This window comes from Tenrec ecaudatus, chromosome 3 (assembly GCF_050624435.1).
Source record: "Tenrec ecaudatus isolate mTenEca1 chromosome 3, mTenEca1.hap1, whole genome shotgun sequence".
NCBI classification, from domain to species: domain Eukaryota; kingdom Metazoa; phylum Chordata; class Mammalia; order Afrosoricida; family Tenrecidae; genus Tenrec; species Tenrec ecaudatus.
In genome coordinates, this window is record NC_134532.1 from 139,998,691 (window position 1) to 140,142,869 (window position 144,179).

Genomic DNA, 144,179 nt, shown 5'->3' on the forward strand with positions numbered 1-144,179 from the left:
AAGGTGGAATGTGAGATAGATAACTAAATGTCAACCATTACGGGGATCTGGGGACTACGGGAGACTCCTCCATTCTTCATCGCTCTGGCACTCTTTTAATTCCTACTGTCTCATAGATTCCTCGGAAATATAGGACAATATTTTGCAGTTGAGGCTTTTAACAACAAATCCACATCTGTTTTATCACCTTAGCTTCCCCAATTTCTAAATAGCTTAGGAATGTCACAATTCTCTTTAGGTAAGGCCTTTAAGTCTAGGACCTTTATTGTTTTTCTTTATGGGGGACCTTTCCCACTTTCGAAATTCACCTTTCCAATTCTTATCATCCAAACTATGCTCTAAAAGGATCTGAGAAAAGATCAATAGTAAATTAAAGGGAAAATCTCACAAAATTATCCACATTTCTGGCTCTATTTCATAGGGCAAGGTATACGTGTCTTTGGTTAATAGAGACTAGACAGACACATTGAGAAGAACAGGGAATATGGGGTGTCTTTGTGATTAACAATATAAAGAACTGAATGGGGAGGTGGGGCATAGAGCACCCGGACTCTTTGGGAAGGAATTGAGTAGCCCCCAAATTTAGTTGCCTTAATGACAAAAATCAAGAAGATTAGCAGTCTGTGCTAGGATTCTTACATTCCAGATAAAACAAAATGGGATCTGAAAACTGACCATCTTAAGCTTTGGAAAGAAGTTAAATGCCCCTTTACCAGTGTGGGGTACTAGGAGCCCTGAGCAAAGGAAGACGGCAAATGTACAGTTACTGGACGTGAAGGTACATTCAGCTATAAGGCTGACGACACTGAACCAGATGACGCAATGGTCTAGGAGCAGAGTGAGCCCAGAATGTGGGACTGAGCTGAGTTTGCAAATACAGCCTCAGTGACCTCACTTCTAGAATGGGTGAAATGTTAGAAATACGAGAAAAGTTAAGGTAGGGGAGAACACTGAGTATAATTTTGTTCCCAGGATTTCAAGCTTCATTGTAAAATTGCAATATGGTTTAGAACAAGAGAATTTGATTCCAAGTCAGAAAAGCCAGGCTTGGAATTCCTGCCTCACAACTTAGATACTGCTATAGTCTCTACCTCTTTGTTCCTCAGCTTTCTTCTGTTAAAATAGAAGAAAGTCTGGACACATTAACATTTAACTGTTAACAATATTTATACATGAGAGGTGGTTTGAAGTGACTGTCGTTGGAATATAAGGGATTTCACCATTTTAACAGACAACAATAATGGTAACTATTATTTAGTGATTTCTGAGTTCTAGGCACTGTGCTCAAAAAGAACAGTTTTTGTGTCATTTTATCCTCACAACAACCCGACTTGGTGTATTCGTTGACTCCATTTATTTTTTAGTTAAAAGATCATTGTATTGAGGCCTCTTAAAGGTCTTATAACAATACATACATCAATAGTATCAGGCATATTTGTACATATGTTGCCATCATTATTTTCTAAACATTTACTTTCTATTGAGCCCTTAGTATCAGCTCCTGTTTTCCCTTCCCTCCCCCCACCCTATGACCCCTTGATAAATTATAAATTATTATTTCCATATCTTACACCGACCACTATCTCCCTTCCTCCACAGTATCTGTTGTTTGTCCCAGTGGGGGGTGGGGTATGTGTTGATCATTGTGATAGGTTCCTCATTCCTCCCCTTCTCTCCCCACCTTCCCTCTGCCCTCCTTGTATCATTACTCCCATTCCTGTTACTGGATTCCATGTGTTGTGAACTCTTATCTCTTATCTGCACCTGTGCACATGCTCCAGTCTATCCAGCAGTGAAAGGTAACACTGGGGTCATGATAATGGGGGTGAGGAAGCCTCAAGGAACCAGAGAAATATTGTGTGTTTCATTAGTGCTATATTGCGCCCTGGTTGACTCATCCCTTCCTTGTAACCTTTCTTTGAGGGGATGTCCCATTGTGTACAGATGGATTTTGCATCTCTGCTCTGACGCCCCTCATTCTAAACAATATGATATTTTTGTTTGTTTTGAGTCTTCTGATGCCTGTTACCCAATCCCATTGATACTTCATGATCACACAAGCTGGTGTGCTTCTTCCATGTGGGCTTGTTGCTTCTCAGCTAGATGGCTGCTGGTTTCACTTCAAGCCTATATCTTTTGATAGTTGGGCACCATCCCCTTTCCTCACCACATTTCCTTATGCACCCATTTTGTCTTCAGCGATTTTGCTAGAAGGGTGAATATCACAGAATGTCAAGTTGTCAGAACAAAGTGTTCTTGCATTGAGGGAGTGCTTGAGCAGAAGTCCGAAGCCCATCCACTACCTCCGTGTATTGCCAAATAAATAGATGTACCTAGACCGATACCTTTATTTTAATGAATTAATGTATTTACAGATGTACACATGTATAGGTATGCTGATACCTCTATTCATAGCTTTGGTTCCTAGATAGGTCCTCTGTTTGCTTTTACCTTCCTCCTGCTACACCATCATGCTAGCCCTTCTTCCGCCTCTTAGTAATTCCTCTCAACTAGATTGCTGGTGCTCCAGCATCCCAGGCTCTCTATGTCCTCCTCCTCATTGTTGATTTTAATTCCCTAGTTGTTCCCTGTCTATGGTGTTGTTTGCTCACTGCTCCCTTCTCCTACCTTCTCCATCTCCAAGTCTCTCCGAAACCATCAATCCTGTTGCTTTCTCCTCCAGCTTGCTTATATCTTATATAACTAGGCAAACCAACAATAACAGAGACCAAACAAAAAGAAAACAGAAGATTGAATTAAAAGAGGAGAAAAAAGCATGCATAATTCCAGGTCTGTCTGCTGACCTTTATGACTATCTCCCCACTGGTTCTGGGGGATTGCCTCCATTTTTAGGAGCAATACAAGCCCCAATGATGTCTTGCTTCTGTCTTAATTGATATCTTTATGTTAATTCTGTATATATCGATAGTTAAAAGATGCATCTGACCCTGAAAGTGTATTTAATAGTTTTCTAACCTGAAAACGGCTTACCCCAAGCGAGGTATTAAGGAACAGCAGAAGTTTATATTACCATGAGATCACAGAGCAGAGTCAGGCCCCTCTAATTCTAAGAAAAGAAGATACAGTTCCTTACTCCTGTTACTGCTTCTCCAAAGTGGGAAAATATCAACACTTCTAGAGTCAAGCAATAGGGCCTTTTAGCAAGACTCACATATCCTAAATAGAAACATACAAGCACACTAAAGTAAATTTCTTAAAAGTTATAACACACTCACTTGTGACACTCAGGATCTAGCCTCCAGACTGGTCCATTTCGATGTGAACCTGGAGCACCGACACTCATTATTGCAATGGTCAGACGCCTGCAACTGGCCTCTCCACAACTTTTGTCCTAAGTCTGAAATAGAAGGCTGCTGCGTGCACATGCCTGAGATGTGTGCCACTGTTGAGATGGCAGCAAACACTGTTTCAGGGTGGAAAGTGGCAGAAGAGTTTAAATAAGAGAAAAAGCAAATTAATTCACTTGTCAAAGGCTTTTCTTGCAGATAGTAAGAATGCAGTTGATGCTTGTGTTACAAAGTATTGTTTCCCAAGAACCTCAATATTCATTTTCTTGCTTCTCTAGTGCTTTAATTTGTAGCCAAGGAGCTATGAATTAACTCTGTAGAAGAATTGCATGTATTATTAAATAATTCATATTACCCTTATTTCATATATATGAATATGTAGCTCTGGACATAACATGAATGGAGCATCATATTGATTATTGGCAACTAGATAGATGTTAATCTCTGAAATAAGAATTAGTTTCATTTTTATAAAATTTTATCAGAAAATTAAATAAATTTATGATTTATTTAGATAGTTTGATTCAAAATTTAAATAAAGCTAATATTTGGGTTTATATTTACTCAAAATTTTTACTTATTACAAAATACATTTAATTTTATTATACTTTATTTATTTATTGCATTTGGCATAGGGTTGCATTTTATGCCTTAATCCCTTAGATAGTCAATAAAATAATTATGTTAAATATTTTAATACCAAGTGATTTTGCAGAAATTAAGACAATATTAATTTAATTAATCAATTTTTAAAGATAATTTTATTGGGGGCTTTTACAACTCTTATTACAACCTATACATCAATTGTATCAGGCATATTTGTACATATGTTACTTCATTCTTTCTAGACAATTACTTTCTATTGAGCCCTTGGTATCAACTCCTCTTTTTCTCCCCCTCTCTCCACACCCCACCCTCATGACCCCTTGATAGATGATAAATTATTATTATTTTCATATCTCACACCAACCGCTGTCTCCCTTCCCCCAGGGTTTCTGTTGTTCTTCCCCCTGGAGGGGTGTGTGTGGTTGTGTGTCGATCATTATGATCAGTTGCCCCTCTACCCACCTTCTCCCTCCCCTTCTCATATCGCTAGGCCCATTCCTGCTCCTGGATTGCATGTGTCGTGTACCTATGTACCTGCTCTGACCTAGTCCGAAGTGAGAGGCAGCACTGGGGTCATGATATTGGGGGGTGAGGAAGCCTCAAAGAACCAAAGGAATATTGGATGTTTCATTGCTGCCTTACTGCACCCTAGTTGACTCATCCCTTCCCTGTGACCTCTCTGTGGGGGATGTTCCATTGTCTACAGATGGACTTGGGGTCTCTGCTCCGAGCCCCCTCATTCACAACCATATGTTTTTGTTGGTTTGTTTGTTTGTTAAGGGTCTTCTGATGTCTGTTACCCAGTCTCAATGACACCTCGTGATCACACAGGCTGGTGTCCTTCTTCCATGTGGGCTTGTTGTTTCTCTGCTGGATGGTCACTTGTTTGAATTCAAGCCTTTAATACCACAGACACTACATCTTTTAATAGCCCAGCACCATCCACCTTATTCACCACATTTGCTTATGCACCCATTTTGTCTTCAGTGATGGTACTGGGAGGGTGGGCATCACAGAATGACAGATTGTTAGAACAAAGCGTTCTTGTGTTGAGGGAAGATTTGAGCAGGGGCTCCGGTCCATTCACTACCTCATATAAATAATGTACATAGGCCAATATCTCTATTTTTATGGATTAATGTATTTACAGATGGATACATCAATGCTTATACCTCTAATCATAACTTTGCTTCCTAGCTCATTCGTTTTCTTTTACTTTCCTTCTCCCCCACCATCATGCTTGCCCTACTTCTGCCTCATAGTATTTCTTCTCACCTAGATTGCTATTGCTCCAACACCCCCAGGATCTCTATATCCTCCTTGTTGTTGATTTTAATTCCTTAGTTGTTCTCCTACCTATGGCATCCTTGTTCACTGCACCCTTCCCCTGCCCCTTTTCCCCCTCAAGTCCCTCGGGGACTGTTGGTTCCATTGCTTTCTTCTTGAGCTTGCTTCCCATGCCTATCTTATGTAAGTAGGCTATCACAGTGGCATAGACCGAACAAAAAGAAAACAAATGGTTGAAAAAAAGAGAGAAGAAATATACATATTTTCAGGTCTGTCTGCTGGCCTTTATGACTCTCTCCCCACTGGTCCTGGGGGAATTCCAGGAGCTGCCCCTCCTAGCCTGAAGTCTATTTGGGGGGCTCTTCAGGGGTTTTGTGGCTTTGCTTTGTTCCCATTGCTGATCTGTTATGTTCCCTTCTTGGTTTGCCCTGCTTTGGGGGGGTCAGACTGTTCTACCTCCTTGCCATACTTCCCCAGTATTATCCTCTCCCAGTGTGCTCCAGGAAGGGGACAACAGGTCATGAGCTGTTGTTGGGCCTACAACCTCTCTGTGCCTTAGCAGCTCCATGCAGGGGCATCGTCCTCTGTTCTTGGTGTGTCAATATGAGGTCTAGACCGACTGTCTCTTTTTTTTCTTTTTCTTTCTAGGTTTGCTTCTGGGTGGCCGTGGTATACTGGCCCCTCACCCCAACCTGCAGGTTTAGTGTTGTTCTCTGTTGCACATACTTCTAGGAAGGGGGTCAGTTTGGCTCTGGTTGGGGCCGGCCCTGTAGCCCATCTCTTCATGCATTCCTCCTCGTGGTTATGTTGCTCTCATGGTTTGGTGCTCTGTGGTGAGGTCTGTATTCACACTCCCAATTCTGTGGAAACATAACCAATGCTCTCCCCTGGATGGGTTAGTGCCCTGCTCCCCTCATGCCATCATTTCACTCTCAAACCCTTTCCCCACTCTTCCTTCCCCTCTTTCCTCTTGTTTGTGTTGGATTAACATGTACCTCCTTGGGTTTGGTTTGATCTTCACCCAACTGCCTGTACCTCAATCTGCGTATTGTGAGATAAGTGGCTTTTCTTCTCTATCTACTCTGCTGGTTATACTTACCTCAGGGGACTCATGTTGTACGTGGCCTTTTGTGATTGGCTGACTTGGTTTAGCATAATTTCCTCCAACTCTTCTCATTAAACTATGTGTTTCATGTGGTCATTAGTGCTTTTTAGTGATGTTAGTACTCCATTGTGTGTATGTGCCAGAGTTTACTAATCCACTCATCTATTAATGGAAATTTAGGCTGTTTCCAACTCTTTGCAATTGTGAATTTTGCACCACAATTAACATTGGAGTGCAGATGACTGGTTGTGGTCTATTTCTTACCTCTTCTGGGCATATGCCCAGCCGAGGGATAGCTGGGTCATAAGGTAGTTCAATTTCCATTTGTTTTAAATATCACCAGATTGCTTTCCACAGAGACTGTACATATCTACACAACCAACATCAGTGGAGGAGAGTTCCTGTCTTACCACATCCCCTCCAACATCTGTTGCTCTCTGATTTTCTGATTTGGGCTATCCTCAAGAGTGTTAGATGGTATCTCATAGTTGTTTTAACTTGCATCTCTCGGCTAATAATCGGGAGCATTTTCTCATATGTTTATTGGCCATATGGGTTTCCTCCCTAGTGAAGCTTCTTTTCAGTTCTTTTGCCCACTTCCTTAGGGGGTTAACTGCCAGGAAGGTATTGTAGATTTTTGTGATAAGCCCTTTGTCTATTGTTTCATTGATAAAATTCCTTTCTCAGTCTGTGGGTTGCCTTGTTACCCTCTTGGTGAAATCTTTTGATGCACACGGGTGTTTTATCCTTAGTAAATCCAACTTGTCGATTTCTGGTTCACCTGTGTGTATAACCTTCCCTATTGCAGTTAGCCTATGAATTCCCTAAGCCAAGGTTCTTAGGTTTGTCCTGATTCCTTCGTTGATGGTCCTGATAGTTTGGGGTTTTACTTCTAGGTCTGTGATCCACCTTGAGTTTGTTCTTGTGCATGGGGTGTGGTAAGCATCTCTTTTCATTTTTCTACATGTTTCCAGCACCATTTGTTAAATAGGGCATCTGCCTCCCACTTGATGTTTTTGGGGTTCTTGTCAAAGATCAGTTCTCTATATGCTGACGGTTTTATTTCTGGGTTTCTGTTCTTTTCCATTAGTCTGAGTATCTGTCATTATGCTAGTATCATGCTGGTTTGACCACTGTGGCTGTGTAGTAGGTGTTAAAGTCATGTAAGGTGAGCCTTCTGACTTTGTCCTTCTTGAAGAGTTCTCTGCTAATTCTGGGTTTCTTCCCTCTCCATATGAAATTGGTGATCATTTTTTCCAATTCTTTGAAGAAGGTTGTTGGTATTCGAATCTGGATAGCATTAAACTTATAAAGTTCCTTGAGTGTGATTGACATCTTTACGATGTTTAGTCTTCCAATCCATGAGCATTGGATGTTCTCCCAATTATGGAGGTCGCTTTTAGTTTCCTGTAGTAGGGTCTTGTAGTTTTCCTTGTATGAATCTTTTGTTTTTTTGGTTAAATATATTCCTAGGTGTTTCCATTGTTCTTGGCTATTGTGAAGGGTACTGCCTTCTTGATTTCCTCTTCCGTGGTATTGTCCAATGTGTATTGCAAACCAATAGACTTCTGTTTGTTGAACTTGTATCCTGTCCCTCTTCTGTATTCCTCTATTGCTGCCAGTACTCCTGTTGTGGAACTTTTGGGGTTTTCAATGTACAGAATCATATTGTCTGCAAATAGTGATAGTTTCACCTCCTCTTCACCCAGTTGGATACCTTTGGTGTCCTTATGCTGTCTTATGTTCTTAGCTAAGGCCTCCAATACGATATGAATGGAAGTGGGGACAAGGGGCAACCTTATCTGGTCCCCTTTTTCAGTGGGATTGTTTTCGTCCCTTTTGCATTGACTATGATGTTGGCTGTTGACTTTTTGTAGATAGCTTGTATTAACTTGAGGAATTTTTCTTCCTTCTTATCTTCTTGAGTGTTTTAATTAGGAATGGTTGTTGGATGTTGTCAAATGCTTTTTCTGTGTCTATCGATATTATCATGTGATTCTTATACTTTTTCTTATCAACATGGTGTATAATATTGATGGATTTCTGGATGTTAAACCATACCTGCATCCCTGGAATGAATCCTACCTGATCATGGTAGATGATATGTTTTATATACTTTTGTATTCTATTGGCCAATATCTTGTTAAGGATTTTTGCATCTAAATTCATTAGAGATATCGGTTTGTAATTCTCTATTCCTGTGGTGTTCCTGCCCTGTTTGGGTATCAAAGTTATACTGGTTTCATAGAATAAGTTTGGGAGTTTGCCATCCTTTTCTATGCTCTGGAATAATTGTTGGAGGATCAGTGTCAGCTCTTCCTTGAATGCTTGGTAGTATTATCCTGTGAAGCCATCTGGTCTGGGAACCTTTTTCGTTGGTAGCTTCTTGATAGACATATCTATTTTTTTCTTTTGCTATGAGTCTGTTGAGGTTCTTGACCTCTAGCTGGGATAATTTAGGGAGGGTTTGTTTTTCCAAGTATTTTCATGTTGTTGAATTCATTACACAGACTCCCATAGTACTTTGTGATTCTCCTTTGAATCTCATTGGGGTCTGTGTGATTTCCCCCATTTCACCCCCAACCCCACCCTTGCTGTTGATGCTTGCTCCTTCCTTTCCTTGGTCAGGGTTGCTAGCAGTCTGTTGATTCTATTGAGCCTTTCCCAGAACCAGCTTTTTACTGCACTAACCTTTTGAATCATTCTTTTGTCTTCCCATTGGTTTAACTCTTCCCTGATTTGTATTATTTCTTTCCTTTTGCTATTGGACGGGTTCAGTTGACTCTGTTCTAGTTGCTGGAGGTTTCATGATAGTATAGCAATCATAAATCTCTCTTCCTTTTTCTTATATGCATCTATTGCTACCAAGCTACCTCTGAAACTGGTTTTGCCATATCCTATAAGTTTTGATACATTGTGTTATCATTCTCATTAGTTTCTAGAATCTTTCTAAATTCCTCTCTAATCTCTGTACCTATTCGTATCGCAGAAGATTGTTATTCATTCTCCAGTTGTTTGCCCTTGTTTTTCTGGTCACACATGTTATTCATCTCCAGGGTTTTTAAAACTCATTTTATTGGGGACATTTTATTGGGGACACCTCTTATCATAATCCATACATGCATCCATTGTGTCAAGCAAGCATATTGTACATTTGTTGCCATGATCCTTCTCAAAACATTTGCTTTCTACTTAAGCCCTTGGTATCAGTTCCTCATTTTCCCCTCCCTCCCTGCTCCCCCTCCCTCATGAACCCTTGCTAATTTATAAATGATTATTATTTTGTCATGTTTTACACTGTCCAATGTCTCCCTTCACCTACTTTTCTGCTGTCCATCCCTCAGGGAGGAGGTTATATGTAGATCCTTGTAATTGGTTACCGCTTTCTTTCCCCACCTTCCCTCTGCCCTACCAGTATTGCCACCCTTACCACTGGTCCTGGATTCCCTGTGTTCCTATCTGTACCAGTGTACATCCTCTTGTCTAGCTGGATTTGTAAGGTAGAATTGGGCTCTTGATAGTGGGGGGAGGAAGCATTAAAGAACTAGAGGAAAGTTCTATGTTTCATTGTTCCTACACTTCACCCTGACTGGCTCATCTCCTCCCCATCACCCTTCTGTGTGGGGATGTCCTGTTGCTTACAAATGGGCTTTGGATCCCCACTCTGCATTCCCCCACATTCACAATGAAATGATTTTTTGTTCTTTGATTCCTGTTACCTGATCCTATCAACACCTCATGATCACACAGGCTGGTGTGTTTCTTCCATATGGGCTTTGTTGCTTCTCAGCTAGATGGTCGCTTGTTTATCTTCAAGCCTTTAAGACCCCAGACACTATATCTTTTGATAGCTGGCCATCATCAGCTTTCTCACCACATTTGTTTATGTACCTGCTTTGTCTTTAGCGATCGTGTCCAGAAGGTGAGCACCATGGAATGCCAGTTTAATAGAACAAAGTGTTCTTGCATTGAGGGAGTACTTGAGTAGAGGCCCAATGTCCGTCTGCTACCTTAATATATATGCACATAGATCTATTTCCCCATAAATATATTTACATATATAAATATATTACATATTACAGGCATATATGTACATGCCTGTATTTAGACCTCTATAAATGTCCTTTGCCTCCTAGTTCTTTCCACTATTTCCTTTTACTTTCCTCTTGTCCCACTATCATGCTCAGCCTTCATTTGTGTTTCAGTAATTCCTCTCGGTTGCATTGTCCTTGCTCAATCTCTACCAGACCTCTTGCACCCTCCTCAACACTGATTTTGGATCACTTGTTGTTTCCTTGTCCCTGGGTTTGTTAACACCACTTCCTTTCCCCCACCTTCCCCTCTCCCATGTCCCCCCCCCCCCAACCATCAGTCCCATTGTTTTCTCCTCCAGGTTGTTTATCCAGCCTATCTTATCTAGATAGACCTGCAGAGATAATAGGCACAAAAACAAGACAGAGCAAAACAAAGCAACAACAAAAAAAACCCAACAAACCAATGACCAAAAAAAAAAGAAAAGCCGGTAAATAATTCAAGGTCTGTTTGTTGACTGTTAGGAGTGTTATCCAGTCGAGTCTGATGGGGTGCCATGTCCTGACCCAAAGTTTATTTTTGGTACTCCCTTGGAACTTCTTTGCTCTGGTCCCCTTGCTGTTCTGTCGCATGCCCTTAGTGTTTTGCCTCAGCGTGGTGAGGTCAGATTGGGCACAATTCTCACATTGTGTCTCCAGTGTTGTCCCCTGTAGGGCTACGGGTCAGTGAGGGATGTTGTGTCTCATAGTGGGGCCGGCCATATGGTCCTCTGTATAACGGCTCCTCTGAGCAGGGATATCATCCTCAGGGCTTGGTGGGCCAGGATATGTTTCACTTTCTCTTCCTCCACCTTCATTTACTCCCATGTGCTCTGATCAGACATGTCCCTCTTCCTAAGTTGTAGCTTCAGTGCTGTCCTCTAATGTAAATTCCTGGCCCCTCAGACCTCTCTACTGGTTCCCTGCTCCATGCCGTTATGTTGCATTCTCATCTTGGAGCACAGGGTTGAAGTCTGGTCCTTTTTCCCTGTGGAGATATAAACAATACCCTCCAGTTTTATGGCTTGGTGATCTCAGAAGAACATCTGAGTAATCTCTATGTGTTTGAATGTACCCAGCCTCAACTTGTGTCCCAGCATATAGTCTATTTTCGAAAATGAGGAAAGCTCTATATATGTCTGTTAGGTTCAGTTACCTAATTGTGTTATTTCTCTGTAGCCTCCTTGCTGTGCTTCTTTCCCAGTGATCTATCTTTCTCTGAGAGTAGTATATTAAAGTCTCCTACTATGATTGTTGACTCTGTGATTTCTTTTTCCACTTTTTGAATAGTTTGATGAATTTCGTGGGTCTCTTGTTAGGAGGAAAATATTAATTTTAATGAATGAATATATCATTACACAAGGGTGTTTAATGAATGAATACGTAATTACACAAGGGTGTTTCAAGAAAAACTTCATGGTAAACTTTCTTTAGCTTTGCTTCTATTTTCCCATGAACATTTTAGAGTCCCCTTGCATATAGTTTTTTTCGTTGTGTTACTAAGCCACACAGGACTGCTGTCACAATAAAACTCAGAAATACACACTCCAATCCAGTGAAATAGTCCTTGATCTTTTATGGACACTCAATTGTTTAAAAACCACTGCCCTAATTTTGTATGAGGGGATTTCAAAAAAGTTCATGCCACAATTTAATTTAAAAGTAATGGAATTTTGCCATCAAGTTTTTTAAAGCCCCTCTTAAATGCACATGGTTAAAAATATTTGTCAAACTCTATTTGTCCCACTCTACTCCCTTTATTATTTGTACCAAATGATGCAACATAATATGATTAGGTCCATCAGTAAACTTCAAGTTAACTATTATCAAACTAGGACCCCTGGTGGTGAAGTGCTAACTGCAAAGTCAGCTTGCTAACTGCAAAGTCAGCAGTTCGAAACTTCAGCTGTCTATTCACAGAGTTAGTCTTGGAAACTTATGGCGACAGCTCTGCCCTCACCTGCCAGGTCTCTATGGGTCGTCATCGATTCAATAGAGAGGATGTGGTTGGACCATTAACCTGGGGGGTTGAGTTGGCCTGATAATCACAAGGTCAGCAGCTCAAACAGTTCCTGAGGAGAAAGATGAGATTTCTGTCCCCACAAAGATTCATAGCCGTGCAAACCCTATAGAATGTCATCATGATTGGAAAGACGTGCGCTGGTAGCGTAGGGGATGAGCTGGTGGGCAGCTCATTGCTAAGTCAGCCGTTGGAACCCAGCAACCCTTCAGCAGGAGAAAAATGAGGCTTTCTGCTCCAATAAAGATTTCTTCCCTGGAAACCCAAAGGGCCAGTTCTACTCGGCCCAATAGGGTCGCTATTCTGACTTGTTGGCAGTGAGCTTTGTTTTTGTTCTTAATGAGTTGGAATCAACTCCAGGCAGCAGATGCTTTAAAACAAAAACAAAAAAAATCTGTCAGCACTATGTTGAAATTTTATTTATTCTTTAATTAGCTTAAGTCCTTAATTACCTAAAAGCAAATAAAAATGAAAATAAGAACTGCACACAGCGCACACGGAGAGCCAGAGAGGGAAGGGGCATCTCTGGAGAGAGCTAGAAGAGACAATTCCTGAAATGGTCGTTGTTCTGGAAGTTTAGATGAGCAAAAGGCAGAATCATGAAGCTTTCATTCTCTAAACGAATCACTCAGCACGGTTTTTATTCTTTTAATAATTTCGTCTAAAAAAATGACTCCACAGATAGCGATGCTCCAACAGCAGCGGCTGGCCACCGAACCGCTCTCGGGGGCGTTCGGCAGAGCTGCCCGGCTCCGAGCGGTCTGCAGCGAGCGGGACTCCGCGGCCGACGGCGGCTCCAGGACGTGACCAATCGCGCCCGCGCGCAGCTGCCGCTTCCGCCTTCACAGGGGCCCCGCCCGCCCGCCAGCGCGCCGCCGCCTGTGCGCAGGCGCAGGCCCCGCCCCTCGCCCCGCCCCGCCCCGCCTCGCCCCCGCACAACTGCCGGCGCGGCGTGAGGAGCCGGCCCCCAGCGCCCCGCCTCCTCTGTCCCCGGGTCCGGAGCATGGAGGGCGAGAGTACGTCGGCCGTGCTCTCCGGCTTTGTGTTCGGCGCGCTGGCCTTCCAGCACCTCAACACCAACTCGGACACGGTGAGCCGAGAGGGCGAGAGGGGCCCCGGCGTCGCCTCAGAAGAGGCCTGGCGCCCGGCCTCCTTCCCGCCGCCGTCTGCGGCCCCCGCCCGCGCGCATCTCCCCCAGCGCCGGCGCTCTGCTGCCCTCGCCTTCCGCCTGGTCTGGGGCGCCTGCTCCTGACGTCTCTCCCGAGACTGACGTCTCCCCTCCTGGAGGCGTGTGGACTTCTCTCCCCCCGACCCGCGCCCGCACGCCCGTCCCGCGCGTCACTCTTCCCCTTTGGCGTCCGGCTGGAGCGTGGAAGTGCACTGGCGCCGTCCCGCCACCGCTCGCAAAGTTGCCGCCCAACTCGCGCCTCCCGCTGCCCGCGGTGCCCTCCCCGGGCTGCGGTGCCGGGTTCGCGCAGCAGTGCCTGCGCCGCTCGGGTTTTGAGTTGCAGCGTAGGGTGACGGCGGGGTGGTGGGTGGTCGCTTCGCCGACTGGGGCGGCGCGGGGCTGGAGCCGAGTGAGCCAGTGGATGAAAACCTCCGGGGTATTCGCTCTCAGACTGAAGTGTGTGCAGTGGTATAAAGTACATTAAAATATAAAGGCTCAGCTAGCTCCTTTTCCAATGGTTTGTTAGAAAGCATCGTTTATCCTCAAAGATGAAGTATTCAAATGCGTATATATTTTCCCAGGTTCAAAAACCCAACGAAACAGTTAATTCCAGTGCCCATTTCAGAAGCTTTTGTTCCTATGAATTTTTTGTAAAACTCGAAGCTTAAGAAGCAGTGTTTTTAGTAAGTGTTCCTTAACTTGCTGAAAAGAAAAAATAAACACCCTTAATACACCGTCATGTTGAATAAATTTTAGAGATTTATACTCCATTTTTGAACCCGTTTTAGATGACAAGGTCTACCTTGGCAAATACTGAGCTTTTCTAATAAAGACAGCACTGATATATTTTGTAATTTTAAGTAACTTAGCAAGCTAACATCTATCAAAAGATCATCTTCAAGGGTCACAAATTACAGCCCTTTTAAATGTTCTTTTGAAAAGGTTGAAGGCAAAATCAGGTCTATCGAGTGAATGTAATCTTAACCAGGTTTCATGACGAATTCTCATAGGACAGCCCCTGCTGCCTTGAAAAATGAGCAGGTGCAGGAAAAATTGTCTTGATGCCACTTTTCTGGCATTTTTCTCACCAATGTTTTCAGTTTTTTAAAAAAAATATTCATCAGAATAAGCTCTTATGGTAGTCCTGTGCCCTATTAACCTATTAAGATTACCCTTTTAGAGTCCCCGAAAACCGCCCATATACCTTCTGAGCTGACCTTTCTGCCTGGCATTTAGCCAACATCAGATCCCTTTGGAAGTCCCTGTTTTGAATGGACTTTTAAAAGCACCTTGATGAGACTAAGACAAGTGAGTTTAAAATAAACCTGTGCATGAATGAAATAGAACACTAGAAGCAATTTTTTCCCTGTTTTATTGGCTGATAACTCACATATACCATTGACTGGTTCCATCATTCAGTCACATCAAGGGGAGTGGTAGAGTCACCACCACATCTGTCGTAGAGCCTCCCCCTACTCCCTGGGGCTCTCCATGATTTTATCACCTTTAAACTGGGTTGTACAATCATGATCAGTTCTAGTCATGGATATTCTTGCTGACCATTCATTAAGCAAACGGTCTCATCCTTCAAACTCCAGGCTGCCATCATTTCCTTCCGGAAGACATTTCCAAGGTCTGGGCGTTGCTGCCCCTCTATGTGTTCCAAGATTATACAACTTCCAGTGTAAGGCCCCTTAGTCTGTGGTTTATTTCCTGCTTCTTGGTTAGTATGTCCTCTGAGGTTAGGAACCATGTTTGTTTTGTTTACTATGTTATCCCCAGCAAGAAGCAATCCTTTTTGACTTAACTAACCTGTGTATCTATACCAAGGGCATTCCAAAATGATTTCCACAGCTACATCTATTAACCAGCTTCATTATGGGCCATAGTGACCCACTAGGGCAGGGTAGAACTGTCCTGTAGGGTTGCCGGGCCTGTAATCCATACAGAAACCGATGGCCATATCTTTCTCCCACTAAAGGCACACCTTTTGGTTAGCCGCAGGCTGTACATTAAAAATTATGCTTGGTCTTTTGATAGATGTTAGCTTCTAGGTGAGTTAATGGCAAGGGTATGGGGGCATGTTTGACCTCCAGCTTCAGCCAGGAGAATCCAGCTCCACACAACCCAAAGCCAATTGCCACAAGGCAGAGGTCAGGTATAGCTCCCCATTATGCTGCTTTGATTGGTTTCTGACTCCAACTTCCATGACACTCTCTGGTGGGTTTGATAAAGCTTTGCAGTGCCCACACAGAACTCATATAATACTTGTGATTGTGGGGTTTATTAGGAAAGTTAACAGATCAGAAAACATTAAGGATACAGTGTTTTGTCCACAACACCTCTTTTTTGCCATGCTGGCAGATAATTTCTTTCTGGTCGTCAGCCTCTCAGCTGTGTGGCTTTTGCCTCATTCTGTGGGCCAGGAAGCCTGTTGCTCTGCCTCAGGATCTTCGCATGGCTTCTCTTTCTTGTGGTCTCTGGTGCCTCTGGTACTTCCACCACTGAAGGTAGGCATCTCACTCAAGCTCTGCCTGTGGCTCGTGTTAGTCATGGAATTCTCTTGTTTTTGAGATGCCTCACCTAGACGAGTGACAAAACTGACCAACCCCTTTACTAGGGTTCACACACCTTACTGGTATGGTCCCACCCACCATTTGGTCAGTTACTAAGACATGGACAGAAGAGCCTTGAAGGAATTTCACCAAACTACGTTATTTAAAATTGCATAATAAAATAATTACAGCAGTTCTGTCCTTTATTAGAAGAGTGCCAAAAACCAATTTTTGACAAGACAGCTTTTATTATAAAATTAGATCTTTAAATATGTCAAGAGATAATTGAATTAATTAAATTCAAATAAATTACCACTGGCATATTGACTATTGTTTTTTAATTGGAATTTATAGTTCTTTCAGAAAGCAGACTATTGTTTGTTCTACCATTAAAAAAATCCCCAAATCAAATGATTGTCATTTTATAGCTGAGGCTTCCAGTGGCTCTCAGATCTGTCAGTTCACCTTGGCTCCTTTATTGGTTATGTTCTAATGTTACCATCCCACTGAACCTTCATTTTTTTAACAACTAGGAACCTTTAGTTCCAAGATAAACTGCCATTACTCATCCTTGATCAAGCATTGTGTGCTCATTTTTGATAAGCCTCTTCATGCTTCTCAGTGTTAGCTAAGTGCTTTCTGTTGTACCTTCACATTGTAACACAGCCCTTTAAAATCAGTACCATTGCTGCTGGGGAGAGCGTTCTCAAAATATTTCAGGGCATGGTATTCTCTTCTACACATTTTTATTTAACTCTTCATATTGTCCAAGTAAACTGGAATTGTCTCTGGTCATTTGTGTGCCACCCCTCCCCTCCCCACCACCCCCTACACACTAGTACATACTTGAATACACTGTAAAATATTCAGGAAGTACTAGTTAAGTGAATACTAATTCATTCAAGTAGTCAATATTATTTATTATTTTTTATCTTGTAGGAAGGTTTTCTCCTTGGGGAAGTAAAAGGTGAAGCCAAGAATAGCATTACTGACTCCCAAATGGATGATGTTGAAGTTGTTTATACAATTGGTGAGTCCATTATTCTTGTCTCCAATTGTTGATAGTTTATGCTGAAATTGCGGTTTTAAAATTGTTAAAAACAAACAGAACCTGCTTAAAAGCAGGGTTAAAGACTACATTATACTCCTTACTTTCTCAATTAAAATTAAGGACTGGCTTAAAGCTGGAAACATGGTATAGAAGCAGAGAAAAGTACTGTTGGAAAAACAAGGATGGAACCATTCCCACATAGCTTTAGTGGTAAAAGAAGGCCCAGTAAAAAAGAAGAAACCAATAAGCAAGACCAAGAAAAAAGTAAACTGTTTCCAGAAAAATTTGGGATCAACTGTTAAATGCAGAAAAATCCAAAGATGAAAAGGGGAAAAGACTTGGTAGTTAGAAAATTGAAAACCTTGAATAATGTCTAGATGTAATGGGAAAAGGACCAGACTATAAACTGAGTGAGGGGTAGTTTTTTTGGGGGGGGAGGGGGTGTTGGTTGATAAAATGGCTACTTTTGTGGCAACTACTCTTTGAAAGGGAGGGGCGGGAGAAAGAAGCAAAAAAACTTTATATAAGGAGTTTTCTGATTATCTAATATGTATCAGTTTTTCATAAGCATATACATATATTTTACACAAAATTGGTATACTTTATAAAAAGTACAGCATCATGACATTGTAACAGTGTGAAGATGCTGATATGACTACTATTAAGTAAAGTATGCTTTTGAGTAATGCACTGTATAACCTTGTTAAGTAGTCCTATAAGGAGCGCTGGTGGTATAGTGGTTACTCACTGGGCTGTGATCTACATGGTCAGCAGTTTGAAACCACCAGCTGCTCCTCAGAAAGGCTGGGCTTTCTACTCCATTAAAGAGGTAGTCTCAGAAACTCACACGGGCAGTTCTACCCTGTCCAACAGGGTCACTAGGAGTCTAGTAGGTTTTTTAAAATAACTTTATTCTAATGAGATTTTATAGTTTTTCATTATAAATCATAGTACAGCACATCTCCTTGTACATTTTTTTTCTTATACATTTTTTTGAAATGGTATTACAGTGTTGAAGAGTATGAATAGTTTTTAAAAGTTCTTGATACATATATTCGAAAACTGCTTTCCAGAATGATTATAGCAACATATACTTACTATCATTTTTAGTTTCCACTTTAAGAAGTCACAAATAGAAATGTACAGAAGAAAATTTTAAATATACACTAATTTTCACTAGTCTTAACAGCAACCACCGTTTTATGGATGATTTTTTACAAATAATAGACTTAAGACATGTATGTGCTTATTTGCACAGGTGGCATCATACTATATGTGCAAAAGTATCTCTCATATATCAGTACACAATTGCATCAGTGCATGTAATTCTTTGTCATTTGAATGGCTCCTTTACATAGAAATAGCATACCTTACTTCCCACCTGGTTGTGTGTGTGTCATTACAAAAGTGTTGTGTCTTTGATTATATATGAAAATCAAGTTTCTAGAGGTAGACTAGCTGCTTACCTTCTAGAAAAGTTACAGCATTTTAAAATTCTTCTGTACAATAAGAAAGTACCTGAGTCCCCATAAACTTGCCAACATCAAACACCCATTTTTAAAAAATCTTTTCTGATAATTGAGAAAAACAACTGTTTTCATTTGCATTTCTTAATTATGAGTGAGGTTAAGTGCCTTCCTAGTGTGTTTTACTTTTTTTCTTCATAAAGGACAGACATATTCCCATTCTTTGACAATTTCTTACAGCATTTTTTATAATAGAAATTAGCATTTAATTTAGCAGACACATTATATTAGGCTAAGTCTTAAGGGACTAGCCAAGTGTGCTATGGGAACACTTCAGTATTTACTCAAATTATTTTAAAATGTTGGAGTACTGTAAAACAGCTTGCCAATTTATAATCTAAGATGAATACCATATTAATTTGGTTAACTAAAATGGTATTTGTTATTTTTGTACATTCCTTTGTGTGTTAGTCCAGGTAGCCTACAGAAACAAATCCAGGGAGACCCATATGTATAGGAAAGAGCTTTATATCAAAGAAAATCTATATTAAGAAAACATCCCAACTCAGGCCAGATCAAGTCCATAAATTTGTTATTAGCCCATAAGTCTCATATTAGCCCATGAATTCTTATTCAGACTCACAGAGCACGTGCAATGATGCTGAATGCTGGAAGATCACAGGCCAGTGGGTGGAAAGTCCTGTGGGTCCAGTGGTGGCGGAAGGTGGCTCCATGTGACATCAACGGGAATGTGAAGCAAAGAGAGAGAGAATGGCCTGCCTCTTTTGATGACAGAATCAAGAGATAGGAAGTTACCAGAATCCTCATGAGAAGGCCATGCCCACACGGAGGGATTTACCAGGTTGTCACCTGATTCAAAGGATAGATTCTACCCCTTGGTTCTTATTTATCAAGTTGACATGAAATTGTGTAACTACCACACTTTGTGTATATACCAGAATATATTTTACCAGTTACACATTGCAAAAGACTAGTTTTTTTTCCCAGACAGATTTATCTGAGGATAATATGTGCATTTGCCAGAAGAAAAGTGTCTAAAGATGATGATCAGTTTTCCTTATAGATAAACTATGCTACTATTGACAGGAAAATAAATTTGTTAGAGTTGTTGGGTTTTCTTGTTTCTTTAGTTTGTACTAACACTGAGAAATCCTTTATGGAACAAGTTCTTTGAAAAGTAAAAGTAAATTCCTCCAACAGTTATTTTATCTAAAATACCCTGACTGCCACAGATTTTATTTTGTCTCATAGTGACACTACATGGGGTTTCCAAAGCTGGAAGCCTTTAAGGGAGCACATGATCCCATCTTTCTCCCTCAGAGCAACTGGTGGGTTTGAACCTCCCAAGTCGAGTAGGGAGTCCAACGCTTACTGTTCAACACTCCTTTTTAACCAGAACTCCTTTTAAAAAATAAGAACTCAAGTTAAAAATGTAGCAACTTTGAAATGATCTTTTGCATTGAAGTTATTGAGCATTATTTAGAGTGACTATAGCACTGTGGGTGTGAGTAAGCCTCTTGAGTTTAAATTTTGATTCCACAACTAGCTTATGACTTTGGCTAACCACTTAATTTCTCATTGCCTGTTGCCTTATCTCTGAATGGGAAGAATGATAGCATCTATCTCATAAATCTTATTTATAGATTAAATAAGATAATAGTAAAGTACTTTCTGGAATGAATTAAGAACTCAATATGTTACTTAAATGAATATTAATACTTTTATCAATATAATCATAATTATAAATCCCTTTTTTTCCTCAGACATTCAGAAATATATTCCATGTTATCAGCTTTTTAGGTAAGTAATATTATTAGTAAACTCATCAAAAACTTACTACCAGAGAGACAATTCTCACTTACAGCCACCCCATAGGACAGAATAGAACTGCCCCTGTGGGTTTCTGAGACTAACTCTTTACAAAAGTAGAAGCTTCATCTTTCAACTATGGCGCAACTGGTGGTTTGAACTGCTGACCTTGTGGTTAGCAGCCCAATGTACAGTCCAGTTTGCCAGCAGGGCTCCTCAGTATTATTGGTAAGAGCAAGTAAGTGGTTTGTCATAAAAATGATTCTCTGTAAGTGAACAAATTTTTTAAATTAACAAAATATCTTAGTTATCCATCATATATGATAATGATTAAAATAAAAAGTTGTTTTTAATCTCTGAAAATTCATCTGTGCATGTGAATCCTGCCTAGTGGTTGTTGCGCTTATATTTCCTACTTTGCTTGTCCTGCACTGCCTCTCCCAAATACCAGCTTTTACCATGATAAATGCTTTTCCTTCTCTTAGCTAAGATCAGTGTTCATGCACATAGTCCCATAGTCCCTTTTCCCAAAGCCTTTTATTCCTATTTATTTCACCAACTCTTTCCTCATGGATCTTTTTTTAATGTTATCTTTTGCTTATTATCCAGTTACGTTCTTCATTTAACTGCTTTCCTTTTGCCATTCTAGGATGAAAGTCTGAGACTACTTATTATCTTTTACCCTAGAAAGGCAGTAAGAAGTTTGTCTGTTAACCCTAGTACGTTATATTTTTAAAAGACTTTTATTGATGTATTGTATACACAGATAGGAGAAACAAATGAGCTTTTTTGAACAATAACAAAAAATGTAATCAATATACATGTAGTTTTAGTGAAAGTTTTATGATTTATATAAGCCATATATGAAAAATCAGCAGTTACAGTAACTATTCATCAGTAAGGCTATTAAGTTATAGTGGAGTATATATGGTTAAGGTAAGAAAGATGGGTGGGTGATAATGCCACGGGAGGGGGAAAAAGATTGTGGTTTTAAACTGCTGTACCAGGAAAAAGTGCGGTTCCTTTAGTGCCTTATGAAAATGGACATACGAAAATATTTGTTGAATGACTGAGGAATTCTTGGTTAAAAACGGATTCACTTGGTCCCCTGGGTCAGCAAAGGCAGAGTGAGGAAAAAGTGACTGATTTTAATACCTGTTGGCAACTACCTTAATAATAAGACCAATTTAATAGTTTTACAGGTGAAGAGAACATTACTTTCTCATCATCCAGACATGAGAAACACATGCCTGAGCCTTTTACTTTTTAATATATAATATAAATATATAGCAAATAATATCCTCCTGAGGGGGACAAACAAGAGAAATGTGGGTGAAGGGAGACCGCAGATGGTGTAACATATGAAAATACTATATAATTTATGAGGAGGTCCCAAGGGTGGGAGGGTGGGGATGCAGGTAAAAAGGAGGAGCTGATACCAAGGGCTGAAGTAGAAAGAAAATGTCTCGAAAATGATCATGGCAACAAATGTACCAATGTGCTTGATACAATTGATGCATGGATTGTTGTAAGCGCTGTTAAGAGCCCTCAATAAAATTATTAAATAGCATTATTAAGCTTAATGCTAAAAGGATGGAAATACTATTGGTGTGGAAAAGAAAGAAAGCTAAAAGTAAATGCTTTAGGATCTATTGAAATGTTCTTCCCATTTTTCTTACATCTTTGGCATTCTAACTACAGAACAAAAACTATTAAACCCAAGCCTGCTCCCTCAAATACTACTCCCCCTGTAAACCACCGTTTATCTGATTAAAGCATAGCTTGTTGAAAATTTTGGCTTGTATCTTTCATTTAAAATAGATTAGCAGTTAATAAGGTGTCCTTCTTGTGCTATGAAGCTGATATTCTTTGTATGTATAAATATTAAAAACCCCAAATCCTCTTATTTAGTGGATAGTTTTAAATTTTGTTTTAGGATAAAAAAATGTGGTCACTTATTCTTTGATAAATTTCTCTACCCTTTTCCCATTTCATTTTTTATGGACTTCACTGTGTCTGTCGCTTTAAGTCTATTGATTTGAGAACTTACCATACTGTTCCAGTCTTTTAGAATTTCATCTGACATGGATTTTAATTAAGTAGTTTAATTAAGAGTAACTAAAATGTACTAATAAAATTGTTCAAATGTATAGCTTATTTGAAATGTGTTTAATTTTGGTTTGGGCTTTCACAGGTTTTATAATTCTGTAGGTGAAGTTAATGAGCAAGCACTGAAGAAAATATTATCAAATGTCCAAAAGGTATTGTAATATTTTACCTCTAGAAATCTTAAATTTCCCTCATTTACCTGTTTGTGTTATTTTTGTTTGGCTCCTAAAAATTGAGTATTTCGACAGAACCTTTAAGCAGTATTTGTCTCCATTATATTCTATAAGGCATATGAAAGGTTTGCTAAACAAAATTAGTTGGTAAACAATTTGTTCTCATCTTTCCTTGATTATAGCCATTTAACATTGATCTCTCTTAACCTCTATTCTAACATTTTTTTCTATCATTGTAGTACTTAGTTTATTACTATTATTTTAAAGATATAAGCACCTATATTTATTCTCCTTAGCTTACGGTTACTATTTTTTATATTACAGGGATCCCTGGTGGTGCTGTTGGGTAAGCAATCAGATTGCTGACCACAAGGTCTGCAGTTCAAACCCACCAGCTACTCCTTGGGAGAAAGATGAGGCTTTCTGCTCCCATAAAGGTTTAAAGCCTCAAAAAAACTATATAAGGTTGCTATGGTTTGGAACTGACTCGATGGCAATGGGTTTGCCATTTAATTTGCATCCCTAATTGCATATTGGGTTTCCTATTAAAATGTTAAATTATGAAAAAACTTATTGCCAAATAAAAACATTTTTAGATATTACGTTTTTTTAAATCATTTTATTGGGGGCTCATACAACTCATCACAATCCATACATCCATCCATTGTGTCAAGCACATTTGTACATTTATGCCATCATCATTCTCAAAAAACTTGCTTTCTACTTGAGGGTATTGTTTTTCTTCTTAAAATTTTTATATCTGATTTAAGAATAACAGTAATTTCAATAATGTGTTTTTTTAATCCTGTGTTAAAAACATTTAGGTCTTGTTTCCTTTTTTATTTGGGTATTTGAAAATATACCTATAAAATGTTTTAGAAGCTAAATTTCTTTAGCCAAAATGTACAAATATAAAACTTTAGTTGCTGAAAACATCAGATTGCTAAACTAAATCCACTGCCGTCATGTCTCTTCTAATTCTTAGCAGTGAATTAGGGCATATAGAACTTCCCCTGTGCTTTCTGAGGCTGTAAATTTTACAGGAACAGAAAGCTGCATCCTTCTCCCTTGGAGTGTCTAGTGTTTTCGAACTGCTGACCTTGTTTTTAGCAGCCCAACTCTTAACCCACTGTGCCCTTAAGGGTCAATCAAAATGTTTTTCTCTATCAATTACTAGAAATTTTATTTTTCCTTTTAAAAATATTTAGGAGCCCTCATGGCATAGTGGTTATGCTTTGAACTGCTGTTTGAAGCCACCAGCCCCCTTCAGGGGAGAAAGATGAGCCTTTCTATTCCCATACACAATGACAGTCTCAGAAACCCACAGGGCAGTTCCAACTTTGCCCTATTGGGTTGCCATGAGTCAGAATTGACTTGATAACAGTGAGCTTTTGCTTTTTAAAAAAAAGTTGGGAGGAAGGGAGGGCAAAAAAAGGAGCTAATCCCAATGGCTCAAGCAGAAAGAAAATGTTTTGAAAATGATGGCAATATATGTATAAATGTGTTTAATACAATTGATGTGTGGATTGTTATAAGAGCTGTAAGAGTCCCCAATAAAATGATTTATTAATAATAAAAGTTTATTATTGCTGAACATATTTGTGTAGAATGTTACCATTTACAATCCTGAAATGTGATTTTATTCTGCCTCAAAATCAATCCTATATTATCTTCATCTAAATTTCAGATAAAAGCTATATAGGTTAAGTTTACTAATTTAACAGACCAGGAATCCTTATAGGAAGTTAATTTGTTTTTAGAGACCAGTTGCTTATTATATGAAACCATGTTGGCATTTTTTCATTTGCATTTTTACTAAGGATTAAGATTTAAAGATCATTAATGTTATAAAAGAAACTAGAGGATGTTTAGAATTTCTTTTCTCTATCTTAAGCAAAATTCTAATGTACCCTTATAACTAACTGAGTGGGAAGAAATTTAACTATTAAGTCAACTTGCATACTTGATAAAAGTAAAATGTAAGCTATCTTCCTAAAAATTCAGAATAAGTCATCTTTTAATAATGTCAGTTTTACTGCTTAATTATAACAGTAAGACACCTGATATTTTTTTCTGTAATTTTTCAGAATGTGGTGGGTTGGTACAAGTTCCGACGTCATTCAGATCAGATTATGACATTCAGAGAGAGACTGATTCACCAAAACTTACAAAAGCATCTTTCAAACCAGGAACTAGTTTTTCTGCTACTAACACCAAGTATAACAACAGAAAGCTGCTCTACTCATCGGTTGGAACATTCCTTACATAAACCTCAAGAAGGGTAAATGATGGCTAGTCATTGACTAACTAAAACTAATAGCAACTTGTGTGTAATATTTCTTTTATAGTACTTTAAAACCCAGTACTTTATAGTACTTTTTAGTACTTTAAGCCCAGTAACTCTGATGTAGGTCTAATTATGTGTTCTTTAAAGTTGGAGAAATGAAGGTCAAATAAGGAAACTAAAAGTGTAATGATTTGCTGTTATTCAGTATCTAAGGTGGAAAACATATTTGTGTTTTAGATAATTGGTTGATGAAGGTTATAATACTAAAGTTAAACCTGGGTATATGAACAGCTTTCCTATGATCTCTACAAAGAAGCAAAGGCAGTTCTTGATCATCCACCCAAATGAGCGTAATAGGGCTTACTCAGAAGCTGAATCAATTAAATTCTCATGAAGTATAAGAATTGAAAGAGTATTTGCTAAAATTAGTTTTATTATCTGCAAATGATATATTGCTATAAAAACTGCCTTATTACCCGTCCCATTCAGTTAAGAATAACAATGGTGGGGTTTTTTGTCCCCACACAATTACCTTCTACACATTTCAGAACTTTTAAAAGCTTGTTAGTTGCATTAGGAATTCCTTCTTGGGTATGTAATATGGAACAGGAGTGGTTTGTCTTAAAATTTTGTATGTAAAAATCAGCCTATTAAGTATTTTTTAATAAATGGACTAACGTTAGTCTCTGGGTTCTCTCCAGGCTTTTTCGCAGGGTACCGTTAGTGGTTGCCAATCTGGGCATGTCTGAACAAGTGGGTTATAGAACTACGTCAGGGTCCTGCACATCCTCCGGGTTTAGCCGAGCAGTACAAACACATAGGTGAGTCTTCGTGTGTGTTTCCCCACAGAACTCTTGTTTTCAGAAATTAATTTTATTTAGTACAAATAACAAATCAGAAGGAAAACTGAGTAATGATCACATTATTCTAGTAAACTAAACTTGTATTTCCCCCTTAATTCCTACTAGTACTTGTCTATAAAGAAAATTTGAAAAGTGGAGGTTTGTTACTCGTCCTGTACATTTTAGCATGTCTATTCTAGGGTAGAATACATAACCTCAAAGCAATATTAGTTTTCTGTTAATATTCATTAAAGCCATGTGCTACACATTAGATTTTAACAATTAAAAATTCTGGCTTTAGCCAACACTTTCACTCATACTGTAGCATGCTTAGGTAGAATCTTTCTGTGGTCATTAAGTAAAGGAATAATTTTTATCCAAAATAGCAACACAATTACAAAGGATACCTACTACAGTATATGACACATGAAGATAAAGGACTGGGTTTTATTTATTTGTGTGTCCTTATAAGACTTAGCAGTATACTATATAGGACTTGAAAACCATGTTTCATTGGTTCTAAGATGCTGTTTAAAAAAAACACTTAAAATTGGGTTGTGCCTTATAAACTATGCCTCCTTTAACGTTTTTTGTTGTGGTCTACAAAATTTTTTTAAAAAGTCAAAACCACTGCTATCAAGTCAATTCTGACTCATAACAACCTGTAAGACAGAGTAGAAGTCCTAAAGGTTTCTAGACTGTAAATCTTTATGGGAGTAGATAACTTGATCTTTCATTTACAGAGTGGCTGGTGGGTTTGAACTGCTGACATTGCTGGTAACAGCCATAACACCTTAACCCACATCACCCTCCAGGGCTTCGTGGTTTGTAAAATAGCAGTGGCATTTTCAATCAATGGTGACTTAAATTTCTTAATTTAAAAAAACAAAAAAACTGATTCCTGTCGCAATTTCCAGAAAGGGGGGGGGCTTTTATTTCCCTCTATCTCTCAATCTTTATTTTTTAATTAATCTCCATTTTTAGGCCTGGTAAGAGTACTTAAGAAGCTAAAAAGTATGCTCATATAAGACAAATTAAGTATGTTTAGAGTGAGTTTTTTTGGTATGTAAGTAGGTTGACAAACAAATGGTACCAATAAAGTCTGGGAAAAGAATCTATTATTAACACTCCAACTATAAGTTTTCCACTGTATCATTAAACTGAATTTTGTACATTTACAAGAGGATGTGGTATATTTTTTATAGCTCTGAATTTTTTAAAGAAGATGGATCTTTAAAGGAAGTACATAAGATAAATGAAATGTATGCTTCGTTTCAAGAGGAATTAAAGGTAGGTTAAGATAACAGATATTTAAAGACCCTTTTATAGAGTTGACGTCACATTGATCATTGTGTAATATTTTAGGGGTAACCTGACAGTTTGGTTAGACTTACTGTATTACATCTCAGAACCAAACTCAATGCCGTCAAGTCAGTTCTGATTCATAGCGACCCCATAGAACAGGTAGAACTGCCCTTGTGGGCTTCCTGTAATTCTGTAGGAATAGAAAAGCTTCCTCTTTTTCTCTTGGAGTAACTGGTGGTTTTGAACAGCCATCCATGAAGTTAGCAGCCCAACAAGTAACCATTACAACACCAGGGCTCCTGTGTTATATCTACTCCTCACTTTTTGCGTTGATTAGAATCCAAAGACTAGGTTGTTATTTAAAAACAACAAAAATGGATTTTAATGCAAAAATGGATGACTATCTTACTTACATTACCTAACAGCCAGTTTACATTACATAACTGCCTATCCACTGAGAATCATGGACCATTCAAGTAGACACATAACCTTAATCAACCCAGTATTGGTACTGTGTCTCACACATCAGAATTCATTGTTGTCAGGTGTATGTCAGTAATGTACAGAATTTTTACTGTTGTCTTAAATGCTAAATGTCTAATAACAAGATTGTCAGTAATTGTGAAGTAGGTGTAGTCAGTTCTGCTGCAGTAATAAAACCCTCAAAACCTCTGGTTGTGGTACAAAGCTTTGTTCTTAAGTTACCCGGCAGATCTGCTCCTGTTCCACATGTCATCTTTAAGGGATCCAGCCTAAACCAACGGTCCTTTGCCTAACTAGGGCGTGTCATTTCATAGCAAAAGGAGAAGAGCAAGAAAGCTGTGCAAATGCACACTTCGTTAGGGAAAGCAAGTCCCACAGCAATATGTAATCCTTTGACAGCATCACACCAGGAGCTCTGGTGGTGTGGTGGTTACAAGTTGAGCTGGAATCTGCAAGGTCAGCAGTTCAAAACCACTAGCCTCTCCAAGAAAGATGGCTTTCTACTCCCAGAAAGAAGGGCAGTTCTAGCCCTTCCTATGGGTTTGATATGAGTCAAAATCAACTTGATAGCAATGACTTTATAGTATTACAGTATTAACTTCTATTTCATGGTGCCATTTTGGATTCTTTGAGAAGTAAACATCAAGATAAATTTAGATATGTAAGAGAGTGGCCTGAGAAGGATAAAGTAGGCAGAGAGAGTGCAAGTCTGACATCTGATAAAAGTGGGTGGGAAAGATTGAGTAGGAAGTCTTGATCTGCCATACTAAGAAAATTTCAGGAGTCCTTGAAAGAAACTTACTCTCTAAAGAAATTCCATGTCCTGCAAAATGGACTTCCATTAATGTCTACATGGTGCTAAGGCATTGACTAGGAGCAGCCTGGAAGAAACATGGGCTACACACAAACAGTGGTGGACCCAGAGGGTGCTGGGGCCATGAGTTGGGCCCTAATTCATATGAACACTTTAACATAATCTTTTAACAGAAATACACTTTGCCATACTCCTTAGCAGTTTTTTCCCTCTAACGTACAAACATTTCGACTCATGAAAACCCTATGAGTAGAAATGTTCTTTGGGGTTCAGAGACTTAAGTCTTTTTTTTTTTTTCTGCTGAGACTTAAGTCTTTATGAGAACAGATAGCCTCTCTCTTGTGGAACTACAGACCAGCTTCTGGGTTTGAACTGACAACCCTTGAGGTTAGCAACCCAATGATTAACACACTGCACCACCAGGGCTTATTTTTCCTTTAGCTAATGAACCAGTATTAATCAGTTCCGACTGCAATTTTAACCCAAGGAGTATCTAATTATTTTTAGTGTTCATTATCATAGGGTCATATTCATTTGTATCATGAGTTTTTTTGATATATTGAAGCATTGGTTGTTAGGTGCTGTTGATTTGGTTACTATGCATATACTCCTATGTTCAACCAAACAAAACACTTCCTGGTCCTGCACCATCCTCACAAGGACTATGTTATCACCCACCTATTATTGCAGTCACCATCAATTCATTTTGTTTGGGGACTTTTTTGCTGTCTTTTACATTATTTGGCATCGTGTTGTTCTTCACGGACTGGCCCCTCAAATTAAGAATCAAAAGTCCATGAGACAAAGCCTTGTCATGCTCACTTTTAAGGAATATTCTGGCTGTACTTCTAAGACTTATTTATTCCTTTGGCGGCCCATGGTACATTTAATAGTCTTCAGATATACAATTCAAGAATATCAATTCTTTGGCCATTTCTATTCATCGTCCAGTTTTTGTATACATGAAGTGATGGAAAATATGCTTAGAACTGCTGCATCTTAGTCCTCAAAATGGCATCTTTGCTCTTTAACACACTTTTAAAGCTGCATAATTAGTCTGGCCAATCCTGTCAGCTGTTTGCAGAAAGATGTAGTTTGCTTCCCGTAAAGAATTTTTTTAATTATTGAAAGATCATTTTATTGGGATTCTTACAACTCTAATAAGTCATTTGTATCAGGCATATTTGTACATATATTGCCATCATTCTTTTCTAGACATTTGGTTTCTATTGAGCCTTTGGTAAAAATAATACTCTTACTGCATACCTCAATAATCATTTTTAAAGATGACTTTACCAGGGTGGACGATACCTTCAGGACCAGGGGTGTGAGGGGCGAGGCTGGGAGAGTAGAGGGTGAGTGGGTTGGAAAGGGGGAACTGATTAAAAGGATCCACAAGTGACCTCCTCCCTGGGAGATGGACGGCAGAGAAGAGGGGGGAGACTCCGGATAGGACAAGATATGACAAAATAATAATTTATAAATTATCAAGGGCTCATGAGGGAGGGGGGAGCGGGGAGGGAAGGGAAAAAAAGAGGACCTGATGCAGAGGGCTTAAGTGGAGAGCAAATGCTTTGAGAGTGATTAGAGCAAAGAATGTGTGGATGTGCTTTATACAATTAATGTATATATATGTGTGGATTGTGAAAAAAGAAAATGATTAGGGCAAAGAATGTACAGATGTGCTTTAAACAATTGATGTATGTATATGCATGGATTGTGATTTTAAGAGTTGTATGAGCCCCTAATAAAATGTTTAAAAAAGGAAAGAAGAAAAAAAAGATGACTTTAGGGGTGCCTTCAGGTTGTTCAGTGAAAGGGAGTCAATTCTGGCTCAAAGTAACCCCACATGGAAGAGTAGAACTACCCCATAGGATTTTCTTGGCTGTAGTTTTTATTTATTTTTGGCTGCAATTTTTATGGCAGAAGTATGTCACCAGTTTTTTGTTCCACCCAGTAAAGATTTTAAGGCCTCAGAACCCCGTAGGTTAGTTGTACTCCTATGATTGTAATCAATTCCATGGTAGTCACTTTAGTTTCTTTACTTTCTTCTTCTTCTTAGGGATATATCCCAGGAACTCTGGCCTTTAGGAAGGAATTAGAATCAGCAGTTAGAAAGCCATCAGAGCTTTCTATACCTGCACATTGGTTTCCTCCACTTATCTCCAATGGTGGACCACCAAATGGTTAGTGTACCGCTCACTTCAGTTGAAGAGATTGGGATTTACCAATTGGCTTGGTAATCGCTCCAATTCCAAGGAAATCATCTGGCTGGTTCTACTTAGGTCAGTTTTGGTGAAGGTACCATATATACTCGTGTATAAGCAGAGTTTTTCAGCACATTTTATTTTTCCTTGCTTGAGTCTCCTTTTTTCCCCCTAGCACATTTTTAATGCAGTTTTTGTGGTAAAGTTAGGTGCCTCGGCTGATAATCGGGTGGGCTTATACTCGAGTCTATACAGTAGGCTGAAAGTGAGAGACAGGAAAGTGAAGGCTTACTTGGCAACCGTGATGGATAGGACAAGCAAAGTAGTCTGGGCAGAGATCTAAATTACCCATGAAAACTGGCTAAAACAATTTATGACCCTATAATAAGATAGTGTGACTTGTTTTAATGTTATACTAAATTTTATAAGTTTTTCTTCTTCAATTAAAATATATTTTCTAAATAGTATCACTCAAAGGATAAAACTGGTGACACAAAGGGTAAGGCTGCTTTTCAAAAACTTTTTTTTCCAAAATTACTTTGCTGTAGGAATTAACATCTTTAATAGTTTGCTTTCATAACAGTAAAATCGTCTACTTTCATGTATTAATCAGTTTCTTTTTATGTAAGCATGGGTATTCATGTCTCATAATAGTAAAGAATCTTTTTGTTTTGAATTGAGTTAATATTATTTTAGGTATCACATTTAGTACCTGTTGTTAATGAAGCCCTCCAAGAAATGATAAAGTTTATATGAAGGGAATGCTATTTGGTACTAGCTGTTACCAAAAATATATTATTTCTGACTCTATATTCTCAAACTTACTTGGTCTACCCTGGCAATGAAGAACTTTGGTGCCATAGCCCACAATCCAGGACAGAATGTAGGTAGCTGCGTTTGCAGGCTCCTGTATCGTTCTAGGACGCCTCAGAGAGGAATCACTAATCTAGACATGTCTGAACACGGGACATTTTATCTGTGGCCTTATTTTACAGGCGGTATGCAAAGAAGTGGAACACAGTGAGAGAGCAGTAGAGAAACTACTAGAAGATGTGAACATATTAAAACAAGAAATTAAAAAAAGAAAACAAATGCAGATCCATACAGCAGGTACAAAGTGTAAAGCACATCAGTATTGCCTGTACTTTGAAAAAAATTCTCACTGATTTGAACTTACGTATCAGCCAACTTCACAGAGTGCCTTGGAACGGTCCACTTTGAGCTTAAAAGCAGTAATTTTATTAGTGTCTTTAAACTGCACTGCACAGAGAACATGGTATTACAGAAGCTGTGCTACATGGAGTGACACTGGCTGCACCAGGCACAATTGCAGGGACACCAGAGGACTGTGCAGTGTTTCATTCTGTTGTGCATGTGGTCACTCTGGGTTGGAACTGACTCAGTGGTACCTAACAACAATGCTATTATCTTTTAAATTAAAGAATTTGGCTTACATTTAATTTTTTTAGAATATTGTGTGACTTCACAAAATTATAAACCAAAAATATGAATACAGTACAAAAGCCTGGTAATAAAAATTTCTAAATTAGAATTTGTGATTATGCATATTTTCTCATTGTAATAGTTTGATACAAGTGTTTAGGTGAAGTACTTTTAAAATTACTAATTATAAAATTTCTGTATGTTGAACTATGATTTTACTTTGTTTAGGAGAAAAGAATGCCCCCAAAGAGCCTCAAGAGAAGAATATCTTTCTGTGTCAAGCTTTACAGACTTTATTTCCTGATTCTAAACTCCTTCAATCATGTGTTATCTCTTTGAAAAATCGGCACCTTCCTAAAAATTGCTGTGGTACTACCCATCATGATGTGGTAGACAAACTGACTTTAATGGTAGAATACACCAATGTTCCTGAAGCTAGTCAAGCTTGCAGACAGCAAATAAGTAAGCGCAAAGCCTTAGACATGGACGATGGGCTGCAGATAAAGAAATCACGGCTACTAGAGACACAGAACAATCCATTAAAAACAGATACTGATAGCAATAACCAGGACAGAGCCTCCACAGGGACCAGTCCAGGGACAGATGAAGACATGGACAAGATGAAGGCCTCTGATGAATATCCCCAGTCTCCTACCTTTTGACGCTATTAGACAACGAGATTTTGGATTGGCTGAAGGGCAAAACCAAACATTCCTATTGTTTTTATTGTGTTGCACTATTTGTAGTAATGCATAGATAAATTCTAAAGCATGTTTACTTTATAAAGTACTTTTTAAAATATAAGACACTTTTATTTTAAAATCAAATCTGTTTTGCCTCTAAAAGGAATGACTTAAAGAGATGCATTTTCATTCTTTAGAATTGGAAAAGAGATTAATGTTTTCACAGTGTGGAAGAAAATGTGAACATTTGTATTTCTCTGTCATGAAAGTTCCCATTTCTTAAGGAATATAAATAGTACGTTAGGGCTATGGTTGGCAGATACAATTTCTTTTTTTTTCACTGTTTATTTACTTTTTTTTTAATTTTAACAATTTATTAGGGGCTCATACAACTCTTATCACAGTCCATACATATACATACATCAATTGTATAAAGCACATCTGTACATTCTTTGCCCTAATCATTTTCTTTTTTTTACATTTTATTAGGGACTCACACAACTCCTACCACAATCCATACATATACATACATCAATTGCACAAAGCACATCCATACATTCCCTGCCCCAATTACCCCCAAGGCACTTGCTCTCCACCTAAGCCCCTCGCATCAGGTCCTCTCCTTTTTCCCCCCTCCCTCCCCACCCTCCCCTCCCCCATATGCCCCTGGCAATTTACACACCGCCGTTCCGTCATATCTTGCCCCATCCGGAGTCTCCCCTCCCCCCCGATACAATTTCTTAAGGAATATAAATAGTACATTAGAGCTATGGTTGGCAGATAAAACACTGAATACCATGCCATATTTGGGTCATGCGCTAAAAAATTGTTTTAGCTTTTTATTTTCATATACTACTAAGGAAGTAACTATATAAATGATTTAAAAACCAACTTTATAGTTTTGTCTGAAGTTCATGTTTGAGTCTCCAGTATTTTTACTTGCAATTCTCGTCATGGCTCAAATCTAAATGCCTCAAAATGTAAATTCCTCTCTCTATAACATTTGAGTTAACTAAAATTCTTTTTTGAGTGACTAAATTTTGAGTATGGTATCAGCCTGTGTGTTTCAGGATCAATAGATAGTTAAAGCAGGGCATCAAAGACTTTATAACATACACACATTTGTGTGTACAGTTACAACGTGGAAATGATTCTGGTGGTTATAGAGCACTGAAATAAAGCAGTGTTTTGATTGGATTATATTCTCTGGATTATACTGGTAAATCCAAGATTTGTCCTCAGTTACTGTTCATTCCTTGAAACTCTTCATTCACTTCAATCTTGCTTAAAAGGCTGATGAAAAGATTAGTTCTTTGAGCTAGCTGGTATTTGTGCAAAACCTTGAGTATCTTTTTGATTGAAGGAGTGTATCTTGAGTATAGCTATCCAATAATGACAAGAACATGCTTAAGCATCTTTTGTTTGCAATAAAGCAATGCAAGTGTTATTTGGAACCACTGCAGCAGTACTTTTTGACTTCTGTTCTGTTTCTCAAAAAAAATGTTAAAGCCCATACGTGCACGTGTATTATTAATGTATATCAGAAATATTTTAACCAAGTAGAAAAGTGCATTTAGTCATACCTCCCTTGTCCAAGGCTCCAAGCTCAAACTTTCCAGTACCTGAACAGCAAAGTTCAAAAAAATCTGCTTGGTATTTATTACTTTGCTCAATAGACAAGCTGAAAATCCAACTTGAGAAAACCTGTATGGGCTAAGAGTGGGTCACACTTTGACTCACATCGGATAAAAAAGGGTGATGCTGCTTCAGTCTCTGCACCACTCATACAATACAGTGCTTATGTTAGTGTTAAAAATGTGCTTTTTTAATATTGTATAAAATGTGGTGGCTAGCCCTCCTACAAAGGCGTGTCTGTGGTTCCCTGTCCTTGGACACGTAAGAATTGGAGGCAAAGAAATGTGGATTTGGACAAGTTTGGGGCCAGCTTGCTCCTCGCAGGCTCCAGCGCCCCCATCCCACACTGACTACAGAAAGAAAAAAAAAATGTGGTAGCTGTAGCTCCAAAGAAAGTTAGTGATACTAGCAGTAAAACTCACAGGAAAACTGAGAACTATAACAGAGTTAAAGAAATTGAGTTGCCACTTGTCAAATGGGAGTAAACACAACATGACTATGTCCACATCAGCATTTGGGGGGAAATGTGATTAAAGTGGCGAATGCAGCAAAAGGGGTGAAATCGTTAACCACGAAATAAAGCACGCATGCCAGCAAAGAGGTTGAAAAGTTAACTTGTAATTTGGATACATCCGAGACAGTGATATGGGAGAAGTCTAAACACCCCAGTAGTATATTTATAAGTGTAATTTGGGGGCCTTAGAACCAATTATTTGGTTTCCCATCATTTCTTAATGTGAAAAGTTCAGTTCTCAAACTTCAATGTTTGTTTGAACATACATTCGGGATGAATTGAGTTTTAAAACTGAGGTATCAGTGTATTTGCCAGCCTTTTCATACAGGGCCAGGAGCTCTTCTAAGTATAAATCCATGTTTTAGCGTGCTTATTGCTTCAGTAAGGCTATGAAGCCCCAATTTAATCCAGCAAGTTAAGAGCTTTTATAAACCTTACACAGCTGTGCATCAAATGCAGCTGTAATTATCTTCAATTAGTATTTTTCTAAGTATACACATTGCAAAAATGTTTTCACTAGTTTTGCTGTCGGGTAAAACACTGAGTACACACTTGGACCTTTGTTCTGCCTGTTCGTAAATGATGGAACAATTTCATCTATTAAAAACTGAACCTGCTTTATCATATTAACCTCCTTTATCGTGTTATGAAGCACATGTAATAGCAGATGATTTGACTGCTGAGGTGAGACTTTACTGGTTACAGGCAGTGGCCAGGTTTCACTCATCAGTTGCCTTAACTTCCTTTGAGTACAGCTTTCAAATGATTGAAAAAACATCAAGCCTTTTTTGCACTAAACCAAAATCAAACTCACTGCCATCAAGTCGATTCTCACTCTTCCGGTGACCCTGGAGGACAGGGTGAGATTCTGCGACTGACTGTAGAAGTAGAGCGCACTGGCTGTCTCCTGAGGAGTGACTACTGGTTTAGCACTGGACTTAGAGGCTATCAACCCAATGCGGAAACCACTGTGCCCTTAGGGCGGCTTTCTTGGTAAAGTGAGCTGTATGCACCTGCTCCAATTGACCTACAAACTCTTAAAGATACGGATCTTGTTTGGAATGGATCTTGTTTGGAACCCTGGACTACCTGTATATAGGAAATGCTCTGTTCTTCAGAAGGGGAAAAGGTTTCAGAATAAACCTTGTATTTTAAAATAGCCATAAACAGAGAGTCTATAGAGCTTATCACACAGAATGTAAATAATGACAGATTCATTAATAGGTAGTGAAACTTCCACAATTTGAAGAGCAACATTCAGAGGATCTATCCATGAACTAAAAAGCAGAAGAGAACACATAAACATTTTGTTTTGGCTGATGACTACATCTATTGGGAGTTAGTCTGTGTCACTGGTATGAAGCAGGTAAAATGTAGGCTGCAAATAATACATCACCAGTGTAGATGATCTCAGTATATACTAGTCTAAGAGGAAATGTTATGTCCTGTTACAGCTACAAATATCCACCCCCAAGCCATAACTCTACTCAGAACAGCAGTTCTCAACCTGTCGGTCACCCAATCCATAACAGTATAGCACAATTACAGTTATGAAGTAGGGACAAAAATAATTTTATGGTTGGGGGGGGAGGGGAGTCACCACAATAAGAGGAACTGTGTTAAAGGTCCGTGGCATTAGGAAGGTTGAGAACCACTGACTTAGAACATCTTTCACAGCAGTTTCCACTCTACAGCCAGTCACATGGGACACATATATTGTATAAGCACGCAACCCTCCTGTACCTGGCAATGTTCCATTTATAAAGCAAAAGCTAGGTCTAAAAGTTCCAACAAAGGTAGTCCTTCTCAAGTTCACTAGTGCTATCAGTGGTAGACTATACAAGCTATCTGAAGACCAAATATGTGACTCCATAGAATACCAATTTAACTGATTCAAGATAGGTTGTCTTAATATTAACATTTGAGGAATGAACATTAGCCTGAAGGGGATGCTTCACCCTAATCTCATTCCTTCCCCCCAGGATCTCAAAGTTCTTCACCAGAAATCCTTAATGTCATGCAGTAAGATTTAGCTTACCCTCTATCCAAAAGTTGTTAAAAAGTTTCATTTGAACCAGGATTAGCACCACATAACCATTTACTATAAAGTAAGTTTATTGGTAATAATATTATATAATTTACTCCCGATATTTGATGTTACAAATTTTGGGGTCTTTAAGATATGCAGGATCCTTGTAAGTGACTGGCATAAAACCTGTAAAGAAATAAGTATTAAAATTCTTCACAATAGACAACAAAATTGTAATTAGCCCAGCTCAGTGAAGATGTTCTTACCCATTATTTGTGCCCTCTTAATTGCTTTTGTGATTTCTTTCTGTTTCTTCCCACAAAGGCCTATTTAAAAGGGATAAAGAGAGCAAATTGTTATTCATAATTCATATAAAATCATTAACGTTAGTTTAAGTCAGCATACTTTTTCTGTACATGACTAAAACCACCAAAAAACTAAACCCACTGCCAGCAAGTCAATTCTAATTCATACCTACACTATGGGACACAGAACTGTACCCCCCCCCCCACCCCTTGAGTTTTTAAGACTGGAATTCTTTAAGGGAGTAGACAGCTAGTGCAGAGCAGACTAGTGCAGGTGAACTACTAACCTTGTAGTTATCAGTCCACTGTGTAACTCTGCACCATCAAGGCTGCTTTTGTAAAGACCAGAAAGCAGTTGACATGTTTGGGGCCATAACCTCTGTCAGAAGGATTCCACTCCACTGTTGTGGCTCAGAAGCAGGCGCTATATAAACAAATTAAATGGCAGCTGGGGTATGGCCTGGGTCATAGTTGGCAGGTAGCCGGTTTAACGAACAATAGTTTAAGAATGACTCACGCAACTAAAAAAACAACTGCCATTGAGACGATTCCAATTCACAGTGATCCTACAGGACAATGTAGAACTGCCTCTGTGGGTTTCCAAAGATGGGAAACTTGACAGAAGTACACAGCCTCATCCTTCTGTGGAACAGCTTGTGAGTTTGAACTTTGACCTTGTGCTTAGCAGTCTAACGTGTAACCCACGACACCACCAGGGCTCCTGATTATTGTATACTCCAAAGCATTAAGAACACAATTTCTCTTAAAGCCCAAGTTTTCTGCATGTTGTCAGTTATCTATAAGCAAAAGTCATGCAAATCAACAATATTCCTATTAACCTAAAAAGTTTCCCAAAGCACAAAATCCAGTATCTGAATATCCAGTTTAATGATTTCTAATACTATATGACAATTTGCTAGTTAAATCGTAGATGATAAAGTGAGTTTATGTAATTTTTTTTCACTCCTGATTTATGTAACTTTTATCTAAATTTAAATTACAATAAAAGACAAAAAAAATACCTGTTATGTGCCTTCCATAAATGCATCCAGTAAACGGAGAAATAAACTGGGATAAAAGCTGTGTTGTTTTTATTTGGAAAGGGAAAAAATTATTAGTATGTTTATAAATGTGTAACAGTCATATTGTTTTCTATAAAGTTTTTTTTGGAACTTCATCCACATGTCATATAATTCAATGATTCAGTCTTATCAAGAAAAGTTGTACAATTATCACCACAATCAATTCTACAACATTTTCTTACACTCACTGTTGTTCATGTAATTATTTTTTTAATTGTGGAAAAAAAAATATACAAAACACTCTCCAATTCAGCAACTTCTATATGTAAAATTCAGTGCAATTGATGATACTCTGTGTTGTACAACCCTTATTGATAAGATTTTCCAAATTATTCCACCACAATTAACAGAAAATTCAATGCCCCCAAAGCAACAACTCTCCTTCACCCATGGTAACCACTGGTCAATTGGTCAAGTTTGGTTTCTTTTTTTTTTTCATTGTTTTTTAGTAGATTGCTTGATACAGTATTCACATATACACTTACACAGTTAAATCACTTTTAAAGAGTTATATATGCATCATCACCATCAGCTCTAATGCTCCCTCCCCCGAGTCAAACTTTATATGCCATCTTCAAGTTGTGCAAAGGCGTATCTAAATTTCAAGCAACCCAAACTCATTCCTATCTAGTTGATTTTGAATCAGTGAACCTATAGGGCACAGAACCGCCCCATAGAATTTCCGTGGCTATAATCTTTACAAAAGCACAATGCAACATCCTTCTCCCTAGAAGAGCTAATAGGTTCACACTGCTGACGTTCTGGTTAGCAGCAAGTACTTAAAACAATAAGAAAAGTAACTAACTAATCCTATTAAGTCATCTTTTAAAAATAAAAATCAAGTTAGCATTTTTATCCAGCTGTCACAAAGTAACTATATAACAAATATTAATAGATTCTTTTTCAGTGTGAAGGTGATAGAATTCATTTATTATATTAACTACATAGCTTTGTGGGAGAAAAAAATCCATTTTGGGGGGTACCCCTCATATATATGTAATTTTTAATTTTACTGAGGCCTCTTAGAGCTATTAGCACAATCCATATAACCATTGTGTCAAATTCTTGTGCATATGTTGCCATCATCATTTTCAAAATATTTCTACTTGAGCCCTTGGTATCTGCTCATTTTTCCCCTCCCTTAGGAACCTTGATAAATTATAAATTATTTTCCTATCTTACATCATCTGCTGTCTCCCTTCACCCATTTTTCTGTTGTTTGTCCCCCCCACCCCCAGAGGGGGTTTATATATTGATCATTGTGGTCGTTCCCCCTCCCCCCCCCAACTTTCCCCCTACCCTCCTGGTATCGCTACTCCCATTATTGGTCCTGAGGGGGTTATCTGTCCTGGATTCCCTGTGTTGCGAGCTCTTACATGTCCAGTGTACATGCTCTGGTCTAGCCGGATTTGTAAGGTAGAATTGGGGCGTGTTAGTGGGGAGAGGAAGCATTAAAGAACTAGAGGAAATTTGTATGTTTCTTCAGTGCTTCTTGTGACCCCTCTGTAAGGGGCATACAGCTGTCTATAGATGGGCTTTGGGTCTCCACTCCACCCTACCCCTCATTCACAAAGATAGGATTTTTCGTTCTGGGTCTTTGATGCCAAAAACCTGATCCCATTGACACCTCATGATCACACAGGCTGGTGTGCTTCTTCCATGTGGGCTTTGTTGCTTCTCATCTAGATGGCCGCTTGTTTATCTTTAAGCCTTTAAGATCCCAGATGCTCTGATATCTGGGCACCATCAGCTTTTAGACCTCTATAAATGTCCTTTTCCTCCTAGTTCTTTCCTCCATTTCCCTTTACTTTCCTCTTGTCCCACTATCATGTTCAGCCTTCATTCGGGTGTCAGAGCTACAGTGCCCTTGTTCAAGGCCCACCAGGCATCCTATACCCTCGTCATCGATTTTAGATTACTTGCTCCCTTGTCCCTGGGTTGGTTGACACCTCCCAACTTTCCCCCCCGCCTCCCCCTCTCCCATGTCCCCCTGGGAACCGTCATTCCCATTTTCTCCTCTGGATTACTTATCCCACTTGTCTAGACATGCAGAGACAATAATAAGCACAAAAACAAAACGACGAAAGAAACCAAGAAACAAAACAAATAAACCAATGACAAAAAAATAAAAGTCTATAAATAGTTCCAGGTCTGGTTTTTTTTACCGTAAAGAGTGTTTTCCGGTCAAGGCTGATGGGGGTCCACACCCTGGCCCAAAGTCTATTTTTGGTATTCCCTTGGGACTTCATTGCTTTGCTCCCCTTGCTGCTCTGTTGCATGCCCTGTTTTGCCCCAGTGTGGTGGGGTCAGATCAGGCACAATGCCTGCACTGTCTCCAGTGTTGTCCCCCATAGCACTATGGGTCAGTGAAGGATATAGTGTCTTGTGCTGGTGCCAGCCCTATGGTCCTCTCTGTGCATTGGCTGCTCTGAGGAAGAATATCATCCTCAGGGCTTGGTGGGCCAGGACGTGTTCCACTCTCTCTCTCCTTCCCTCTTCATTTGCTCCTGTGTGCTCCGATCAGACATGCCCCTCTCCCTGAATCAGTATATTTTTCCGTGTTAAAGTAATTTCCTGGACCCCTCAGGTACTTTTCTAAAATACTGCTACTGCTTATACAAGGTACTAAAGATAATTGCTTGGATCACAATAGGCTATTATATAACCATGAAAATGAATTATCATAGTGAGGTCTTCAGTGAGTACTGAATTATATAGAGCCATTTTGTTATAACTTTTTTTTTGCACTGTTCTTGGTAATTCACATAATCATCCTAATAGGTTACATTTTTTGTATTTTCTTGGGATTTTCTGTGTCGCCAAGTCCAGCAATTCTCTCCCCTCAATTCTCTCCCCTCCAATTTTCCACTACTTATGGCCAGTGGGATGCAAGAGACCAACTTCACCCCAGGAGCTTTTTACAAATGCCTCCTCCACACTGACTTAGAATCACAGCCATAGTGCGCAAATATAAGACACCCCCAAACCGGACTCTACGTCCCCCCTTCAAAGCTATGTATTAATTTTTTTTAACAAAACAACCTTCAAAGTCATCTCCATTGCACTTAATCTATGTCAAATCTGTGATTCCATTCTTGGATGACTGACAACACCTCCCTCATTTTTTTCTTCACCTCTTCATCAACTTGCTGTCTGTCCTTTCATGTCCCTCTTCATTTGTGGAAACAAAAAGAAGCCACACACAGTGAGGTCAGGTGTGTGGGGAAAGAGACATGCTGTTTTTTGCCAGAGACTGGCACACTGAGATGGCTGCATGAACAGATGCATTGTTGTGGCAAACCAATCCCCTGCCTGCCACAATTAGGCCTTTCTAGTTGCACACTGTTAAACTATCTTTTCACAACCTCTAAATACAAAGTTCGATTAACAGGCAGACCTGGAATGAACTCCAAATGCACTCATTACAAGTCGACTATTTTCTTCCTATGAAAAGTTCACGGATGTCCAGAATGAGGTTTGTCAACAATCAACATTTCACCTTTCTTGAAACAAGAAAACCATTTGTACACTTGAGTTTTCCCGTAGCTCTGTCCTTATTGGCTATGTTCAACATCACAACAGTTTCCGCAGCATTTTTTCTCCTCAGCAGCAAACAAAATTTCACAGCTGCACACTATTCTCTTAAATTGGCCATCACAAAAACATGAGGTTCAAGCAAAACTGCTTGGCTGAAAAAATTCACTGTGACCAGAGAAAACCTGCCCAAGCGACACCACTGAGTGCACTAACATAGAGCAAGTTGCTCAATTCTCGCCTGGCAGGTACAATGCACACTACAAAAGCTCCACTCTGACCAATGCAATTAGGCTTTTCGGTGGGTGGCCCCTCATATGCAGGAACCATGTGTCATGTTGGGCCAAAAGAAAAACACTGACGCTGAAGTAATAGTACATGAATAGCCAAGAGGCTTTTCTTGAAATAAAGTAACTACAGAATATATACAGATTAATAACAACCGAACTTATAAAACTGTGAAACCTCCTATAAAACTGACAATTACCTTAAACAAACAGGATATCATAAAGGAAAGAACCATAGAATCAGGCATGACAGTGAAGTAAAAGTAAGATCTCACCTGGACATTCTTGTAATCTACACGTTTTCCACACAAGAGGCATTTTTTAAGAGGTTCCTTGTAAGGATTTTCCATTGTAACGGGCTAGGAGAAAGAGAAATGTCTGATAATATACAATGATGTATCGATTTTGAATATATCATGTATTTCCAAAGTACTTAGCATTTAAAAGATGTCAGTGAACTTATATTTCAATTTTGGCTAAGGAGGAATTACTCATAGGAGTCTAGGATAAAATATCATCTTCAGAGGGAAAAGGAGCTGTGGAAGTATCTCAGATTTGTATTCAGCTTTTCCGTCTTCACCACTGCCCCCGATGCCTCTCTCTGTGTCGGCACGCCTGCTTCTCATGCAGAGGCTCTACATCTAGACAGCGTTTTGAAATCGATGACGCCTGTGATTGTACACAAATCCCTATGAATGGGACTTTGCTTTTTTTCTGCGGAGTGGTCACAACGTGCAACAGTCTCGATGAATGTACGACCTCAAGAGTAACTTTCTAGGAAGCGCATAGCCGCTGTGCTGAGTCCATTCCATATAAGTTGGAATGGACTCTGTAGGACAGAGTAGATCTGTTCCGTAGGATTTCCAAAACTAAATCTTCACGGAAACAGACAGTCTCATCTCCCTCCCACAGTGGCGGTGGTTCTAACTACTGACCCTGCAGTCAGCAGCCTCAGATGTAGCCCAAGCCATCACCATGGCCCCTTGCCCTCCTTTGAACAGTGGTATAAACTAGATCCAGAGGACGCTTAGGAGAGGGACTAGAAATGTTCTCTGGCTCTTTTCCACTCCTGACACTTCCTTAGGAGATCTTGGATGTGCAAACAGTTAAATGCACATCTACTCTCCAAAAGGCAGATGGTTCGACGAAACCTTCCAAAGGTTTCCAGAGGCACTTTGGAGGAAAGGCCTGACCCTCTGCTCCCCAAAGGTCACAGCCTTGAAAACTCTATGGAGTTCTATTTGGTACATGAGTCAAAGCTGACTTAGCAACAACCAACAAAACATGTTCTTGATTCAATTTACATTCAGCTCACACGACTTTGCTTCTTACAGGCTGACTGTTGTTGTTGGGTGCTTTGCAGTAGATCTTTGGCTCCTCACAGTGGCTCCATGTGAAAGAGAACCACCCGGTAGGAATTTTCTAGGCTGTAATCTTTATGGGAGATGATTGCCAGGTCAGCCTCCCTTAGAGCCACTAGGGTGATTAAAAGCACCAATCTTCCAGTTAGTTGATGATTATGTAACCATCAAGATTCTTGGCAGCCAACTTGTTATTAGTTGCACTGCATTGGTTCTGATACATAGCAACCCTATGTACAACAGAATGAAAAACTACAGTCCTGTGCTACCCCTCTACTTGTTATGTTTGAGCCACTGTTGCAACCACTGTGTCAAACCACTTCCTTGAGGGTCTTTTTTGATGATCTCTACTCGAACAAGAACAATGTACTTTTCCAGGGAGTCAATCCGGTTAACATACACAAAGTCTGACAGCCTAAGTCTCACCATAGTTACTTTTAAGTAACTGCGTGTCAAACTACATTTCCAAGTAGTAAGAAAAGTTATACTGCCATAGACCAATGATAATACTTGTCACATGTGCATATTGATAAAAACTGCATTTCACATCCTGATTCCTTCTTTATTATGAGAGCTCTCCTAAAGGTGATGAACAAGATGAGGATAGGAAAAATATTAAGAATTCAAAACTAAAGCTTGAAGGTAAACAAGTGGCCATCTAGCAGAAGCAACAAAGTCCACATGGAAGAAGCACACCAGCCTGTGTGATCATGAGGTGCTGAAGGGAACAGTTATCGGGTGCTGAAGGAAACAGTTATCGGGCATTAAAGGAAGAAAAATCTTATCACTGTGCACTCACCTCCATGATACGATCGCAGAAGACAAATGGGTACATAAGCAAATGTGGCGAAGAAAGCTGATAGTGACCGGCTATCAAAAGATATAGTGTCTGGGGTCTTAAAAGCTTGAAGGTAAACAACCGGCCATCTAGCTGAGAAGCAACAAAGTCCACATGGAAGAAACACATCAGCCTGTGCGATCACGAGGTGTCAAAGGGATCAGGTATCAGGCATCATCAGAACAAAAAGTTTTACCACAGTGAATGAGAGGGGGGAGTGCGGAGTAGAGACCCAAAGCCCATTTGTAGTCCACTGGAGATAGGAAATAACCTAAATCTAAGCTTGTACCCACCAATTATTTATAATTATTCCATCCACCCAAATGACATTTCTTAAAATTCATTCTAAAAGGAAAATGTAGTATGATACAAGCCATCCACCTCCTTGTTAGGAATCTAGCAATTCTCTTATTGCAAAACCCAATTCAATAACTAATCTTCAATAAATTATAATTTTCAAACTTTATTATTGTAGTCATCTTCTACAGTTTTAACTTTTACTTTAAAATGAAAAGATATATTATCTCCGTAGGTCTGTCTAAATAAGATAGGCTGTATGAACAATCTGGAGGAGAAAACAACGGGACTGACAGTTCCAGGGGGACATGGGAGAGGGGGAGGTGGGGGGAAAGGACGTGTTGTTAAACCTAGAGACAAGGGAACAACAAGTGATCCAAATTGGTGGTGAAGAGGGTATGGGAGGCCTGGTAGGGCACGATCAAGGGTAATATAACAAAGAGGAATTGCTGAAACCCTGGTGGGGACTGAGCTTGATAGTGGGACAGGAGCAAAGTCAAGGGAAATAGAGGGAAGAGCTGGGAAGCAAAGGGCATTTAGAGAGGTCTAGATAAAGACATGTACATATGCAAATATATTTATATAAGAGGATAGGGAAATAGATCTATATGTATATATTTATAGGTTTAGTATTAAGGCAGCAGAAGGACATTGGTCCACCACTCAAGTACTCCCTCAATGGAAGAATACTTTGTTCTATTAAATTGACATTCCAAGATGCTCACCTTCCTAACACAACCGCTGAAGACAAAACAGGTGAATAAGCAAATGTAGTGAAGAAAGCTGATAGTGCCCAGCTATCAAAAGGTATAGCGTCTGGGGTCTTAAAAGCTTGAAGGTAAACAAGCAGCCATCTAGCAGAGAAGCAACAAAGTCCACATGGAAGAAGCACACCAGCCTTTCTGACGACAAGGTGCAGAAGGGACCAGTTATCAGACATCAAAGAACTAAAAATCCTATCATTGTGTGCACACCTCCATGATATAATTGCTGAAGACAAATGGGGACATAAGGAAATGTGGTGAAGAAAGCTGATGGTGCCTGGCTATCAAAAGATATAGCATCTGGGGTCTTAAAAGCTTGAAGGTAAACAAACAGCCATCTAGTTCAGAAGCAACAACGCCCACATGGAAGAAGCACACCAGCCTGTGTGATCACCAGGTGTCAAAGGGATCAGGTATCAGGCATCATCAGAACAAAAAAATCTTACCATAGTGAATGAGGTGGGGAGTAAGGAGTGGTGACCCAAATCCCATTTGTAGGCCACTGGAGATCCCCGTGCAGAGGGGTCTCGGGGAGGAGACGGGCCAGTCAGGGTGCGATGTAGCAAAGATGAAAAATACAACTTTCCTCTCGTTCCTAAATGCTTCCACCCTACCCCACTATCATGATCCTAATTCTCCCCCGCAAGTCTGGCTATACCAGAGGATGTACACTGGTACAAATAGGAACTGAAACAGGGAATCCAAGGCAGATGATCCCTTTAGGACCAGTGGTGTGAGTGGCGATGCTGGGAGTGTAAGGGAGGGTGGGTTGGAAAGGGGCAACCGATTGCAAGGATCTACATGTGACCTCCTCCCTCAGGGACGGACACTGGAAAAGTGGGTAGAAGGAGATGTGGGACAGGGTAAGACATGACAAAACAATAATTTATAAATTATTAAGGGTTCATGAGGGAAGGGGGAGCGGGGAGAAAGGGTAAAAAATGAGGACCTGATGCCAAGGGCTTAAGTGGAGAGCAAATATTTTGAGAATGATGAGAGCAATGAATGTACAAATGTGCTTTACACAATTGATGTATGTATGGATTGTGATAAGAGTTGTATGATCCCCTAATAAAATGATTTTTAAAAATAAATTCTTCTTTTGATTGAGTTGAAAAAATAATCAACGATATTTGGTTCTATTTGCAAATGCCTTAAGAATGGAAAGAGTAAACTTTCTTACCAGGTCCTCGTTGCTGGTCACCTGTTTATATTGTGAACAAGCTCTTCTGTAGATCACTACAATTAAACAGAAAGCGACAAATCAATTATTTTTGTTAGTTAAGTAGCCAAAGGAAGATGTCTGGTTTTGTGGAGGCCAGATGAATCAAAGGGCACAACACAGAATTAAAGCATTTTGCTTATTACAGTCACAATGACTAGATTAAGAGCCTTTGGTTTTGACTGGGGACAAAGCGAGTCTTTAAATGGGTGTGTTTTCCAGTCTTTGGGAGAAAAGGTACATCTCCTGCTGTTCTCCTTGGCTAGGAGACTTTAAAGCAAACATCCACAGTAAAAGTAACAAGGCGGCATTGTCATACCAAAGGGGGAATTTACTAACAGGCTCCACAAAAAGGAGCCGTGATGGCCCTGTGGGTTAGGCTTGGGTTGATAACTGAAGGCCTGCGGTTCAAACCCAGCAGGTGTTCTGCTGGTGAAAACAAGGCTACCTACTCCTGTAAGAATGTAGTCTTAGAGACGCCTAAGGCGCAGTTCTACCCCGTGTTAGAGGGACGCTATGAGTCAGGATTGACTGGCTGACAGTGAGCTGGGTTTGGAGTTTGGGAAACAATGGAGCATCAAGCAAGGAGAGCACTTTACCCGCGTGACTCCTGGAATCTGGGAAGCTGGCTGCAGCCGTGGTGAAGCGCGTCAACTTTTTTCTCCCAAGAGCACGGCAAACAGCAACCATGGCGGCCATGATGCCAGCGAGCTCCTCTTCCTTCCCCCTTTCCAAACCATCTCAGGCGGTCCTTTCCGGTGCTTCCCCCGTCGGCTCGAGCACGGCACTAAAGGTTCCGCAGGGGAACGCAGGCGCAGAGGACAAAGAGTGGGCGGGGCTGCAGTGCATCTGTCCACCTGCCGGTAGTCCCGTGACCCTGATTGCACGGCCTCCCGCGAGTGCGCGCGCATCCTGGGCCTCTTCTGGCGGCCCGAGCGCCCGGCTAATGGGGGTTTCCGAGGGTTCTTTCTGAAAGTAGAAGGGGCGGGAGCCCAGTGTTCTCGCGTCCCCCCACCTAGCGGCGTTGCCGCCCCGGGTGACAACGTTTGGGCCCGGCCGTAGGCCGCGGTCATGGATGAAGGTGGTTCCCGCATCCGCCGGCGGGTCTCCGTCCGCAAACGGAACCGCCGCAGCCTGGGGCCCATTTGGGCCGCCGCGGCCGAGCTGGTGCCGGAGAATGTGGATGAGGAGCAGATGGTGGCGGGGAGCCGGCGGCGGAAAACCGTGGGCGAGCCACCGGTCGAGGTACAGCGCCATCTCGCCTCACCCTCGGTGACCCCTGGCCCGCTTCCCTCCGGGGGGCGGTGAGAAGCCCAGGCCTTCTCCGCTAGGGTGCCACGCGCGACGCCGGCGGAAACTCCAGAATGTTGGCACGTTCCCACGCAGTTCCAAACAGTCGGCCAGTTTTTGTTTATCTCGCCTTTGTTTCCCTTCTCTGTATACTTAGGACATGGAGATCCCGAGGCATAAAAGTTGTACATACAGCAAATAAGCAGCCTAAGTGGAACTCAAACCTAGACTCTGAACTTGCTGCTCCTGCTGTACGAATAAAACCTGTCACTTTTTGAAAACATGCTATGTGCTGGGTACCCGACGGTATTTACCATATCCAACGTTTACAAGCGCTTGCAGCAGGACCCGAGGAGTTAGAGCTATTATGTTGCGCCCTCAGAGTTTACATCTATCCCTTCCGTCTAGCGGACCACACACGTCTGCTGACTCCTTCCTAGGAGGTCCCCGGGGAGGGCCCAGTGGCTCTTTGAAGGCTGGATTTTGTAAATAGGAGTCCGGCAGGGTGGGGTCAGAAACTGTCAGTGAGCTGACACCGGGTAGATGTCCACCAGCTTTGCTATTGTTTTAAGGATGTAGCACGGACGTTAGTCAGACAAGAGTTAGAATTGCCGCGCTACCCCGTCCTAGGAATGCAGTGTAGGCAATTCACTCAACTTGTTACTTCATCTGCAAAGTGGACGTGACGTTTCCGTTTCGTGGAGTCCTTAGCGTTAAGAGAAATGTTGCAGAGCGTGTGAATTAGCCTGTGAATACATTGTACTTTTACATAGTTAGACAGCTTTAAAGTTTTCTTTGATTATGCTGCCATTTTTTAACTTCTCATAACAGTTTAAAGTGTTTTGTTTTTCTTAATCATTTCATGTGAAATTGTCCATTTTTTGTTTCTAACTAACCCTTCTGACTCCTACTACTTGCAGGTTTTTTTGTTTTCCTTTCCTCGTGATTTAAGGCGTGCTGTTCAAATACTGTGGTAGCTCCAATACCCTCTTAAAGATTTATAGTTCTACAAACTCTACTTTGTCCTATAGGGTCACTGTGATTTGGAATTGACTTATTAGCAACGGTTGTTTTATATATATGGTATTTAATAATATGCTTGCTGCCTTTTTCCGGATCTTTATAGAAGTTTCATGTGACTTGTATTTGTGAATTTAATCTTAGTGTTCGTGGACCTTGATGAATGTGTTATTTATGCCTCTTGGTGACAAAGACAGGATTGATGTTGAACCTAGTCAAACTATATTTGACAAATGACTATTTTAAAACAAGTTTCAGAGTAAGACTAAACTATTTAGACGTATACTTGAAGTTCGCTCATGTTTGACAAAAAAAACTCACTGCCATTGAGTCAATTCCAACTCATGGCAACCCTACAAGGCTGGCAGAACTGCCCCTGAGGGTTTCCAAGACTGTAACTCTTTATGGGACTAGGAAGCCTCATCTTTCTCATAGTGAACTTGTATGACCTTTTTACAAGAGTGTGAAATGCTTGCATTAGAAAAGTAACTTTTCAACATCATGAGAGTTTTATTCTTCATGGGGTAGTGGGTGGAGTGGGGATAGGTACCTTTTTAAAGAGACTTTATTGAAAATCTGTGGAGTCCATTCGGATTCATAGTGACACTGTAGGAGCCCAGGTGGCATATCAGTTACGCGTGGGGCTGCGGTCCATAAGGTGGGCCGTTCTAAACCACCAGGAGCTCCATGGGAGAAGGACTGAGCTGTGTATTCCCATAAGCCAGTGGTTTTGAACCTTCCTCATGCCGCGACCCTTGAATACAGTTCCTCATGTTGTGGTCACTCCCAACCATAAAATTATTTTCGTTGCTGCTTCATCACTGTAATTTTGCTACTGTTATGAATAGTAATATACATAGCTGATATGCAGGTTATATTTTCATTGTTAAAAATTGGGCATCAAAAAAAATTGGGCATCATTAAACATAATTAAAGCTTAGTGATTAATCACAAAACAATATGTAATTATATATTGTGAAATATTTATGTGTTTTCTGATGGTCTTAGGTGACCCCTGTGAAAAGGTCGTTTGACTCCCAAAGGGATGGAGACCCACAGGTTGAGAACCGCTGCCATGAACAGTTACAGTCTCAGAAACTCACAGAGACAGTTCTACTTTGTCTTACGGGGCTATGAGTCAGTTTTGACTCAATGGCATGGAGTAAGTATAGGGTATAGCCAAAGTATAAGATAGCCAAACGCACCATCGCTTATGGTTAGGACTGTCCCTGTGAGTTTCCGAGATTACAGGAGTAGAAAGCCTCATCTTTTCCCTGTGGAGAGGCGGATGGTTTCGAACTGTTGTCCTTGAGCTTCACTGTTCAGGGCATAACCATTATGCCACCAAAGCGCCCCCTGTAGGGTATACAAGGCTGTCATCTTTACAGAATCAGACTGCTACATTTTCCTTCCACCAAAGGCTTTGTTGGTTCAAACTGCTGGTCTTATGGTTAGCAGCAGACCGCTTAACACACATCACCACCAGTGCTCCTCAATGAGACCTTACTTGTCAGAAAAAGAAACCTCTTTTCCCTTTTATTTTTTATTGAGATGTATTTCCGTATGCACAACAGATAGGTCTTAGGTATCATTCCAAGGCAAATATTTGAATTCTTGTTGTCTAATACGGTGGCAAATGGAAAGGTTTTTACAGTTCTTAGCATTAATTCTTGTTCAAATATGCTTTTAAATGTTTCATGATACATTTTTCTTAAAATTCAGGTGTTTTCCTTCATATATTGTTCCTGAGAACCATCATTTTGATCATTACCCTTTAATATACAGTACATTTTTAAATTTTTCCAAATAGCTTGGTTGTAAGCATTTTTATAATAGGGTCATTTGAAAACTTGAGTTGAAAATATCTGCAAATGTTTTCCAATGATTTCAGAAACTACACATTGTAATTTTAAACCTGGTACAACCTAGGTTGAAGCTTTTCTCCTCAATAAAAGATCTCTTTGTATTTCTGCTTTCTTTTCAGCATAATGACAGCGAGGAGGACATGTTTGGTGGCTATGATAGCTTTGCTGAAAACTCCTTTTTAGATCAAGTTGATGACCTTGAACAAAAGCATATGCAGTTTCCAGAGCATGAGAAATGTGCTACAGACTCTGCCACTGAAGATCTTTATTCAGAAAGCATCCACAAACGTAAAGCCAACATTACTGCCGGAGACAGTGTCACCACATTGAACACTGGTGCCCACCACAATAGGCATGAGGATGCTGTTATTGAACCGGAGACTGATCTTTTATATGATGTACCTTCTTCACAGGTTCTATACTTTGAAAATTTGCAGAACCCCTCAAATGAACTGGACAATCAGTTTAGCAAAAAAAGGGATTGGAATCTACCCTCTCACCAGACAGTGAAAGACCCATTGCCCCCAAACTGCATAGAGCCACCCCAACGGAATGATGCCTCATCTTCTGAAGTCCAAACAGGTGCCGATGTGAGCAGGAGGAAAAGTCTTAAAGATCATCTAAAAAGCGCCATGACTGAAAATGCCAAGATGCAGGCACCAGTATTTTCTAAGACCAAACAGCTCAAAGAGACTCTTCTATCTGAAGAAATGAATGTTGCCAAGAAAACCCTTGAGTCATCCTCAGATGACCGCGGCCCTTTTTATTCACTCCCCAGCAAAGTGAGAGACCTGTACGGTCAGCTGAAGGGAATCGAAAACTTATATGGTAATGCTTTTTTTATTGTTGTAGCTAAAAACAAAAAAAGAAAGTTTTACATCATTATCAACCATGTTAATGTAAATCAGTGGAAGCAGATGTTTCCCTGGTCACATTTCTCATGATAAAAACCACCTCTGAGAGTAAACTGAAGCAATTTGCATTTTAACAAGCTCTCCAGGGGATTCAGATGCCCCTCAAAGTGTGGGGCACCACTGAGCTAGAAAACTGCAATTCTGCTCTGTGCCTTTTGCTTACAGTCATTGAATGCTGCACAGTGTGCTTGATGTCAATCTGAGAACTGAGGTAATACAACATTGTTTTTTCATGTTTCAAGATAAAGGTACTCCTACTTTGTCACTTTATAATTTCAAAATCTAGATAAAATGTGGATCTGGTAAAGTTATATTTTATTAAGTTATAACTAATATTAATCAGTGATACTAGTCTGAAGTAAATTGGACTTTGGAGAAATAATATGGTTTTACATAAAAAGTACATAGTCATTGGTAAATATTTGAGAGCCCTCCAACATTACACAAATTAAAATCATTTGTAACTGTCATTTACAAATAGCTGTTAATACTTGTGCAATATATTTAATGATGTGTACCTAGCAGCCATATTTAAATTTGAAAACAAAACAAGGGTAGTATATTCTAGCCTAACTTTTTTTGTGCTAATTCTTTTCTAATATTTACATAATTGGGTTCATACAATTCAACACATTTCTCATTTTTTAACTGTATATTGACAGCCTTGTACTTAGTGAGCATAGGAGTGGGTAGCCCCCTAAAACCGGAAACGGCTCCGCTGGGTGGAACTTACATAGTAGGCATTGTTCCCTCTAGGTGAGCATCAAGCATCTCGTCACCTGGGAAGGTTCTCTCTGGTCACAGTGAATTTTTTCATAAAAGCAGTTTCACTCAAACCTCAATTTTTGTCATGGCCAGTTTTAAGAGAACAGCATGCGGTGGTGAAATTTGATATCATAACTGGGAAAAATGCCACAGAAACTGTTGTGATTTTGAACACAGCTTACAAGGACAGCGCGATGGGAAAAACTCAAGTGTACAAGTGATTTTCTCATTTCCAAAAAGGTGACATGTTGATTGATGACAAACCTTCTGGATGCTCGTCAACTTCCCAAATGGACGAAAATGTCGACTCAGTGCATTTGGAGTTCGTTCTTCCAGGGCAGACTGTTGTTCATCCAGCTTTCTCTTTACGGGTTCCGAACAGATACCATAAGTAGCAGTGTACAACAAAGAAGGTCTGACTGGTGGCAGACAGGCACTGGGTTTGCCGCCATGACAATGCATCTGCTCATGCAGCCGTCTCTGTGCCAGCTGTTGGCAGAAAACAGCATGCCTCTCTTGCCCCGTGCACTTTACTCACCTGAACTCTCCATGAAACATTTTTGTTTCCACGAATGAAGAGGGACATGAAATGACAGCAATTTGAAGAGGTGAAGGAAAAAACCGAGGGAGGTGCTGTCAGCCATCCAAACAGATGAGTTTGAACAATGTCTCCAAGAATGGAATCGCAGATTTGACAAGTACTTTGTAGATGATAAGGTTGTGTTGTAAAAAGTTTTAAATACAAAGCTTTGGAAAAAATTCCAGTTTTGGAGGATACTGCCTCGTATATAGATAGAGCTCCTCATTTTTAACAGCAAATAATTATGATTTATAATCCATATAACCTTGTCTGGTTGTGCAGTATATTCATCCTTTTCCCCTTTGGTGACACTTTGTTATGTTAAATATGCTAAACATCTTACACATAATCTTTCCACTCACTGCCAGTGAGTCAATGCCAAAACATAGTGACCTGTAAGACAGGGCATAACTGCTCCTGTGGGTTTCTGAGGCATTACCTCTACAAGGAGTGGAAAGTCCTGTCTTTCTCCCATGGAGCGGCTGATGGTTTTGAACTGCTGACCATGAGGTTAGCAGCCCAATGCATAACCACTATGCCACTAGGGTTCCTGGCATCATCTTTAAATGTTCCTCCTTTTACTTATATAGGTACAAAGTCTTAAAAGTAATGTGAGATTAAAGGCAGTGTGCAGTTTTATTTCTGATACCAGCAGCTTACTTTCCAAAAAGATCCCAGTAGATTTTACTATCACCCACTATATGTATGAATGCCTATGTTTTTCTTTTTTTAACGTTATTTTAAAACATTTAAAAAAATCATTTTATTGGGGCTCATACAACTCTTATCACAATCCACACATACATCAATTGTGTAAAGCACACATACATTTGTTGCCCTCATCATTCTCGAAACTCGCTTTCCACATGGGTTTCTGGAATCAGCTCCTCATTTTCCTTTTTCCCCTCCTCCTCCTTCCCCGCTCCCCCTCCTTCGTGAACCCTTGATAATTTATAAATTATTATCTTACACTGCCCGGCGTCTCCCTTCACCCACTTTTCTGTTGCCCATCCCCCAGGGAGGAGGTTATATGTAGATCCTTGTCATCTGTTACCCTTTTCTACCCCTACACTCCTCCCAGTATCGCCACTCTCACTGCTGGTCCTGAGGGGTTCATCTGTCCTGTATTCCCTGTGTTTCCTGTTCTCATCTGTACCGCTGTGCATCCTCTGGTCTAACCAGGTTTGCAAGGTAGAATTGAGACCAGGATAGTTGGGGGGAGGAAGCGTAAAACATTTTTTAAATCATTTTATTGGGAGTACTTACAGATATAACAATCCATAGTTCAATCACATCAAGCAGTATTGTGCAATTGCAAATACAATTATTTTCAAACATTTTCTTTCTTCTTGAACTCCCTGATATCAGCTCCCCTTTTTATGAATGCCTATTGATCACACACTACTCAGTTCTAGATTTTACATGTCTGGAGTTTTTGGAGTAAGCTATTTGTTTTTACATTTTAGTTATCTTACCAACCCAATAAGTAACACTTGAGTATCTTTTACCGGCCATTTGCCTTTCTTCTGCTGTGAAATAGTCTGTCTTCTTTTTAGTCCATTCTCCTGCTAATGCTGGCGCTCAATTACCCTGCAGAGTGGGTGTGCTAGTTTTCACACCACGCCTCACAGCTGATCTGATGCTTTTCTTGCATCCGACTGGTTAGCTTTTGAGAACCCCAGGTTTAGTTAGCAGTTCTAGCCTTTTATGGTTTAAACAGTTTAAAATGGCATTCAAACCGATCACAGTTCCACTGCCCCATCAGAACTAGTTGAATAGATTGCCTTGGTTTGTGCAAACTCTGATGTTTACCCTCTAAGATGATGTTTGGGTCAGTGAGGGGGAGAAAGTTACATGACATCTCCAATTCCACAGGTCCCTGTGCTACCGTTTAGCTCCTGGCATCACCCACAGGTTCCCCTTGGTCACCAGGCCACTCGCTGCCTGCCTTTCAGGATCTTAGTCCAAATCTGCCCCTGGCTTAGAGGAGGGTTTCTAGCCTGTCCCACTGATGGGACCTGCACGAAACTCAGCTGCTTCTACATCTGGGATTTCTGTCGTTTACTGATGCATAATTACATTTATTCTTAGGCAGAACTACCCCAGGTGGGATTGAATTAGTCACTTTTAAAAAATTTCTTGAGATTGAGAATATAGAAGGGGAAAATAATGCTTGCTTTCTTCTTTTAACCCCATAGAATGGCAGCATACTTGCTTAACTCTGAGTTCAGTGCAAGAAAGAAAAAATTTGATCTATTCCTTGCCAACGAGTGGTGGGAAAACCCTTGTGGCTGAGATTTTAATGCTACAAGAACTGCTCTGCCATCGGAAAGATGTTGTAATGATCCTGCCATATGTGGCCATTGTCCAAGAAAAGGTGTGTGTTCTTTTTTAAGAAAGTGTTACTTTCTGTTATTTTAATATTGATTTATTATCTGATTGAGAAAAAAATACTATCTGAGAAGAGGTGCAAAGAGAAGTGATGACTAATCGCCGAGGACCTCTCCTAATACGACTTAGTACTGACATAAAAGCGTCAGAGTTGTTTCTAAACAGATGGATTCAGCTCCCTCTTAAGTATTCGATTGATACTTAGCATATTTTTAAAGCATATACTAATTGCTTTGTGAAGATAAAGAGTTCTGATGATTTTTGATGTCAAAAGATAGTGGAAATTTATTTTCACATTTATAAAATTTGAAGACCATTCATTTTGCAAAGATAAGCATTTATGTTGTGAAATTTCCCAGATTTGTAATATATGTGACCTTAAACCTTGTTACCTAAAAGCGCTTGTGGAGCCAATTCTGACTCATGGTGACCTTATAGGCAGACTAAAGCGGTCCTAGACGGTCTCCAAGGCTGTACATCCTTACAGAAGCAGACTGCTGCATCTGGCTCCCCAAACCTGGTATCTTAAAATTCCTGTAATTAGAGTTCTTATATATCTGTTTTGTTGTTTTTGTTTGTTTGAACTGATACAGATTTCAGGCTTGTCAGTTTTTGGCACGGAGCTGGGTTTCTTTGTTGAAGAATATGCTGGAAGCAAAGGGAAATTTCCTCCTATCAAAAGAAGGGAAAAGCAATCACTGTATGTCGCCACTATTGAAAAAGGGCATAGCCTGGTGAACTCCTTGATCGAAATGGAAAGAATCAGCACTCTGGGTCTGGTGGTTGTCGATGAGGTTTGTGACTACTTTTCTAAATGACCGATTTGTTTTATACTAACGTATTTACTGATTATCACAGGAATCTGTTTAATAACTTTCTGGAGAATCATAAATAGTTTATTTTGGTATAGACAGTACAAGTGAAGACAGTTCATGCTTTGTAACCTTAAATTAGTTTTGTGTCAGTTGTTACTTGTATGACACAAATGGTTATATATGTGTAGTTTCATAAAAGAATATGTATAGTTTCATTAAAAATTCATAATTTATGAATTACAGTGTGTTAGAATGTTGCCCCTAAACTTCATTAACTTAAAATAGCAGTGAAATGCCAGATGTACAGGAAGGTTGCTATGTCCAAAATGTTTAACAAGATGTAAAGCAAGGATTACATATTCATTTCATACAAAGCCTTATGCAGATTTATTCCTCTTTAATCTCAAAGTTGCACATGATTGGTGAAGGAAGCCGAGGGGCTGTACTGGAAATGACTCTAGCAAAAATCCTCTATACCAGCAGTAAGTACTTTTGGAAATGTGGTAACTAATTGATTTATAACCAAGAGATGTAAAGGGATGTAAAAAGAGATGTAATTCTGCTAACTAGGTTATATAATCTTGCATAGGTTGCCAAACTTATTTGGTGTACTTCCTCCTTTTCAGAAAAAAAATTACCCATTGCCCCACCCTCCACCCCTGACAATAAGAAATGTTTGTACTGTAGCCTGTGATCCAGAGTAAAATGTGAAGTGTCTGCTTTTACAGCCCTCCCCATCCCATTGGATCGGTGTGGGGGAAAGAGGGGAGGCAATGTGTGCTCATATCACACAGTTTTGGAAACACTGGTCTTCTTGTTTTTGCAGTACCTCTTTCTAAGCATGTTCATTCCGTACATTTGTGTTAGTGTACATTCCTTTTAGTCCGTATCTTTGTTTCTTCTTCATGTAGTGTCTGCTTAATTCACTGCTATACATATAATTTCAAATACGTCTTGAGGGCTGTGGCTCCCAGTGTACAGTCCCAGCATACACTCTTTTCTGCCAACTGTGTACTCTTACTTGACTGCCCTGTCAACAGCTCAGACTCATTCCCAACCCTAATAATTTCCTTTTAGCTCCTCCATATGAATTCTCTGCCATCATTCTTCATCCAGTCACCTAACCCACCATTTTACGTCTTCAGTCATGTATATTCTAGTCTCACACACGTATGAGATCCTGTCTGTCTGGCCTCATGTGTATATTAAGCCTTTCCTTCCCTTTCTTCTCTGCCACTAAATCTTTTAGTCCATGTCTTCATCCTGCCAGACCTAGATGACTGCAGATGTCACCACCCTCTTCTCTCTGCCCAGTCTTGAGGGTGTAGCTTCCCTTCTCTGGTACATTTAGAATGGGCTTTCCCAAATGTAAGTTCAAATACTTTACAGTTTAAAACTTTTTAATAACTTCTTTCTTTTCTGAATAAATTCCAATATTTGTAACATAACTTTCCATGATTTGGCACGAAACTCACCTCTCCACTTTATAGTCCATCCTTAAAGGGGAAAGGAAAAGACATGCTCCTCACTCAGTGACCTTGAAAGATAATTTCAAGGAAAAAGATGGTGCCATGGTGAAGAAGCATCTGCTAAAGCAGTTTCTTTGGTTTTTGATCCATCAGCCAAGTCCATGATAGCAGCTGTTTTTGTAGGGTGCGGCCTGGGCAGTCAGGAAGCTGTACCAGCTTGCTTCCACTCCACTTTAAAAAGTTAGCAAACACCACAGTTTCTACTTCTGAGCAGAGTTACAGCCCTGGAAACCCACGAGGGTTCTAGTCTGTCCTGTAGGGTAGCTGTGAGTCAGCATGGACTCCCATGGCAGGGAGTTTGGTTTCTTCCTACCGATGATCCAGTCTACAACAACCATAGTACTATGCATTACGCTTTGCTTAGAAGTCTGAATACTCTCTTGCCTAGTTTCAAAATATGAAATTCTAAATGCTAACAAACATTTAACCTCTCAAACCTCCAAACTCACTGCCATCAACGATGATGACGGGTGGTGCCCTGCTGTGGGTTGCCGAGACTGTAACTGGTTCTGGAAATGAAAAGCCTAGTCTCTCTCCCGCAGAGCTGCTGGCGGTTTTGAACTGCCAGCCACGTGGAGCCTTAGCCCAACGCAGAACCACCGCCAGGACCCCTGAGGTTTACCCTACTCAGGCAGCATGTTTGTCTTCCAGTTACCTAGAAAGAATTCACAAAAACACAAAAACGTTGTCAGTATCCGTATTCTGTGATGACATGCTAAGCGTACAGAACACAAACTAGCCTCAGCACTTTGTTCTTCTTTTCTTTTCCAGAAACAACTCAAATCATCGGCATGAGTGCAACATTGAGCAATGTCGAAGACTTACAAGAGTTCCTGGAAGCTGAGTATTATACCAGTCACTTTAGACCAGTATGTACCTATGTTTGTACTTTTAGCGATTGGTTAAACATTTGTCTTAGAATGTATATGGCTACCAGGTAAAAACTTTATGTAGTAGTGAGCGAGTGCAATTCTTTACCCCATCCATGAATAAGAAGACTTAGTGTAGAGAGGCTAGAAACTCCAGGGGCCACGGATTTGCCTCGGGCCACTGATAAATCTACAGCACTGGAACAGTGCTTCCCATTGTATTCATTGACTATTTATGGAATGAATTTTTTCAAACCCATTATATTTTTCTACTTTTTATTCTCTCCGGTGAAGTTTTTTTTTTTCATTGAGCCAAACTTGAGCAAGACAAGTTTTGCGTTACTAGCACATAAACAAAGTTATCTTCAAATATTTATGTTTGACAGCCATTTGCACTAAGTTCAGACTTCACCAGGTATTCATTTAAACTCCTCGATAAACTGTATTTCCAAAATCCTGGAAGGAAATAGACAAATTCAATATGTAGTTTTTTGAAAACCCTTTATGATGTACATATGCTGTCTGTAGTGCTAGTGGGTATGTTCTTTGCCTGAATGGTTTGTCAGAAACTGACTTTTGAGAATCACCAAATTTAATGTGAAATTTAATTTATTTTTTATATTTGTACCAAAGATGAACATTTTCAAGAGGTCGCTTCTGATTTTAATTTTTAAACCAATATTCTTTTTTTGATACAGTGACCTGTGCTTAAAAACTTTTTAAAAATTCTAATACATGAAAAATGTCATCATGTTTAGAATTCAAACCAATAATCTTGAGGGATATTACAAATAACACCTTAATCAAAGACAAAAAGTTTGAACATTATGATGTATATGCTACTGCTTGTGACAAATATGTGTCATAAGTATGTTTAAGGATATTCCTTGTTTTTACTTACAGAGAATGCCTAAGAGAGGGGAAATGGAGAAGGAGATTAAGCTAATGCATGCTTTACATAGCTTGGAAAAATAGAAACCTTTTTATAGCTATCTTTCATTTTTGCAAAATATTTTAGAAAATGAAAAACTATCTAATTCATATTTGATATTAATTGCAAATATCTTTTAAATTTAAGGTTGAATTAAAAGAATACCTGAAAATAAATGATGAGCTATATGAGGTTGACAGCAAAGCTGAGAATGGCATTACTTTTTCACGTCTCCTTACTTACAAGGTAATGTTGATAACCCGTACAGTCCAAGTGTCTTGGCGCCCAGTATTTGTCACAGTTGAACAATCAACATTAGATCATACTACATCCCCTTCTGTGATTTTATCTCTTTGTAGAATTGTGTGTGTTTTTGCAATAATAAGGAAATACCTTGCAAAATTCAGTGTGCAACAGGAAATGAGGTTGTAATGTCCAGGTTCATTCCCTGGTTGTGCAGTGTCAGAAGGTACATACATCCTATTAGGGGACACTTGTGGTTATTTAAGAATAAAATAAAAATACTAATTTTCTGTCCATAACAGAAGCCCTGGTGGTATAGTGGGCTAAGCATTGGAGTGATAATAGCATGATTGGCGGTTCAAGCCCACTAACTGCTCCACAAGGGAAACACGAGGCTATTTGCTCCCATTAAGGTTTATAGTCTTAGCAACCTGTTTGGCGGTTCCACTCTGCCCTATCAGGCATGGAGTCAGCATGGACTAGATGGCAATGGACTTGTTTACTCAAAGACTATTGGGGTGTATTATTAAGTTATCTATATTTAACTACCTAATAAGCAGGACAGCTAGGAATTTATTTTGCCTTGGTTTCCCATGATCGAGAAATTATGGGAAAGGGAGTCACAGAAGAACAAATGTTGTATGAGACTATTGTTATAAAAAGTTAAAGTTCATAGAAGAAAAATACAGTCTTTGATGGTGAACTGGGGGTGGGAGCAGATGGGGAAGGAAAGCACTAGCGTGGTAGTAGGCACGTGCTCACTTTGGTGAAGGGAAGACACACACGTGAGGGATGCCAGCATAACATAATTGAGGCCCAGGAAGATGCCGGAAGGTGTGTGGGAATAAAAGGGAACAATGGTGGACACTGTTATGTACATTACCCTGCAGTGATGGTAACAGCAGACAGTAGCGTACAAGTGGATGTATCGGTGGCTGTGTAGCCAAGCCAGGGTAGTAAGTTGCACGGGAGTCACACACATGCTTCAAAACGTTGGTGGAAAACTTTTAATTCCATTGTTCCATGAATTTTTTGAAGCTCTAACATATGCATACATGTACAACGTCATCACTGTACTAAAAAGAATCGGTTAATGTTCAACCATTTCAGAAGGTAGCATACGATCCAGAAATGATGCTATTGAGGGAAGAAGTCCAGTCTGTACCGCTTCAGCTGGCAAAAAGCAAAGACTAAGAACTGACAGAATAGTGATGTTTCAGTAAACAGATGCAGTGCTGGAAGTTTTTGCTAATTTAGGCCAAGGAATTTGTAAGACAGCTATCTGACAAACTGACTAGAACAGATTGAGATTTGTGCCTATTTCAAAGATGTATGATCACATACTTTGAACATGTTATTAATAGGGCGCATTCCCTGGAGGACACTCTGTTTGGAAAGTAAGTTTCAGGGAAAAAGAGGAAGATCTTCAGTGAGGTCGATTGTCGCAGTGGCTCCAGCAGTAGGCTCAAGCAATGCAGTGATTGTGAGGACGGTATGGAACCAGGCATTGTTTTGTTCCATTGTACACTGAGTTGGGTTGAGTCAGAAACAGCAGCATATAACATAACAGCATATCATAGAGTGCACAGTAGGGGGTGGGGAAGGCACAGTCACAAAAACCTCTTAGCCATAAACTAAACATCTCTCAAGACTGAGATACTGGGCTGAAGAGCTGGGACTGTACTCTCAGGGGCAGCTAGGTCAATTGGCATAGCATAGTCCAAAAAGACATTGTTCTGCACCCTACTTTGCTGAGGGGCGCCTAGGACCTTAAAAGCTTCTAAGTGGCGCTAAACTGTTGGTTTCTTTCTGTTCAGCACAAAGAAGAATGAAGAAAGCAAAAGACTCAAGAAGCCATTAGCCCAAAGGTCTAATAAAGCACATGCACAGAGCCTCCACTAACCAGAGACCAGCAGAGCTAGATGGTACCCAACTAGCACCACTGACCACTCGTGATAAAAGGTGCTAGGTAGAGTGGGAGAAAAATGTAGAACAAAATTCAGATTCGTCAGGAAGACCAGCCTTACTGACATGAAAAAGACTGGTGGCTCCCCTGAGATAATAGCCCGTAGGTACCCTTCTAACTTAGGCCAGAGATCCCCTTCAGCCCACAAAAGACAGGTCTGCAAAGTCAGCAATCACACCCAGAAAGAGCATGTCCTGAGAACGCCCAGTTGCACAAACCCCAAGGGCAGCTTGTGCCCCAGAGCAAAGTTAGGTGGGAAGGCAGGGTCAGGAAAACTGGGGGAACAGAAACAGGGAGCCCAAGGTGGAGACAGGGAGGCCACGGGATCATTGCAGAGGTCACTGTCAGTGCCAGCAATCAGTCTGTCTGCATTGCTGAATGGGAAACCAATTTGTCTCCTACATTTTTAATCTACAACGCAGTGCTTTTTTTAATTTAGGAAGCTCTTTCTTAAATACTTCTTATTCATTCAACAATTCTAAAAATTGATCAGTGAAACAAAGGCAATGCAAAAATTTGTGACTGTAGATCATGTATTGGTATACAAATTCCACTTTTAGGTTATTAGGGTTTTACTAGCTATATTTGTTTTTAAAAAAATAACAAACTAAGATTAAAGTAACAAATAAGAGAAACAAGGAAGTGAAAATAGTGTACATTAATAACAATCTCATCGTATGCCAATCTACAAAGTCCTCAATTTTACCAAACACACAAAATGATGCCAACTGCAGGAAGAAAGCCGAATCAGTGAATGTGTACGCATTTCAGTGCTGACGGGGCTCCACACGGCTGCTCCAGCACCCAGGGCTGCATGGGAGTAGATCCATGTTTCTTTTCCTTAGAGGTCTCTTGCAGGAAGTGAGCCGTGCCAGCTGAAGCAGGGAACTGACTAAGGCAGCTGCACCATGGTCTGACCGTGACAAAGCAATAGACCCAAGAACTCCGAAGGTGAGAAGACTCACTGAGCCATTCATCTCTCCGCTCTTCAATTAACCCATGTGTTTATCAGCCAGGTTGGCATAATAAACTTTAATGCTTCTCAGGAAGCATTAAAAAACTACAAGACTGCAACATGCCGGTGTGGAGTAGGGAACCAGTGGAGAGGTCTAAGGGGCCGGCCCCAATCCCAACTACGTAGACACCTGCCCCTCCTCCAAGAAGAATTTATTTCAGAGGATGGCACTAAATCTGCAGCTCCAGGAGAGGAACATGTCTGATTAGAGCACACGGGAGCAGAGGAAGGGGGAGAAGGAGACAGTGGAGCACATCCTGGCCCACCAGGCCTTGAGGACAATGTTCCCACTCAGAGTACCCAGTCCACAGAGAGGACCATGTGGCCCGCCCGACTATGAGACACGATGTCCCTCACTGACCCATAGCCCTACAGGGGACAACACTGGAGACACAGAGTGGAAATTGTGCCTGATCTGATCCTGCCACACCAAGGAAAAACACTAAGGGGGTGCAACAGAACAGTAAGGGAAGGGAGCGGGAAGTCCCCAGGGAATGCCGAAGGTGGACTTTGGGGCCAGGGCTTGGCGCCCCAACAGACTGGACTGGAAAACACTCCTAAAGGCCAACAAACAATCCTTGAACTAACTACGAGCTTTTCTTTCTTGTGTCTTATTTTGCTTTTTTTGTCAGTGGTTTGTTGTTGTTTTGTTGTATATTGTTGCTTGGTTTTGCTCTGTCTTGTTTTTGTGCATGTTATTATCATATCAGGTCTGTCTAAATAAGATAGGCTGGATGAACTATCTGGAGGAGAAAACAGGACCAACAGTTCCGGGGGGACATGGGAGAAGGGGAGGTGGGGGGAAAAGTAGTGGTGGTAACAAACCCAGAGCCAAGGGAACAAGTGGTCCAAATAGGTGGTGAGGAGGGTGTAGGAGGCCTGGTAGGACATGATCAGGTGTAATGTAACCAAGAAGAATTACTGAAACCCAAATGAAGACAGCATGATAGTGGGACAAAAGGAAAGTCAAAGGAAATAGAGGAAAGAGCTAGGAGGCAAAGGGCATGTATAGAGGTCTAAATAAAGGCATGTACATATGTAAATTTATATGAGGATGGGGAAATAGATCTATGTGCATATATTTATAGGTTTAGTATTAAAGGTAGCAGATGAATATTGGGCCTCCACTCTAGTACTCCCTCAATGCAAGAATACTTTGTTTTATTAAACTGGCTATGAAGCTCACCTTCCCAACATAATCACTTAAGACAAAGCGGGTGAATAAGCAAATGTGAAGAAAGCTGATGGTGCCCAGTTATCAAAAGATAAGAGCATCTGGGTCTTAAAGGCTTGAAGGAAAACCAGCAGCCATCTAGCTCAGAAGCAACAAAGCCCCCATGGAGGAAGCATACCAGCCTGCATGATCACGAGGTGCCGAAGGAATCAATTATCAGGCATCAAAGAACAAAACATCATATCATTGCTTGCTCATCTCCCAGATATGATCGTTAAAGACATGGGTGCATAAGCAAATGTGACAAAGAAAGCTGATGGTGCCCGGCTATCAAAAGATAGTGTCTGGGGTATTAAAGGCTTGAAGGTTAACAAGCGGTCATCTAGCTCAGAAACAACGAAGCCCACATGGAAGAAGCAAACCAACCTGTGCGATTACGAGGTGTGGAAGGGATCAGGTATCAGGCATCATCAGAATAAAAAATCATATCATTGTGAATGAGGGGGGGTGAGTATGGAGCAGAGACCCAAAGCCCATTTGTAGTCCACTAGAGATCCCCGTATGGAAAGGTCTCGTGGAGAAGACCGCCAGCCAGGGTGCGATACAGCGAAGATGAAACATACAACTTTCCTGTAGTTCCTAAATGCTTCCCTCCTCCCCACTATCATGATCCCAATTCTGCCTTACAAAGCTGGCTAGACCAAAGGATGCACACTGGTACAGATAGGAACTGGAAACAGGGAATCTGGGGTGATGATCCCTTCAGGACCAGTGGTGAGAGTGGCAAAACTGGGAGGGTAAAAGGAGGGTGTGTTGGAAATAGGGAGCCGAATTACAAGGATCTACATATAACCTCCTCCCTGGGGAGTAGACAACAGAAAAGTGAGTGAAGGGAGACATCAGACAGTGCAAGTATTGACAAAATAATAATTTATAAATTATCCTGGGTTCATGAGGGAAGCGGGGAAGGAGGGAAAAAATGAGCCGATGCCAGGAGCTTATGTGGAGAGCAAATGTTTTGAGAATGATGAGGGCAATGAATGTCCAAATGTGCTTTACACGATTGATGTATGTATGGATTGTGATGAGTTGTATGAGCCCTAATATAACCATTAAAAAAAACTGTTTCATCAGTTGCTATACTGCACCCTGGCTGACTCATCCTTTCCCTGTGACCCCTCTGTGAGGGGATGACCAATTATCTACAGATGGACTTTGGGGCTCCACTCCAGCTCCCCTTCTTCGCATTGGTGTGATTGTTTTGGGTCTTCTGATACCCAATCCTGTCGACACCTCATAATCACACAGGCTGATTGCTTAAGAGACTTTTTTTTTACATTTTATTAGGGGCTCATACAACTCTTATCACAATCCATACATATACATACATCAATTGTATAAAGCACATCCATACATTCTTTGCCCTAATCATTTTCAAAGTATTTGCTATCCACTTAAGCCCTTTGCATCAGGTCCTCCTTTTTACCCCCTCCCTCCCCGCTCCCCCCTCCTTCATGAGCCCTTGATAATTTATAGATTGTTATTTTGTCATATCTTGCCCTATCCGGAGTCTCCCTTCCCCCCCTTCTCTGCCGTCCGTCTCCCAGGGAGGAGGTCACATGTGGATCCTTGTAATCAGTTCCACCTTTCCAACCCACTCACCCTCTACTCTCCCAGTATTGCCCCTCACACCCCTGGTTCTGAAGGTATCATCCACCCTGGGTTCCCTGTGCCTCCAGCCCCCATATGCACCAGTGTACAGAGACTTGTTTATAACAATTTAATCATTCTAATAAAGTGTGTTATTCTAAAATTGTACCTTCATTACTTTCAATAAAGTCTAAGGGATTGAATTTTTAATAACTACAGTTTTTTCTTTGTTTTTGAATTCCTGCTGTATGCTGTGTCACAGAAATTGTTGTGATTCAGTGATATATTTTATATGTATGAAAATGCCCTTTAGTATGATCATTTCTGTGGCTTTGAACACTGTTAGCAAGAGTCACGGGTTTATCTCATGTATGCAGTCCTTTATTACTAGGATGAATTTGTGTCTCTGGGGACTCTCGTTCTGCCTTGGTGGAGATGGCATACGATGAGATTGTTATTAATGTACACTATTTTCAGTTCCTTGTTTCTCTTATTTGTTACTTTAATCTTAGTTTGTTATTTTTAAAAAACAAATATAGCTAGTAAAACCCTAATAACCTAAAAGTGAAATTTAATGATTTGCTGTTTAATAGAGATCTTGTCTTTTGTTTTAAATGATCATATTTATTTAATTAATTCAAAATCATGATTTACTTATCTTTTGGATCGCATTGGTAATTTTAAAAGTTGACAAGACTAATAATTATTTCCATGCCCCTATGTCTTGTTATTTGACAGTATTCTGATACCTTGAAGAAAATGGATCCTGATTGCTTGATAGCCTTGGTGACAGAAGTTATTCCCAATTATTCCTGCTTAGTTTTTTGCCCTACTAAGAAGAACTGTGAAAATGTAGCAGAAATGATATGCAAGTTTTTAAGCAAGTACGTTAATATTTTAAAAATACCATTCACAAGGGTCTAAACTTGATATGCATGGATTCACAGGGAGTATGTGAATAAACTTCCGGAAGTCCATGAAGCCCTCTGAAAGTATATTAAGGGTGTACTTAAATTACTTTGTGGTTTTTTTTTCTTAATTTTCATCAGATCTTCATAAGACTTGAAGAGCCACAAAAAAAGTTGACAGAGATCCCCTGATAGTTAATTAGCGAAGTCACAATGAAAGTGCTAAGAATATTTTATGTACTTGGGGCAAGATACGTGCATTCAATAGAACAGTGATCTTGAGGTTCTTGCAGGACCAACCAGGCAGGGTTTTGTTCTGTTGTGTATATGAGTCAGAACCGACTAGCTGGCATGTAACAGCATCAGTAAAAGTGATGATAAAATTTTTTAGCGTATGTATACACGGCATCTAAAATGAAAATGATAGGCCATAGGGTGGAACTGTCTGATCAAGGGTTCATGTTTCTAACAGATCTTTTTCCTAGGGACTATCTGAAACACAGGGAAAAAGAAAAATCCGAGATGATTAGCAACTTGAAGAGCATCAGTGGTGGCAACATATGCCCTGTTCTGAAGCGGACTATCCCATTTGGAATTGCTTATCACCACAGTGGCTTAACCAGTGATGAAAGGAAGCTCTTGGAGGAGGCCTACTCCACAGGCGTCCTCTGTCTTTTCACCTGCACGTCCACCCTCGCGGCAGGTGTCAACCTCCCAGCTCGGAGGTAAGATGGGGGTAATTGTAAACGTCAGTGCCTAACTTACAAAAATTTCTGTTGTGGTTTTGCTGTTACTCAGTGGTGGGTGATAATTTATCAAATATTTTTGTCAGCATTTGCTAGGATGACTTTTTAAAAAATATTTTAGCAAAAAATAATTTCCTTCCTTTCAGTAGTTGGTTTTGATGTTAGTCATGATGCTAATTGTATAGAAACAGCAAGTGTTTCACCATTTTTTTAGTGTTATTGGCATATTATTTACCTATCATGCAATTCAGTAGTTCAATCATATTTATAAAGAGTTGTGTAATCGTCACCACCAATCAATTTTTGAACATTTTCTTCTTTCTTTTACTTGTTCTTATTGGCTCCCCATTCCTGTCCCCACCCCCATTTCTACTATCTGAGTTTATTTAACTTAGAGTTGCCCTGACAGTTTGGAGAACTGATCCATGAAGCCACTTGAGTCTAATATCAATATCTGAAGCAGACCCTTGTCTGTGTTTGTGGTGGTGCTCACCCTTGGCCACCTAGGACTGCTAGAGTGTCACATAGTGCAAAATATCACTGTGTGGGTTTTCAAACAGACATTGGTTTTCTCTCAATGCTGGAGGGTGGAAGTCCCAATCAGGCCTTGGTTGGATTAATTCCTCATTGCTGCTAGGGCCCAGCAGTCCTCCATGTTCTTTGCTTAAGGGCAGATCCCCATAAGCCGTGTTCCGTCTGTGTCACCCTGTTTCCACTTCCGCTCTTCTAAGACACCACTTAGAAGGTATCGGGTTACTGTCTTCCAGTATGGTCTCATTTAACTTACTGATTACAGAAGCAAACCTCTTTCCAAACAAGGTCTCATTCACAGGTACAGAGCTTAGGAATTCAAGATGCCTTTTTAGAAGACACAGTTCAATCCATAGCTACCTGTGTAATTTATTTCTGCTGTTTGTAATTTGTCACTATAGATTGTTGTGGGTGTCCCCCCCCCCGCCATGTATAATCAATTTTTAAAATCTTCTATGAACATTAAATGATTTTGCTTTAATCAATTCTAGGATCGCATTATCGCCTGTCCCTCCCACCCATATATCTGTTACCATTTTTTTCCTCTTCTGTCACTGATTAAGTTTTCCCTTTTTTGGACATTTGGAGAAAAAAATCAGAAATTTTATTAGGGGGCTTCAAAAAAGTTTATGAAAAATGGAATTAAAAGATAATAGAATTAAAAATGTTTTGAACTCTCATATTTTGCTTCTATTTTTTCAGTAGTTCGTCTTGAAACTCTAATTACTACAATCAAACATGCTTTTCTGCCACTTTAGAATTAATCAGTAATTACATCTTCTGCAAGTTCTTACTTTGCCCTATTTGTGTTGAAATTACATGGAATTTCCACTTCAGATTTTTATTTCCTTTCCTCTCACAGTTACGGCTTTATTTTAAAGTCCATGTGAACCTGACAGTGCAAGCCCTAGGCAGTGCAAGCGGCTTGCATGCAGTTGGAACCCATGCAGCAGTACCGTGGAGGACTAGGCCCAGCAGTCTGCTTTCATTGTGATTATTGTTGTTAGTTGCTGCCACGTCCATTCCAACTCAGGGCATGCCAGACGTGTCAGAGGAGAACTATGCTGCATAAGGGTGCCTGCCCTGCCATCTCTGGTAGATGGGTTTGAACTACCAACCTTTTGGCTAGTAGCCTTTGACTTAACCATTTACACCAACAAAGCACTCCTTCCTTAAAAAGATGTAAGATGATTATTGGTGTTGTTAGCTGCGGTTGAGTTGCTTCCAACTGTGAGCAACCCTGTGTGTAACAACAGAACAAAACACTGCCCAGGCCTGCACCATCCTCGCAATTGTGTTCTTTGAGCCTGTTGTTGCAGCCACTGTGTCGATCCATCTCATTGAGAGTCTTCTTCTTGACCTCTGCCCTCTAGTTCACCAGGCGTCATGTCCTTTCCTCCAAGGGTGGTCTACCTTGCTGACATGTCCAAAGCACATGAGACAAGGTCTAGCCATCCTCTCGTCTAAGGAGCCTTCTGGCTGTACTTCTTCCACAGCAGATGTGTTCGTGCTTTTGGCAGTCCGTGGTACTTTCCGTATCCTTCACCAGAATCTTAATTCAAATGCATCAATTCTTCTTCCTTACGCTTTGGCACTTCCCTAGGAAAAGAATTCTGACTTCACTTTTTTTCTTCAGAAGATTTTGTAGCTATTACTCTTTGTCTTCTAGGAGTCCAGATGGCCGGTGGTGGTTTCTGTCTGACTTTGCTGTCTTTTCCCTCTCCAGAAGCTTGTTTATTTTTTCCCTTGAATTTTTATGATGTATAGCAAGAATAGCAGCTACTAAACTTCCTGCCACACCTTTTGATTATTTGCCACATGCCAGGCTATGCAGTCAGTACTTTATGTGCATTGATTTATTGGGTTCTTAAAGCAACTCTGTGAGGAAGGTCAGATTTTATTATCTACACTGTATAGATAGGAAGGAGCTCTGGTGAGGTAGTGGTTATGCACTGGGTTGCTAGGTCAGGTGTTCAAAACCACTCACCGCTCCATAGGAGAAAGATGAGGCTTTTTACAGACAGAGAAACCACAGGGGCATTTTTCCCTGTCCTCTAGGGTAACTATGAGGCAAAACAGACTCGTTTGCAGTGAGCTGTTCTGTTTTGGGTATGGAAGGGAAAGCTGAGACACTGAACAAAAAGTAACTTGCTCGGTGCCAGGATTTGAGCCCAGACTGTCTAATTTTCCAATTCTAACTCCTGCTTCCTTTCTAAAGCTGTACCCCAAGGGTGGACGCTTTCCATCGAATGCTCGCTGGCTTTCTTCAGGGCATTTCCCCTGCCGTCTGTTGATTTCCTTTCTCCTGTAGCCTCTGTTCTCTGCTTTTGTCCGTTCAGGGAGACAGGATCGAGGCCATTTAGATTGGGCTTATCTTTTAACTTTCCTTACACATTTCCCCCTTCTATTTAAGGTATGTGATTTCTTCAATTTTACTTTCCATATAGCAAAATCAGTTCTTAACTGTGTCTATAAATGTGCTCATTTATTATTCCATTTACTATTAATTTTTTTAAAGAACTCTTTCTTCTTTTACTGCTCTTTCATATAACAGCCCATTCTCAGACTGTGAATGCAGTCGATTTTGGAGTTTCATGGTGGACAGAATTTTCTGAGTCTTCTTCTGTTGTCTCTATTGTCTGCTTTAGTCAGTTGCTTGTTCTATATGTTCACATTGTTTTCTGTCACTCGTTTTCCTTAAGTGTTTAGAAATTCCTGGCTATCTATGGATTCATAAATACAGGACTAGGTTGATCAGTATAAGTAAATGGCATAATAGGTTTTCTCTCTGAACATGAAAACTAACTACAGAGTTCCTCTGTGTAAGTGGGCAGGATTAAAATGATGATATTTGCAGGTTAAAAGCAATTGAAGTTTGTAGTTTCTATAATATAAGCTTATAGGTGTGCATGCATTGCTGCCAGATGGTTACAGTTGTCATTTATGGGTCCAAAACTGCAAATGCTTTGAGATTGGTGGCATATTATGTTGATTATCTGTTTAATAATTAGATAGACTTGCGCTCAAAGCATAATTCTGGAACTTATAACTTGTTGGTTATAGCAAGTCACTTAATTAAACTGATTCATTAAACCTTTTGTCTTAAAAAATAGCTCTAACAAGAATTTTGTGAAAATTACAAGATAATGTATTATAAAACCTAGAATATCATGGATTGTTAGTAAATAGTAGTTACCTATCACTGTGGGTTAATGAGTCATGAAGTTTAACATCGAAAATATATAATGAAGAGTTCTAAAAATAAATGCTAAAGAAGGAATGTCACTTCTCGTTCATTTTATGAATTTCCTAGAGTTATTTTAAGAGCCCCCTATGTTGCGAAGGAGTTTTTAAAGAGGAGTCAATATAAGCAGATGATTGGCAGAGCTGGCCGTGCTGGGATAGACACTGTTGGGGAGAGTATCTTGATACTGCAAGCAAACGATAAGCAACAGGTAAAAGTAGTCCACTGTGGCTTCTTTCCTTGGTTTTTGCCCTCACCCTTTTCTGAGGTCAGTTTTTCAAAGTCATTAATGTTCTCTTAGGTGATTAATCATTAGAAAGAGTCTTCTGGATACTTTTGTATTTCAATCACAGTAGAAAACATTTTTAATCGTTTTTCATTTTCAAGGTTTTTGCCCTGACATCGCCCTTGCCTTGCCCCCATTTTCACTAGATTTACACCAAGTGTGACATTTTTAAAAAATACTGTATTGGGGGCTCTTACATCTCTTATCACAATCCAGTGTATCAAGCACATTTGCAATATGCTGCCATCATCATTTTACTTATTTTTCCCATTTTATTGGGGGCTCTTACAACTCTTGTTACAAACCATACATCAATTGTATCTGACATATTAGTACATATATTCCATCATTTTTTTCTATACATTTACTTTCCATTGAGCCCTTGAGATCGGCTTCTCCTTTTTTCCCTCCCTCCTCCCCCTCCGCCAACCCCACCGCTCGTGACCCCTGATAGATTGTAGATTGTTAATTATTTTCAAATCTCACTGACCACCATCTCCCTTCCCCTCTGGTTTCTGTTGTTCTTCCCCCTGACTGGGGGTGCGTGTTTATGTGCTATTCATTGTGATCAATGCCCCTCTCTTCGCCCCCCCCTTCCCCTTCCCCTTTTGGTATCCCTATTCCCATTCCTGTTCCTGGGTTCCATGTATTGTGAGTTTTATCTCTTGCCTAGACCTATGTGCATGCTCCTGTCTAGTCTGGATTGGGAAGCGGCACTGAGGTTGTGATAACAGGGGGCAAAGGGTCCTTCAGGGCACAGAGGTATGTTGTGTGACCCATTAGTGCTCTACTGCACCCTGGTTGACTCACCCCTTCCTGTGACCCCTCTGTGGGGGGATGCTCCATTGGCCATAGATGTGCTTTGCGTCTCCCCTCCAAGCCCCCTCCATTCTCACCAATGCATTTTTGTTTGTTTGTTTACTGTTTGTTGTGAATCTTCTGATGCTTGTTGCCCAGTCTCGACACCTCATGATTGCACCAGCTGGTGTGCTTCTTCCATGTGGGCTTGTTGCTTCACTGTTGGATGGCCGCTTGTTTAACTTCAAGCCTTTAAGACCCCAGACACTATGTCTTTTAATAGCTGGGCACCATTCTGTCTCTTCACTATGACTGCTTTTGCACCTGTTCTGTCTTCAGCGATTGTGTGTGGGGGGAGGGGGGGCAGTGAGCATCACAGAATGCCAATTTGTTAGAACAATGTGTCCTTGTATTGAGGGGAGGTAGCCATCATCATTTTCAAAGCATTCTCTTCCCACTTGACCCCTGATATCAGCTCCCCATATCTTGTCCCTCCCTCCCCCGCCCACCCTCTCTCATGAACATTGATAATTGTAGATTATTTGTTCCATATCTTACATCATCCTCTGTCAACCTTTATCCACTTTTCCGTTATTCATCCCCCTGGGAGAGGGTTCTAAGTTGATCCTTGTGATCTCTCCCCCTTTTCTCCCCCCACTCTCTCCAAGTGTGACATTTTCATATGGGGCATTATTTCTAATTTTTAGCCAGTCCATTTGTTGGAATATTGTATTATTGCTAAAGCTGTTTTAAGGTGAATGGAACAAAAGAATGTAAAACTAGGGATGGCTGGATATGCCTTGCTATAAAAATGACCGTGTTCTATTACTGTTTTCTGTTTTACTCCTAAGAGAAACAGTGCCCAGCTTGCTTATTGTGTACTGGCGATTGTGGTCTCAAAGGGGGGATTGATGGTACTATGGGTTAAACATTGGGCGACTGACAAAAAGATCAATAGTTTTAATCTACCAGCCTGTCCATGAGAGAAAGATGAGACCGTCTGCTTGCATAAAGAATTGCACCCCTGAAAGCCTGTGGAGCGTTTCTTCTCGGTTCTGGGTCAGAATTGACTGACTGACCCCAAAGCAGCCCACAAGGGGGCAGCACTGTCCCAGTGAAAAGGCACCTGCTGGTTACTTACCAGTTGCCACTTCCTGCTTGGGTTATGGTCTTTGAAATGTTTTTAATTATGGTAAATATGCCCATAGCCATCAATTTAATTCCAGTTAAACATGACCCTAAGGTTTCCAAGTTGTACGTCTTTATGGGAACAGATAACCTCATCTTTCTTCCAAATTGCACCTGCTGTGTTTGAACTTCTGTCCCATTGGTTAGCAGCCCACACCACAGCCTATCCCGCAGCACCACCAAAGTCTAAAGAGGTAACAAAATATAGAGCGAATAAGATATTTGTCATTTCTATGTTCTTCACACATCCATCCTGTTCAGCCATCATCGCTAAGAGCCCCTGAGCTTTTCTAGCACCACCCTTAACTCGTCCCCTGAGCTTCGTGTCTTCCTTTCCCTCCCTCCACCCTTTTCCCGTAACTGCTGACTAACTCTGATTTCTATTCATTTGCCGATTCTCAAACTCAAAACTCAAACTCACTGCCATTGAGTTGATGCCGACTCAGCAGTCCTGTAGGACGGGCTGGGACTGGCCCTGTGGGTTTCTCAGACTGTGACTCTTTATGGGCGTAGAAAGCCCTGTCTTTCTCCCTCAGAACAACTGGTGGTTTCAAATTGCTGACCTTGCATATTACCGCTGCACCTGCCCCCCCCCCCCCACATGTAGCCATTATGCCACCAGGCCTCCTTTGGCTTGTCCTTGATATTTAATGTAAGTAGGCTTATAACAATATCTGACTTTTTTGTCACTGACTTCCTACTCACAACATAATGTTTTCAAAGGAGCATCATCTATATTTGATAATGCAAAGTACAACTTTACTTGTTTATAGGTGCTGCAGTTAATAAACAGCCCAGTGGAGAACTGTTATAGCCACCTTGTTCATGAATTCGGCAAGGGGATCCAGACTTTATTTCTCTCTTTGATTGGTTTGAAGGTATTTGAAAAATATTTTTTAAACTCATTACCAGCACTCAAAATAATGGATGTTAAAAAATTTTATGTAATCTGAAACATAAAAAAAGGTAACTTCTAATTTAATGTGAAAAGGGTCAGTTTTGACACAATCAGTTTGAATGGGTTTTATCTGCATTGTAAATCCTTTGCTTTATAAATAATATGAAAAATCAACAAATATGTTGTAGATTTGGTGGGTTCTACAGGGAACTTAAACAATATGAGCCTTGGCAGGAGATAATCTAGCACGTCTCCCCTCATTATGGGTAAGACTTGGTAGTCCTGTGACCTACTTTATGATAAACATTTGTGAGCTCCTTATGGCCTTTGCCATGCAGAAAAACTTGAGGGGACAACATTCATTTTCCTAAGATTAGAAATTAACTCCCTTTTTAGGCTTCTTCTGGATGATGTGGCAGGTAAAGGGTGTAATTGCTGTGTTCCCTGGCAATTTAGAAAGAAAGAGAGAGAGAGAGAGAGAAAGAAAAAGAAAGAAAGAAAGAAAAGGGATCTGAGCTGGGTATTAAAGAATGTAGAGGTTTCAGATATTTCAATACTCAAAATAGGGTCTTAGGCAGCACATTTACCTAATTCGTCTTTTGATCTCCTGCTGCTTCCATAAGCTTTGATTGTGAATCCAAGTAAGGCAAAATCCTTGACAACTTCTATCATGAACATTGGCCATTGAATAAGGAATCGATGTGTTTGAATATGGTCCTGGAGAAAATATCCCAAGTCCTATGGACTGCCAAAAGTACAAATAAGTCTGTCTTGGAAGCAGTACTGCCAGAGTCCTCTGTAGGGGCAAGGATGGTAAGATAGCATCTTACATGCATTCGACATGTTATCGGGAGAGACCAGTCCCTAGAGAAGGCCATCATGCTTGTAAAAGTCAAGGAGCAGTGAAAAAGAGGAAGGCCCTCAAGGAGCTGGCTGACACAGAGGCTGCAGCCATGGGCGCAGACATAGGAACCACTGTGCGGCTGGCATGGCGCAGGACTGGGTCATGTTTCATTCTGTTGTACGTAGGCTTTCTATGAGTTGGACGTGACTTAACAACAACACAACAGGTTTAGATGAGCACAGAGAAGGGAGGTGTCACTTGCAGGTAGTTACGATGAGAGAGATAAAAACGCTTAGTAAAGTTAGAGGGCTTATCCAACTTGATTTTAAGAGTTTCTGTAGAATGGTGTAAAGCTATTGTGATCAAGAATGTTGGTACAAAGATATGCTTGTGAGGGGTTTCACAAAGTTCTTGGAAAAACTCCGTTATCTTTGAATATCTTTTATACATGAACTTTTAAACCCTCTCCTATAGATCAATGACAGGTGACTCCAGGAATAGATCTACATATTTATAGTCAATTTTCAACCAAAGTGCTAAGGTATTTGAAGGAGAAAGGTTAGCCTTTTTAACAAATGGTGCTAAAGCAACTGGATATTCATATGGGATTTTAAAAATTAACCTCTACTCTGAGCACGGACATAACCATAAAAGCTAAAACTAAAACTTAAAGTTTAAAATATAGGAGAAAAGCTATTGTTACCTCGGGTTAGGCAAAAATATATTTCTTGGGGACAAGGCATGAAGCATGAAATAAAACAATTACATGGACTAATTAACATTTTAAAAATTCTTATAAATTGCTAAAAAATGATAAGGCTATTCACAAATGTGTATTCATAATATGTATATCTGACAAATGTACGTCATGGGTTTGTTGTTGGTAGGTGCCATTGGACTTGGTTCTGACTCATAGCGACTCTGTGCAACAGAAGGAAACACTGGTGGGTCCGGTGCCCTCCTCACGATGCTTCTTATGTGTTCAGCCACTGTGTCAATCCATCTTGTCAAGGGCCTTGCTCTTTTTCCTGCCCCTCTACCAAGCTTGATGTTCTTCCCCAGGAACTGGTCCAAAGTACGGGAGACGAAGGCTTGCCGTCCTTGCCTCTGAGCAGCATTCTGACTGTACTTCTTCCAAGACACAGTTAGCAAAAGGCAGTCTTCCAAAAGGAATTAGGAGGGAGCTAGAACTTTGAGACTGGAGTATTTGGAGGAACAGAGAGACGAGGGAAACTCGTTGGCCTGAAGGGTGGAGTTTTACACGCGTGGTGATAGGAAATCCACAGGGTACACAGATTGCCCAATTTTGTCCTTAACCATTGCAGTGCAGCAGTCAGTAGGTGGCCAGTGGTCATCGAGCCTATTTATAGGTGGCATATCTTGAGCTCCTGTGTTGAGGGGTTCACTAGAGGACCCTCCTTGAGAAAGGCCTGAGATTCTAGACAGAATGATCCACCAGGAAAACCATGAGGGGCGGTTCTGAAGAAGAAGTCAAGTCCTTTGCACAGGTCCAAGCAGGTGGAATAGAGGTCAGAGGAACGAGGGGCCAGATGTCTGACTTGGGCAACATGAAGTCAAGAGACAGGAATGTAGAGATGAGCTTCCCTGGAAACACAAGGGCCTGGCCATGTTGGGAGAGAAAACTTAGAATCGATGTGAGGGTATAAGTTACAGTCCTAGGGCATAAGACTAAAGGAGTCTTAAGTTATGTTTCAAATACTCCGATAGACACTTTACGTGTCTCACCTCTCAATCTGTGCATACCTTTGAATTAAGTAATATAATTACCCTTTTACAAGTAAAGAATCCAAGGCTAACAGAGACTAGTTATGTAGACTGGTTTACACTCTGTGTTGTTGCTAGATGCCATTGAGTCGGCTCTGATCCACAGTGACACTCTGCACAACAGAACGGAACTCTGCTTGGCCCTTCGCCATCTTCACAATTGTCCTGTGCCTGAGTTTATTGTTCCCCCGTGTCATTCCATCTCATTGAGGGACTTCTTCTCTTTTACTGCCTCTCTACCAAGCATGATGCCCTTGTCCAGGGACATGTCCCAACTTTGCTTCTAGGGAGCACTCTGGCCATACTTACTCGAAGATAAATTGGTTTGTTCCTTTAGCAGGCCATGGTACTTTCAATATTCTTTTTTTTTCTAATAAATAATTTTATTGGGGTATCTTACAGTGCTTATAACAATATTTTTATTAATCTTCACCAGCACCACCATTCAAACACATCAATTCTTTTTTTTAAACATTTTATTAGGGGCTCATACAACTCTTATCACAATCCATACATATGCATACATCAATTGTATAAAGCACATCCATACATTCCCTGCCCCAATTATTCTCAAAGCATTTGCTCTCCACTTAAACCCTTTGCATCAGGTCCTCTTTTTTTTTTCCCCTCCCTCCCCTCTTCCCCCTCCCTCATGTGCCCTTGGTAATTTATACATCGTTATTTTGTCATATCTTGCCCTATCCAGAGTCTCCCCTCCCCCCCTTCTCTGCTGTCCCTCTCCCAGGGAAGAGGTCACACAAATACATCAATTCTTCTACAATATTCCTTATTCAGTGTCCAACTTTCCTATGTATCTGAGGCAATGGAAAATAACCAGGCTTGGGTCAGGCATACCTGAGACTTCAAAGAAATGTCCTGGCTTTTCACTGCTCTAAGAGGTCTTGTGCAGCAGATTTCCCCAACGCGATGTGCTTTGATCTCTTGACTGCTGGATCCAAACAAGACAGAAGCCTTGACAACCTCAATCTTTTCTCCATTTGTCATGATGTTACCTATTGGTCCAGTTGTAAGGATTTGGGTCTTCTTGACATTGAGTTGTAGTCCATACTGAAAGCTGCAGTCCTTGACCTTCCTCAGCAAGTGTTTCAAGTCCTCCTCTTTCAACAAGCAAGGCTGTGTCATCTACATATCACAAATTGTTAATATGCTTTCTTCCAATCCTGATGCCTTAATTTTCATATAATTCAGCTTCTCTGATGATTTGCTGAGCATACAGGTGAGAGGATACAACTTTGACCCATACCTTTCCTCCTTTTAAACCATGCAGTATTTCCTTGTTCTGTTCACCCAGCCACCGCATGGTCCACATGCAAGTTCCACATGGGCACAATGAAGTGTTCTAGAATTCCCATTCTTGTAAAGACTGTCCTTAGTTTGTCATGATCCACATAGTCAAATGCCTTTGCATTCTCAGGACAACACAAGTGAATATCTTTCTGGTACTCTCTGCTTTGAGCCAAGAGCCATCTGACATCAGAATGGTAACCCTTGTTCCCTGTCCTCTTCTGAATCCGGGCTGAACCTCTCGCAGCTCCCTGTCATGTTCCATGTCATAGCTGCCCCCACGCACTGGAGCCCGTGCTCCTGCAGTTTCTTACGTGGATCCCGCAGTGGTTTAACTGGTCCTTCTTGCACCTACTCTGGGCCGCTTTCCCACAGTGCCTCCAAACAATTCTTCGTGCAGTGGTCTTTTGAAAATGCACACACGATTCAATAATCTCCTTCTGCTTGAAATCTGTCAGTGGTTTCAGTTGCTTTTAGGGTTAAAGTCCAGCTCCTTGTTGGTTATCTACCTTGGTAGACGGTGGCATCTGCCTCTCTCTGCAGCTTCCCATTCACTTCCACACACTCTGTGCACTCCAGCTTTCTGTTGTCCTGTCTCAAATAGCATATTCTCCCTCCTGCCCCAGTGCTGCTAAGCCGTTTTCCTGCTCATCTCTCGTATCGTTGGCATCGCTTGTCTAGTTAACGCCCGCTCAGCCTTTAGAGCTGGTCTTACCCATCCCTTTTGCACAGGAGGCATCTGAATCCAGTCAGTCTACTGCAGTATACATGCGTCAGTCTGGGTGGACTAGAGAAACAAATCCAGAGACTGGAGACTCATGTGTATATAGAAAGAGCTTTATATACAAGAGCCATTGAATACTGAGTAAACATCCCAGCCCAGTCCACATCAAGTCCCTAAGTCCAATATTAGCCCATATGTCCAATACCAATCTATAAAGACCTCTTCAGACTCACGTCATGCATGCAATGGTGCTGAATGCAGGAGGATCACAGGCCGGTGGGTGGAAAGTCTTGTGGATCCAATGGCAGTAGAAGTATCTCATCACTGGCAGGGGTCACCACGAGGCTCCTTCAGCTCCTGGGCTCTAGCCTAGCTCCATGTGTCTTCTCAACTGGATGTCTTCCAGGGAGTGAGCATGTGTCCCGCCTCCAACAAGCTATTTATCTCCTTACACCTCCAAATGAGGTCATCAAACTGCGACCCTTTACTCTTAAGTATCAAATTGACAATAGATTATGTAACTAACACAATCCTTTTTTTTCTTACTTTTATTGGGAGCTCTTACATCTCTTATCATAACCCATACATTCATTCAATACGTCAAGCACACCTGCTTATATGCCATCATCATCATTTTCAAAGCATTCTTTTCCCACATGAGTCTCTGATATCAGCTCCCCATTTCTTGCCCCTTCTTCCCCACCCGCCCCCCCTGACAAACCCTTGATACGTTCTAGATTATTATTTTCATCTCTTACATCATCCTCCATCGCTCTTCACCCACTTTTCCATTATTCGTCCCCTAGGAGGGGGTTATATGTTGATCCTTGTGATCGATTCCCTGTTTCTCCCTCACCCTCCCCTAATCCTGGTATCTCTACTCTCCTTGTTGGCCCTGAGAGGTTTCTCTATCCTGGATTCCCTATGCGGCCTCTTTCTTATCTGTGGCAGCTTGCATGCTCTGGTCTAATCAGATTTAAGGTAGAATTGAGGTCATTATAGTGGGGGGAAGGAAGCACCAAAGAGCTAGAGGAAAGTAACACAATACATTTTATAGAATGCCATCCTTTCCTTTATTTACCTCTCCATTTGTCATTATGTTAATGTTGACACAATTATTTGGTATGTAACATTATTGGAATGTAAACTTAGAAAGCTGAGTTTGCATTTCATTTGTCTCCAATTTCTGCTGCCTAGCAGAGGGTTCAGTGTGTTGTTGACGCCTGGCAAAAATATTTGGATTAATGAATGAGTTGATTTTGAATATGGGCTTGGGTGAACTGAACTTGCAGGTTAAGGTATTAGGGGTCAGACAGCTTTGAAAAGCCAAGGCCAGCCCAGATGGTTGCAATTACTATTTCAAAATTTGTTTAAGGAGTGGGAAGGGGGCCATAGAAAAAACAACATAGAGGAAGATGAAGAAGCCCATGTAAGGGTTTTACTCCATCATCACTGCCAGTGTTGTCTGTATATGCTCAGGTAGAAAAAAGTACAAGACCCCAAGTAACCCTTCAAGAATGCAAGGGTCAACGCCTGAGTAGTTTAAAAGTAGGATTGTATTCTAATTAACTACATTGAGAATAGTTTTAATTAAAAGAGCAAGAAGCAATAGAAAATGGGGTTTTGGGAATCCTGTATATCAGTTTATTTTGAAGTGACTACTTAAATTTCCAGTTGAAATATCGAGATTGTAAGGGAGAGACATGTATTTGTTGATGGACTGTGTTTTAGGAGAGGATGCTGGTTTCTTTGAAATTAGCTCATCTAAAATCGTTCTAACTCTGCAGTTAAATGCCTAAGTTACTGTATATACTCGAGTAGAAGCTGACCTGAGTATCTGCTGAGGCACCTAATTTCACCACAGAAACTGCATTAGAAATGTGCTGAAAAACTTGCCTTCTACTCAAGTATATGCGGTACTATGATTGCCATTTGGAGTTGTAAATAGTCGATAGCAGAGGGAGAGAGTAAGGCAGAAAGAAGAGGAAAGAGAAATGGGAATGGGAGTGAGAAAGTGTGACAGAAAACTATTTCAGCTCCACTGTGAAATACTGCCTAGACTTGTTTTCGTGGATTTCTGCAGGAATGTTTTCCTTGTGTTATGTGTTTTTGCTCTTTTCTTCTTCTTTTAATACTTTTTTAAGAGCTAACAGGTGCTTTCACAGATGAAAGGAAAGGGGTCAAGGGGTGGTTTTCTGGAGGAGATTGAGCAGGAGTTAATGGTAATTGGTTGGGAAATAAATTGAGAGAGTACAGCTTTGGAGAAAATCTGAAACATTATTCAAAAGGCTAATATGTTTGGAATGAAAATGTGTGAATGTTTTCATAAAAAGTATGACTATGATAACAATCTACCCTCTTAAATTGTATATTTGTTAATTATAAAATACCATAAAATCATGTACAATTATGCAAATTACACACTAGTTTTTTTATTAAATAGCTTTGAGGAATGGGAGTGAGCCATTATCTTGATTAATGTGCATTTGGAATGCCTTGAATTAAGGATGATCTTACACTGATGTGACTTTTTCCAGATTGCAACAAATCTGAATGACATATGTCACTTTATGAGTGGCACACTTTTGGGAGTTCAGCAGAAGATTTTGTTGAAAGGAAAAAGTCTCTCAGAAATAACTGTCGAATCACTTAATTGCCTGACAGAAAAAGGACTCTTACAAAAAGACATGATTTATGAGTCTGAAGCAGAGTTCCAATGTAATTTCCGTATCACAAAGTTGGGCCGAGCTTCTTTCAAGGGTAAGAGTTTAGCTGCATTATATTATTTATCTGAAGGATGGTGTTGAGGTAAAAAATGTTTGATATATAACATCTTAACATCTCCACATATATTGTTTTGTGCCAAGTAGCCAAAAGGTAGGTGGTTCAAACGACCCAGAGGTGCGCAGCACTTCAGCCTGGCAGTCTGTTGCTCCAAGATCACAGCTCTGTGAACCCTGCCTTCATGCCTGGGGCCACCCTGGGTTGGAGTTGACCCAAAGTCAACCAGCTGTTCGACATCCACGCACAAGTAGGGCTCTTAGACCGTGTATACATGTGTAAGGCATAAAGCTTATTTTCTGAAACTAGTCTCATGGAAGTATGTGTTTAGCAACATGCTTTTCTCACTTATACAACATCATGAGCACTTTACCAATTTCTTTAAACCTGCCACCTCATCGTCTCTTAATAAATGTAGCCATCTATACTATCGATAGACCATAATTTTTTTAACCATTCTTCTGTTCATGGACATCTCAATTCCTGTATCTGCGTTCCATGGGTTGGTTGTGCAGGAATTGAGTCGTTGGGTCAAAAGGTATGGAGATGATAAATGTTGGTGGGTATTGTTTAAGTGGCCTTCAAAGTAGGTTTGGTGTGTTTGTTTGTTTTTTGCTTTATTTGGTAACTTTATCTTACAAGTAAGACTGTACTTAAAATGGACTCCCCCCCCCCTAGGACTTAGCAAAGATGTCATATATTCTTTATGTGTCTTTTAGGAATGATAGACCTGGCTTACTGTGACATTCTCTACAGAGACCTGAAGAAAGGCCTTGAAGGACTTGTGCTTGAGAGCCTTCTCCATCTAGTCTACCTGGCAACTCCCTATGGCATGGTTTCCCAGAGCGACCCAGACTGGATGATTTACTTCAGGCAGGTGAGACTGTATTACATACAAGGAGGTTCTTTGATTTAGGCCGCTGCACTCATTAATGATGACATTGTTGTTGAGTGGCCACTTTTTGGGTTTGTGGTTTATGATTTTCTCTGTTAAAGTGTACTTGCATGTGAGTCATTTGTCTTAACAGTTTATCATACCTGGAATGTCTACTAGAGAGATTAAAATGAGTAATTTCTCAAGAATTACAGGCCTACAATATAAAACAACAAATTTTATGCAAAACAATGTACTGCTTTGGGTACAAATTACTGACGTAATTAGACCGCCAGGGAGGTTAATTGAGTCTTCTGTCACCTCATCGGACAGATTCCCTAGAAAAGCCGTGGAGGGTGGCGATTCGGGAAGACGGGCTCTGGTCCGTGTTGGGTTCCCGAGCTGCCGTGGAGCAGTGGACCGGATAGAACGGTCAATTGGAGTGCCCCATACACGTCATCGTCATTACTGTGCCAAGTGACGGGCCATCTCCTTCCAGGTCATCTGTTCATCAGCCCCACTGACTGGTTTGGAGACATGGGTGCTCCCTCCACCACTCCCCCATCCTCAGCCAGGAAGTCCGTTAGGGAGCTTGTCTTCCTCTTCTTCTTCTTTGCTGCACCGCCGTGTTGGGCGAGGGAGAGAGAACACAAAGGCTCCTCTGAAGATGTTCTAGCCACCGGGCGTGTAGTGCTAGAATGTGGCGAACCCAGTGAGCGCAGCCTCTGACACTTGCGTTCCCACAGTAGCCGGGTGTGATGATGCTCCCGGGCCCGAGGAGTCAGTCAGTACAAAGGGCACCTGGTCCTACTTGTCGAAACTCAGCAGTAGAATGTGCCCCGTTATGATTTCATGCATAGCACACGAAATAAATGATGCATATTGTTCAGGGGCAGTTTATAGCTTTTTAATTCCAGAAAATTCATTTTCTTTGTAATGCCATCTTTGTGAATAATTAAGTTACCATATCGTTTTGGAGAGGGTCTATCCCACGAGACCACACTCACTTCCACTGTGTCAGTTCAGACTCATGGAGACCCCATAGAACAGAGTGGAATTGCCTGAAACTGTAAGTCTTTATGCGAGTAGGAAGCCGCGTGTTTCTCTGAGAAGTACCATATGATAGTTATTGCTGAAATCTTTCCCTCGCCTCCCTTGTCCCAGCTACCTCTGCAGTAAAGATTGCCATAAACTCCATGAGACCCAGTACTTGTGGCCAGTTCTGTATTTAATTCTTGCGTTTTTATATGAGTGGACTTCAAAAAGTTTGTGGAAAAATTCCATTGTCATTTAATTCCATGTTACAAAAACTTTTTGAATCCCTTTTTATTGTAGTTTTTTAAAGTTTCTAATGTTTAATTTTTTCTTCATATCCCTAAAAATCATAAAAATATATCAAACAAACTATGATTTGGTTCAAATAACAATTTTTAATTAAAAGATCATTTAATGGGGGCTCTTATAGCTCTTACAATAATCCATACATCAATTGTATCAAGCGTATTTGTACATATGTTGCCATCATTATTTTCTCAACATTTGCTTTCTGTTTGACCCCGTGGTATCAGCTCCTCTTTTTTCTCTCCCCTCTCCCCCTGGCCCTGGTGACCCCTCAATAATATATGAATTATTATTATTTTCATATCCTACACCAATCACAAATGACAAATTTTTTAAAGTACCAATTTATGTTTTCAATGCCCGTATTCTTTTTCTTTGTAGTTCAGCCAACTCAGTCCAGCAGAACAAAAAGTAGCTGCTCTTGTGGGAGTCTCTGAAAGTTTTATTGGGAAGAAAGCTTCCGGTCAAGCAATCAGGAAGGTACCGTTGTTCAACAAAAGTTTGTGACACTTTATTATCTCCTTTGTTGAGCTGATCACTTTGTTTCACGTGTTTTATTTAAATTAATATGATTCCCATTTTGCTATTTAAAACATGGCTGAGCAACAGAAACTCTAACACTTTTTAAAAGAAATAATCATTTCTAATGGGTATAATGAGGTTTTGTTTTGGTGTGTGTGTGTGTGTGTGTGTGTGTGTGTGTGTGTGATTTCGGTGAAGTTTATGGAGCAAATAGGTTTTCCAATCAACAGTTCATATGCATTCTGTCTGATGACACTGATTATAATAATCCTGAATAACTTCAACCCAAGGGAAATATAATATTATCCAGAAAATTTGTATTTGGCATTGTATTTGGTACTTGGGACTCTAAATTAGAAAAGGATTTGCTTGTTTGTTTTGTTTTTTCCCTCGGAGTATTCCCTAATACTTAAAATATACAAAAGCAGTCTATAAAAGTTGAACTAGATAAATATAACTTTTTGATATGATATCTTTTCCCCTTTTTAAATCATTTTATTGGGAGCTCAGACAACTCTTATCACAATCCATACATCCATCCATTGTATGTCAAACACATTTGTACATTTGTTGCCTTCATCATTCTCAAAACATTTGCTTTCTACTTGAGCCCTTGGTATCAGCTCCTCATTTTCCCCCTCCCTCCTAGCTCCCCTCTACATCATGAACCCTTCCTTGATAATTTATAGATTATTATTTTGCCATATCTTACACTGTCCGATGTCTCCCTTTACCCACTCTTCTGTTGTCCGTCCCCCAGGGAGGAAGCTATAAGTAGATCCTTATAATCGGCTCCCCCTCTCTACTCCACCTTCCCTCCACCCTCCCGTTATCACCACTTTCACTACTTTCACCACTGGTCCTAAAGGAGTCATCTGTCCTGGATTCCCTGTTTTTCCAGTTCCTATCTGTACCAGTGTACATCCTCTGGTCTAGGCAGATTTGTAAGGTAGAATTGGGATCATGATAGTGGGGTGGGGGGAGGAAGCATCCAAGAACTAAAAGAATATTGCATGTTTCATCGTTGCTACACTGCACCCTGACTGGCTCATCTCCTCCCTGTGACCCTTCTGTAAGGAGATGTCCAGTTGCCTACAGATGGGCTTTGGGTCCCCACCCCACACTCCCCCTCATTCACAATGATATAATATTTTGTTCTTTGATGCCTGATACCTGATCCCTTCGACACCTCGTGATCACACAGGCTGGTGTGCTTCTTCCATGTGGGCTTTGTTACTTCTCAGCTAGATGGCCGCTTGTTTGCCTTCATAGCCGGGCATCATCAGCTTTCTTTACCACATTTGCTTATGCACACATTTGCCTTCAGCAATTGTATCAGGAAAGTGGGCACACAGTTATATGACTTTTTGTTCTTTGATGCCCGATTCCTTCGACACCTCATGGTCACACAGGCTGGTGTGCTTCTTCCATGTGTGCTTTGTTGCTTCTGAGCTAGATGGCCCCTTGTTTACCTTCAAGCCTTTAAGACCCCAGACGCTATCTCTTTTGGTAGCTGTGCTCAGTCAGCTTTCTTCACCACATTTGTCTTCCGCAATCGTGTCAGGAAGGTGAGCATTGTGGAGTGCTTATGAAAATACATAATGCATAGATTAAATATAAGAAAAGTGGAAAAATCTATACAGCTATACCATCAAATTTCTTAACATTTTCTCCAGGATATTACACTTTTTGTTTTATTTTATTTGGTAATTCAATCTTCATCAAAACCTAACACTTCACCGACCATTTCCATTTAAGTCTTTTAAATTTGCATAGATAATGCTGATTTTAATTTTGAGAAGTAGAAGATGGTTTGTAGTACTTAAGAAGGGGGTACCCAAGAGAAAACGGAATTTTTAAAAGCTATGTATTTAAATATTTTTTTTAATTATTTTTTATTTTTTAACAAATTATTGGGGCTGATACAATTCTTTTCACAGTTCATACATATACATACATCAATTGTATAAAGCACATCTGTACAGTCTTTGCCCTAATCATTTTTTTCTCCTCTTTTCTTCATTTACATTTTATTAGGGACTCCAACAACTCTTACCACAATCCATACATATACATACATCAATTGTATAAAGCACACCCATACATTCCCTGTCCCAATCATTCTCAAGGCATTTGCTCTTCACTTAAGCCCCTTGCATCAGGTCCTCTTTTTTTTCCCCCCCCCTCCCTTTTCCCCCCTCCCTCATATGCCCTTGGTAATTTATACCTCGTTATTTTGTCATATCTTGCCCTATTCGGGGTCTCCCTTCCCCCCTTCTCTGCTGTCCCTCTCCCAGGGAAGAGGTCACATGTGGCTCCTTGTAATCAGTTCCCCTTTTCCAACCCACTCACCCTCCACTCTCCCAGCATCGTCCCTCACGCCCTTGGTCCTGGAGGTATCATCCACCCTGGATTCCCTGTATCTCCAACCCTCATATGTACCAGTGCACAGCCTCTGTCCTATCCAGCCCTGCAAGGTAGAATTCGGATCATGGTAGTTGGGGGTAGGAAGCATCCAGGATCTGGGGGAAAGCTGTGTTCTTCATCGATACTACCTCACACCCTAATTAACCCATCTCCTTTCCTAAGCCCCTCTATGAGGGGATCTCCATTGGCCGACACTTGGGCCTTGGGTCTCCACTCTGCACTTCCCCCTTCATTTAATATAATATATATATACGTATACATATATACATATACACATATATACACATACATACACACACTTATATCTTTTTTTTTTTTTTTTGCATGATGCCTTATATCTGGTCCCTTGGGCACCTCGTGATCGCACTGGCCGGTGTGCTTCTTCCATGTGGGCTTATTTGTTTCTGAGCGAGATGGCCGCTTGTTCACCTTCAAGCCTTTAAGACCCCAAACACTATCTCTTTTGATAGCCGGGCACCATCAGCTTTCTTCACCACATTTGCTTGTGCACCCATTTGTCTTCAGCGATCCTATCATGGAGGTGTGCAGTCAATGATATGATTTTTTGTTCTTTGATGCCTGGTAACTGATCCCTTTGGGACCACTCGATCACACAGGCTGGTGTGTTCTTCCATGTGGACTTTGTTGCTTCTGAGCTAGATGGCCGCTTGTTTATCTTCAAGCCTTTAAGACCCCAGTCACTATCTCTTTTGATAGCCGGGCACCATCAGCTTTCTTCACCACATTTACTTGTTCACCCATTTTGGCTCCAGCTGTTGTGTCGGGAGAGTGAGCATCATAGAGTTCCAATTTAATAAAAGAAGGTATTCATGCATAGAGGGAGTGTTTGAGTAGAGGCCCAAGGTCCTTCCGCCACCTTAATACTTGACCTATAAATATAGACACAAAGATCTATTTCCCCAACCTCCTATATATATTTGCATGTACATGTCTTTGTCTAGACCTCCATGAATGCCCTTTGACTCCTAGCTCTTTCCTCCATCTCCCTTGACCTTCCTCCTGCCCTACTACCATGCTTCATTGCCACCTGGGCTAGAGTATACCTCTTCTCTAAGCAACCTTACCCTTGATCATTTCCCACCAGGCCTGCCACTCCCCCTTCTCTACCCTTTGGGGTCCCATGTTTTTCCCTTGTCCCTGGGTTTGTTAACACCACTTCCTTACCCCCCCCTACCCCCCACCCCAAGTCCCCCCGGAACTGTCGGTCCCGTTGTTTTTCATCCAGATAGTTCATCCAGCCTGTCCTATTCAGACAGACCTGTGGAGTCACTAACATGCACGAAAACTAGACAGAGGAACACAAAGCAACAGTATACAACCAGACAACAAAAATATTTTTAATAAAACAACCTTGTCACTTTTGAAGTACTCTCCATTACACTTAATACATAGGTCAAATCTGCGATTCCCTAATTGGAAACATTTTTCAAATTCATCTGTTTGGGTGGTTGACAGCACCTCCCTCTTTTTTTCTTTGCCTTTTCTACATTGTCAAATCACTCTCTTTCATGTCCCTCTTCATTCGCAGAAACAAAAAGAAGTCTCAGGGAGCAAGGTAGGGTGAGTCAGGTGTGTGGGGCAAGAGAGGCATGGTGTTTTTTTTGCCAAAAACTGGCACACTGAGATGGCTGCAGGAGCAGGTGCATTGTCATGGTGGCAAAACCAGTCCCCGTCTGCCACAAATCAGGCCTTTTTTGTTGTTGTTGTATAGTTATGCAGTTTTTTCAGAACCTGTAAATGGAAAGTTGATTAACAGTGTGAGTGAACTCCAAATGCACTACAAGTTAACATTTTCATCTGTTGGGGAAGTTGACAAACATCTAGAATGAGGTTTGTCATCAATCAACATTTCACCTTTTTTGAAATGTTACAACCAGTTGTACACTTGAGTTTTTCTCTTAGCACTGTCCTTGTAAGCTATGTTCAACATCACAATAGTTTCTGCTGCATTTTTCCCAAGCAGGAAACAAAATCTGTTCTCTTAAATTGGCAACAAGGTTCAAGCGAAAGGGCATTCACAAAAAAAATTCACCGTTTCCAGAGAGAACCTTCCCAGGCGACACCACTGGGTGCACTAACCCAGAGCAAGTTGTTCAGTGCTTGCCTAGAGTGAAAAATACATACTATGAAAGCTCTGCTTAGCGGAACTTTTTCTGTTTTTCCTGAGTACCCCCTCGTATATTTAATTACATGATACAATTGTCTCATATTGTTGAATCACAAAATTGTCAAGATTTATATTTTATGGTTTTGAGATTGAGTGCTTTACTATGTTTTTTCCACCTCAAGAACGATTATATAATTAAGATCTTTTGATACATGAACGCCAAGATAGATAACCCTTCAGAAATAGTAACAGGAGTAATGGTTCCCTGAGGGCATGAGAAGAGGGGCTGGTGGGGAGCTGATAGCACTAATGACTGTATAACCCCACTCAGGGGAGGGAGCAACAGAATTGTATGTGAATAGATACATTGGATGGCGTAAGATACAACAATCAATCAATAAGGGTTCCTGGGAGGCAGGATAGAGGAGAGATGGGATAAAGGGGTGTTTACATCAAGGAGTTCAAGAAGAAAGAAAATGTTTTGAAACTGATTGTGGTAGCAATTGTACGGTAATGTTTTATGTGGTTAAACTATGGAATATTGTTTAAATTATTGAACAATAATATTTTTATAACAAAGTCTAAAGTATCAAAGGAAAATAATATCATATTAATTTGAAATTCAGTATCAAATAATATGTAGAAGTATTAAGAATAATGTGGAATTGAAAATTAATCCTGCTACTGAATTCATGATAAAAAGTTTTTTAAAAGAATAATGCAGAATATTTTGGCTGAATTTTATATATTATCAATAAACATTTATTCAATAGATCATTAAATATTTATAAAATCATGAGGGTCCATTTATCTTTATTGAGCACAGATTAGCTGGGGGAGGGGAGGACATAAGCTGAGATACCACAGGCTCAAATAGAAAGAAAATGTTTTGAAAATGATGATGGAAACGTATGTACAAATGTGCTTGACACAATGGATGGATGGATGGGTTGTGGTAAGAGCTGTAAGAGCCCCCAATAAAATGATTTTAAAAAGAAGAAAATAGATTAGTTGCTAGTTTGTTTTGAAAGAATTTTTTTTAGAACACTACAGAATATTTACATAAAATCTGACTTTTCCATATTTAAAAACCCTTTTTAGAGGTTTTTGTTTGTTTTTACAAAAGAGCTGGAAATTGGCCGTGTGTTTTATCTTTCAATATAATAAAACCTCCTTTTTCTGGCTTAGAATTCAAGGCAAAGCTTACATTAACCCAGTTTAGAGTTAATAATGTAAACCAAAAAACCCACTGCCATTGAGTGAGTTCTGACTCATAGCACCCCTATAGAGCGGAGCAGAACTGGTGCCCAGGTTCCCGCAGACTAAATCTTTGTGGAGCAGACAACGTTATCATTGTTCTCCTGTGGAATATCTGGGAGATTCAAACTGCTGACCTTCTGGCTAGCAGCCCAACTCAGTACCCACTATACCACCATGCCATCAGGATCTCCCCAACTCTAGCCATCCCTAGAGAAAGACGTTTAGTTTAAACAACTTGATTTGTCTCCTTTTTATTCTTGGAAAAATGAAAAGCAAGCAACTTGAATTTTTCTAAAATCCATCTTAGTTGGTTTTTCTTTTTATGTTTTAATTTTTGTGTGGAACCATACTATTTTCACTACCCTGTAGTCCTGGTGGCGTAGTAGTTCAGCGCTCAGCTGCTAAGTAAAAGGGTGGCAGGTCAAACCCAGTAGTTGCTCTCTAGGCAAAAGATAAGATAGTCTACTTCTATAAAGATTACACCCTTGGACACACTATGGGGCAAGGCTGCTCTATCCTGTAGGGTTGCTTGACGCAGAGTCAACTTGACAGCAATGGTCCAGATTTTTTAGGAGAAGGGGGCAATATAATGTCATACGCTTTATCTTCTTGTCTAATTTGAATGGAAAACAAGCATACATTTATTTGATTGTATCTTCCTAGAAAGTGGACAAGGACATTGTCAACCGACTATACCTGTCTTTTATTCTTTATACTTTGCTCAAAGAGACCAATGTTTGGAGAGTAGCTGATAAATTTAATATGCCTCGAGGATATATACAACATCTTCTCACTGGAGCTGCCTCATTCTCATCTTGTGTATTACATTTCTGTGAGGTAATTCTATTAAATAAGCCATGTCGCTTTTGTTTCCATTGTTGCTAAACTCAAGCCAATTAGTGTTTTCTTTTTATTGATTTATCTTGTTATGAGAAAACTCTCAAGATTCGTATTAACAATGCATCTTTGGTTTTATCTGCTTACAAAAAACAGCAAATAGGAAGCACATAGCTTCCCTACCCATAGTGCCACCATTAATAATTTCAGATATTTGGATGAACATTCACAAACCACATTTCTTCAGTGATGTCACTGCTGTGTATCTTTCTCGTGAGAGATGTAAGGTGTTTGGTTATTGTATTCTCGGTGTCCAGTGCTTCACATATGATCACTTTGTGCCTTGATCTCTTGATTGCCATCTTCGTCTCTGGCACCAGGTAACTATTTTGGGCTTGTACATTGGATCTTTATTTCATAAACCAGCTCAAGAAAAGCTGTATTTGGCATGAATTTGGTTTTTTGTTGTTTGAAAATTTCACTGGAAGTAACTTTGAAAACTGCCTTAAATACCACGACACAGCTCACTAGAATTTTCTGCCCGGATAACTTTTTGTTTATTTATAATGCCAATTTTACATCATATAAAACTTTTTCTGCTTAGTAGCAAAATGATTCTTTCAAGACGTGTAGATTTTTGTCATCTTTTTGATTCACAACATTGCCTGTCTATGAATGTTTTATCCATTTATCTGTATATGCACATGTGTTTAGTGTTCGGTTTTGTGGTTTCGGATGTACGCAGCGGGCAGTGAATGTGCACCAAGAGCCTCTGCATGTGTGACTTATGCACTGATGCGCTCCTGGAGGGACCGGCTCGCCGTCCCTTGCAGAGTCCTCCCAGTTCACATCCATCCTGAGAAACTTCTTCTCTCATGAATCTAGCTTTCTAAATCTGACAAGTGCTTCATTTTCCCAGCCTAACCACCCGTCCATTCTGTCATGCATACTCATGAAAGAACTAAATAATCCTAACATACTTGACTTTGGAGTGAGTGATAATTATTTTCACGATTTGCCTTTATGAATATCATTTTCATGCTGATTTTGTAATATTACCTTACATTGCATGAGCGTATTCTAGCTAGGCAGCAAAGGAAATGTCTGGGTAATAAGGGAAAGGTAGTCTTTAAATGTATCATATATTTTCCAAAGTTCTTCTAGGTTTATTGTTCTTCATATTTCAAGATGTTCTCCCAAATAACCTATGCCTGAACTGTACTCAGGACTGTAACAAGTTAGGGCCCAGGAGACGTGACGTTTCAAATTGGACAACAGTTTGAAACCACCAGCAGCTCCACAGGAGGAAAATGAGGTTCTACTCTCATACACAAAATTTAGTCTCAGACCCAAAGAGCCAGCTTTACTCTGTCGAGTAAGATTGCTTTTGGAATTGACTCAATGGCAGTGATTTTTTAACAATAAGAGTTTAAGCTCGTATAAGATTGTTCATGTGAGAGAGGTCTATATTTAGAACTTGAAAAACAACTATAATTTGATAGCTGGTCATAAGAAAAATTTAGCTGGCAGCTTAATATATTTTCTTCAAAATAAATTTCCAGAAGTAGAAATTGTTTTTAGTCACTTTGGGAAGAAAAATCGTAGTCATTTACTTTCTAATGTTTGATAAGAATGATGAAACTCTTCTTAAAGATCTTTTTTTTTTAGTTTTCTATCTTTTTTAACCAATAAAACCAATTCATTAAATGTTTTAGAATCTCTGCTGTGTTTCCTCATAACAATTTTACTTGTCTAACCCAAGGTCCAGACTCACGCCCTCTCTGAGCCTCTTTCCACAGAAAGGACGATTTGAAATCACTTCGAAATGTAAACTTTGTCTGGGTCTTTGTTTTCCGTAGGAACTGGAGGAGTTTTGGGTCTATGAAGCCCTTTTGGTCGAACTCACCAAGAAGCTGACCTACTGTGTGAAGGCAGAGCTAATCCCTCTCATGGAAGTGACTGGAGTTCTAGAGGTCAGTTGTTTCCAAATGTTCCAGTTGATATTAGTTCAACTAACAGAACAATAAGGTTTGCTACTCTGTGAAGTCTTAGCTAAGGGTAAATAGCAGCAAAAGTCTTTTTTAAAAAATACATTACTTCCATGGACCTTCAAGAAGCCTCTTTGTCAGTTTGGAAGTGGTCCTGGTGAAAAATCGTAGTAGATAGATAGGTAGATAAACAACCCACCATAGGGCAGAGGCAACTGTCCCCAAGGCTCTTCTTGCTACCACTTTTCCTGGACCCTCTTTCTCCTTCTACTCCCTCCTCTCAGTGTAGAGTCAGTGCTTATAAAGTAGTGCGGAATTGGCGGCAACAAGGATCGCTTACATTTTTATGAGAGTAAGAAAAATCACTTCAATTAATTCATTGGCTTTCTATATTTCAAGTAGCCCTCAGTTTCTGTTTTCATTATTCAGTTCTTGAATCATGAATGATTCAAACTATAAACAACACTGGTCTCCTGGGTAGTCTAGAAAGAAAAACAAAACTCGCTGCCATCAAATCAGTGCTTCCTCATAGTGACCCCCTGCGGGTTTCTGAGACTGTTCATGGGAGTAGGAAACCCAGTCTCTCTCTCACGGAGCTGCTGGTGGTTTTGAACTGCCAGCCATACAGATCGCAGCCCAATGTTTAACCACTACGCCAGAGGATGGATTAGTGAGACCATTTTAATGACATTGAGCTAGGACATTTTGCTTAGGGATCCAAAGTTTTGGGCTAACCTAAGTGCCTGAGTGGGTTTCTAGTTCCTACTTGCAGCCCACACCACTGACTTTGGCAGCATGGAATAGACCTACCCTAATGCACCTTTGAAAGTCCTCCGAATTCTCATGCATTATCTCCTCATACTGATTTTATCATCTTACTTGATTTCTAGCTCTTACACGTGAATTTTTCCCCCCTGGAGTAAGTCATATACTTTTCTCATCATCCCAAAATGTGATAATACTGATTTTTCTTAACACTTTCAGGGTCGAGCAAAACAATTATACAGTGCTGGCTACAAAAGTCTAGTGCACTTAGCTAATGCAAATCCTGAGGTGCTAATAAAGACAGTTAGTCATTTATCAAGACGTCAGGCCAAGCAGATTGTTTCATCAGCAAAGGTAAGCAAGCAAAACCATTTTTTTAGACTTTTGTAATATAGTGTAATCACTTTAGACTTGAAGCATGGAAACATTTAACATTGCGTAACACACAAAAGGATGTACTCACACAATATATAGATAAACATATAGCATCTGTTGAGAAAGAAGCCTTGCTGAAAAGGGAAAAAGAGCCTTCTAGGAAACAGAGGCAATTTGAAGGCTGTGGTGCCGTCCCAGGAGCTGTGGAAACCCGAGTTCTGCGCAGGCATGCTCTGCACAGGCCTTGCGTCATCTTCCTGACGGCTGCTCTTCCCACGGTGGGTCACCGCCATTGACAAGGAGCTCCCCACAACCTTCAAATCGATCCTCAACCCTTGAAGACAGGGTAGAGCAGAGATTACAAATCTTTCAGAGCAGATGGCCTCATCTTGTACCCATGCAGCTGTTGGTCGGTTCAAACCGCTAACCTTTCAGTTTGCAGCTCAGCACATAGCCCATTGCCCCCCGAGGAGTTATTACTAGACATTGTTTTCTATTGCTGTTTGTAAGTTGCCATGGAATTGGTTTGGACTCACAGCAGCCGCAGCTCGGTACAGCGCGGACGTACCCTAAGCCATCGTTACAGCTGTGGACGTAAGAGGGGCTGCAACTTCACGCTGAAGTGGTTCAGAAATGTCTGCACACATTTATGCGTATGTGAAGGGAAGAGGGGTGACATTGTAAATAGGTGGTCAAGGCAGATCAGGAAGTGATTTTAGTAACGTCTTAGAGGCTAAACGTGAACTTGCACTCGAGAGAACAGGTCTTATGAGGGAGCTTCAAAAGCTGTGGGGAAGTCAATTACACTTAGTGCCCTCCCCACCAACTGTTCGAACCCGCACGTATTCCATGGACATGTTCCTTCCTAGCCCTGTGGCTTCCGGCCCCTCATAACGTTAGCCTCTGGTCCCCACACCTGATCTCAGCCAGAGGCCGAGAAGCAATCACCTCTTTTCTCCAGCTTGATCTTCACTTTCTTTTGTTTCTTGAATATTTTTATTTCCATTTGTTTTTTCCTTTAGGTTTTCCATAGTTGTCCATTTTCATTTCAATCTCTGACCCTTTTACTCTCTTTTATGGTCATTCTTGATTGTTTTCCGGCTCTTCTATAGATCTAATTCCGTTTTTACTTAAATCTTTTCTTCCATGGGAACTGAGTTATATAGAGTTTATTTTTATATGATTTTACCCTTTTCTCCTATCTTTTTTCCTGAACTCAGTCAACTTTTTTTTCACTTTTCTTCCCTCTGGTTTCTTTCTTCCCTTAGTGTGGGGACTTTGTATTCAAGGTGTGTATCCCCTTGATTTGGGTTTTTCTCCCACATACTGCCATTGCTTACATTCTCTTCTGAGTGTAGATGGAGGCTGTTCACTTCTGAGTGTTGGGTTTAGATTTTTATTTTATTCTTCATGGTTTTGATAGTTTTGTTTATTTTTTTAATATTTTATTAGGGACTCATACAACTCTTATCACAATCCATACATATACATACATCAGTTGTATAAAGCACATCTGTACATTCTTTGCCCTAACCATTTTCAAAGCATTTGCTCTCCACATAAGCCCTTTGCATCAAGTCCTCTTTTTCCCCCTCCCTCCCTGCTCCCCCTCCTTCATGAGCCCTTGATAATTTATAAATTATTATTTTGTCATGTCTTGCCCTGTCTGACATCTCCCTTCACCCACTTTTCTGTTGTCCGTCCCCCCAGGAAGGAGGTCACATGTAGATCCTTGTAATCGGTTCCCTCTTTCCAACCCATTCACCCTCTACCCTCCCAGTATTGCCTCTCACACCCCTGGTCCTGAAGGTATCATCCACCCTAGATTCCCTGTGCCTCCAGCTCCTGTCTGCACCAGTGTACATCCTCTGCTCTATCCAGACTTGCAAGGTAGAATTTGGATCATGGTAGTTGGGTGGGAGGAAGCATTTAGGAACTAGAGGAAATCTGTATTCTTCATCGGTGCTACATCACACCCTGACTGACTCATCTCCTCCCCTAGACCCCTCTGTGAGGGGATCTCCAGTGGCCGACAAATGAGCTTTGGGTCTCCACTCTGCACTTCCCCCTTCATACACTATGGTAAGATTTTTTATTTTTGATGATGCCTCATACCTGATCCCTTCGACACCTCGTGATTGCACAGGCTGGTGTCCTTCTTCCATGTGCGCTTTGTTGCTTCTGAGCTAGATGGCCGCTTGTTCACCTTCAAGCCTTTAAGACCCCAGACACTATCTCTTTTGATAGCCGGGCACCATCAGCTTTCTTCACCACATTTGCTTATGCACCCGTTTGTCCTCGGCGATCGTATCATGGAGGTGTGCAGCCAATGATATGATTTTTTGTTCTTTGATGCCTGATAACTGATCCCTTCGGGACCACTCGATCACACAGGCTGGTGTGTTCTTCCATGTGGGCTTTGTTGCTTTTGAGCGAGATGGCCGCTTGTTTATCTTCAAGCCTTTAAGACCCCAGACGCTATCTCTTTTGATAGCCAGGCACATGGCTTTCTTTTAGGAAAGCAATTTTTTGTTGTTGTTGTTGTTATTTTAATCTTTTTATTGGGGGCTCGTACAACTCTCATCACAATCCACACATCCATTGAATCATGCATTTTTGTACATGTTGTCCTCATTCTCTTCTAGACATTTACTTTCTTTTTTTTTTGGTTTTGTTTTTATTTATTTTTTTAATTAATTAATTAATTAATTTTAACAATTTATTGGGGCTGATACAATTCTTTTCACAGTTCATACATATACATACATCAATTGTATAAAGCACATCTGTACAGTCTTTGCCCTAATCATTTTTTTTCTCTTTTCTTCTTTTACATTTTATTAGGGACTCATACAACTCTTACCACAATCCATACATATACATACATCAATTGTAAAAAGCACATCCATACATTCCCTGCCCCAATCATTCTCAAGGCATTTGCTCTCCACTTAAGCCCCTTGCATCAGGTCCTCTTTTTTTCCCCCCCTCCCTCCCCATTCCCCCCTCCCTCATATGCCCTTGGTAATTTGTACATCGTTATTTTGTCATATCTTGCCCTATCCGGAGTCTCCCTTCCCCGCTTCTCTGCTGTCCCTCTCCCAGGGAAGAGGTCACATGCGGATCCCTGTAATCAGTTCCCCCTTTCCAACCCACTCACCCTCCACTCTCCCAGCATCGTCCCTCACACCCTTGGTCCTGAAGGTATCATCCACCCTGGATTCCCTGTACCTCCAACCCTCATATGCACCAGTGTACAGCCTCTGTCCTATCCAGCCCTGCAAGGTAGAATTCGGATCATGGTAGTTGGGGGGAGGAAGCATCCAGGATCTGGGGGAAAGCTGTGTTCTTCATCGATACTACCTCACACCCTAATTAACCCATCTCCTCTCCTAAACCCCTCTATGAGGGGATCTCCATTGGCCGACACTTGGGCCTTGGGTCTCCACTCTGCACTTCCCCCTTCATTTGATATGATATATATATACATATATACATATACACATACATACACACACTTATATCTTTTTTTTTTTTTTTTGCATGATGCCTTACACCTGGTCCCTTGGGCACCTCGTGATCACACTGGCCGGTGTGCTTCTTCCATGTGGGCTTATTTGCTTCTGAGCTAGATGGCCGCTTGTTCACCTTCAAGCCTTTAAGACCCCAGACACTATCTCTTTTGATAGCCGGGCACCATCAGCTTTCTTCACCACATTTGCTTATGCACCCGTTTGTCTTCAGCGATCCTATCATGGAGGTGTGCAGTCAATGATATGATTTTTTGTTCTTTGATGCCTGGTAACTGATCCCTTTGGGACCACTCGATCACACAGGCTGGTGTGTTCTTTCATGTGGACTTTGTTGCTTCTGAGCTAGATGGCCGCTTGTTTATCTTCAAGCCTTTAAGACCCCAGTCACTATCTCTTTTGATAGCCGGGCACCATCAGCTTTCTTCACCACATTTACTTGTTCACCCACTTTGGCTCCAGCCGTTGTGTCGGGAGAGTGAGCATCGTAGAGTTCCAATTTAATAAAAGAAGGTATTCATGCATTGAGGGAGTGTTTGAGTAGAGGCCCAAGGTCCTTCTGCCACCTTAATACTTGACCTATAAATATAGACACATAGATCTATTTCCCCATCCTCCTATATATATTTGCATGTACATGTCTTTGTCTAGACCTCCATGAATGCCCTTTGACTCCTAGCTCTTTCCTCCTTCTCCCTTGACTTTCCTCCTGTCCTACTACCATGCTTCATCGCCACCTGGGCTAGAGTATACCTCTTCTCTAAGCAACCTTACCCTTGATCATTTCCCACCAGGCCTGCCACTCCCCCTTCTCTACCATTTGGGGTCCCATGTTTTTCCCTTGCCCCTGGGTTTGTTAACACCACTTCCTTACCCCCCCTACCCCCCCACCCCAAGTCCCCCCGGAACTGTCGGTCCCGTTGTTTTTCCTCCAGATAGTTCATCCAGCCCGTCCTATTCAGACAGACCTGTGGAGTCACTAACATGCACGAAAACTAGACAGAGCAAAACAAAGCAACAGTATACAACAGACAACAAAACAACAAAAACAAACCACTGACAAAGAACAGAACAAAACAGTTCACAAGAGAAAAGCTTGTAGTTAGTTCAGGGATCGTTTGCTGGCCCTTAGGAGCGTTTTCCAGTCCAGTCTGTTGGGGCACCACGCCCTGGCCCCAAAGTCCACTTTCAGCATTCCCTGGGGACCTGAAAGCAATTTTTTTTAAAGTAGAATTCATGTTGTGCTTCTTGATCCTAAGTAGGCAGTTTGTTCTTTCATTTTTAAATAGTGGTAGAAATACATATAGCAAAGCCCATGCCATGTCAGCAGTTTTCACATGTCCTATCCAGTGGCACTGACAGTTACCATGCTTTGCCATTCTTCTGTTTCCAGGTTTCTTCATTGCTCTTCGCTTGCCCGCGAGGCACTACATTACTTTCGCTCCCCCTCTCTCATCCAGGAGAGGGAGATTTTTGTGACAGAGTACTTTGAGTAGCATTTTCTGTTTTCTAACTATGCATATAAAGATGAGCCTTGCTTTTGCCTCTGCATTTCTTGGACAGGGCTGGCTATTTGGAATCGTTTATGATAATCCAAACTCTAGCACTCACTCTTCTGACACTTTGGAAAAGTACGGATTCTTTGTTGGATTACTTTGGTTCTGGGGACGACGGTGTCTTCTAATGCTCTAGTTATCTACTGTCACTGTAGCAGAAATACCACCCGTGGATGGCTTTAACAATCGGAAACTTACTTCCTCACAGTTTGGAGGTCTAGAAGCTCAAATTCAGGGTGCTGGCTCTAAGGGAAGACTTTCTCTGTATCCACTGTGGAGGAAGGCCCTGGTCTCTTTGAGCTTCTGCTCCTGAGTAAACATCTTCTGGCTTGGCATCTTTTTTCCCGATCTCTCCTTCTTTCTTTTGTTGAATCTTCTTTATATCTCAAAAGAGATTGACTCAAGGTACCCCCACCTCATTAATAAAACAAAGACAATGGGATTGTAATTACGAACATTTAAAAAATAATAACCAAACTCCCTGCCATCGAGTCTCTGCTGATGCGCACCCATAGCGGCTCTATAGGACAAGGTGGAACAGCCCCTCTGCATTCCCAAGGAAGCTGTCAGTCCGAGGAGCGGCTGGTGGCTTCATACGGCAGATTTTGTGGCTAGCAAGGCCAGCCCAGTTGGAAACCACTTCGCCACCAGGACACTATCACAGCTTAGAGGTTAGGATTTACAACACGTATTTTGGTATTATGGGGGGACACAATTCAATTCAGTAACAGGGTCCTTTGATTTTTTTTTTAGAAATGCCCTTTGGTTCTGCTCTAAACCCTAACTGTGGAGTGGATTCCTACTCCTCGCCACCCAGCAGGACACAGGAGAACTGCCCCCATAGAGTTGACACCGCTGTACATATTTACACAAGCAAACTGCTACATCTTTCTCCTGTGGGCAGCTGGTAGTGCTTAACCACTGTGCCACCAGGGCTCATGTTTGTCCTATGCGATCCTAAACTTTCCCATCCCCATTCTTTTTCCTTCCAAGAAGCACCTCTGCCCTGTAATGTCTTCTTTCTCCCAAAGGCATAGCGAAGACTGGCGTCTAGAGTCCCCACAACCCTTTCTATTAACAATGTTCGAACTGGCCGACATTCTTTTTCAGAATTTTTGCACCGGGAGCCATCTTTCCTCCGGAGGTGATTTTACTGTAACCTTAGGTCCCCTGTTTATTGTTTTCAACCATGTCTTCTTTTTTTTAAAGGGAAGATTTTTCTAGTTTTATTTTGTTGAGAACATACATAGTACAATCTAGTTTCTCCATGTACGTGCACTGATTACATTCTTTCAGCTGTACAGTCATTTGAATTTTCTCTTGTTAACGAACTCATTACTGCATAAAGTCTCTATCTAGTCTTTCAAATATGTATTATGAACGTGATCCCACATAGACTGGTGTTCAAATAGCATAATGCTCTGGCAGGCAGACTAACTATAAGACAACGTCAGGGGATATTTTTGAATGCAGAAGAAAAAGATTTTAATATCATTCCAGGTAACTGAGTTTATCTCTTTGATAAAAAGCCCAAACTTGACAAATGGTAGTTTCTTTTCTTTTCTTTTTTTTTTTTTTACAAAAGTTTATTCTTAAATGTACAGCAGGTTCCAAGACACTTCATTCTAACTATAATTGGCAACAAAAGTTCTAGCAGGGAATCCAGATGTCTACACAGGAACAGAATCAAGGGCCATCATTGCCGCAGCCACCAAGAACAGCTCACTTTTTGCCAGATTTCTTCATTCCACCTGTGGCCAGGGGCCCCTTCCCCGCGGCCTTCGCCTTTAGCTCCTCCAGTTTCTTTTGTTCTTCCTTCTGTTTCTGCTTGAAAGCCTTCTCTTCCTCGTCCACCTCCTTGTTCTGCTTCTTGGGCTGTTTCAGGGGCTTCTTCTTGCCACCTTCGCGGCCCGACATGGCGCCTGCCGCCCCTTCCCCAGACCTGCCACTGAAATGGTAGTCTTTTTATACTATTACATTAAAATCAGTTGGACTCTTTCACTTATAATGGATTTTTATTAACAACACTTGGAAGGTGTTGGTTCACCACGTCATGCATAGCACGTTAGTTCTGCTCTTGCTCTTAGCCGAAAGGCGAGAAGCAGTGACCCGTTACTTTGGAGTGTTGGCACATGACAGTCCTCAAAAAGTTCCCGTGCTAATGTCACCGTCCCAGTGCAACTGAAGGGAAGCTCGTGGCAGGAAAGGGTTCTCCGTAACCCTAATTTCCACATCGTAACTTACACCTTGTCATAGCAGTGAGCACCGCCAGTTGTTTGTTTGAGGAAACAGGCAGTTTGAGAACATGTCTGCCAACTGACTATGTGTAAATAGCCATCACCTGTCTGCTACTCCTTCTTTCAACAAAAATGGTCTGTGAGTCAAGTGGGCAGGCCAGCTCACAGCTCAGGCCCACATGGGCTTCGGCAGTTGAACCATGATAGTTGGGTCCGCAGCAAAGCACATTACACATGCCTCCCAATTTGTCACACAGGCACTAACATGGTGTGTTCTCTGAGATCAAGACTCAGTACAAGGAATGATTTTTACCTCTTCTACTACATTCTTAAGACTGATTTCTTTGATAACTCAATAGATTTGTAATTTTTTCTTATTGACTTGAAGCTTCATTTGACTATGGTCTAGTTAGATGCTTTTTATGATTTCAATCTTTCTTAACTTCCTGAAATTTATTTTAGGTCTGAAAATAGTCTACAGCAAACACAAGTTCAGTGAAGTAGAGTGTGTACCATGCTACTCCAACCACATCCTGATGTACCAAACACTTCAAGTGGAAACTTGAGAAATGGCTCTGCTAGAAATTGGTGTTTTGTATTTTCTTTAAGTAATCTGAGGTCATTGGTATTCTCTGTGGTGTCGTAATGCTGACACATGGATTCTGTGTCGCTTGTTGTTCTTGTTGATCTGTATTGTTGTTAGAGGATGTGTCGAGATTAATTTGGCATGTTCACCATTGCCTCAGCTACTCGAACACCTACCTAATTGTATTTTAATCTCTTATATGTAATACTATGTAAGGAGCCATGGTGGCATAGCGATTAAGCATTCTACTGCAAACTAGAAGTTCAGTGGTTCGAACTCAGTAGCCAGGCTATGAGAGAAGGAGGTAGCAGTTTGCTTCCATAAAGATTACAGCTTTGCACGACCTATGGGGCAGTTCTACACTATCCTATAGAGTCACTGTGAGTCCAAATTCAACTTGACAGAAAGGGCTGTAGCAATGCTAGATAGCTTTATAGCAAGTGTTTGAGTGTTCTTGTTTGTGTTTGTTTTATGCTTTCGTATGATTTTGTTCCTCTATATGATTTCTCTGAAATTTTTATCTCGAAACATTTATCAAAGAAATGGTACAACTACTTCTCCCTGTTACAAAGATGTGAAGGTGTCATCCAGGAGTTCAAATTCAAAGTGACCCTATGTATGACAGTGAAACAGCTCCCTGTCACGCACCATCCTCGCAATTGTCTTGTTTGAGCCCATTGTTGTAAGTTCTGTGTCAATCCATCTTATCAAAGGGTTTCCTCTTTTTAGCTGCCCTTCCCTCCACTTTACCATGCTCAGTGTTCTTCTCCAGGGACTGGCCTTTCCTGATAACATGTCCAAAGTAGGTGAGACGGAGTCTCACTGTCCTTGCCTCTCAGGAGCATTCTGGCTGTACTTCTTTTTTTTAAAAAAAACATTTTATTAGGGGCTCATACAACTCTTATCACAATCCATACATATACATACATCAATTGTATAAAGCACATCTGTACATTCTTTGCTCTCATCATTTTCAAAGCATTTTCTCTCCACTTAAGCCCTTTGCATCAGGTCCTCTTTTTTCCCCCTCCCTCCCCGCTTCTCCTCCCTCATGAGCCCTTGATAATTTATAGATTATTATTTTGTCATATCTTGCCCTATCCGGCGTCTCCCTTCACCCACTTTTCTGTTGTCCGTCCCCCAGGGAGGAGGTCACATGTAGATCCTTGTAATCTCTTCCCCCTTTCCAACCTACTCACCCTCTACTCTCCAAGTATCGCCCCTCACACCCTGGCCTGTACTTCTTTCAGACAGATTTGTTTGCTCTTTGTCAGTCCACAGGACTTGTAATTCTCTTTGCCAGTATCATAGTTCAAATGCATTGATTCTTCTTTGGTCTTTATTATTAAGTTAAACTTTCATGCATATGAGTGGATTGAAAATATCATGACTTGGGTCAGGCATACTTTAGTCTCAGAGTAGTAAATATCTTTGCTTTTCAACACTTTACAGAAGTCTTGGGCAGTAGATTTACCTAATGCAATGTGTCTTTAGATATCTTGACTGCTGCTTCATGAGCATTGATAGCGATCCAAGCAAGATTAAATCCTTGACAGCTTCACTCTTTTCCCCATTTATCGTAGTTACCTATGGGTCCAGTTGTAGACATTTGGTTTTCCTGACATTGAAGGCTGCAATTCTTGATCTTCATCAGCAAGTGCTTTAAGTTCTCCTCACTTTTTTATATACAGAAGTCTGTATCTTCTGCATATCTTGAGTTGTTAATAGGCCCTCCTCCAATCATGATACCTCATTCTTCTTCATGTAGTCCAGCTTTTCTGACTATTTCCTCAAGATACAGATTGAATAAGTACGGTGAGAGGATACAGCCGTGATGCATACCTTTCCTGATTTTAAACCAATTATAAAGCTCCAATATCTTATTTCTAGATATTTGCTGATGCATGTGTGTCATATTTAGAAATACTTGCTTTGCTTATTATGCTGGGCTTTTTAAATTAACATGTTAACTTTAAAAGCTTGATAAAACTTTTCTTTGAAATACAATTAGGTTTTTAGAAGATAGCCTATTGAGAAATGATAAAATACCTTTAGTGAAATAGGCCATTTCAGGAGGTAATTAAATTTTTGCAAAATTGTCTTAGATGTTATAGATTAAAAGTTAATTTTTAAGTGGCTGAGTCTTCAATAAAACAAATCTGCGAGAGTACAGAGCCCTTCCTTTCTAGCACACTAAACCGTGATCAGCTAAAATGGCTGTAAGTAGCTGCCTCGGCTTCCTGTGCTGTCACTGCTTTACTTAAGGGCCCATTTTTCAACCTCATTGGTCGTATTAGTGCCCAGTTTACTGATGCGCAAGACTTTAGGCAGCTTGTAGATGGTGGTAAAAATTTTGGCAGTTCTCTAGAAGCACTTATTCTAGGTCCATGTCTTGATTTTTTTTATTATAGATGCTGTTAAATGAAAAAGCAGAAGCTTTGAAAGAAGAAATTGAAGAGTTACTGACATTGCCTTCTGATTTCCCTGATAGTGTGGCTTCTTCCACTGAAAATCCATAAAGCCATCTAGTGTATATTTCTGAAAATGAATTATTTATTGTACATGTATTTTATTAAACATTTCCCCTACTTTATGATTGAGAAATACATTTTATTTGTACTCTAGAAACTGTGGGTTGTGTCTGAATATGGCCCATCCCCATAATTATAGTAACCTTTCCCCAAATAATCCATCTTTAATTCTTATACATAATTTTTCTGCTCAGAAGTCTATGGTGCTCACCAAATGATGAAGTCTAGCTTCCTCAACACACCCTCAACCTGCCACTGTAGCCAGACCGTTCCTTATTCTCAACACTCCCTCCACCTGCCACTGTAGCCAGACCGTTCCTTATTCTTTTATTTAGTGCATCCAACCTTAGTGCATCCAACCGGACTACTCTTATGCCTAGGAATTTCCCTGTGATTCCCAAACCCTCTTATTTCCTAACTGCTTTATGCATGCAAATTATCTTTTTTTTCTTATTTATTTTTTAAACATTTTATTAGGGATTCATACAACTCTTATCACAATCCATACATCAATTGTATAAAGCACATCTGTACATTCTTTGCCCTCATCATTTTCAAAGCATTTTCTCTTCACTTAAGCCCTTTGCATCAAGTCCTCTTTTTTACCACTCCCTCTCCGCTCCCCCTTCCCTCATGAGCCCTTGATAATTTATAAATTATTATTTTGTCATGCCTTGCCCTGTCCTATGTCTCCCTTCACCCACTTTTCTGTTGTCCGTCCCCCAGGGAGGAGGTCACATATAGATCCTGTAATCGGTTCCCTCTTTCCAACCCACTCACCCTCTACCCTCCCAGTATCGCCCCTCACACCCCTGATCCTGAAGGTATCATCCACCCTGGATTCCCTGTGCCTCCAGCTCCTATCTGTACATCCTCTGCTCTATCTAGACTTGCAAGGTAGAATTCGGATCATGGTAGTTGGCAGGGAGGAAGGATTTAGGAACTGGAGGAAAGCTGTATTTTTCATTGGTGCTACATTGCACCCTGACTGACTCATCTCCTCCCCTAGACCCCTCTGTGAGAGGATCTCCAGTGGTCGACAAATGGACTTTGGGTCTCAACTCTGCACTTCCCCCTTCATTTACTATGGTAAGATTTTTTTTTTCTGATGATGCCTTATACCTGATTCCTTCGACACCTCGTGCTTCTTCCATGTGGGCTTTGTTGCTTCTGAGCTAGATGGCCGCTTGTTTACCTTCAAGCCTTTAAGACCCCAGACACTATCTCTTTTGATAGCTGGGCACCATCAGCTTTCTTCGCCACATTTGCTTGTTCACCTGCTTTGGCTTCAGTGATTGTGTCGGGAGGGTGAGCATAGTAGAATGCCAATTTAATTGAAGACAGTATTCATGCATTGAGGGAGTGCTTGAGTAGAGGCCCAAGGTCCTTCTGCCACCTTAATACTAAACCTATAAATATAGGCACATAGCTCTATTTCCCCATCCTCATATCTATTTGACATGAAAATTATCTTAAGATGTACTGTCTCCTTCCAGTGTCAAATAAAAGTACTCAAATGCTGTCTCTTCTGTGAGATTGTCCCAAATTCACTTGTATCCTGGGTTCTTCTTTTTTTTTTTAATCATTTTATTGGGGGTTTTTAGAGCTTTCAGAATAATCCATACATCCATTGTGCCAAGCACATTTGTACATATGTTGTCATCATCCTTTTCCAAACATTTTCTTTCTACTTGAGCCCATGGTATCAGCTCATCACTTTTCCCCCTACCCCCCACCCTCCCTCCTTCACGAACCCTTGATTATTTGTAAAGTATTATTTCCATATACCAACTGCTGTCTCCCTTTACCCACAGTCTGTTGTTCGTCCCCCTTGGGGTGGGGTAGTTATATGTCAATCATTGTAATAAAATCCCCCTTTCTCCCCCCACCTTCCCCCTACCCAAATGGTATCGCTACTCCCATTATTGGACCTGAGGAGTTTCTCTGTCCTGGATTCCATATATAAAGAGCTCTTATCTGTTCCAGTGTGCATGCTCCAGGCTAGGCAGATTTGTAAGGTAGAACTGTGTCATGATGGGGGTGGGGGTGGGTAGCATTAAAGAACTAGAAGAATGTGTTTCCTCGGTGGTGTACTGCTCCCTAGAGGACTCGTCCATTCCATGTGACCCTCGTGTGAGAGTATGTCCAATCGTCTACAGACAGACAGCTTTGTTTCTCCCCTCTGCTTCTCCCACCATTCACATCAATATGATTGTTTTTCTGGGTCTTCTCCACCCTTCGTATGGATGCTCTTTCCTACCTAAAAACTTTGTAGAGCTCTCATTGGTAAACCCTGTCTAACCACCCCACCTACTAGTTTATAGTTTATTACCTCTCCCAGAGGGCTATTATCTGTTCCTTGTTGTATGTCACACAACACCTATCAGAGTTTACCACACAAAGTGAGACGCTATGAAGAACGGATACAACCTAAAGAAACAATATGGAGATTGTCTTTAATCACAGCTCAAATATAACTTCTCCTTACTCTCATTTCTTCTTTTATGTAAGCAAATTTTATTTATTTTTTAATCATTTTATTGGGAGTTCTTACAGATATAACATTCCACAGTTCAATCACTCCCATTTCTGATGTATAGCTCAAAAATTGATGACTCTGTATAAGAAAATAACAAGTTAACCAGCAGTAGCTCTGAGGACTGAGTTTGTTTGGTCAAAGTTCTGTTCACTGGCTTAAGATAGCCAGTAGAACCTCTGCACATAGATCCACACTTTACTTCTTCATGCCTGAAAGCACTTGAGACTGATATGGTAATCATTTAGTACTTTCTCTGTACCAGACACTGCTATAAGTGCATTATGAGAATTAATTTGATCCGTAAGAAAACACTACAAGGCAGCTTTTGTTATTATCCCCATGGATAACTGAGTGAGTTTTACAGCGAGTCAAGCGAGACAGGATTTAAAGTAAATTGCCTCGGTTCTGCCCGAGTTAGTTGCAGAGAGAGGCGCAAAGTCAGGTAGCCTCGGTGTAAAGGCCATGCGCCTAGCCATTATGGCTTTGGAAGCATTTGACGGTTTTAATCCTTTTTTAAGTATTGAAGAATCCAAGCTGTTGAACTTGGCATTGAAGAGAGCAAAGCTTCATGAATTGATAAACTGCCAGCTGGAATGTTTCAACACACACACGACACTGGAAGCACACATCTATGCCAAGAAATTTGGGAGCCCGCTCCCTGGCCAACTGACTGCAACATCCATATTTGTGCCTATTCTAAAGAAAGGTGGATGTAATCAAATTATGTCACATACAAGTAAAGTTTCCTGAAGGTAATTTTAAATGTTTGCAGTAGTACATTTGACAGGGAACTGCTTTAAGTTACAGGTAGATTCAGACTAGGATTTGAAATAAGGATGTCATTGCTAGATATACAGACCAATGGAGTAGAATTAAGAATCAGGAATAAACTGACACATGCAAAAAAATTGATTTTTGACAAAGATGTTAAGTCCACATAGCTTCTTTCATAAGTGGTGCTGGGACAACATGATATTCACATGAAAAAGAATGAAGCTGGATTCATTCTTCACATCATATGAGTAAAGGAAAATTAACAAATGGATCAAAAGCCTAAAAATAAAAACTAAAATTTTTTTAATTAGAGAATATAGAAGTATTTCTTTGGAACCTAGTTTTTAATGGTGGATTGTTAACTGTGACACCAAAATAACACAATAAAACTAGATAAATGACTTCATTAAAAATAAATCAAAACTTGTCAGTAAAGGACTTTGTAACAGCAGCGTAAAGAGACAAACTAGAAGCTGGGAGAAAAAGTCCTAGTTCAGATTGTAGACTTTTAATAGTGACTCTAAGAAACCTTGATGCAAACTTATACCAGTTGAAATGTTTCAGCAAACATACAGCACTGCCCTGTTAGAAAACGAGGAGTCATTTGTTTTAGTTGGCGGTGTTATTTTTAAAAGACACTGATTTGGTTTAAAGACAGATGACTGCTTGTGAATTATGTAATCTCCATATGGAGCATTGATTGAATGAATTTATTTCAATAGAAATTTTTGCATTTATAATGACTTGAAAGCAAAATATGCCCAAGCAACTTAAGTTAGTTAATAAAGAATGTGTTCTATTAAGAAAAAGGGTGGTTTTAAAATGAAACAATTAGTTCCAAAATAAAAAGGAAACTGATTTTTGAAACACTAAAGAAAAATCAGAGAAAGATAGAAGGCTAAGTTTGTAGCTTTTAAAATCATTTTATTAGGTGCTCTTACAGATATCATAACATTCCATAGTTAAATCATATCGAGCAGTATTGTACAATTGCTACCACAATCAGTTTAAAAACATTTTCTTTCTTGAACTCCTTGATATCAATTCCCCTTTATCCTTTCCCTACCCCAGCCTACCCTCCAGGAACCCTTATTAATTATTATTTTTTGCTGTATCTTCCACCATCCAATATAGGCAATCACACAGTTCTGTTCTTTGTTCCCCTTGAGTGGGGTTACACAGTCATCAATGTTATCAGCTCCCCCTTCCTCCTCCCCCACCCCTTCTTCCTCTGGGAACCATTACTCCGGTTACTGTTTCTGAAGAGTTACCTATCTTGGCTTTCATGTATCGAATGATCTTAATTATACAAATGAGTATAATGAGGTAAAACAAAAACCATAATAGTAAAAGGAGGAACTATTAAAGAACCAGAGGACAGTTATGTGTTCCATCAGTTCCATACCATACTCTGGATTTACCCCTTCCTTGTGACCCTTCTGAGAGGGGCTGTGACAAATCCAGAGACTGTATAAAGAGTAGTTGTTGATTAAGAAAACAGCCCAGCCCAGTCCAGTTCAAGTCCCTAAGTTTAATATTAGCCCATATGTCCAATACCAGTCTGTAAATTCCTCTACAGACTCATGCAACACATGCAATGATGCTGAATGCAGGAAGATCACAGTCCAGTGGGTGTGAAAAGTCTTGGGGATCCAGTGGTGGTGGAAGCTTCTTAGCACTGGCGTGGGTCTCCATGTGACTCCTCCAGCTCCAAGACTCTGGCTGCCATCAGCATAGCTCCATGTGGCTAGTCAACAGGAATTTCTTGCAGGGAGATGGAGCGCGGAGAGCATGTGTGTCCCACCTACAGGGAGGAAGACTGGAGTTCCCAGAATTCCCAGGAGAAGGCCATGCCCACACAGAGGCCTCACTGGCTATGACCTGATTGACAGGCTAGACTCCAGCCCTTCAAAAGTGGACAGGAGATTGTGTAACGGACACAGACTGTCCAGTTATCCTACATACAATCCTGACACAAACATTTCCTGATTTTTAAACCATGCAGTGTTCTCTTGTTCTGCCTCTTGATCCATGTACAAGTTCCACATGGGCACATGAAGTGTTCTGGAGTTCCCATTCTTCTCAAGGTCATCCACAGTTTATCATGGGCCACACAGTTAAATGCCTTTGCATAGTCAATGAAAAGAAGTAAACATCTGGTATTCTCTGCTTTGAGCCAAGATCTATCTGACATCAGCAATGATATCCTGTGTTCCACGTCCTCTTCTGAATAGGCCTGAACTTCTGGCAGTTCCCTGCACTGCTGCAGACCAGGTACTTAGAGTGTGTTTACACGACTGAGCAATATTTCTAGCCCCTCCTGCATTTATACTCCCATAACTTCCTCCCAGAGAGCTGCAATGTTTCAAATATGTTTTTCCTCTACTTTAGCCAGCATGATGTCCTCTAGGGACTGGTTTCTCCTGATGACATGTCTAAAGTATCTCAGCCAGGAAACCAAAAACCATTGACATCCAGTTGATTCTGACTCACGGAAACCCTTTGCAGGATGAGACAGTCTCATCTAACTCCCACGGCGTGCTTGCAGAAGTTGAACGACTGACTTTAGGTTAGCAGTCAAAACCTAACCCACTGTGCCCTAAGGGTTCAGTTTCCATTTCCTTTAGAGAAATGTAGATCAAAACCACAGTGCAATGCCACCATTGTTCTTAGGTGCCATGTCGCCTCTGACCCACAGGGACGCTTGCACAGCAGAACAAAACACCGCACGGTTTTGTGCCATCTGGCACAATTGTCCCTGTGCCTGAGCCCATTGATGCAGCCACTGCGTCAGTCCATCTCCTTGGGGGCCTTCCTCCTTGTCGCCGCCCTTCCGCTTTACCAAGCACGATGTCCTTCTCCAGGGCCTGGTCTCTCCTGACAGCCTGTCCAGAGTAGGTAAGAAGTGTTGCCGTCCTTGCCTCCGTGCACTCTAGCCTCACTTTTCCCAACACAGACCGGTTGGTGAAATAACACTAAAAATTGGTTTTGTGTTGAGGTGCTGATCTTTTTCTTAAAAAAAATCTAAAATTCTCAATTCCTTTTCTCTTCCAAGAAGCGATAGCCACAAAAAAGGCCAAGAAGAAAGCAACTTATTCCAGATTAATGATCTCTGTGGAATGAGGTGCTTCGCTGTCATCATGGTAGCCGGTGTCCTGGCCCGTCTCTGCTGGAAATGCAGGGGAAATGGACAATGTCAGGGATGAGGGAAATCATGGGGAACCACTTTTATACAGCGAAGTTCTACAAAGAGGATGTGATGAGCCACGCCATCTGTACATTACATACTTCTCTTAAAAACAGTAATGGGAATTAAGAATAAAGCAATGGTTTGTGCTGAGCTATCCCTACCTTCTCATCTGGTCTCCCTTGTGAAAGATATTTGTGAAACACAGAGGTGGACACTTGTGACCACAATATGGGCAGAGCCATATGGAGGTCAACTTCATAACCTTGACCTCATTAGCACTGTGACTGTCTATCAAAACTAACCCGTTCTCCATAGGACAAATGTAAAAATATCAGCCCATCCATCTAAGCATCAAGATGTTCCACTGAGCTCACTTCTGAAAGATGCTACCACTAAGAAAGATACTGGATTTTCTTCAATCTGTGGTCTAAAACCTGAGTTTTTTTCCTCCCATTTTTTAAATTAATCATTTTATTGGGGGGGGGGCTCTTACAAATCTTATGACAATCCATCATTCAATTGTATTAAGCACCCTTGTACATATGTTGCCATCAACATTTCCAAAACATTTTCTTTCTACTTGAGCCCTTGGTATCAGCTCCTCTTTTTGCCCCTCCCTCCCCCACCCTCCCAACCTCATGAATCCTTGATCAATGATATATTATTGTTGTTATTTAATATCTTACACTGTCCATTGCCTCCCTTCATCCACATTTCTGTTATTCATCCTCCTGGGGGTGGGCTATATATCCAACCTTGTGAAGGCTTCCCCTTTCTCCCCCTTCCCTCCCCACCCTCTACTTCACACCCACCATCCCCCTACCCTCATGATATCGCTACTCCCACTACTGCTCCTGAGGGTTTTATCTGTCCTGAATTCCATGTATCAAAAGCTCTTATTTGTACCAATGTGTATACTTCAGTCTAGCTGAATTTGTAAGGTAGAACTGGGTCATGGTAGTTGGGGGAGGAAGCATTCAGGAACTGAATGGTTGAATCATCCCTTCCTTGTAACGCTTCTGTGGGGGGATATCCAATCTACAGATGAGCTTTGGGTCTCCACTCCAAACCCCCTATTTCACATCAATATAATTGTTTGTTTTGCATCTTTTGATACCTGATACCTGATCCCATCGACACCTCATGATCACACAAGGTGGTGTGTTTCTTCCATGTGGGCTTATTTGCTTCCCTGCTGGATGGCCACTTATTTAGCTTCTAGCCCTTAAGGTCCCAGATGCTATATCTCTTGATAGCAGGGCACAATCCACTTTCTTTACCACCTTTGTTTATGTACCCGCTTTGTCTTCAGCAGTCGTGTCGAAGGTGACTATCTAAGATTGCCAGGCTATTAGAACCAAGTGTTCTTGCGCTAAAGGGAGCCCTTGAGTAGAGGCTCAAACTCCACCTGCTATCGTAATACTTAACATGTAAATATGTGTACATTGGCCTCTATTCCTTTCAGTATAAATCAATACATTCACATGTATACCTGCCTATAGCTATCCTCTATAAATAGCTTGTGCCACCTACTTCTTTCTTCGTCTTTTTTTAAAAATCATTTTATTGGGGCCTCATACAAGTCTTATAACAATCCATACATCCATCCACTGCATAAAGCACATTTGTACATCCATTACCCTCATCATTCTCAAAATATTTGTTTTCCACATTAGCCCCTGGCATCAGCTCCTAATTTTTCCTCCTTCCTCCCCACTACCTCCTCCCTCATGAGTCCTTGATAATTTATAAATTATTACTTTGTTATATCTTACGTCTCCCTTCACCTGCTTTACTGTTGTCCATCCCCCAGGGAGGAAGTTATATGTAGATCCTTATATCTCTTCTCCCTTTCGACCCCACTTTCCCTCCACCCTCCCAGTATCACCACTCTCACCGCTGGTCCTGAAGGGATCATCTGTCCTGGCTTCCCTGTGTTGCCAGTTCCTATCTGTGCCAGTGTACCTCCTCTGGTCTAGCCAGATTTGTAAGGGAGAATTGGGATCATGATGGGGGGGCTCACTTCCATATGGGGTACTTCTTTCTTCTATTTCCTTTTACCTTCTCCCTGTCCCACTATCACGCTCACCCTCCATACGGCTCTCATTAATTCCTCTCAGATACATAGCACTTGATCAAACCCCACCAAGCACTATGTGCCCTCCTCGCCATCAACCTAGACCTTGTCCTTCCCTCATCCCTGAGTTTGTTTCCCACCCACTTCTGTCCCCTCCTCTCCCATGTCCCCCAGGAGTGCTGGTCCCATTGTTTTCTCCTCAGGATTGTTAGCCTGCCTGCCTTACGCTGATAGACGTAGGGTGAAAGAAAACAAAAAAAACCCGAGAGATAGTTCCAGGGCTGTCTGCTGATGCTTATGAGTGTTTTCCAATCGATAAAACCTGAGTCTTGGTTTTAATGGCACATGGGTTTTATTTCCTGCTTATTTATTTGTTTATTGTTATCCTCAGCATCATCACAGGTTTTTCAGAAGTTATTCTGGCTCCTTGTGTGGTTCTGAAGTTCGTCATCCAAAATTCCTGCAGCGTGAGGAAGCAGGCAGAAACTTGAACGACCTTGGAAAGTCCCACCATCACCTCAGCCTGAGCAGGTGCCATTCAGAGTGATCTCAAGACAGGCCGGACTTTTATAGGCAACAGGCTGCACTTAGTTACCCCAGCCTGGGCCGACGTACTAAATCAAAATGAAATGTTAATGGTGGCCTCCGCTGGGGAAACTGAACTGCCGAGGAACGAGGCTCCAACAGCTGTCACTAATTGGGTATTTGCCTCCTCTGTGCCCTGGCTGTCTAGATTTATGCCAGCATCTACTCTCATTAATGTCCTGGCTGCCAGCAACACCTGTTGTTGCCAAGACGCCGAGGTGGAAGAGCACGTGTTCCTGCAGGCGATGCTGGCAGTGCTTGAGAGGGGTGCACACAGAGGACGTGAACCCACACATGACAGAAGGACAGGATCTCAGTATGCAGTCCTGCCCACCCAAAGAGACCCGGCTCGGCAGTCGCGCCTCTGCTCTCTGTTACTGTGCACGGCACAGTAGGAACCTATTGTCCGTTTCCAGGCAGAAACTGACTTCTCCACAGGCTCCTAGTGGCCTTTCTGTTCCTGTCTTTTCCTGCAAGATGAAGAAAGTCTAGCCGATTCTGTCAAAATGCCTTGCTTATTCCAAAGGCGCCATTGGCATGCTATTGATTCATCGTGGCATTACTCATAAATAATAGTCCAGTGGATTCCCATTGCTGATGTAGGCCATGAAGAAGGTGAAGATGAAGCTGACCCCAGATTCCACTCTTCCAGTAGTGAACTTTAATGATCTCTGTGGAAAGAGATGCTTGGATCCTGTCGTGGTAGCCAGTTCCTGGCTGGTCTCTACTGGAAGTGCAGGAGGGAAACCGGCCCACTGGTAATTCAAGTTGGTTAGCATTTCTGGCAACGCTTGTCACATGTATCATAAACCGACCAGCTTCAGAGTGCTCTTGGGTCTTATTCAAGCATCTCAGTTTGGTGTTACTTATGTACCAACATCCATTAGGAGTTTGTGTGTGTGACTTATGGGGATGGGGCGGAAAGCACTCAAGTAGACAGCGCTTCTAGGTGTTCAGGCCGTGCCATCAACGAGCGGGTTCGGCAACTCCAGGGCAAGGCCTTGCCTCTTTCATGATGGTGTGCTCTAGAAAAACTCACTGAAAAAACCCTGTCACAACTGGCTGCAAGAAAGAGATGGCCATTTCCCTGGTCCTCTCTGCTCCAAAATGTGACATACGAATACATACATTTCCCAGGGCCCTCTTGCCCAACTTCCTCCACTTAGGTTTGGTCAATGGGAGGCACTGGCAAGATTTTGGGTATCTCTTTCAGGAGGCCAACTTCTGCCACACAATTCCTCTGTGGTCCTGACTCCTGATCGCAACCTCCAGTGGGAAGAGTTCCCAGGGATGGTGGTGTTGCTGGTTCCTGAATTCCAAAAATGACCTTTCTGCTGTTACTAATATCCAGTTGCCTTTCCATTCCCTGCTTGATTTTCCCACTCTCTCAACACCTCTGAAATGTGTTCACCACGTCGCATTCCCTGAACTGAAATACCTGGGCCACATGCTGTCCCAAGTGGGCCCTCTCCAATGAGAGAGATGCTCATAACATGGTCCTCCTCGCCATCACTGGGCCTTTCTAATACCACTTACCCTTAAACTCTTTGTAACAGTAGAGACTTTAGCTTCTTTGAAGTCTATTAGTCTTTTGAGGACAGCAGGAACTCAAGGACTATTGACTGCTCGGCAGAAGAAGGAAAGATGGAGCTATTTGGTCATAAACTTGAGCAAGGATAAATATAAATATAATTCAGAGTAGGGAAGATGACATTCTGACATGAATACATGGGCCTAACTTCCAGAATCTGAACACTGTTGAAAAATCCTCTTCTGACCTTATAATCCACCACTCACCTGTCAGTTTGCCACACGGTGTGGGGCTGTGATGCTGGAAGCTCATAGGTCAAGTGAGAGGAGACTGTGGGAAAACTCATACCATCAGCCCAGACAAGGCTGGAATACAACTGCGGGGCAGACCAGCAACGGCTCCTATGCAAGGACAGGTTGAAGGCGAAGAAAATGTTTAAAAATTTAAAGTTCACAAGAGCCCAAATATGACCTTGAGTCTATCCCGCCTACATTTAGGGACCACCTCAAGAACAAAATTGGATCACTGAACATTAATAATATAAAACTTGATGAGTTTTGGGATTGACATGAAGGATATCATAAATGAAGAAAGCAAAGGTCATTGAAAATACAGGAAAGACCCAAAACAAAACAAAAACACATTGTTGAGAATGAGGGGGGTTGGAGCAGAGACCCCAAACCCATCTGTAGACAATGGGAAATCCCTCACAGAAGGGCCACAAGGAAGGGATGAGTCAGCCAGGACACAGTATAGCACCAATGAAACACAATATTCCTCTGGTTCCTCGAGGCTTCCTCACGCCCCACTATCATGACCCTAGTTCTGCCTTTCATTTTGGGATACACTGGAGCATGAACAAGGTACAGATAAGAGCTCACGAAACACGGAATTCAGGTCAGATAAACCCCTCAGGAACAGAAATGGGAGTAGTGATACCAGGATGGTAGGGGAAGCTGGGGAGAAGAGGGGAGGAAGGGGAAACCTGTCACAATGATTGACACATAACCACACACAACCTAGGGGCAGGAACTATGGGGGAAGGTAAATGGTCTGCGTAAGATATGAAAATAATAATAATCTATAATTTATCAAGGCCTCAGGAGGGTAGGAGGTGTGGAGGGAGGGAAAAAAGAGGAGGTGATACCAAGGGCTCAAATGGAAAGTAAATGTTTAGAAAATAAAGATGGCAAAATAGGTACAAGTATGCTTGGTACAACTGATATATGGATTGTTTTAAGAGCTATAAGAGTCCCCCAATATAATTATCTTTTAATTTAAAAAAAGAGAGAAGAAATTCAAACCAGGGGACATGGAATGAGGGATGTCACTGCAGACAGCAGGTTGGTCTTGGCTGAAAGCAGAGAATTCCAGACAGATGTCTACTTGTGTTTCCTTGACTCCAATACATTACAGTGGGTGACCCATAACAAACTACAGAGAACGTTGTGAAGGATAGGATTCTAGAACACTTCATTGTGCTTATGGGCAACCTGTACATGGAAACAAAAGGCAGTCATTTTAATACCACAAGGAAATACCGGGTGGTTTAAAATCAATACGTGAGTGAGTCAGGTGCACCCTTTTACCATACTTATTCAATCTGTCTGCTGAGAAAATCCAAGAAACTGGACTATACGAAGAAGAATTTGGCATCAAGATCGGAGGAAGACTTAATAACAACCTACAATCTGCAGATGACACAACCTGACTTGTTGAAAGCCAGCAGGACTTGAAACATTTACTGATGAATGCCAAGGACTGCAGCTTCAGTATAGATTGTCACTCGGTGTAAAGCAAACCAAAATCTTCACTCTGAGCTCACCCTACCGCCTTCGTATGATTGTTTTTCATTGTCTTCTGTTGGGTTTCCCAGATGTGCAGCACAGGAGGGGTGGAGGTATAATGATAGTAACTGATACAAGGTGTTATGGAGAAGGAGGGAAAGGGGGTCTCAGGAGTAAACCATGAAGGCAGGGGAGGGCGGTAAGCACTAGAACTGATCGTGATTGCACAACTAATTTGAAAGGTGATTCAATCAGGGGGTGGGAGGTGCTCTAAGACATGATGATTGTTCAATTCCCCTTGATATGATTGAACAATTAAAATAGTCAATGGTATGATATGTATATTGTGTGCCAATGTTGGGGAAAAACCTTGACAGAGGACAAAAATTAAAAGATTGACATTGTCAAGGATTTTATTTTGCTTGGATCCACAATTAATACTCGTGGAGACAGCAGTGAAGAAATCAAACAACGTGTAGCATTGGGTAAACTTGCTGCAGGAGACTCCTTTAGAGTGTTGTAGAACAAAGATGCTACTTTGAGGACTGAGGTTTGACCCAAGCCATGGTATATTCAAGGACCTCACATGCATGTGAAAGTTGGACACCGAATAAGGAAGCTAGAAGAAGAATGGGTGCATTGAATGATCAAGCTAGTAAGGAATATAGAACATACTACGGACTGCCAGAAGAACAAGCAAGTCTGTCCTGGAGGAAGGAAAGCCAGAGTGCTCCTTGGAAGGGCAGATGGTGAGATTTCATCTCACATTTGGACACGATATCAGGAGAGATCAGTCCCTGGAAAGGCCAGGGTGCTTGGTAAAGTGGACGACCTCCAGGACAACCTTCCACGGTGATTGTCAAAATGGCTGCAACAACTGTCTCAAAGACGAGAAGAATCTTGAGGAGGGTGCGGAACTAGACAGTGCTTCGCCCTTTTGTGCCCAGGGTCACTATGAGTAAAATCAACTTGACAGCAATGGTCTGCTGATTTATAGGAGTGGTTAAAGGAGGCATTTCCAAGAGAGCTGGACAAACACTTTTATGGTTTCTTGGTAGGCTATGGGACATCATGTTACTCTTTTTTTGTTGTTGTTGAGATTTTTATTTTAAGTTGTATATCTAGTTTATCTTTATTTATTTATTTTAATATATCACTTTAGTGGGAGCTCTTACAATGTTGCTCTTATTCATTCAGTTCCTCTTAATTCAGTTCAAAATTTAAGTTTCCTATTGTTTAAAGGTTCTCATAAGCAGTTAACCAATTACAATAAACTCAATATTTTTAATCTCAAACAAATACTACCTGATCTCAGAATTACCCTTGTTGCAAAAGGATTTTTCACTGTTTCATATTCCTTTTCAAGAAACAATTCTACCAACTTTTTCTCTTTCGTCAGTTCTCTCTCCCTTCATTAGTAGGAGATAGGTTTAATAAAGATAATTCCCAGAGCTGAGCTCCAATTAGAAGTGGTGATTAGCTAGGCAATTGCAAAAAAGAAAAGAAAAGAAACGAGCTCTAATTCCACATGTAGGATGCAGGTAGCGGACCCATGCGAAGTCCCAGAGGAAAGAACCTTCTCTTCTGCTGTCGATGGAAGCACCCACGAAACAAGTGCTCACTGTGCAGTAAATGCTTCAAAAGGGGTGAGGGCGATGCTGGGGGGGAGGGGGGAGGAGAGCGGGTTGGAAAGAGGGAACCGATTACAAGGATCTACATGTGACCTCCTCCCTGGGGGACAGACAACAGAAAAGAGGGTAAAGGGAGACGCCGGATAGGAAAAGATATGACAAAATAATAATTTATAAATTATCAAGGGCTCATGAGGGAGGGTGGAACAGGGAGGGAGTGGGGAAAAAGAGGACCTGATGCCAAGGGCTTAAGTGGAGAGCAAATGCTTTGAAAATGATGAGGGCAAAGAATGTACAGATGTGCTTTACACAATTGATGTATGTATGGATTGTGATAAGAGTTGTATAAGCCCCAATAAAATGTTTTCTTTTTAAAAAACAACGTTAAACCTAGATAGAAGGTTTAAAAAGCAAACACAGAATCACAGTGAGCTAGAGAAATTTGCTGTTTGTTATCACAGAGTACTTTCTTATACTTTTTAATTTCTTCTTTTTAATAGATTTTGTTTTTAGAGCAGTTTTTTTGTTCTAAGAAATTAGGGCACTTCCATAGACGGCTCAGGTGCACACTTTCTCCTGTTATTATTATATTTTTACACCAACAATGCACACATTAAGTTTTTGTTTTTGCAAAATGCGCAGCCCCTGCTGTGTTGCTTTCCCATGCATCATGTGCATGCTCTATTTATCTGGGTGAGTTTCTATGCGGGGAAAACAGCAACCATTTGCCATGGGTGGATTCTGACTCTTGGTGACTCCCTGTGGGTCTGCATAGAGCTCATTACATTTTCATGGGATGATTTGGGGGGAAGTAGATCATCAGGACGTTTTCCAAGGTGCTTCTGAAAGACTTGGACTTCTAATCTTTAGATTACTTGCCCAGTATTTTAACAATTTACAGCCTCCGAATCCTCCCCAACAAGTCATAATCTCTTTATGTGGGCTTTTGTTATAGTTTATGAGCCAATATTAATATATTATTATTCACTTAGGTTCATAGTTTACATGGTTGGTTTAGTCTTCGGTGTCCTGGAGCTTCCTGTCTCACAGTGGCCCTGTGTATAAGAAAAGGAAACACTGCACTATCCTTGCTCTGTTTGAATCCACTATTGTCACCACCATGTCATTCTGTCTCACTGAAGACCTTTCTCTTTTTCACTGACCAAGTATGATGTCCTTCTACAGGACTTTGTCAGGTGTGATGTCCTTCTCCAGGGACTGATCCCTGCTGACATTACGTCCAAATGATGTGAGATGAAGTGTCACCATTGGTGCTTCCAATGAGCATTCTGCCCCTACTTCTTTCAAGATAGATTTGTTCATTCTACTAGTAGCCCACGACATATTCAATATTCCTCACCGACACCAGAAATACATCATACCTTCCCTGGTTCCAGAATGCATCATTGGAATAGACATACTTAGTAACTGGCGGAACTCCCACATTGGATCCCTAAAATATGGAATAAGGGCTATTATGGTAGGCAAGGCCAAGTGGACACCATTAGAACTACCATTGCCTAGGAAAATAGTAAATTAAAAGTAGTACTGCATTCCTGGAGGGATTTCAGAGATCAGTGCCACCATCAAAGACTTGAAGGATGCAGGGGTGGTGATTCCTACCAGATCCCTGTATAACTTACCTATTTGGCCTGTAAAGAAGACAGATGGATCCTGGAGAATGACAGTGGATTATCATAAGCTTAACCAGGTGGTGACTCCGATTGCAGATGTGATTTCATTGCTTGAGCAAATTAATACTTCTCCTGGTTCTTGGTATTCAGCTATTGATCTTGCCAATGCCTTCTCAATACCAGTACCAAGGGACCACCAGAAGCAGTTTGCCTTCAGCTGGCAGGGACAACAATACACTTTCACAACTCTCCCCCAGGGGTAAATCAACTCTTCTGTCCTGTGCCATAATTTAGTCCTGAGGGAACTTGATTGCTTGTCTTTTCTGCAAAATGTCACACTAGTCCATTATATTGATGACATTATGCTGATTGGACCCACTAAGGAGGATGTATCAAAGATTCTAGATTCATTGGTACAATATCTGCGTACAAGAGGTTGGGAAATTAGCCCAACAAAGATTCAAGCACCCTCCACCTCAATAAAATTTCTAGGGTTCCAGTGGTGTGGGGCATTTCTAGACATTCCTACTAAAGTGAAGGATAAGCTATTGCATTTGGCCCCCTAAACTAAACAGGAGGCACATGCCTAGTGGACCTCTTTGGAATTTGGAGGCAACATATTCCTCACTTGGGTGTTCTACTTCAACCTATTTATCAAGTGACACGAAAAGCCTCCAATTTTGAGTGGGGTCCAGAACAAGAAAAGGCTCTTCAACAGGTTCAGGCTGCCGTGCAAGCTACTTTGCCACTGATACCATATGATCCAGCTGACCCAATGGTGCTAGAGGTGTCAGTTGTAGATAAAGATGCAGTGTGGAGTCTTTGGCAGACCCCTATTGGTGAATCACAGCGTAGACTGTTGGGATTTTGGAGTAAAGCCCTGCCATCCTCCGCAGACAACTACTCCCCCTTTGAAAAACAGCTGTTGGCCTGTTACTTGGCCTTGGTGGTGACTGAACGCCTCACCATAGACCACCAAGGCACTACGAGGCCTGAGCTGTCCATCATGAACTGGATATTGTCTGACCCACACAGTCATAAAGTTGGACATGTGCAGCAACACTCCATTGTTAAATGGAAGTGGTATATCTGAGATCGGGCCAAAGCAGGACCTGAAGGAACAAGTAAGCTGCATGAAGAAGTGACCCAAATGCCCACAATCTTCACTCCTGTCACAGTAACTTCCTTCTCCCAGTCTGCACCTGTGGCCTCCTGGGAGTTCCTTACCATACTTTAAGTGAAGACCAAAAAAGTCATGCTTGGTTTACGGATGGCTCTGCACCATATGCAGGTGCCACTCGTAAGTGGACAGCAGCAGCACTACAGCCCCTTTCTGGGATCTCCCTAAAGGACAGTGTGAAGGGAAATCTTCCCAATGGGCAGAACTTTGAGCAGTGCACCTGGCCGTTCAGTTTTCATATAAAGAAAAATGGCCAGATGTGAGATTATATACTGATTCATGGGCTGTGGCTAATGGCTTGGCTGGATGGTCAGGGAATTGGAAGAGACATGATTGGAAAATTGGTGACAAGAAGGTATGAGGAAGAGATAAGTGGATAGACCTCTCTGAATGGGCCAAGAAGGTAAAGATAATCGTGTCTCATGTGAACACTCACCAAAGGGTTACCTCTGAAGAGGAGGACTTTAACAATCAAGTGGATAAGATGACACACGCTGTGGACACTAGTCCTCTGCCACCCCTGTTATCGCCCAATGGGCACATGAACAAAGTGGACATGGCGGCAGGGATGGAGGTTATGCATGGGCGCAGCAACATGGACTTCCACTCACCGAGGCTGACTTGGCCACTGTCACTGCTGAGTGCCTCATCTGCCAGCAGCAGAAACCAACATTAAGTCCAAGATATGGAACCTTTCCTGGGGGAGCTCCGGCAACTTGGTGGCAGGTTAATTACGTAGGACCACTTCCATCATGGAGGGGGCAGCGTTTTGTTCTTACTGGAATAGACACCTACTCTGGATATGGATTTGCCTTCCCTGCACGCAATGCTTCTGCCAAAACTACTATTCGTGGACTTCCAGAATGTCTTATCCACCAGCATGGCATCCACATAGCACTGCTTCAGATCAAGGAACTCACTTCACAGCAAATGCAGTGGGGCAATGGACCCATGCCCATGAAGTCCATTGGTTGTATCATCTTCCTCATCATCCTGAAGCAGCTGGCTTGACAGAATTATGGAATGGGCTCCTAAAGACAATTATGGCACTAGCTAGGTGCCAACAATCTGCGGGGCTGTGGCAATGTTCTCTAGGAAGCTGTATATGCTCTAAACCAGTGGTCAACATATGGTGCTGTGTCTCTAATAACCAGGATTCATGGGTCCAAGAACCAAGGGGTGGAAGCTGGCATGGCACCACTCACTGTTACTCCTAGTGATCCACTTGCAGCATTTTTGCTTCCTTTCCCAGCAACCGTATGTGCTTCAGGCCTGGAGGTCCTGGTCCCAAAGGAAGGAACTCTCCCACCCAGAAACACAGCACAGATTCCACTGAACTGGCAGCTGAGAATGCCCCTTGGCCACTTTGGGCTTCTCATGCCTTTGGATCAACAGGTCAGGAAGGGTGTCACTGTACTGAGTGGTGTGATTGATCCTGATTACCAAGGAGAGATTGGACAGGTGCTGCATAATGGAGGTAAAGAAGAATATGTCTGGAATCCAGGAGATCCCATAGGCCGACTCTTAATGCTACCATGCCCTGTGATTAAAGTAAATGGTAAGTTACAGCAACCCAGTCCGGACAGGACTTACAGTGAACCAGACCCCTCGGGAATGAAGGTCTGGCTCACCCCACTAGGCAAAAGACCACAGCCAGCTGAGGTGCTTGCTGAGGGCAAAGGTCATACAGAATGGGTGGTAGAAGAAGGTAGTTATGACCACGTGATCAATTGCAAAAGCACGGTTTGTGATGGTCAGTTTATTTTCTTTATATATGCTTATTGGATAGCTTTCCTTTTTTCATGTATGATGTGTCATATACAATTAGACTTGGTGTTTTCATTTATATGTATACTAGATGTTCAATGTGAAGTATAAGTGTGATTTCATTATTGTCTGGAAATTATATATATGACTAAAGAATTGGGTACAGGTGCCAAGTTGCAAGGAGGGGATTGTGATAGGTAGGTTTATTATGCCAACCTGGCCAATGAACACATGTGGGATTAACTGAAGGGTGGAGGAATAAATGGCTCTACAAGTCTTGCCTTTCTTGTCTCTTGCTCTTTGACGATTAGACCAGTGTACGGCTGCCTTAGCTGGTTTTCTGTCTCAACTTGCAAGCTACACACCTGTGGGACACCCAACCTGTGGACTGTGTCACTGTAGTTTGAGGTTCCTTCAAGACCTGCTTCGCCTCACTGCTGGTGCATACATCACTTGAGCTCGGGACTGTCGGACCCTGTCATCTGGCTGACACTGGGTGACCTGCCTTGCTATTTGCTGCCTGAGGCCAGATTGCCAGAATTGCTCGACAGAGGACTCAGCTGTCTGCTTCTTTGACTTACACCCGGCAGCCCTCGAGATTTGAAGGACTTCCAGTGTATTGTTGCACTGAACCCTTTGTACTGCCCTATAGACTAATTTGCTGTTTATTCCTTATGTTTGTATCTATCTATAAAATCATAAGTGTCCTGGTCTTGTTTCTCTAGAGAACCCTGTCTAACACAATCTTCACCAACTTGAGAAAGACATCATGTCTTCTCCAGTATTCCTTATTCATTGTACAACTTAACTTCCTCACGCATATGACGTGTTGAAAAGACTATTATATGGGCTCAAACTCAAAGCAAACTCATTGTCATTGAGTTGATTCTGACTTGTGACCCCATAGGACAGAGTAGAACTGCCCTATGAGTTTCTGAGACTGTCACTCTTTACAGGTATAGAGAGCCTCATCTTTCTCCTACTGAGCGGCTGCTGGATTTTGAACTACTAACATTTTGATTTACAGCTAACGTGTACCCACCAGGGCTCCTGACTTGGGTGTCCTCAAAATGATGTGCTTGCTTTTGAACACTTTAAGAGGTCTTGTGCAGCAGATTTATCCAGTGCAAGTTATCATTTGATTTCCAAACATCTTTTTTCATGGGAGTTGATCACAGGTCCACATAAAATGAAATCCTTGACAACTTCAAATTTTTCTCCCTTACTGTGCTGTTACGTGTTGGTCCAGTAGTGAGGATATGTTTTCTTAGGTGAGGGGTAATCTATCTGGAAGGCTGTAGATTTTGATCTTACATCAGTAAGTGTTTCAAGTCCTCCACTCTCAGAAAGCAAGATTGTGGCATGAACATGTCACCGGTTGTTAGTGAGCCTTCCTGCAATCCTGATGCTGTATTTTTTTCATCTCATTCACTACGTGCACATTCACTTTTTGTAATGTACAGTCTAGATTTGAGTTTTGACAAATGCATACTGCCATATACCCACCATTACAGTATTTTACAGAATAATTTCGCCTCATCCTTGATTTGAAAGTAATATTTATTGTGGAGAAAAGAGCTATTTCTTTATAAAAAGAAAATTCATTACTGGAAAAATTAAAAAAATAAAGAAAAGTCTCCTCCCCTAAAGGAAATGTTAGCATTTCAGTATCCAGAAACAGCTCATGCTTTGGTACATGCTCTTCTAGTCCTCCTTTGCAAACCTAACAGCTCAACAGTGCACTTGAACATGATGCCTGCAAAAGAGAGGTCACTGTGAACCTCTGTGGTTCAGACATAGCTCAGCAGTTTCTGGAGGCTGATAAGAGCATGGACAAAGCTTCTTGCCTGAATCATCCAGCCTGGTTAAGATAATGCTTTAGGGTGTTTGTTTTTGTACATAGTCAAGCTCAGCCAAGAGGGAAAAGGATCTACAGGGATGAAATCTAACTTATTTTGAATAATGCCTCAAGGCTGGCCCTTTATGCACAACAATTTCATAGGTTTGCTTTTTATTAGTCAACTTTTACAAGTGACTTTTGGTGCTGGAGATACCGATAGAACCATGGAGTGCTAAAAGGACAAACCGATCTGTCTTGGAAAAAGTTTGCTCAGATTTCTCCTTGGAGACAAGGATGGTGAGACGTTATCTATCTCCCAACTTTGGGCCTGTTGTCAGGAGAGACCAGTCTCTGGAGAAAGACATCATGCTTGGTAAAGTAGAGGGACAGCGGAAAGGAAGAAGACACTCAACAAGATGGATCGACACAGTGGCTGCAACAATAGGCTCACGCATAGGAATAATTGTGAGGATGGAGCAGGACTGCACAGTGCTTTGCTCCGTTGCGCATACGGTCTCCATGGGTTAGCACCTACTCCACGGCACCTCACAACAACAACGTTTTCACACACAACAAGCCCAAGAGTCAGAGAGGTTGATTAGTGGGTCCAATAATCTACGTACATATTGTATTTGTTGCTCTATTTTTATTTTATCTTGTTAAACAAACATTCATCGAATGAATGCATCTGCTCCTCACTGTCTCTTATCCGAAACTTGGCGTTTAGGACACTAGTAACGCACATATCTACTGATGTATGTATTAGCAACATACATCTGACAGCAATGCATGCCAGCGTACATGGCAACAGCAGTGCTGGTTGCGGGGGTTACGATTGGGTGTCGGCCTGGCTGGGCCATGATTCTCAGGCGGCGTGGCACTTACGTAATGATGTCATTTGGTAGTTGTGTAGTCATACAGTCAACCTCCTTTTGTTCTCTAATGTGGTCCTCTTCCGTTCTCACAACACTCCAGTTTTCACATAACGGCCTAGTTTTAGAACTTACATAAGACCTTTTAGACTCACTGCCAGTGACCCAATGCTGACTCCTAGCAAGACCCAGTGGGTTTGTGAGACTGATCCTGCTCACAGGAGTGGAAAGCCCCATTTTCCTCCCACAAAGCTGCTGGTGGCTTCCAACTGCCGACCCTGTGGATTGCAGCCCAGTGTGTAGCCACTTTGCCACCAGGGCTCCTCAGTCTCTGGAACTAGCCCATGTTGATGAGAAAGGTCTGATGTACTGTGCGGCAGTTTCCATACCGGGCCCTGGGGATGTGAAGACAAATCAAAGGTTTCCTCTGTACCCAAGGCGTTACAGCCTACGAGGAAAGCATAGTGGGTCTGTGATTACTGTCCATCACGGCAAGTGCTGTGCTAGAGGCAGTGGAAGGGGGCTTCAAAAGTTCCTGAAAAAATTCCATTACCTTTTAATTCCACCTTTCCATGACCTTTTTGAAGCCTCCTCACTGCGAGGCCCCTGGCTGGATCTGGCTTATCATCATTTGAGAGTGTAAGAGTCATCCTAGAGGCAGTCGGTTGTGACCTACGAGTGAGCAGACGTTAGCAAGAGGAAGAGCGGCTAGACTGGCCCACTAGGTGCGAGGAGTCGTGAGCAGCTTGGTTATGCAGTGCTGTGATCTGGCAGTTGTGCCGTGATGTTTTCTTTTGTTATCTGATGCGGAATCCTCCATTCTAGAAAGGAATGCTTGCCGAGGAATGAGAAGCAGCGGGGCCTTAGAGATGCGCTGTTGCTGCTATCGGGTGCCCCTGGTTTGGTTCTGACTCGTAACCACAATGGAGCGAAACACCACTGTTGCCAGGCCACCCTCACAACTGCTCTTATGGGTGAGCCTTTCTCTTTTTCGCCGCCCCTCTACCAACCATGATGTTCTTCTCCAGGGACTGGCCTCTCCTGGTAACATGTCAAAAGCAGGCGACACTAAGTCTTACCAGCCTTGACTCTAATGAGCATTCTAATTTTACTTTTTCTAAGACTGAGTTGTTTGTTCTTTTGGTAGGCAATGGTACTTTCAATATTTTTATCCAGCACCATGATTCAAATACATGGATTCTTCTTTAATCTTCCTTATTCAAGGGCCAACTTTCACATGCATGTGAAAGAATTAAATATACCATGTGGCTGAGGTCAGGGGCACCTTAATCCACAAAGTAACATCCTTTAAAAAAGGTTTTGTGATGCAGATTTGCCCAATGCAATGCATCCTTTGAAGTTTTGACTGCTGCTTCCATGAGCATTGATTGTGGATCTGAAAAAGATGCAGTCCTTGAACACTTCAATCTTTTTTCCATTTATTATAATATTTCCTGTTGGTACAGCTGTGAAGATTTTGGTCTTCTTCACACTGAGGTGTAGTCCATACCGACGGCTACAATCCTTGATCTTCATCGCGTGCTTCAAGTTCTCACTTTCAGCAAGCAAATTTGTGTCACCTGGACACAGTGCATAGAGGGCAAAGAATGCCACTGATGCCCGCTATGCACCTCCTCATTTAGTAGGAGCAGGAAGAAGGAAGGTGGGAAAACTCAAATCCAGAAAGAATCCTTTTCTTCTTGCAGTATCCCTCAGGCATGTTCTACTTAGAAAGTCTGCAAACTGCGCATGTTGAAAGGCTGCTGTCACAGAGCAGGTCATGAAGGGTGGATTTTGAGCTGAGACCATAAATTGCAAACTGGTACACCTACTAAGTGTCCTTTAGACACTAAATCTCCCCTTTGCTTGTTTTGTTTTTCTCCATTCTTTTTAAATTAGCTTACATTTCCTGCATTCTAAGTCTAAACTACCAATCAGGATTTCCAGCAGCTCACCCCTCTCTTTCTCCATTCTTTTGAGTATTCATAAAATACTCCCCAAAAATTAGCAAAGGAAAATTGATAAATAGTACATTTTCTTAATAATGTCTCTTTTGTGGTCATTAAAGAGAATGAGTTGCTATTATTTTATTCCCAGAAGATGTAGAACAGACCAGGCAAAATCCCTCTGAGGTTTTTTTGTTTGTTTGCTTGTTCGTTTGTTTTCATGTTCTCGTTTCTGTGTTGATTGACCAAAGTGAATTTCAAATCGCATGTGCTTGGCCTTAACGTATGACGTTAGAGCTGAGTGAACTCATAAGCCACAGAACGCACTATGGTCCCCAGATTTGCAACAACAAAAAAATGGGTACACTGACTAGTCTTATACACGTCTTGCTGCTCCCACATTAATCCAATAGCTGTACATTGCTCATATTGCTGACTCTTGCGCTCTCTCTTTCCTTCAGTGTTTTATTGTGCACTTACAGGTACCAGAAGAGCTATTTATGTTTTCCAGCAATCAATAGGAATGTCCTCAAAATCAGCAATTGCCTCCATCTTCATGGGGTGGTTTTAGAATTTGCTTGTATATAGTCTTCCATTTGTGGGGAACATTGTCATTTACAGGATTGATGGCAATTAGTGAAAATCAAACCACAGTCTATTTACTGAAAGATACCATTGACGTGCCTCTATTCATTTATGTTTATTTTTGTGGATGAAGGAAGTCTCATGCTGAAGTGGGTTATGCACTGAACGTCTAACCACAATCCAACAATTCAAACCTACCCGGTATTCCTCGGGAGAAAGGGGAGCTGTCTGCTCCCATAAAGACGGTGTGGCTCCAGAACCCACGGGGCAGCCCCACTCTGCCTTAGACGGAGGGTCGTGCGGAGCTGAATCGACTCAATGGCGGTGGGGTTGGGTGTAGTTTGTGGATAAGACAATATTTTAAAATATTTGTCAATTTAATGAGATAGATAAGTCTGAGTAAGTAAATTGAAGAGTCTTACTGTGTCCCGCTGAACCTGTTTAGAAATCTATATAATGAGAACATGGACCCTGTCTTTTTGTGAAGGTCCATAGAGACTTACAACATGAAGCAGTTTGTAAAATAATAACTCTCCAACTCAAACCTCTTCTGAGATGTAGGTGCTGAGAATATGTTTCCTTTTATTATTTAACTTGATCCTAGCAACAACCCTGTGGGCAAACATTATCCTGCTTTATTTCTACAAGGTGAGGAAATTCAGGGCTTCCTGCTTAAATAGCTTCTTAAAGCCATAAAGCCACAGCCAGGATGGACTCAGCCATGTCTGTCAATTCCCTGTTAACAGAGTGGGCTGCTAACTGGGAGGTTGGAAGTTAGAATCCACCAGAAAGATAAGTCTGTCTCTCCCTTAAAGATTCCCAGCCTTTGAAACCCTGTGAAGCACTTTTACTCTGCTACCAGGTCGCCCTGAGTTGTGGGTGACTAAACCCCCAAACCCACCTCAAAGCAGCACCTTGGTTGCAGGTAACAGAAATGGGCTCACAATCGGAAGAGGCCAACAGATGACACACAGTGAGGTTTACGAGATTGGCTTGGAACCAGCTTCAGTGTCACACTTGAATATGGGCAGGAGAGTTAGCTCAGGAGAGCCTGAGAAGGAATATGAAGCCATCTTTAGCCCCAACAGCCAGGAGGGATGCTGTGAAACTGCTCAGTCTCAACAGGGTTCTCCTAGCTGAACCAGGGCTGCCTGAAACAGCCACTTTGTATCATTTGTCTGAGGTTCAAAGCCTCAGCTGATCGTCAGCTTGGCCGAGCCTAGGAGCTGTGCCCCGGCCCCGGCCACAATAGGTGGGAGAGAAGGTGCCCAACGTTCTCATTTCACAGTAAAAGGTCGCTGTGACCTGCCAGGCAAAGGCCACTCAGATTCTTGCACAACCTACCCCCCTCCCAGTCTGTGTGCACAGGCATGTGAACACACAAACTCACACGCCCTGCCTGTCTGTCCTCGGGCCTCATAGGGTGAAGAATAGTCTCCCTTATCCAAGGTTAAGATCCCTTTATCTGCTTTCTCAAGCAGGTGTCTTTCCACTTCCTCCATCGCTCCTCTGCCTGCAACGCCTCCCACGGTACTTGTTTTCTGTCCGCAGAGGCGAGCAGGCCTCCCTCGCTGCTATTAGAGAAACTGCCCTCAGCCAGACCCGGGCTCCACCAGAAACTCACATGGTCCTCAGTGCTGCCCAGGAACCAAACGGCGTTTCTCTACCCTGCCCCTGCTTCCATCATCAGATGGGGTCTTTCAAAGTTCCATAGCTGTCGGAGCCATCTGTTTCCTTCCTGGGATGAAGAGAAAACCTCTTTCTTTCCTGCCCCAGAAGCACAAGACAAAGGATTTCACACGTCCCAGCCATCTGTTGTGACCAGTCAGCCCCAACTCACGGCAACCCAGCTCTGTCAGCACAGAACGGTGCGCCATGGGGGTTTTCAGGAGCAGATCAGCAAGCTTTCCTCATGAACCACTGCTGGGTGGATTCATACTGCTGACCTTGTGGGTAGTGTGAGCGGGTTGACTGTTTTCTTCACTCACGGCCTCCCCTGTCCCCAAGGAAATGGAGTCTGGACCCTGGAAACCTGACAAAGGAGGTAACCGGCATGGCATGGCATGTCAAAAGAAGGAAGGTCGATTCAGAAGGTGGTGTTGGAATAACTCATGCAGGATGGAGAGAAATGAAACTGGTTTCTCACCTGCAATGATACCAACATAAGCCCAAAGTACTTTCAAAAGACATAAATGAGAAGAATAAAGATTAAAAATCACAGAAGGAATAAAGAGTGGACATATTGGACCACATTGTTCTATATGAAGAATTAAATTAGATGGAAAAACATTCTGCAGCAAATAAGAGTTAGTGTATTTATTACCCAAATGGCCCACCTACATTTGTGGGGAAATCTGCTGAAAGCACAAGTCCTTAATTGATCCAAGGCATGAGGACAAGAAAGTAGAAATAAGACAGACCTAGTCACACTCGAAAGGGAAACCTTCCCCAAAGGGGTAGCGTTTGAGCCCGAGCTTGACAAATAAGGAGGAAACCATCAGTGCCCACTGAGTTTCTAACCATTATTTGGAATGTGATTTTAAAGAAAAACACTTGGTATTTTGCCCAAAATGAGCACCCGTGAAACATTACATCTGTAAAATACTTTTACTGGAACATAATTGATATAGCATACAATTTAGAAGTTCAATTGTTTTAAGAAGAGTTGTTCAACCATCATTTCAATCCATTTCAGAGCATTTTCTTCCTTCATGTAGTCATAGATGTTAGCTCCCCATTCCCCCAACCTCCCCTGCCACGACCCTATGGAATTACTACTCCAGTTCCTGTCCCTGTAGATTTATCTTTCCTGGATTTCATATACTGAAAATCATACAGAACAAGAACCATACAAAACAAAAAGAAAGAAAGAAAGAAACAACATCAAAAACAACAATGACAAAATAAAACAGGAAAACCTCAATTGAAAAGAAAGCAGAGAATATTAAAAACTAAACAACTCACCAGGCCGTGAGGAGGATGTTCCTGAGTAGAGCAGCCAGTCCACAGAGAGAACAACATGGCTGGCCCTACTATGAGACATGATGCCCCTCAGTGACTAAGGGCGATACAGGGGACAGCACCGGAGACACAGTGTGGGAATTGCACCTGACCTGATCCCACCACACCGAGGCAAAGCACTGGGGGAGTGCAGCCGAACAGCAAGGGAATGGAGTGGCAAGGTCCCCAGGGAATGCTGAAAGTGGACTTTGGGGCCAGGGCGTGGTGCCCCAATAGACTGGACTGGAAAACGCTCCTAAGGGCCAGCAAACAATCCCTGAACTAACTACAAGCTTTTCTCTTGTGAAAATAAATAAAGAAAGAAAATTAAAAAAAAAAAACTAAACTAAACAACTTTTAAATGGGTCGAAGCTCAGCTCTTGTTACCCTCGAGTCAATGCTGACTCACAGCAACCGTACAGGACAGGACAGTAGTACTGCCTCTGTGAGCTCTGAGGCTGGAACTCTTGATGGGAAAACAATGCCCTGTCTTTCATGGAGCGTCCGGTGGTTTCGAACTGCAGACCTTTTTGTTAGCAGCCTGTGGTAGTTATATAATAGCTTGTCAATTTGAGAGGATTAAGGGTGAAGCCATGGAGTCTAGCCTGTCAATCAGGTCATAGCCAATGAGTCCTCTGTGTGGACATGGCCTTCTCCTCAGGCTTCTGGGAACTCCAGTGTTTCTTCTTGGAGGCAGGAGACTCTCTCTCTCTCTCTCTCTCATGCTCACTCCCTGAGAGACATCCCTGTGGAGAAGACACATGGATGGAGAGAGGCTGATGGAGCCAGACACTGGAGCCCAGAGAAGCCACATGGAGACCCCTGCCAGCACTGACATGTTTACAACACCACTGGATCCACAAGACTTCCCACCCACTGGCCTGTGGTCTTCCTGCATTTGGCATCATTGCATGTGTTGTGCGAGTCTGAAGAGGACTTTATAGATTGGTATCAGACATATGGGCTAATATTGGACTATGGACTTGATCTGGACTGGGCTGCGATCATTTCTCAATATTCAACTGCTCTTGTATATAAAGCTCTTTCTTATACCCAGATGAGTGTCCGTGGATTTGCTTCTCTAGTTTACCCGGACTAACACACAGCCCCCCTTGTAGCCACTACACCACTAGAGCTCATGGAAAATGAATCAAAAGGACAATCACATGATTGTTAGCCTAACTGCATCTCCCATAATTGACTTTGCAATGTTCTCGCCTGGTAGCGCAGCTACGCACGTTCCTGGACTAGGCAAGGAGATTTCAGTGGAGGTGCTCTCCAGCAGGGACCCTGCAAATCGATTTCGGGCTTACATTCTCATCCATGGTGTGTTAGGCTGGGTTGTCTAGAGAAACAAAACCAGAGGCATTTACATATGTATAAGAAATCACTTTATATCAGGAAGTAATTTATATCGAGAAAATATCCCAGCCCACTCCAACTCAAGTCCATGGGCCCTTCAGATTCAGGTAGCCAATGTCCCAGAATGGCGAAGTAAAATGTAGGGAGATCACAAGGCTGTGGGTGCAGAGCCGAGTGGAGCCAAGGCTGGTGAGAACATAGCAGGACTCCAACAGCTCAGAGGTGGCCTCCCCGATCCAGCAGCTCACACAGGGTTGCCCCTGAAGTTAGGCAGAGTTCCAGCAAGGATAAAGGTGAAGGACAAGAGAGGAAGGTGATGTCCTCACTGTGTTTCTTATTGAAAAGACCACCCACCCCCAAGAATGCACCATCATGCTTGACAGGTTGAACTATACCCCTACACTTTCACACAGATACAGTGTTTTTTTTAATCCTTTTATTCAGTGCTTGTACAGCTCTTATCACAATCTATACATACATCCATTGTGTCAAGCACATTCATACAAATTCAATTTACATACAAGCTATCACACATAGCTTGCTTCAAACCAAGGGTTCAGAACTTATGCTCTGATCTAATTTCCTCCTCTGGATTTGGGTTTTATTATTTACAATCCTTGGATCACACAGGCTAGTATGCTCCTTCCATGAGGATTTAGTTGGCACCTCCCTTATGGATGTTGGTTTTAAGACACGTCTTTAAGACCACAGATGTTATTCTTTCTGCTAGCCAAGAACCATCTGATTTCTTCACCACATTTTGCTATAGCACCCATATCTTCAGTGACTTCTTCATGAGGGTGAATATCAAATAGGACCATGTCATAAGAACTAATTGAAACATTAAATGTTAAGTTGTTTGCAATTTATATCTGGAGTTTCTGGGTGGCATAAACAATTAAGTTCTCAGTTCCTACATGAAAAGTTGGTAGCTCAAACCTATCCAGAGGAGCCTCGAAAGAAAGACTTGACCCTCTATTTCTGAGAGATCATAGCCCTGAAAACTTTATGGAGGGCGGTTCTTCTCTGAAGCACACGAGGGCACCATAAGTAGGAACTGACTCAGCAACTAGCGAAAGTGTCATTACATAGCTATCTGTAAAATTAATACAGGCAACAAATTCATCTGAGCCCTGTTCAACCAGAGACCGGTGCCAGATACAATCTAGATGTTGTCTGTCTTGCTTTGCTAGGGTTTTGTGGTGAGCTAATCTGAGGGCAACAGATGACAAATAGATTAGATGCATGAAATGGCCACTCAAGGCTGCTGGGGTTTATATGCTGAGGTGAGCCTGGGACTGCAGCCACATGACACAGATAGTCCCCTTGTCCATTCCCTTCTAATGGCCCTGTAGAGGTGAGAAACCCTAACTGCACTCCTCATGTTTCCTTGCACCTAGGATTCTGACATGAAATATTTTTAAACCCCACAAACTATAGAGTCAATTCTGACACACAGCAGCGCTATAGAATGGAATTGCCCCTGTGGGTTCCCAAGACAGTCGTTCCTTGGGAGTAGACACTCTCTATCCCTCAAAGCAGGTAGTGGTTTCAAACTGCTGACCTTGCAGTTGCAGTCCACTATAATCCCCTCTCTGCCATCACTGCTTACCTGTGACACCTTGATCTGTTTCATTTCCCTTGCCTTACGTTTCTCATCTATAAAATGGGGGTGACAGCAGCCGCCACCTCACTGGGTTGTTATGAGAACTAAATGAATTCATTCCTATTAATTGCTTGCCCTGAAACATAGTTAATGCCCTTAAGGGTGAGCTTTATTCATTTTTGTTTTTGTTATTTTGAAGGTAGAAGTAGGTAGAACCTGTTGGTCAAGTCTTCTCCTCTGGTCAGCCCAGTCCGGGATGCATTTATAAGAACAGCAGGGGTTCGGTGCCCATCGTTAGCTTCATGGAAGTTCAGAGACAGTTGACCAAGGCTATGGAGGTGTGTCCTTGAAATCAACATGTCCAGTGTCAGCCTGCTAATTCTGTACTATGTGCTCTCCCTCTCTCGCTCTCTCTCTGGAACAGTTTATGATTTTGCATGTTATCCTGGTTTATGGGGACATACTAGTCTTCTTTGTGTTTTCCCATATGTACTCCCAAAACAAGCACAGTAGTATGTTCTCAAGAATCACTCCAGAGGCCCACCTAGAGCCACTGTCCCAGCCCTCTAAGTTGGTAAGCCCTGCATTACAGACCTGTGGGCTGGCATCGCATGGTTCCATGTCTGTTTCTTACATCCGAATCCGGAGTGATCATCCCATGTGAGCCGATTTTTCACCGCCCATTTCCATTTTGAACATGAACAGGGAAACAAGCGTAGGAAACGGCTCCTGCAGGCTGTCTCTGGGGAAACAGTGTCAGTCCTGACCTTGACCGGCCTGCAGCCCACGTCGCTCTCTATTCTTCCACGCGGCTTTTCCTGTGGGGTCAGCCTCCGGGAAAAGCGGTGGCTACTGAGCTTCTTTACGGTGGCTTATCTCGATGAACCAGCTGGTCGTGGCATGAAGGGGCCAACTGCCCCCCTTTGCAGCCCTTTCCCATTGCCCATAAAGCTCCAACAGCAGGGCCAAGGGAGGGACAAATAAACTCAAATGTCTTGGCATTTTCTGTTCTTGTGTTAGCTACTAAAGAAGCCAGAGGCTGTTTCTCACGCATTTTCAACCCACGGTGTTGACACGCTCTGTGAAATGTCTGGCGAGCGATCCAAGCAGAGCTGTGGAGCAGAGTACACGAGAATTCACAAAGCTCCCCTTCTCGGGAAATCAGGGAAAATCACAATGTGCTTGTTCCTAGTTGTGCTCAGTTTGGTGTTTTTGGTTGTTTATTGTGTTCTTTATTTGCCTGAAGCTTGGAAAGTAAAATGAACCCAGTAGTTTTGAATAGCAAGCCTATCGTTTTAAGATCGCATCTCTTTTCTCCTGTTAATTATTTATAAAAAGTTAATTTTTCTATAGATTCAACTCCATGTCTCATATTTAGTAAATGTCCTTTTTCTCCCTTAAAATAACAAGCAGCCATCTAGCTCAGAAGCAACAAAGCCCACATGGAAGAAGCACACCGGCCTGTGTGATCACGAGATGTTGGAGGGATCAGGTATCAGGCATCAAAGAACAAAAATCATATCATTGAGAATGAGTGGAGTGTGGATTGTAGACCCAAAGCCCATTTGTAGACAACTGGGCATCCCCTTACAGAAGGGTCGCGGGGAAGAGACGAGCCAGTCAGGGTACAGGGTAGCAATGATGAAACATACAACTTTCCACTAGTTCCTAAATGCTTCCTCCCTGCCCCAAACTATCATGATACCAATTGTACCTTGCAAGTCTGGCTAGACCAGAGAATGTACACTGGTACAGATAGGAACTGGAAACACAGGGAATCCAGGGCTGATGATCCCTTCAGGACCAGTGGTGAGAGTGGCGGTACTGAAGGAGTAAAGGTGGGGTAGAAAGGGGGAACCAATGCTAAGGATCAACATATAATCTCCTCCCTGAGGGACGGACAACAGAAAAGTGGGTGAAGTGAGACGTCGGACAGTGTAAGACATGACAAAATAATAATAATTTATAAATTATCAAGGGTTCATGAGGGAGGGGGGAGCAGGGAGGGAGGGGGAAATGAGCTGATACCAAGGGCTTAAGTGGAGAGCAAATGTTCTGAGAATGATGCGGGCAATGATTGTAAAAATGTGCTTGACATAATTGATGTATGTATGGATTGCGATATGAGTTGTATGAGCCCCCCCAATAAAATGATTTTAAAAACAAAACAAAGCATTCTTGAGGCCAGAAATCCAACTCCAGGGTGTGCACAGGGCCTCAGGCTCTAGGGGAAGATGCTTCCTTGTGTCAGCTTCCAGGGGCTCCCAGCTTTCCTTGGCTGATGGCCGCATCTCTCCATTCTCAGCGCCCATCTCCATTTCACCTTCTCTTGTAAAGGACTCACTCACTCATCTAGGCTTAAAACCCACCCTGCTCTGATATCACCTCATGTTGTCTAATTACACTCAAAGCCCCTGTTTCCAAGCAAGGTCACATTCACAGTGCAGAGATTAGGACTTGAAGAAACTCTCTGGGGGTTGAGGGAGGCAGTCAACACATGATGCGGCATGGCAGTTCCACCACCCCCATGTGGCTTTCTAAGGTAGGCAGGAGAAGGTGCTCTCTGGTGGTGTGAGGGTGGGTTCCAAAGGTCCCCACCTGTGTCCACTCAGAGCCCTGGCCACGTTCCCTTGCCAGGCCTTGTCCAATCTCCCATCCTGCAGCACAGCTTGTAGTTCTTAGGCTTCTTGGGTTCCAAGTAGGAGAAATCCAAGTGGAGTAACTGAGGGAGAGAGATGGGATCTATTATAACAGGCAGGGTATACTCAGTTTCACAGTGTTCTGAAACCAGGAGCCAGAAAGCTGCAGGAACCCAGGGCAGCTCTCCAGCTCTCTTCTGTGCTTGTAGCCCCGAACCTTCCTTTGCGTTGCCCTGGCATGGGCATCCATCTCTGTGCAGGCAAAGGATGTGGGATATTTGTGCCACTGCAGTGACTTCGAAACGCTTGCTTCTGTACACTCTTCAGGGTCACCCTCAATTTCTGATTCCCAAGGGCAGGCAACCCTGGATTTCTTTCTCGCCCTCGGCCAATCAACTGAGGTCAGGAAATGGTAGCCATCATGTAGCACAAAATCAGTGCACGGATTCAACCCTGTGGTTGAGTGAGAGGACCAGCTCTTTTTTTGGAGGGGGGGGGGTTCAACCCACCTTCATACACATAAGAAAATATCCTAGGAAACAAAACTTGATTGGTGTGAAATTAATACAACTCTTCAATGGCCTGCAGATGCGTATACCCTCACCTTCACATTGAAAAATGATGCTGTTTACATATGAATATTTAGTCTCATATAGCCACTCAGAATAGCTCACATCAGCCCAGTGGCTTCAGTATTTCCCTTATGCAAGCAATATGACATGGCTACGCTGAGAATAGGTATCAAAGGAATTCGAAAGTTAATTAATGAGATAAATTAAAAATAGAATTCTAGCTGTTCCTGGGTGGCTAAACCATGCTCAAGATGCAAATTAGGTCATCAGAAAGGGCCCGCCATTGATTCAGGCCGCCAGAGCACCGTTTATGGAGTTGTTATTCTAATCAATGAGGGTAAATGGGACTCCAGTGACTGAGGATTTGAGGTTCCCTCCAAAAACTCTAATTTGCATCCAAGGAGTTCAAAGAACCTAGGTGGAAAAAATAACCAGGTGCTCAATGCAAAAACAGCGTCCTCGGCAGACGTGGAAGCCACATTGGAGAGATGAGGAGCCCCTGGAGGTGAAGTGTGTGTGTTGTAGGAAGGGGGCCAGAGCACAGTGATTGGCATGGGGTGCTAACATCAGGGTGCCAGTGCCTGGAACGGGCACCATAAAGCAATCAAGGCCAAGATACATGACCGAATTTGAGTTTGGGACTGAGGCCCCCAAATGGCAACTGTGAGGTTTGAGCACGAAGGGCAGACACCTGCTCTCCCTTGATACCAGCCTCCCGGCCCTCCTCACGCCTCTCCCGTGTCTGGAAGGAGATATAGCTCCAATCCTTGGAAGCTCATGGTCAGTTTGTTTTAGCTTTGACCTTTGACCTTTCCTCCCTCATCTGAGATCATTTGAAAGCCATTCTCAAGCATTATACAGTTCATCCATAATCATTTCAGCATGCATATGTGTCTACAATGTAAAGATTGCTTTTAATTAGCCATCATGCCATTATCCTACCTTAGAAAAATAACAATAGCTTTTTGGGCATCATTAAATATCCAGTATGAGCGTTCCTGATTGCTTCGTAAGTGTTTTTTAAATAAAGTTTATTTGTTTGAGCTGGGATGGGAATAAGGTTATTTTCAGCATCATGAATGCGTTCTTTAAGATGATTTTATTTTCTGCAGAAGTGAATGCACATTTGACCTACTTAAGTCAGAAGAGCTTCAGACTGAGGATAAAGATATATCGTTATCAGCACAACTAATGATTTCCCATCTGGCTGCAAATGAAGCAATTTAGTGAGACCCATGCCTCTTATCATTAGTAGTTTTCATTTTCTAATCATTTTATGAAATGATGCCAAAGTATAATACTCTATTCAAATAATTGCAAGAGCATTCCTGAACCGACTGTAACTATAAAGGTTACACCTGCACCTACCTATTTGGGTGTGTGGGGGTGGGGAGAATCCAACAACAATAACAGAAATTGGTCCCTACTTTATATCTTTCACGCAAGTTCCGTATGAATTAGAGACATAAATATCAAAACCAGAACTAGGAAAGACCTATAGAAGTTGCTGTTGACGCCAACACACAGAGCTGCTGCCTGTCTCACAGGGGGCCCATGCTCCATAGGATTGTCTTTTTTAAAATAAGTGTTATTTCTTGCTTTTGTGGAGAATACAGATAGCAAAACACATGCTAGTTCAACCGTTTCTATACCTGCAATCAGGTGGACTACACGCTGGGCTGCTGACTTCTAGGCTAGCGGTTTGAACCCGCTGTGGGAGAGAGGGGAGACTTTCTGCTCCTGTAAAGAGTCACAGGCTTGAAAACCCACAGGGGCAGTTCCACTCTGTCCTATGGGGTCGCTCTGAGTCAGAGTCAACCTGGTGGCCGTGAGTTCGGTTGTATTCCTCCCTCATGAACAAGAATGCACTATCATTTCAGTTTCTTATATAATCTTTGGAGTTACTCTTTTTTTTCCGCATTACGATTGTCACTGTAATCCATTCAGATGGTTCCTTCAACAGCACAATGTTCAAAGCAGACACTTGTTACCCGTTAAGTTAAACTACTAGTTGGGTCTAAGAAAACTTCAGGGGTCTTTTTGTTTTAAGTTTAAAGATTGTTTCAGGGCAGTAGTTTCATCTAGCCCCATGGCTGCAGAAAGTCTGGAGTTTATCAGAATGTGAAATTTTGTTCTGCATTTCCCCTACCTTTGATTGGTATTCTTCTACAGAATTATTTCATCCACATGTTCAGGACTGGTTCTTCGGGTCTCCTGGCGCAGGAGATGGATGCTCATGGAGACATTGCCACATAGTCCATGTCCTCCTCAGACTCCTGCTTCTTCTGTTTCCTTGGTCACTCAAGGTGAATAGAGACCGAATGTAATGCTTTTAAGACCAATGGCTATGACCTTATGCAAGTAGATCTCATGCCATCAAGTCCATGCTGACTCATAACGATCCTATAGGACAATGATTCTCAACCTCCCTCATGCCATGGCCCTTTCATACAGTTCCTCATGTTGTGGTGACCCCCCCCCCACCTTAAAATTATTTTTGTTGTTTCTTCATCTCTGTCATTTTGCTACTGTGATGAATCGGGCAACCCCTGTGAAAGGGTCGTTCGACCCCCAAAGGGGCTGCGACCCACGGGTTGAGAACCGCTGCTCTAGGACAAGGTGGAACTGCCCCTGTGGGTTTTTGAAACTGTCTTCTCGACAGGAGTGGACAGCCCCATCTTCCTCTCGCAGCACAGCTGACCATTGAAACTGCTGCCCTTACAGTTCGCAGCCCAGCATGTAACCACTGTACCATCAAGATTCGAGGGGTAGGTCTTTCTTAGATGGATTGGCACTGGCAACCTTTTGGTTAGTAGCCAAACACTTAACCAGGGACCACCCACAGACTCCAGAAGAATGTAAAGCATCATGTTTACTTACAAACCTGGAAATGAAAAATAAAAACCAGGAGAGAAAAGATTAGTAAATGTGGCTACTTCTAAAAGCAAAATTTATATAGCGAAAGTCATTACGACAAAGTACAAGTGAGTCAAAGTAGAGATAAAACATTCAAAACACAGAAGGCATGATGAGTAGCTACAACACATGAAGGATTCCACAAAATCAATAGAAGAAAATATACACAACTTAACATTTCATAAAGGGGAACAAAATAATAATAACATAAATTATCAAGGGTTTGTGAGGGAGGCGGTGTGGCGAGGTGAGGGAGGCACTGATACCAAGGGCTCAAGTAGAAAGCAGATGTTTTGAGAATGATGATGGCAACAAATGTACAAATGTGCTTGACACAATGGATGGATGGATGGATTGTGATAAGAGTTGTATGAGCTCCAATAAAATGATTAAAAAGAAAAAATTCATAAAAGGAGTAATAATATCCTGAGGGAAGAAGGATAATGGCAGGAGTGGGAGAGGGAGGAAGAGGGAACCCATCACAAAGTTGCATGTGTAGTCCGTTGAGGGGGATGAATACCAGCAATGTGAGTGAAGGGAGACAATGGACAGTGTAAGACCTGAAATAGCAATAATAATATATAATTGATCAAGGATTCAGAGGGGTGGAGGGTGGGGGAGGGAGGGGGAAAAGAGGAGCAGATAACAAGGGCTCAAGTAGAAACAAAATGGTTTGGAAATGTTGATGGTAACATATGTACAAGTGTGCTTAATACAACTGAATGATGGATTGTTATAAGATTTGTAAGAGCCCCCCAAAAATGATTTTTTAAAGTTCATAGAGGATGGCAATAAGCAATTTACAGAAGAGAATATATAAGTGGCCAATTAGTAGATGAAAAAAACCTCAACTTCATTAATAATAAGAAAAATGCAAATTAAAGGAATGATGAAATACCCATTTTAATCAGACAGGCAAAAATTCTTAAAATTTAAAATGGCAATTGTATCTTAGCATAATCTCACACATTGCTGTAAGACTGTAATTCATTGCAACTAGTTTGGAGAGCAATTGCTACATCTAATACAATTTTAAATGAGCCCACTTCATAACACAATGTTCCCACTTCTCTGTATTTAATGCTAGAGGATAACATTGGGAGGATGGTTGTTGTTGATGTGGAGAATTTTTTATATTTGAGCACGCATTCACTAGAGAATGAGTACATGAATATACAATTACAGAATACAGTGCAGTGCTTACAAAGAGTAGGAAGATTACATGTGCTAACTTATAGCTCCAAAATGTTGAGAAATAAAAAATAATTGGAGAACGATTTTTCTTTTTAGTAAACTTTTCATTGTGTATTAGGTGAAGATTTTACAGCACAGGTCATTGGGCTAACCGTCAGAATTCATCCATACTTAGTGTATCCATGGCAATCTCCTCAGGGTAAGATGGCTTATTCTACATCCTCCCTGTGTTTCCTGTTTCCATCCCCCCTGTTTTCCTAATCCTCTGAACTTTCTCTTTGCGTAAATGCTGCCACTTTGGTATTAAACAGCGGATGATTATTCAACACAGTTTCAAGACCTGAAGGGTTGGGCTGAAGCCTGTAGCCTTGCGAGTCCTGGCCGTCTCTAGCTGACCTGTCAGCTGGTATGATTTAGAGTTTTGTTCTGCACTTTTCTCCCACTCCATTCAAGCCCTTCTAATGTGATCCTTGGTAAAGCGCTTGTGTCACCTAGTTCTTCTGGGCACAGGTTTGCGGAGACTGGTGCGTGTCTGGTTCAGTAATCCACTGGGCTGTTTGCAGCTGTGCTTGGGTTTCATCCATTTTCTTTGCTTTGGATGGAGAGAGACCCATGGCTGCACCTTAGATGGCTGCTCATGGGCTTTGAAAGACCCAGTTGCTATTCACTTTGTAAATGACATTCCGCCAGTAGACCTTCGTGTCCCCCAGTACTATGGCCCTACTCTCTCAAGCCCAGTGACTTGTTCCTTCAACGGGTTTGGTTATGTCTAGGAAGTGTTCATAACTCCACCTCCCATTTGCTCTACCACATGCATGGATATATGTGCAGCAAAGGTAAATACACATTAGCAAATATCCCCTGTCAGATCTCTCATGTTCATGGGCATACTCTCACCTGGAGAACTATTTTAAAGTAATACTACAATTTATATAAAGCACCTATCCATACAGGTGTACAAGTATTGCTCCACATAAGAAATCAGCAAACTTCTTCTACAAAGAGCTAACCAAAAATCAAGCTCACCGCCATCAAGTAGATGCTGACTCATAGAGACCCTGCAGGGCAGAGTAGACCTTCCCCTGCGAGTTTCTGGGACTGTCACTCTGAATGGAAGTAGGAAGCCCCATCTTTCATTGGAGGAGGGGCTGGTGGTTTCAAACTGCAGGCTTGCGGTTAACAGCTTCTGACAAAGGGGTAGATAATATCTATTTAGGCATTGTAGGCCCAGAGGAAAAATTGAGGATATTATGTAGATATCATTATAACAAGAGAGAAAGAAAATTCCCACAAATCATTAACTGAGGAAATACCAAAGGTAAGAAGAATAATTGAGCAGTTTGCCCACTTCTGCTATACATAATTTATGGGCGCTGTTGTTATTAAGTGCCCATGAGCTGGTTCCTACTCACACAGACTCTGTCTACAACAGAGGGAAACCCTGCCCACAAACATGGCTGAGTTTGAGCTCACTGTTTAGCCCCTGTGTCCCTCCGTCCCCTTTAATCTGGGTCAAGCATTGTGTCCTTCTCCAGGTGCTAGTCCCTCATGTAGCCACAGTACGTGAGTTGAAATCTCACCGTCCTCACTTCTAAGACACAGCCTATTTATACTTCCTCCAAGACGTAGCTGCTGATTCGATTCCTCTGGGAGTCCATCCCTCTCCCGCGCCCTCCCCTGCCATCCAGTCAGAGCTGACTCAATGGCAACCCTACAGAACAGAGTAGAACTGCCCAGTGGGTTTCTGAGACTGTAAATCTGTAAGAAAGTAGAAAGCTTCGTCATTGTCCCTTAGTGTGACTGGTGATTTTGAACTGCTAACCTTGTGATTCACAGCCCAATGCACTACAATTCAACAGCCAGCAGTTGGCAGGTGGAAGAAAAAGCGCAGAGAAAACTGACAGACCAGCAAGAAATATATGAATGAAATGAATCAAATAGACCAAGTTTCTTGGTAAACTTTGCTTTCTGCATGTGAAAATTCAAATAATAGCAATCGTTACCCTGCAGTGTTGAGCAGCTGAGTGGCATCCAAAGCGTACTGGGCAAGTGCTGCAGGTCTCCAGTGCACTATGTCACAGTGAGCTGACAGTCTTTCCACCGAATCCTGGTTCTCGGCCTCTGTTTTCCGGCTTCACGGTGGAATCAGCCAGTGATCCAGTCAATGATACAAGAAAATAAACTGAGGCCTCATTCTGCATACTTTCTTTTTCCTGTTTTCAGTGCTAATCAAAGTCATGCTGATCTTATGAGCTTAACT

The 144,179-nt window shown here is 41.5% G+C and overlaps 4 protein-coding genes and 1 non-coding gene across 15 annotated transcripts; 3 read left to right on the plus strand and 2 right to left on the minus strand.

Moving 5' to 3' along the window:
* Window positions 1-13,350: 13,350 nt before the first annotated feature.
* ABRAXAS1 (abraxas 1, BRCA1 A complex subunit) lies at window positions 13,351-38,319 on the plus strand. Of its 4 annotated transcripts, none has more exons than XM_075544086.1 (9): window positions 13,351-13,486; window positions 17,059-17,149; window positions 20,421-20,457; window positions 22,661-22,727; window positions 24,836-25,029; window positions 25,737-25,856; window positions 27,083-27,167; window positions 31,682-31,796; window positions 32,358-38,319. In XM_075544086.1, exons 1-9 carry the CDS (start codon window positions 13,400-13,402, stop codon window positions 32,789-32,791), a joined length of 1,230 nt encoding a protein of 409 aa, XP_075400201.1. In that variant the 5' UTR covers window positions 13,351-13,399; the 3' UTR covers window positions 32,792-38,319. The 4 variants fall into 4 exon arrangements, with proteins under 4 accessions (XP_075400201.1, XP_075400204.1, XP_075400205.1 ...); XM_075544088.1 differs by lacking the exon at window positions 13,351-13,486 and adding an exon at window positions 23,073-23,094 and having other exon boundaries at window positions 17,108-17,149; XM_075544089.1 differs by lacking the exons at window positions 13,351-13,486; window positions 20,421-20,457 and adding an exon at window positions 23,073-23,094.
* MRPS18C (mitochondrial ribosomal protein S18C) lies at window positions 33,487-47,454 on the minus strand. Of its 3 annotated transcripts, XR_012783467.1 has the most exons (7): window positions 47,280-47,454; window positions 46,642-46,697; window positions 42,474-42,557; window positions 38,318-38,375; window positions 37,583-37,719; window positions 37,257-37,316; window positions 37,098-37,176 (listed from the first exon to the last, which is right to left on the minus strand). XR_012783467.1 is itself a non-coding variant. In XM_075544091.1 (6 exons), exons 1-6 carry the CDS (start codon window positions 47,377-47,379, stop codon window positions 37,100-37,102), a joined length of 435 nt encoding a protein of 144 aa, XP_075400206.1. In that variant the 5' UTR covers window positions 47,380-47,454; the 3' UTR covers window positions 33,487-37,099. The 3 variants fall into 3 exon arrangements, 2 of the variants coding, with proteins under 2 accessions (XP_075400206.1, XP_075400208.1); XM_075544091.1 differs by lacking the exon at window positions 37,583-37,719 and having other exon boundaries at window positions 33,487-37,176; XM_075544093.1 differs by lacking the exons at window positions 37,583-37,719; window positions 42,474-42,557 and having other exon boundaries at window positions 33,487-37,176.
* Window positions 34,666-34,796, plus strand: LOC142444195 (small nucleolar RNA SNORA38). The gene has a single exon (XR_012783849.1). It is a non-coding gene; the product is annotated as a small nucleolar RNA SNORA38 (small nucleolar RNA).
* Window positions 47,455-47,559: 105 nt separating the features above from the next.
* Window positions 47,560-116,361, plus strand: HELQ (helicase, POLQ like). Of its 6 annotated transcripts, XR_012783468.1 has the most exons (19): window positions 47,560-47,925; window positions 50,975-51,683; window positions 55,313-55,491; window positions 56,099-56,299; window positions 56,730-56,802; window positions 58,621-58,718; window positions 59,797-59,895; window positions 66,436-66,581; window positions 67,091-67,330; window positions 71,196-71,337; window positions 74,172-74,276; window positions 81,492-81,714; window positions 82,455-82,612; window positions 84,332-84,430; window positions 90,951-91,124; window positions 92,984-93,097; window positions 94,097-94,231; window positions 104,573-105,781; window positions 113,664-113,799. XR_012783468.1 is itself a non-coding variant. In XM_075544094.1 (18 exons), the coding sequence occupies exons 1-18, from the start codon at window positions 47,752-47,754 to the stop codon at window positions 113,817-113,819; spliced, it is 3,225 nt and encodes a 1,074-aa protein (XP_075400209.1). In that variant the 5' UTR covers window positions 47,560-47,751; the 3' UTR covers window positions 113,820-116,361. The 6 variants fall into 6 exon arrangements, 3 of the variants coding, with proteins under 3 accessions (XP_075400209.1, XP_075400210.1, XP_075400211.1); XR_012783469.1 differs by lacking the exon at window positions 94,097-94,231; XM_075544094.1 differs by lacking the exon at window positions 104,573-105,781 and having other exon boundaries at window positions 113,664-116,361.
* On the minus strand, window positions 101,025-101,280 carry LOC142443580 (translation machinery-associated protein 7-like). Its single transcript, XM_075544901.1, has one exon. The coding sequence runs from the start codon at window positions 101,253-101,255 to the stop codon at window positions 101,061-101,063; it is 195 nt and encodes a 64-aa protein (XP_075401016.1). The 5' UTR covers window positions 101,256-101,280; the 3' UTR covers window positions 101,025-101,060.
* Window positions 116,362-144,179: the final 27,818 nt, after the last annotated feature.

What these genes read in the sequence shown, in the direction of transcription:
- LOC142443580 (XM_075544901.1), bottom strand. Translation starts at nt 101,255, where the DNA reads ATGTCGGGCCGCGAAGGTGGCAAGAAGAAGCCCCTGAAACAGCCCAAG.
- HELQ (XM_075544094.1), top strand. Translation starts at nt 47,752, where the DNA reads ATGGATGAAGGTGGTTCCCGCATCCGCCGGCGGGTCTCCGTCCGCAAA. An exon ending in CACGTCTCCTTACTTACAAG is followed by an intron (nt 59,896 to 66,435) that starts GTAATGTTGATA and finishes GTTATTTGACAG; the next exon opens with TATTCTGATACCTTGAAGAA. An exon ending in GGATGATTTACTTCAGGCAG is followed by an intron (nt 82,613 to 84,331) that starts GTGAGACTGTAT and finishes TTTTCTTTGTAG; the next exon opens with TTCAGCCAACTCAGTCCAGC.
- MRPS18C (XM_075544091.1), bottom strand. Translation starts at nt 47,379, where the DNA reads ATGGCCGCCATGGTTGCTGTTTGCCGTGCTCTTGGGAGAAAAAAGTTG. An exon ending in AGATTCCAGGAGTCACGCGG is followed by an intron (nt 46,698 to 47,279) that starts GTAAAGTGCTCT and finishes GTTTAATTGTAG; the next exon opens with TGATCTACAGAAGAGCTTGT. An exon ending in TTATGGAAGGCACATAACAG is followed by an intron (nt 37,317 to 38,317) that starts GTATTTTTTTTG and finishes CCTTTTAAATAG; the next exon opens with GCCTTTGTGGGAAGAAACAG.
- ABRAXAS1 (XM_075544086.1), top strand. Translation starts at nt 13,400, where the DNA reads ATGGAGGGCGAGAGTACGTCGGCCGTGCTCTCCGGCTTTGTGTTCGGC. An exon ending in CCATGTTATCAGCTTTTTAG is followed by an intron (nt 20,458 to 22,660) that starts GTAAGTAATATT and finishes GGGCTTTCACAG; the next exon opens with GTTTTATAATTCTGTAGGTG. An exon ending in CGTTTCAAGAGGAATTAAAG is followed by an intron (nt 27,168 to 31,681) that starts GTAGGTTAAGAT and finishes CTTATTTTACAG; the next exon opens with GCGGTATGCAAAGAAGTGGA.